The 144,179-nt window shown below is 42.9% G+C and overlaps 1 protein-coding gene across 3 annotated transcripts; it reads right to left on the reverse strand.

Moving 5' to 3' along the window:
- Positions 1–31,580: 31,580 nt before the first annotated feature.
- E2F7 (E2F transcription factor 7) lies at positions 31,581–70,896 on the reverse strand. 3 transcript variants are annotated; one of them, XM_079773462.1, is made up of 13 exons: positions 70,767–70,896; positions 69,544–69,636; positions 60,991–61,266; positions 56,441–56,609; positions 52,356–52,646; positions 50,595–50,750; positions 49,040–49,174; positions 43,233–43,418; positions 42,670–42,739; positions 39,207–39,705; positions 37,881–38,136; positions 35,580–36,001; positions 31,581–34,293 (listed from the first exon to the last, which is right to left on the reverse strand). In XM_079773462.1, exons 2-13 carry the CDS (start codon positions 69,634–69,636, stop codon positions 34,123–34,125), a joined length of 2,724 nt encoding a protein of 907 aa, XP_079629588.1. In that variant the 5' UTR covers positions 70,767–70,896; the 3' UTR covers positions 31,581–34,122. The 3 variants fall into 3 exon arrangements, with proteins under 3 accessions (XP_079629588.1, XP_079629587.1, XP_079629589.1); XM_079773461.1 differs by lacking the exon at positions 70,767–70,896 and adding an exon at positions 70,333–70,563; XM_079773463.1 differs by lacking the exons at positions 60,991–61,266; positions 70,767–70,896 and adding an exon at positions 70,333–70,563.
- Positions 70,897–144,179: the final 73,283 nt, after the last annotated feature.

Here is a 144,179-nt window from a genome sequence, read left to right on the forward strand (position 1 = left end):
TTCTCCCATGTGGAAGGCTAGAGGGAACTGCAATTGTGTATTTCTATTCCCCCAAGTGATTTAGGCTCTGATTAGGCTCTGATTAGACTCTGGTTATATAGTTTTAAATGGTTCCTTTTCCTCTCCGCCTACCAGAAGCTTGAGGGGATTTTTGTCTGATATTTACTTTGAGAACCCAGTACGTTCCAGGATGTAAAACTCACGTAAATGTAGGGGCCTCCTGATGACTGGGTCCTCTTGGAGTTTTTCTCTCTCAGATTTGTCCACTCTGAGCCTCCAGAAATTTATCATTTACATTTTAGGTTTTTCTGCCCCAGCACAGAGAGAATGAGGATTAGCCAGGCAAAACTGGAGCAATTCATGGGACTAAGGAACTTGTAATTAGGATGATTTCACCTTCAACTATTGATAACCTCTTCAAATTGGGTAAAACAATAGTAAGGGGCATTTTCTCATGTAATGGAAGCCCAGAAGCAGGAAGAGCTCCCAGAGCATTATATCACACCTTGGCTCTTCCTCTGCCTCTCCATGACCTTTGGATTCTGCCCGATTCTGGTTACTTCATCTTTAGGCTTTCACGGCTTGACAACATCTAAGTAGAAGAGATATCTTCTCATTCACTTATCTTTTTACGGTGTGGATAAATCTCTACCAGAAATCCCCACTGCAAATATTTACTCACTTTTCATCAGCTAGATAAGTTATACGGAGCGGTAGGTTATCTGACCAGCTGGTGCTGGTCATAGGAGGTAAATAGATGTTAGAGAGTCAACAACTGTGACCACAGGAAGCACAAAGCAGCATTCTTAGGATTTGGAGTGGGCAGGTGTTATTTGTTATCTTGCTTCATATAAAACAATTATTTGTGTCACCTTCATGGATGGTGAAGTGGTGTGAGGTGAGCGCTTACAGAGTAACAGAGATCGGCCAGGAAGTGCAAGGCAAGGCCTCGGAGGCACCTCTCCACGGTGGGACCTCTCCTCGGTCAACTCTTGGTTGCCGCAGAGTTATCCTGTGGCGCTTCTCACTCCAGCAGGAAGACTATGGCTCCTCAGTAAGATGATGTTTATTCATTGAGTTAGACTCAAGCAACTTGAAAGCTTGCCTAACTTCCTTAGTATATTTTAAATTAGTCACAGCAAAATTTTACAAAAAAGAGTTGGTTACTGAAGAATAGAAAAGGATATTTTGGTCACAAGATTGGAAAGTCTACTAACCATTGCTTAAGTTAGCATAATCTTGAAAGCATTTTACTCTAAATAATTATGGGCAAGTTGTAAAAGTAGCAGGAATGACTAGATTCTGAGGTAGAATTTGGCCTTGTCATACCCATGAGAAACTCTTAAAAATGTGGAAAAATCAGGTGGCTTTAGAAACTAGCAAAGATAATTTTTAGTTGAAATTTAACTTCAAAATTCTTTTTTTTTTAAACTTCAAGTGCTTCTAGATAAAAGTATTAATGTACTCTAGCATAAAGAGAATATTCTTATGCACAAACTTTAGCCAAATGGTTTAGTGATCTCTCTAATCTTATTTATATCAATTTATTCAGCCTAAGTGTCAGGTAGAAGAATAATTAAAGTTAATATACTAAGAAGAGTATCCACCATTCAAATGTTCTATCAGAAGAGTTAATGTTTTCCTTTTTGGATATGCTTTGAAAGAACTTGTAGGAAATGATAAGTGGCTATCCTGTGTATTTTATGATTTCAAGCTCTTCTAAAATTTCTAGCACATGTAGCATAAAGGTCAAGTTTTGGGGGGACATTAATTATTTTTTTTCATTAAGTATTTCTGAAAGGTGACAAGTATCCATCATTTTAATATATACCATGATTTGACATAACATTGAATGCCTGCTTTTCCAAGCTAATAAATATCAAATAATCCCCTTAGAAACACAAGGGTACAATTAATGTAAACAGCACCTTCCGGTTATCAGCCAGATCAGAGCTGTAGAATTAAAAGATTAAATATAAACGGAAGGCATCAAGTGAACAAAAAAAATGAAATATGCTTTGACTTAGAGGTGCTATCTGGCCAGGGTTTAATTAGGTTAAGGTTATAGTTAAGCTTATGCAGGAAATGCTCACACCTTATCCACTGAGTACTTACAATACATCCGGCATTGCTCTAAGCATTTTCTATGTAGCAATTCATTTAAACCTTACAACAATCCTTAGAAGTTAGTACTATTATCCCCATTTTATAGCTAGATGAACTAAGGTACAGCAAGTTTAAGTTAAGTATCACATAGCTGAAAAAAATGAGGCCAAGATTTGAACCCAGACAGATTGATAGTAGTGCTCATAGACTCGTGCACTTTATACCAGGTAATTTGATCCTAGACAAGGTGGGATTATTGTCTGAAGAGAATAGCTGCCATTACACTCAAAATTTTTAATTATGCAAGGTTAGCTGCAGGACTGCTTAGAGTTTAAGTGCAGGGGTTACAGAGCCAAACCCCTACCACTTAATGGCCAGGTGACTGTGGATGGGTTAATTAATTTCTCTCTATAGCTCTGAGCTGTAAAACTGGACTAATAAATGCACCTAGCTGTTCTCCAAATTTAGTGTGCGTAAGATCCCTAGAAGGTTGTGACTGTGGCCGGGCTCAGGAACCTGCATTGTAAGTAAGCACTGCAAGTAATTCTGATACAATCTGTCCGCAGAAACCCATGGGGAAATACTGAATTCTCTCTCATAAAAGGGGTGGGGAGATCAGGCCTGTGAAACAAGGCCTGGGCACAGTCCTAGCACATGATTGATGGGCAGAAAGGGCAGCTCTTATTTGTTTCACGTTACAGAGCCAGACTTAGGTCAGAACAGAGTGAGAGGAGTCTCAGATTTCAGATGATGTTGCAGATGAAGGGACAGATAATGCAGGATGATAATGACCAATATTCTCATACTCTTTGCTTTTGGTTAGGTATCATGAGCAGGAGGAGAGAGGAAAATTACCAGTTCCTTGCCTTCTCATCCCCAAATCTCATTGAAAGTACTTACTTAGGTTTGCCTTCAGCTTTAGCAAGAGAGCTACTCTGTTTCAAGGGTCCCTCTGCTCATTCTCTCCCCCTATTTCCTTACACACTTGCACATGCCAGTTTCCTTTCCTAGGAGCGACCTTTCACTCTACAGTTTGATGTGAAAAACAAAATGCAAATGTCTGGATGAGCTCATGTTTAGTTTGAATATGTTTCAGCAATGTGTCATTAGTTTAACGAATGTGCATAACCATTTAATAAATCCTTCCTTGTTTTGATAGGGTGAAGTGGTGAAGGAAACTGGAGATTTTACTGTACCTAAAACAAAGGAAGGAAATCCAGGAGGGTGGGAAGCAGGCTATGGTGCAGAAAGAGGACTGAAGATGACATACTGACCACGCACTGTGTCTAGCTTTATTGACTTTGTTCTTTAAAGTGAGCTGGAACCCTTGAGGCACTGTGTCACACAGCTGCAAACACAGCTAGCTCTTTTGCATAATTTATCAACTTTTCTTAAACTTACTTGTTTTTAGAGAGTTTCTTAACCTTTTGCACTCGGATGTCGAGTGTGACTCGACATGGTTAGCATCGGTAGCAGCTCGTATGTCGAGCCACACTCGACACGTAGTTTCACCGCGGGGGGGGGGGAGGGGGAAGGGGGGGTTTTGTCTATTTTTCCAGTATCTTTTCTTGTTTTCATTAGCATGAAAGGACAAGTAAAATGTAAATGCTGTCTCAACTGATGCCAAAAATGAAAAAATGAAAAACCGATAACGCATGTGAAATTTATTAGGAAACTAGTACATGATCTTGTTGGAGAATTCAGAGATGGTACACTAACTTCCAGGGGTAGATTATTATGCACTAACTTAGAGCAACGTTTAGATGGAAAGCTCCATATAATCACACCTCACCCTAACAAAAAATACAAAGATTGTGTTGTTTGTTCTAACAGAAAAATCAAAGGAGGAAGAAGAGAGATGATTTATATTTGCGAAACATGTGAATGTAAACCAGGTCTTCATGTGGGTGAATGTTTCAAAAATATCACACCATGAAAAATTATAGAGATTAAAATTACTCTTTGAATGTATCAATAATCCTACCTAATAAAATAGTAATATGCAAATTGACTGCACCTTCGCTACGCCCAAGCCATGCCCACCAGCCAAAGCCACTCCCACCAGCCAATCAGGGCGAGTATGCAAATACCCAACAAAAATGGCGGTTAATTTGCATACGCTGAGGGAGGGAGGAGTGAAGACTGAAGACAACTTAGAAGGAAGAGGGAGGAAAAGCAGAAAGCAAGGTGGCTGCCAGAGAGAAAGCCCCAGCGGGGCGGAGCGGGGCGGGCGGCAGCGGCACACGGGTGCAGGCGCGGCGGCCGCAATGACGGCGGCAACAGCAGTGCACGCGGCGGCAGCAGCTGCTTGCAGGATTCTTCCTGCAAATGGGCTACTAGTTTGAAATATAAAAAAATCCAAATAAATAAGTTTGTATGAAAAGAAACTCCAGTTTTTTATTCTACTGCTGCACTTTGTAAAATCTGGGGTATTTAAAAAATTAAATCCCGAGTAGAATAAAGGAATCAAGAAAAAAAAAAGCGAGTGCAAAGGGTTAATGGAGGTAGCATTATACAGTATTCTGGTATAATGTCTGGGCCCCAGAAATGTAGTCCAAGAATAGATCTACAACCTATCTTATCATGAATAAGTGTTGTAGATGTGTTTTAAGACTAACGTAACACTCACACTGCCTCTAAAGTGTCTTAAAGTAGAACATGCATGCAGTGTGTTCCTTTCTTTGGTGTGTGGTGAAACCACAGTGCACAGACATGCTCTGGGCATCCCCGGGGACTGTGGCTTGGGTGCCGCTCACGTTTGGCGGACAGCTGAAGGAAGACTCCAGGCTCCTGGGGTTGGGATTAGGCTCACCAGGGGTGGGATTCCTGACCTTTTACAAATCATGTAGCATCACTGAACCTCTGATTTTCTCTCTGTAAAATGATGAGTCATGAAAATTAAATAATGAATATAAAATGTCTATTACAGATTCTGGTATATAACACAGAAACATTCATGATGTAGCAGCTCATTACAAATCTTACGTTTTTTGTTATCTCTGCACTTAGACCATTGATTGACCTATGCTCAGGCAATTATATATTAAAAATCTAATTCTGGTTTAGTTTCTAAAATGTTGTGTATAATATGGCTTGTGGTATTTAAAATACTGATATATCATGAATACCCTAGCCAACACATCTGATTTTTAGCCGTAAAGTCACTTAAAAATTAGCCTTATGCTTGAAAGTGCAGCAGGAATCTTGTAACCATGAAGCCATACACATGAGAAAAAATAATAATGTTTAATAATAGTGGAACAGAAAGAGTGGCAAAATCTGGGACACTTATGTAATTACTGAGTAATTATATTAGCCCTAGACTGCTTACCTCCGTGCATGTTGTTATATGAAAATAAAATAAATCTATATTTGCTTGGGTCACTCTAGTTTGATTTCTGTTACTTGCAGACAAAGACACTCTTACCAATTAATAAAGACTAAACCATTCTGGGTGAGATAATGAGAGCTTTCTCCCCTGCTCTAGAGAACAGATGGCTCAGCTGACATGATGGAGTATGGTTGAAACTAAGTAGTCTGGGGCATTAAAACTCATGGTACTGGAGTGGCCCGAGGACCATTTAAGAACAGAACGCCTATTGTTCAAAGTTCTTTGCAGTGTTGTATTGTCAGTAAAACCTATTAACCTTATTAATATTTTGTGAATAGAGTCTTGTGGAAATGAGAGAATGATGACATTTCTCACCTGGATCAAAAGTGTTTCACAGAGAGACTATGTGGAAGCAGAAGTCCCAAGATCAAAGTGAGTTGGGGAACATAGTCCATGTGGCATACAGTGAAATTTGGGGGTAGGCTTTAGGCTTGCACAGGTTGCTTTATTTAGGTTGGGGTTTGAGCCAATCTTACTTGGTATTGGCATTGGGAGGCTTCTGGGTGACATTTGGATGGCATGCCAGTAATCCAATGACTAGCAATTTGGCTAAATTGAAGAATCCTAATAGTGTACTTTCACTACTAAGATATCAGAATGCTTTCAAGCATGTCCTTTCCCCCCTCTTCTAATAGGAAATCTACACATACTTCCTTAAGTTATCTGATCTCCCCCCCTCACCCTTATTTTTAGAATTCTTTGCCACTTACTTTCTTATCTCTATCCAACCCAATCCTAACTTACAGAGTTGAAAAAATACTTTGTCATCTTTGTGTGTGTTTAAAATGTTCTATGCATCACTGACCTGCAATTGCATTACCTGCTTGGTCTTCCTTTTATGGTAAAACAGAAAACCCGTCGATGTACTTCACAGCTAAAACTTGACTAGAGGGTATATTCATTTCCTGCTGTAACAAATTACTGCCTCCTAGGTGGTTTAACACCACAGACATCTATTCTCTCACATTTCTAGAGGCCAAAACCATGAAATCAAGATGTCAGCAGGGAGGCGCCCTCTGCAGTTCTAGGAGAACCTCTCCCGGCCTCCGCGTCGCCTCCAGTGGCTGCGGAACCCTCAGCTTCCCTGGCTGTGGTAGCGCCACTCCAACCTGTGCCTCTGTTGCCACGTGGCCTTCTTTTATGTCTCCGCCGGGTCTCCAAATCTCCCTCTTCTTACAAGGACACCAGTCATTAGATTGTTTATGAAAGACAGTTTAAGCTTATAGAAAAATTTTATAAGAGTTTATTTGAGCCAAATGAGGGCTGACCCAGAAGCAAAATCTCAAAGGATTGAGAAAATGCTCCAAGCACAGCAGTTTTGCAGTTCTTTTCAAGCATTTAGAATCAAAGGGGAAGACATAGGGAAGGTCACATGAAATCCATTGGTGGTAGATTAAGGAGGTGGAAGAAAGCAAAGTGGGGAAATCTTTAGGATTGTATGAAAAGTAAAATGAAGAGAGATGCATACTTCTTTTCCATTGGTGGGTGCAGGGTAGTTAACATTTACAGTACACAGCAATGGCATGTGGGCAACAAGATAGCACTGAGGAGTTTCGTGGTCTCCTGCTCTGGTGCTGGCCATTGTGCCTCTGAGGTCTGGGAAAGAGAATTACTCTGACATTGAAATGTGTGTTGTCTTAGATGCATAAGAACAATGGACAGGGCTCCCTTAAAGTAAAGATTGACCTGTGTTAAGGAAGCTATAGACATGGAATGGGACTACCGCCATGACCTGCCCAGTTAGGAATTAATGATTAGACCATCCAGTGTGGTTACTTTTGGTCACTGAGCCTGCCAGGCCTTCCAGGCCTGCCAGGTAGCCCCTTGATGTTTACAGAATTTAGGGCGTACCCTAATTCAGTATGACCTCATCTTAACTTAATTACATCTGCAAAGACTTTATTTCTAAATATGTAAAAGGCTAAGTGACTGACCATCCATCCGACCATGTGACCGACCAGCTGGTACATATGATGCATACTGGCAATCTACATATAAATAAGGCTAAGTGACTGACCGTATGTCCGTCTAACTATCCAACTAATTGGCCAGTACACAAAAATAAACGTTGACTTGTGCATGCGCGATACATATAAAGCTCTCTCTGGCACCAATTTTTGTTGTTGTTATATAATGTTGTTAATGTTTATTTATTAATCAATTTATATATTATTTTCATATACATTTTACTAATTTTCTTTCATCTCTGACACTTCTATTATAGAGAAAGGGCAAATGGCAATATTAAAATATTTCTTCTAATTAATTTACTTTCAATGTGCACCGGGCCACTAGTTTAAAAATAAACATGGACTTGTGCATGCACAATACATATAAAGCTCTTACTGGCGCCAATCGCATGCATGTGTTTCGATCTGTCATTGTCGATCATGAATCTGGTTGACACTTCTATTATAGAGAAAGGGTGAATAGTGATATTAAAATATTTCTTCAAATTAATTTCCTTTCAATGTGCATGAATCTGTGCACTGAGCCACTAGTTTCTAAATAAGGTCACAGTCACAGGTCCTGGATGGACATGAATTTTGGGGGGACACTATTTAACCCAGGACAGAGGGGAAGTCCTAAGTATAATTTGCCATTTAGTCAAGAGGAAATCATCTCTTTCATCCTGTCCTACAGCAGGAGTCAGGACTTTTTCTGTAAAGGACCATATAGCAAACATCTTGGGTTTTGCAGGCAATCAGTTCTGTGGCTGTAGTGTGAGAGCAGCCATGGACAATACATAAACAAATGAGCATGTAGGTGTTCCAATAAACCTTTATTTACAACAATAGGCTGCAGACTTGATTTGCTGGGATTACAGTTTGCCAATCCCTGATCTATAGCATTGAGAAATTGCTAACCAAGATAGAAATAGATAGAGCTGCCTAAATTTCTATGAACTCTGGTAGACATTCCAGTAACTATGGTTTAACATGTGGTTCAGAAAAGAATAAATTACAGTAATAACATTTTCCAAAGAAATATATCCTTTAAATGACTTCTACGTTTTCTTCTACCTTGGGTATTGAAGAACACGAGAATAGAAGAAAAAGCGGAAAAAGTGTAGGTGTGCCAGGCATCCTGGAGTTAAAGTGCTAGCTGAATATTACTGTGAACACAATGTGGTTTTTAATATTTTGCAATAAAGTAAATGTTGAAGTTATTCCAGGAAATACTGTAACCATCCTACTGCTGTAACCAAGTCGTGCCAGTTTAGTCAAGTAAAAAATGGTGCATTCGAGTGCAATTTAATGTGTTGTGGAAGATTTTCATGAACGTGGAAGTCTGGTTATGACCATGGTGACTAGACCCAAGAGAAGCCAAAGGAATTTTACAAGGTACTTGAAAATAGAGAATACAAGCAAGATTGCCTTAGGAACAATCGGGCACTCCTACTTATTGGCCTCTTTAGTTTATTTCAAGAACTATTAAGGCACAGCAAAATAGAAACACTTAGACATCATTAAACAGCCAGGAATTTTACCTGTGGCAAAGGGCACCCAACCAAGCACCTGAAGAGGGTGGCACGAGTGGCATATGTGTAGGGGGGCCAGGCAATGATTTAACCCTCCTGGGCTACTGTGCAGATGGCTATACAACTGCTGTGCCCCAAGATGCGGGGGCCTGAATGCGGTGGGGGCCAAACATGGCGGGGATCTCCCATTTCCGCATCCCACACGGAAAGAGAGATGAACGAACCGGTTCTAAATGGAGGCGGCCAGGGATTGAGAAATATTAGAAATAAAGAGAGATGACACAGAGATAGATTTGAAAGCTGGGAGCTGGGTGGGATGCTGCCATTCTCTCTGATGGAGAGGCTGCACACCTGGGCTGCTATGAAGTCAGAACTGATTAACATGTCCAGCCTCATTGGGGAAGCATGTTCCCAGGGCGTGACTCTGCCTACGCCCTGAATTCAGCTGACGATAATTAAGGAAAATGCCCATGTGTCTTCCCAGGCGGCCCTCTACACCAAGATTCTAGCAAATGGTGGAATTTAGGAACAAGGAAGTCTTCAAGATCCAAGGACATCCTCCCCATGGCAGCACCCACCTCAGTGAGGTGGGATATGCCCCTTTGAGGTTGCCTCTGGCTTGGGGGTGGAGCCCAGGACTTTCACCTTGTCAGCATAAACAAGGGCTAATCGCCGCTTTCCATTCTTCCTCAGGTGATGCAGGGCCACAGATGTGCCATTGTGTTGGCTGATTTAGAAAATTCGAATGGGGCTGTCCTCAGTGATGGACGCGCCATGTCAGTGTAGGTGGATAGAGAGTTCTTTTCACTCCCCACGCTGGCCTGTGGAGATGCTCTCCCTTCCTCCGGTTTTCCTGTGCCCACTGATAGGGGGCAACATGAGCCTAGAATTTAATACCTGTGATAAGCACTTGGGGCTGACAGTAAAGTGTGTGTGTGAACCTGGAAATAGGCAAATAATGTTCCTCTCTTAGAATTACATCAGCAAATAACACACACAGCACATGATGGATGAATGCCTTAAAAAAACAATGAAGTGTCATAGGTTAAAAGGAAGCATGGCAAGGAGTGGAAATCAAATCAAATCGAATGGAAGGTGAGAGAAAGCGGTACCCTAATTGATGTTAGTGTTACACCTGAAGGCAAGGGCGTGAGGGAGAGAAGCTGGAGACAAAAAGGACAGCCTGAGGAGTAAGAATTGCAACGTGTCCCCAGCTCTGCCCTTTCGCGTGGGTGCTCTGACCCGCTGGTAGGAACTTCTCCACCCAACTGGCTGTAATATCGTTGGTGATTGTCAGAGCATTTATTAGTTGTGCTGAATGCTCTGTGTATGACACCACTTAATCCTGACAAAACCTTGGGTGATTATTATGATTCCACTTGACACCTGGGCTCGCCAAGGCTGAGAGAGGTCAAATGATTCACCCACTGTCTCACAGCTAGGTAGCCACATAGTCGGGGCTGGCGACCTCTGTCTGAAATGGGAGACCGTGTTCTTAACTTGCTGTCTCTGTCTCTCATGGATATTTTCCTCGCGGAGGTGGGATTGTAGGCCTTGGCAGACTGATCCTACTAGCCTTTGGCATCATTCAACTAACATACTCACATTTTTATTCTGTATTTGTTAACTTTACTGGTTGGGGTAGACCAAACTGCTGTAACAAACAAGACCCTAAAATATAGTGGCTCAAACACAATAGGAGTTTATTTCTCTCTTGATCAACCAGAGATAAGTTATCAAGTGACCTTTTCCATGTGGGGAATCAACAAATCAATTCCTTCCCTCTTGTGTCTTGACCATTCCCTAGAGTCCTGTTTTAACCTGTAACAAGTTGGCAGACAGGGAGAGGAAGAGCATGCGGGAGGTTTCAAATCAGACACAGAAGCGCAAATATGCGCTCTGCTGTTTGCAAGCTATAGCCTAAGCATGAACCTTCTCAGCCTCATTTCCTCATCTGAGGTTTAAATGAGATGTCACAAGTTTAGTGCAGTGCTCAACTCAACAAATATCAGCTATTTATTATGTACCTGGCATACTTTCCTAGAAACTGCTCTGTGACATTAGTATTATTCCCATTTACAGAAGAGAAAGCTGAGGTCACATAGCAAGTAAACAGAAGAGCTGGGACTGGGATCTAAAACCCATTCTTCTAACCCCTGACCAATACTTTCTCATAAGTTAAGTGTGGAATCATTGGCCTCTGGCATAAGAGAACTGAGCTCCTTATGCGCTATTTAAATGTTTTCAATATTAACTAGATCTAAAATATAACGATCAAATCACGCTCCTTTTTCCACCCACTAGGTCTGGGGAAAGGCAGGCTGCCCTCAGTAAATTGTGTGGCACCAGCAGCCTGCTGGTGAGCAGCATGTGGAAATACTTGCTGACACAGACCAAACGTGAACTCGGATAACATTTTATTTCCAAAGGAGACCTTTTAAAATACTTCCTTTCAGAGAGTAACCACCAGACAAGGTTATACTTTAAGAAAGCAAGTTTGGATAGAGAAGATAGAGTTTTTAAAAAATATTATTATACTTTTACAAGTCAGAAACCATATGGAATTTCCACTCTCACATACTTCATAAATGACTTTTCCTGGTTTTCGTGAAACTTGATCCTCCAAACTCCAAACTCAGCAAAGTCTGAAGATGAGTCTGTGTCTGGAACTGATATTCTAAAGGCTGTGCAGGAAGGAAAGGAGACTTATGGATTAAGAGGAATGAGACATCTTTTGCAGCCATCAAATTCTGACCTGATCTTACTTCTCACTGTCCTAGTAATATTTCTACCTCTCAACTGAAAAAGTACTCCTCTTGTCTTTTATTTATTATTATTATTATTATTATTATTATTATTATTTTGACATTTACCAAAAAAAGTTAATACACTGACCTAAGATGAATTTTTTTAAAGAATTTTTATGAGTTTACTAGTGGCCCGGTGCACAAAATTCGTGCATGGAGGGGGCGGGATGTTCCTCAACTCAGCTTGCACCTCTCCAATCTGGAGCATCCCTCTCGCAATACAGGACTGCTAGCTCCTAACCACTCACCTGCCTGCCTGCCTGATTGCCCCTAACCACTCTGCCTGCTGGCCTGCTTGCCACCAACTGCCCCCCTGCTGGCCTGCTCACCCCCAACTGCCCCCCCACCAGCCTGATCACCCCCAACTGCCCCCCCTGCCGGCCTGCTCGCCCCCACCTGCCCTCCCCACTGGCCTGCTCACCCCATCTGCCCCCCTTACCGGCCTGCTCACCCCCACCTGCCTTCCCCACTGGCCCAATCACCCACAACTGCTGTCCCATCCTGGCCTGATCACCCACAACTGCCCTTCCCTCTTGGCCCCTAACTGCCTCTACCTCAGCCCCACCACCATGGCTTTGTCTACAAGAATGTCTGGAAGGTCTCTTGGAAGGTCTCCCAGTCTAATTAGCATATTACCCTTTTATTAGTAAAGATAAAGGCCTGGTGCATGGGTGGGGCCGGCTGGTTTGCCCTGAAGGGTGTCCTGGATCAGGGTGGGGGTTCCCTTGGGGGGCAGGGTGGCCTGGGCAAGGGGCCTGTGGTGGTTTTCAGGCTGGCCACACCACTATTGGGGTGGGGGTCCCCACTGGGGACGGTGCTGGCCTGGGCGAGGGGCTGGGGCAGTTTGCAGGCCAGCCATGCCCTCATGGGGTGAGGGTCCCTGCTGGAAGGGTATGGCCAGCCTGGGTGAGGGGCTGAAGGCTGTTTTCAGGCTGGCTACACCCCCCATCAGGGACCCTCACCCCATGGGGGTGTGGCCAGCCTGGGTAAGGGGCTGAAGGCCATTTGCAGGCCCCTCCCTCGGCGGCCGGCTCGGGTGACAGTGACCTAAGCCTCCCACGTGCCCAGGCCAGCTCCGTGGCCACTGCCCACAGGTCCCTCCTTCGGCAGTTGGCCCGGGCGGGTGGGAAGCTTGGCTTCCTCCGTTGCCAGGGACGACACAAGTCTCCTGCTCACTCTGGCTGGCTCCATGGCCGCCGCCATCTTTGTCCCACTAATTTGCATACTCATTCCTGATTGGCTGGCAGATGTCATGAAGTTATGGTCAATTTACATATTTCTCTTTTATTAGTGTAGATTTGAGCCAAATTGGTGACAATTGCCAAGAAGCAAAATCTCAACAGATTGAGAAAATGCTCCAGAGAATGGCAGTTATGCACCTTGTTTTATACATTAGAATCAGAGGGGAAGGCTTAAGGGGGGGTTGCATAAAACTCATTGGTGAAAGATGAGGGATGCAGGAAAAAGCAAAGCATGTATATCTCTGAGATTGCATAAAAAGTGAAAGGAATCATCTGGCTCCATCCTGGGGATCCCCCACTCCCCCAGTTTAGCCTCCAGTCTTTGCTGCCTTCTTGACTCCACCTCAGCAAGAACCCCTTTCCTTTCCACCTAAGATGAATTTTTATGCCATGATCTGCATACAAAGCAAGCAAAGTTGAACAAAAACATGGCTCCTTGGCAATGTAATTATTTGATTTCCTTTGGATTAATATTTTAAAAGTATTATTCAGCATTTATTTAAGGGGGTGGTTGTGGCTGAGAAAAATAATTTTTGTTCTTCACGTAAAGATATTTGGAAGAAGCAGGAGCAATACATGTTTTGCCGGCTACATAAGAAAGCTGGAGGTAGTTGGCACATGTTTCCAATGTATTTTGTAATGTTTGGGTGAATCTTTATGGGTTGTTGGGCTAGCCTGATTCTCAATATAGTTCTGATGCAAGACGCCCCCTGTCTCAGTTAGCAACTGCTTGCTGACAAATGATCCCCACATATAACGGATTAAATCAACCATTTTATTATCACTCACTAATCTATGGTACTGCTGGGCAGGCCTGCTGACCTGGGCCAGGCTTGGCTGACATTGGCTGGGCTTGTTCATATGTTTTCCGTGAGCTGGTGGATTTGTTGGGAGCTGCCTTGTTTAGAAAGGTCTATACTGGCATGAATCAACTCCACACCAAGTGGTCTCTCATGTTCCAGCTTGCTAGCCCAGATTTTTTTTTCTCCTGGTGGAGGCAGGAGTCCAAAATGGAAAAAGCTGCAACACATGAGGTCTCTCATGGTCTGGCTTCAATTTGCTGTGTCATCATTTCTGCTTCATTCCATTAACCAGAGCAAGTCACAAGGCCAACCAGATTTAAAGGATGGGGCAATGACTCTACCAGCTCATAGGGAGAACTGCAACGTCACATAATAAATGAGGGTGGGTGGAGAATTGGCACCGTGTTTACAATCTACTGTGGCCTGTAACAGCAAAATCGTGGAGTAAATGAAGCTTGTGTTTGATAATTAATTGCTCCCTTTCCTACAGCACATGTTAGTTGAAAGCTTAGTGGACTTGAAGTCAAAAAGAGCAGGTTCACGTCTCAGTTCTGCTATTTCTTTAGACAAGTCATTTTGCTCTCTTGAGAATGAATGTACTTGCCTTTAAAATGATGTGAGGACGTCTTTCACCTGCCTTCTGAGTTGTTGTTGTTTTTTGGTTTTGCTCTATAAGCTCTCAAATGTTTAATAAATAAGGTTAACAACACACACTCTTTTTCTCAGGTGTTCAAAGCCTTTGTGCTGGTTCCTGGCCTCCGAAGCCCTCCTCCTCCTCCACCAGCACCCCTGTCCCTGCCCCATGCACACCCCTGCTCCATTGAGGTTTGTCTCTCCAAACCCCTCCTCCCACCCTGGTCTGGACCTTCCCCAGTTCTCACTTTTTTTCCTTCATCAAAAATTAACTCTCCTAATTTCATTTTCTTACTTTAAAATTGTTTAGCTAATTGGATAAACAACTTCAACCAAAAATGACATTGATTCTAGATAAGATTTTAACATCACCCTTCTGAGGAAATAGGACTGTTTCCACACTTCTGTTAAGCTCTGCTGGGTTCTCAAAGCACTTTGTATGCACGTCTTCAGTAATCGCAACCATTGCTTGAGCTTTGGAAGCATTTTTTTTTTTTCATCACCTCGACTACATTTCAAGAGCCCCAGCCCTGCCATTGACCAGCTGTGTGATCTTGGGTGCAGCACTTCACTTTACACTTTCTTTTTCTCACCTCTGAACTGAGGAAATTTGACAAATTGACTTTGACAGTCTCTTTCAACTGTGATTACTTATGATACTCTAAAATATTTAAGAAGTGAAGTATGGAGAATGCAGTATGGTTTTGAATACTTGTTTTTAATTTTGTGGTTTACTAAATCAAGTATTTGGTAGCCAATGATGACTTAAAAAAGAAGAAATCATAATTAAAACAGCTAATGTTTTTATTGAGTAGGCTCAGATTCCTACTTGAAAAGAAGTCAATTGCTATAAAAACCATCTCATCTCTAAACTTTTAATATAAATTGAAGAATTGTTATAGTATAATCAATAGTCACATCTGACATGAGGCCTTTTCTGTATAGAGGAATGGATGATGGAAAGAGAAAGAAAAGCAAGGAGGACAGGAGGGAGAGAGGGAGGGAAGAAACCAATAGTTACTGAGCTCTTCCTGTGTGTGTGGTAAGAATGATCACAGAAACATGATCCCTGGCAGAGATGGTTATATGTTCAAATGCTGGGTCCTCTTCTTGGGAACTCAGCCCTGGTACACCTGCCAGCCAATGCAGACGGCTGTGTCTGTGTGCCTCAGTCCAGCCAACAGAATGTGAGAGGAGGGGATGCCCAGCCTCCAGGTCTCACTTCATAAAGCCTTCCAACATGCTTCTCCTACTTCTTCCCGCTTCTAGCTTACCTGGATGGAGATATGTGCCAGGGGATCTTGAAGGCCATTTGTTGAAGACAGTGGAACTGCTATCAACCTGCTAACCCTGAGGAGGAGAGGTGCTGCCGACATGCCACGCCTGCCTCAAACTACAACGTGAGTGAGAAGAAAACTTGTATAACGTTTGAGCCTTGTACATCTGGGCATCCACTTGTTACAGCAGTGTAACTTATCCTGCCTAATACACATGTTTGTTTTCAAATCATCTCATGAATTAGATACTATTTATTTTTATTTTATAAAGGACAAACTGAAGCCCAAAGTGAGGAGGTGACTTTCTCAGGTTATACAAATGGCAAAGCAAGGTTTGAACTTGGGTCAGTCACACAGAGACTGCAAACATTCTATCCATGCAGAGAGAAGAGCCTACCAGAGTTGTACTGTCAAAATTCTCACCGTACTTACACATGTTGGACAAAAGACCACCTTTTTATAAATTAACTAGAGGCCTGGTGCACGAAATTCATGCATGGGGGGTCCCCTCAGCCCAGCCTGCACCCTCTCCAATCCGGGACCCCTCAGGTGATGTCCGACTGCCAATTTAGGTCTGATAATGGGGATCAGACCTAAACCGGCAGTTGGACATCCCTCTCACAATCTGGGACCACTGGATCCTAACTGCTTACCTGCCTGCCTGCCTGATCACCCCTTACTGCCCCCCTGGCAGCCTGGTTGTCCCCAACTACCCTCCCACCAGCCTGGTCTCCCCTAAGTGTCCCCCCTGCCGGCCTTGTCACCCTTACTGCCCCCCCCCCCACCAGCCTGGTAACCCCTTACTGCCCCCCCTGCTGGCCTGGTCACCCTCAACTGCCCCCTTCTGCCAGCCTGGTTGCCCTTAACTGCCACCCCCTGCCAGCCTGGTCACCCCCAACTTACCCCCTGCCAGCCTGGTCACCCCCAACTTCCCTCCCTGCCGGCCTGGTCGCCCCACACAGCCTGCTGCTCAGTCATTTGGTCGTCCCTCACTAACCCCCCTATCAGCCTTGTCGCCCCACGCAGCCTGTGTTCAGTCGTCCATCCAGTTGTTTTGGTGGTGACAGCCCCTGGCTTTTTATCTATTAGGACTAGAGACCTGGTGCATGAAATTCGTGCACTGGGGGGGGGGGTGTCCCTCAGCCCAGCCTGTGCTCTCTTGCAGTCCGGGATCCCTTGAGGGATATCTGCCTGCTGTCTTAGGCCCAATCCCCCTGGGAATTGGGCCTAAACTGGCAGTCAGACATCCCTCTCTCAGTCTGGGGCTCTCGCAGTCCAGGATCCCTCACTCCTTACCGCCCGGAGGCGGAGGCGGAAGAGGCTCCTGCCACCGCCATTGCGCTCACCAGCTGTGAGCCCGGCTTCTGGCTGAGCGGTGCTCCCCCTGTGGGAATGCACTGACCACCAGGGGCAGCTCCTGCATTGAGTGTCTGCCCCCTGGTGGTCAGTGCACATCATAATGACTGGTTGTTCTGGCCGTTCCACCGTAAAGGTCGCTTAGGCTTTTATTATATAGACTAGTAGCCCATTTTCAGGAAGAATCCTGCAAGCGGCCGCTGCGGCTGCGTGTGCTTCCACTGCCACCGCCGTTGCGGCCACCACGCCTGCACCCGCGTGCCGCTGCCGCCCGCCCCGCTCTGCTCCACCCTGCTCCGCCCGGGCTTTCCCTCTGACAGCCACCTTGCTTTCCGCTTTTTCTCCCTCTTCCTTCTAAGTTGTCTTCAGTCTTCACTCCTCTCTCCCTCAGTGTATGCAAATTAACCACCATCTTAGTTGGGTAATTTGCATACTCGCCCTGATTGGCTGGTGGGCATGGCTTTGACTGGTGGGCATGGCTTGGGCATAGCTAAGGTGCAGTCAATTTGCATATTACTATTTTATTATGTAGGGCTAGAGGCCCAGTGCACGAAAATTTGTGCACTTGGGGGGGGGGAGGGTGGTGTCCCTCAGCCCGGCCTGTGCCCTCTCGTAGTCTGGGAGCCCTCGGGGGATGTCCACCTGCCAACTTAGGCCCACTCCCCAGGAGATTGGGCCTAAGCTGGCAGTCAGACATTCCTCTGGCAGCCTAGGAACCCTAGGACATCCCTAGCGCTGCCCCCTGCTGGTCAGTGCACATCATAGCAACTGGTCATTTTGCTGTTAGGGTCAATTTGCATATCACCCTTTTATTATATAGGACTAGAGGCCTGGTGCATGAATTTGTGCATGGGTAGGGTCCCTTGGCCTGGCTAGTGATCAGGCTACGGGGGGGGGTGGGGGGCTGGCTGGCCAGGGGGAGGGGCTGCGGGAGGTTGGCCAGCAGGGAGAGGGGATGCAGGAGGTTGGCTGGCTCGGGGGAGGGGCTGCAGGAGGTTGGCTGTGGGAGCGCACTGACCACCAGGGGGCAGCTCCTGAGTTGAGTGTCTGTCCCCTGGTGGTCAGTGTGCGTCGTAGTGACTGGTTGACCGGTCGTTCCGTTCGTTCAGTCGTAACACTTGCTTAGGCTTTTATATATATAGATGAGCTAAGGTAGTAAATTTTACATCAGTCTGAAACCGATATGAGCAAGAGGCAATGTGCCATGATGGTATTAGAGTCTGACAGAATCTAAATCAGTCATTTACTATAAGGCATATCATTTAACTTCTATTGGTCTTGGTCTCAGCTTTCCGATCTGGAAAATTAACGCAAAAATTTTTTTTAAAAGTCTAGGAATCACTGACAAATGGCTAGCTATTCAAGTTTTCTTTTCCCACTTCCCTTTTGTCAATAACACTTATATATATATATATATATATATATATATATATATATATATATATATATATATATATATCCCTTGCACCCAACCAAATCTCATAAAGTTACTCTGTCCTGGGGTATAAAAATCTTCAAAAAATAAGGTTGTGTATTAAGAGAAATAATATTTTGAAGACTGAAAGAAATAACACATGTGAAGCACCTAGCAAATATGCAAAGTACCTAGCATAAATAGGTGTTCAATAATATCATGATTTTTTGTTGGTGGTGGTAATCCTCACCCAAGGATATTTTTCCATTGATTTTCAGAAAGAGACATAGAGAGAAACATTGATGTGAGAGAGACACAGCGATTGGTTGCCTCCTGTACACATCCTGATCAGGCCAGGGATTGAGCCTGCAACTGAGGTACATGCCCTTAACTGGAATTGAACCCAGGAACCTTCAGTCTTGGACCAATGTTCCAATCACTGAACCAAACTGGCTAGGGCCGTGATCTTTTTAATAAGGCGAAGTGAATTCTGTGTTTGGGTATTGTGTTCAGAGTTGCTTGAGAATCCTGCGGGGTTTTTTTCTTGCATTTATCTATTGGGATGTGACTTGCTTTACTATTAGCATAAGTCATAAGCATCCTTTTCTGTTCTTCAGGAAAAGGAGGTAATTTGGGCTGCAGCCATGTTCTCATTAGAGAAATTGAGGGCAGTTAATGGTTAGTGTTGAAGAACAACAAAGCTCTTTTAGTTGCTTAGCAACTGATCCTGGGGGTGGGGGTAGGCAGAGACTATATAAGCAGCAGAGAGGAGTGTAAAAAATGAATTGAATGTCCAGGTCATTCCCAGGTGGGTGAAAAGAGATTTATGTAGTGTTAATATTTATAGCTATAGCCTATTTGTTACATGACTGGAAAATTTAATGAAATAGTTTGAAATTCAGCAGTGGTAAGTCACAGTGGACATTTATTGTTCTAATGCAATACCTAGACTATTTATTTAACATGTTGATTACAAATGAAATATGGGAATGATTTAGCAGTCCTCTAGATCTGGAAAGCCATCCTTTTGCATAGACACTACTGCCGCCGTGTGGACAATGCTGGGAGCCCACTGGGAGCTGAAGGATGAGGGATAGGCATGAGAAGGTCCATCTCCGGGGATAAGAGAGTGGTCTGCAGATGCTTTTTCTCATGTCCCTTAGAATAATTTGAAAATTTGTGGTGCATTTTTAAGTTGCTATGTAAAAATTTAAATTATACGTTAAATATAATCTCCTTAGTTTGTGAATATTGACATTCTAAAATAAAACTGCTCTCTCACTCCTTTAAATGTATGCAATGGAATCCAAATGGAATTTAAAGGATTTAATACATACCATCAGTCATTTTAAAATCACATGTCAATGCTTTTTTTAATAAGTATTTTTGCATAATTCCTTTTCCTCTTTAAACTTATATTTGAATTCTGCTCCCCCATTAGACTTAAATCCTGATGTTTTATACAGATATCTTAGTTATATAATTATACTAGACGCCCGGTGCATGAAATTAGTACACGGGGGTGTGTGTCCCTCAGCCCAGCCTGCACCCTCTCCAATCTGAGACCCCTTGAGGGCAGTCGGACATCCCTCTCACAATCCAGGACTGCTGGCTCCCAACCACTCATCTGCCTGCCTGCCTGCCTGCCTGATTGCCCCTAACTGCTTCTGCCTGCCAGCCTGATCACCCCCTAACCACTCCCCTGCCAGCCTGATTGATACCTAACTGCTCCCCTGCCAGCGTGTTTGCCCCTAACTGCCCTCCCCTGCCAGCCTGGTCACCCCTAACTGCCCTCCCCTGCAGGCCTGGTCCCCCCCAACTGCTCTCCCCTGCAGGCCTGGGCCTCCCCCCCCCAACTGCCCTTCCCTGCAGGCCCGGTCGCCCTCAACTTTCCTCCTCTGCAGACCTGGTCCCTCCCAACGGCCCCACCCCCCCCTGCTTGCTGGCCATCTTGTGGCAGCCATCTTGTGGCAGCCATCTTGTGTCCACATGGGGGCAGCCATCTTTGACCACATGGGGGCAGCCATCTTGTGTGTTGGAGTGACAGTCAACTTGCATATTACTCTTTTATTAGATAGGATAATGTTATACATATAATGCTAACATATTACATTTTATGTGTGTATATTTCTCTGTAACAAAAATAAATATATAAATTAGGATTTAAATTACAATTTTTTTCTGTGATTATAAGGCTGCATTTATCTATACTTTTAAAGTAGACAATTGATTAAAAAAACACAAATATTGCCTGGCCAGTGTGGTTCAGTGGTTGAGCATTGACTCATGTCATCACCAGTTCAATTCCTGGTCATGACACATGCACAGGTTTGGGGCTCAAGGCAGCCGTTTGATGTTTCTCTCTCATCCAAATTTCTATTTCTCTCCCTCTCTCTAAAAATCAATAAAAAACATTTGAAAAGATTATCAATTATTTATCAATAATCCTTAAACATTAGAAAGTAGAGCTTTATTTGAAAATCTACCCCCTAGAGCTTTTAAAAATATTAGTTCACTTACCAATGAGGAATATTTATTATTGCTAGAATGAGAGAAGAGTACACATTGATACTATCTATATCATTTTTTCTAGTTGCAAGCCTCAAGAAACTTCACTCACAGAAATAAGTAATGAGATTGGAAGAAAATGTTTATTTACTTATTATTTATTAATATATTTTTATTGATTTTAGAGAGAGGGAGGGGGAGGGATAGAGAGAAACATCGATGAGAGAGAAACATCGATTGGCTGCCTCCTACTGGGGATCGAGTCCACAACCCAGGCGTGTGCCCTGACTGGGAACTAAACTGTGACCTCCTGGTTCATGGGCCAATGCTCAACCACTGAGCAACACTGGCTGGGCTGGAAGAAATTTTATAGGCAACATAACTCAATTCTTTGAATTGTTTCTGAGTTACTTGCCAAATATGACCTAGTACTCTTTTAATACACTAGTATATATATTGAGAGCAAAAGAATTGGAAGCTACCTAACCTGCAAAAAAATTTGGTACCCAGTCATGAGAATCATTTATTTTCTCAGCACAGATACCAATGTTTAGAACTTTCCCTGTGATGGACATCCCATAGATTTCCATAACCCAAACAATGTGCCTGCGCAGCCTTCAATTGTGTAGGAGGTGAGCTCTTCTTTTTCACTGGTTGAAAGAACTTTAAAAAGAGGGACATGGGAGCAAAGTACTATAACAGCATAGCACAACGTGACAGGTATACCAGCATTAGCTGGCCAGAGATCACCAAGACTGTCACGTTTCTCCGGTTTAGTAATTACTACGATGACCAGCTTTAGAAATGAATACAAATGGAATCTGAGGATACAAGGGAAGAATTCCCTCCAACTTATTTTAGTATCTACCTGTCCCTTGAGAACTCTTTTTACAACTCAGGTTGAAATCACTTGTTTACCCCCAGAGCCAGTCTATGATGAAGCTTTTCATAGGTTTGATGCCAATTTGGGTTGTGACAGTGCTGGTTAAGGGGGCATAGTTAAGTTTTCAACCTGTTGAATTTACTGAGTTGAAATAGCTTCCTTATTTTGCTATAATGTTTTCTGCATTAAGAAAAAATGGCGCTAGGAGATGTTCATAGCGACTTTGAAGACCCATGCTGTGTTGGCCTCCCTTTGTCATGCTTTTTAAATGGTGTCAGTTAGGATAGCCTGCATTAGGCTGAGGTAGTCAACAACCCTGATCTCAGTGATTTGAGAACAAGTTTTATTTCCGCTCATGCCACATGTTCATTACGTCTCTGCTCCTCGCTTAACGCAGTGCCGGGGCAGCCCCTCTCTGGGACATCTGGTTTCTTGGCAGAGGACAAAGCAGACACAGAGCAGTCTCTTAAAGCTTCTGCTCCAAAGCAACGTGCATCAGTTCCGTACATCTCGTTGGGAAAAGTGAGCACATGACCTCTGCTGAGTTCCTCCCAGTGAGGATGCACGCACTCCCTCCAGGAAGAGGCAGCAGGGAGTCTGAACAGTACTACAGCTTCCCACACCGTGACAACCCCATGTCTAGGAACCACTGGTTTATCGTGAACAGAGGATAATCATTTTCTAAAGTTATTATATAAAAATATTTATTTTAATTTTAAAATGAAAAAAGTTTTCCAACATAGAGAATAGTACAGAGACGGACAACAAAGACACGAGCACTTATATCCTAGAATTAGCAACTGCTAATTTAACATCTGCCATACTGACTTCAGATCCTTTTGTTAAAAAAGAAATAAAACACTGTAGATGCAATTGAAACACCCTCACCAATCTCATCCCATCCTCTTTTTAAACCCCTACTGTTCTAGAAGTAACCCTGTTCTGATGCTAGTGTGTATTCTTTGTGTCATTCTTTTATGTATTTACTAGAGGCTTGGTGCACAAAATTCATGCACGGGGGGGGGGGGGGTCTCCTCAGCCCAGCCTGCACCCTCTCCAATCTGGGACCCCTCGGGTGATGTCCGGCTGCTGGTTTAAGCCCGACCCTTTCACAATCCGGGACCACTGGCTTCTAACTGCTCACCTGCCTGCCTGCCTGATCACCCCTAACTGCCCCCCCTGCTGGCCTGGTCACCCCCAACTGTCCCCCCTACTGGCCTGGTCACCCCACACAGCCTGCTGTTTGGTCATTTGGTCACCCCTAACTGCTCCCCCTGCCGGCCTGGTCATCCCACGCAGCCTGCTGCTCAGTCATTTGGTCGGCCCTCACTAAGCCCCCTGCCGGCCTGGTCGCCCCATGCAGCCTGTTTGGTCGTCCGTTCGGTTGTTTCGGTTGTGATGGTCGCTTAGGCTTTTATATATATATATAGATTTCAAAAGTGCTTTAAAATCTACATAATGTAAAATGTATAACTTTTGACAACTTAATTCAGCTTTATACATTTTAGACATCCCCCGAGATGATGTATTATATGTGATATGAATATTTATATCAATATTCATGTTGATATAAATATCATGACAATTTATCCATGTTGTGCTTCTGGCTTGTTTATAGCTTTTGTTATTACAAAAATGGAACAGTAAACACTTTTATATGTTTGTCTGTGTTTAAGACAGAGTTTCTCTAAGATTTATGCCTTCAGAATGATGGAACTTTACCAAGTGGCCGTGCAGGGTTGACAGCTAATTGCTTTTGTACATTAAATTGAAGCTTTACAAGTGGTGGCTCCAAAGAGGTGGACTTACCGGGAAATGGGGCTGTGGCCCAGTCCTGTTACTGACCAGAGGTGGTGGGTCTTTTACCTGTTGGGTAAAGAGAAGCTAGATTCTGAGGCAGGAGGGTTTTTGCCGAGCAAAGGTATTCATGAGGCAGCCCGATGAGGAGATGAGGAGAAAGCCCAAATTTGTCTCCCGGAATAAAGATTTGAAGCAAATTTTTAAAATAGAAATAAGGAGGACTATGCATATTCAGGAATTCTAGTTCAGGGAGATATTCTGATTGGATAGTCTTGGAACTATGCCGTCTAAGGTGAGGAATGTGAAAGAGGCTAGGGGGGTGGGGAACACAGTGATTTCAATGTGGCAGAGTTTGATGGGTCAGTCCTACATATGTCCATATCTGGTCTCGGCACCAGATCTTCCTTGCTGGTGGGCCTCTCGCTTTTTAAAGGGCATTGAATGGCTATAGTGGCACCTCTGTTACTTGAGTTCTGTGAATCATATTCTGATGTGCTCTGGAGGGCAGCTTAGGGTCATTTGGCTGCTAACTGCACCTGCTCAAGCTTCTGGGACAGGTTCTGGCTTCATCTGGTGGGCTCTGGAGCACTGTGAGGTGACCTGGTTTGTTTATCTGCCAAAAAACAAACAAACGAAAACACGAGAGAGAGAGAGAGAGAAGAAAAACCACATAAACGCTTAGGGTTTGGTGTCAGTGTGAGGGCCTGCCTTGGTCTTACCTGAAACCATCTTGGCAGAGAGAGTGAGAGACAGCCTCGCAAGACTTTCCTGGGCCCCTGCATTGAGTGCAAAGCATTGGCAAGGTCACCATCCTAGAAAACTAGCATTTCTGGGCTGTGTGGGGTGTGGTGAATGGGGCCTGAGAACCCACAGACTCAGAGGCTCCTTGAGGTTGGGCGAGGAAGGACCAGCAGGGGATGCCAGGGAGTGGACGAGGTATCCATGGAACTCACAGTGGTTGTCAAAGGGATAACAGGGACCAAAGAGCAGAAGGCAAAGTGTCCATCTCAGCTGATGTCCATTTGACCAGGTAAGGCCTGAGGACCAGCTAGTCCTTGCCCTGATGCCATGATGGCAGGGAGAAGTGCGGCTGTAGTGGAGCTGCTGTTGCTAGCTGGCGTCTGTTTCCTGCTTTTCCCAGCCTGACAGAACCACATGGTGGTCAGGTGCCCACCCCTCCCTTACACATCCCATGGGCGTCAGTTCCAGGATCGTCTACATCAGCAGTCGCTGACCTTACAGACCTCACGGACCACCAGTGGTCCACGGACCACCGGTTGGCGAGCTGGTCTACATGGAATCAAGGTCATCCTATGTCCCTTGCTAGTAGTTGGTCCAGAAATGGACATGTGACACAATTTGGGCCAATAAGAACAGAGGAAAGATTTTCTGGGGAACTCTGAGAAGGTCCTTTCTTCTCTGAAAGAACGTTCAAAGCGTTCTTTTCTCTCTTCCATTGATCTTGGCTTGTGTGGAGCTGTAATTGCTGCAACCTGTGGATAAAACTGGCCTATGGCCGAAACCGGTTTGGCTCAGTGGATAGAGCATCGGCCTGCGGACTCAAGGGTCCCAGGTTCGATTCCGGTCAAGGGCATGTACCTTGGTTGCGGGCACATCCCCAGTAGGGGGTGTGCAAGAGGCAGCTGATCGATGTTTCTCTCTCATCGATGTTTCTAACTCTCTATCCCTCTCTCTTCCTCTCTGTAAAAAATAAAACAACAACAACAACAACAAAAAAAAAACACACAAAAAAACTGGCCTATGAAGTAAGGCAGAACAAAAAGGTCGGAGTGAAAATGAGCTGGAGTCATTGTCCTATCTCTGTGCTTCAAGTGACGTTAGCCAACAAGGCCTCTTCTTGTTTAAGTTTGCTTGAATTATGTTTTTAAATGCTTGCTGCTAAAAGTGCTGCACCTAGAGAATGGCAGGAAAGGTAGGTGGGGAGAAGCGGGCTTACTTGACTGATTTTATTCTGAATGGACTGAAATTAATTTCTGTCATAAGGTAGAACAGAGGCTTAAAACAGGAATTAATTTCAATCACAGAACATATATAAGCCGTCCTTACTTTGCACGGTTCTGATAAGCATGCGTGTCAGTTACCATGGCTCAGTTAAATAAGACCAGTCCCCAAGTAACATGGTTCAAATTTCAGTTACTATGATATGATATATTAATTGTAAGTAATTGCTGCTCCAGTCCACAAATCCCTACATCAAAAACGGGTGCCAAACATGACCAATGGCCAATCACGTCACTCCTCTCAAATCTTGTTGGTTGTGTAGTCTTTTCGAGCAGACAGCAAAGCATGAAGTGATATTACCTCTGTGCTTCCCAATGATAAGCACACGACGCATTAATATGGTGAACACTGTATTTTCCATCCGGGGTTGGGAATCCGCATGTGCAAAGGGCTAACGTAAGTTAGATTTAAGTCATCTTTGGATTTTCCACTGCAGGGTGGTCGGCACCCCTAAACCCAGCATTCGAGAGCGAACTGTCCTGGAAAGACAGAATTGGCCAACAAAGAGAGAGTGAAGCAAAGAAACAAAAAGTGATCATACTGCGTAGACAAAAGTGTGGTGACTGCGGGCATGGGGGAGCGATGGAGGTGGAAAAGGGCATAGAGGGGATAAGTGGTGATGGGAAAAATAAAATAAAATTAAATTAAAATTAAAACATTTACTGATCCCACTGGAGGTGAACAGTACTTGAACATAAGTGGGGTTAGGAAGAAATGGTTGGTTGTGGGGGTGTTGAGACTGCTACCATTTGAGAGACTCTAGACATGCAGTTAGAGAAACTAAATGAAGGTGAATTTATCAACGTAAGTGAGGAAAGCGATTGGGATGGAAAGGATGGCAATGCCCCAGAGAAAGTGATGCCTCCAAAAACTTTACACCAAACGAACTCTTGGAGATACTTCATAGAATTAAAAGCATATAATTTGAAGCTGTCCCAAACTTAGAAAAGAGTTTAACGTAACATGGAAAAGATGATCAGTACCTATCTAATTAATACAGTGAAAAGATGAGTACTGTTTAAACTATTATTGATAAGTTTTTAAAAAAGAAATCAAGCACCTTAATTCTCAATGTTTCTGATGTTTTAAATTACATACTAAATAAATAGTAAGCGTTTTTAATGTTTTGACATAAAATTTTAAAGATCAGAGACCAGTTGCAATTATGCATCCATGCCTTTGTACCAGCCATTCCTTCTGATGATCTTATGTGCATCTTCCCAAACCCGTTCAAATGTTGAGATTATTTTGCAGTTTCAGCTGGCTGTGCAAAGAGCGGACTGCCTGTGTATTCAAGTCACACCTTTTTGCACACCTGTTTGTGGTCTTAAAATTAGTACATCCTAAAAATTGGGTAGGTTTGCATGGACGACTCCTTCAACATTTTGTTAAAAGATTTTTGCCTTAGCTTGATAAGTGGCATGACTTAGGGACAAGTGTGCATGACTAAGATATTGGGAGAATTGTGTTCTGGTCTCAGTTTTCTGGTTAAGTAGCTGTATGATCCAGGGTGAGTCACTTAACACCCTGGCTTCTATTTCCCCTCTATAAAATAAGTGAGTGAATACGATGACTTTAAGGTTCTGTTGGGAACCACATTTCTATAATTCTCTACCATTATTAATTTTTTAAATATATTTTTACTATTTTAGAGTGGAAGAGGGAGAGAGAGATAGAAAATCAATGGTGAGAGAGAATCATTGATAGGCTGTCTCCTGCACGCCCCACACTGGGATCAAGCCCGCAACCTGGGCATGTGCCCTGACGGGGAATGGAACCGTGACCTCCTGGTTCATAGGTGGGTACTCAAACACTGAGCCACGCCATCTGGGCATCCTCCATTATTAAAGAGATAAAAATAGTGGACTGCTGCCCACCCCCAAAATTACTTCTATTTGCATGATAACAGTAAATGTTTATTGAGTGAATAAATGATGTCGGTGGATGCACCTTTTGTGGTGGGAATTGTGAATACAGATATAAATCATTGTGGTCTCTGCCCTTAAGAAGCTAATATTGATTCCTTTTCTCTTCAGTGAAAAACTAAACAAGTTTTAGAGGTTTATATAATGGATTCATTCGTTGCTTTTCATGGTACCTTCTGCAGAACCTTGTAAGATACACTAAGAAAAGAAAAAGTCCCACTATCAAGCCAGTTACATTTATTTTGTATACAGACTATATTTCTTCTTGTGAATTTGTCTCTAATGAGTCTTCTATTTAAACAAAATTAACTGTTTGACTTTGTTAAAACAGTTAATTTCGCTTTACCAGAATTACCCACTTTTGAGTTTTTCAGGGCAGGTGAGGAGACTGGATGCTTGCATAGAAGGGCTAATCACATTGAAGACTGCCAGTGGGCCGTTTTAAAAAAAGGATTTTGATACGAGATAATAAAACAAAGAAAACTATTTTAGTTTTAGGTATAATTTCTAAATTTCAGAATCATTTTCAGATTGAATCAAAGCAATTTTAACACTAAAAATAAATTAATGGCTACCAAAATTTACTTTTATGAAGATGAGCTATTGTCATGACAATCACACACAGGAGAATACAAATCTTGGACAATGTTAGTTTGTACCTGTTTTCCCAGGCTGTTAAATGTGAGCTTGGCAGCGGCACCAAATTAGAGTAAATGTTGCATCCCAAAGGGTTGGTAGAGGAAGTTTTGCAAATTGTTACATCACTATTGAATCCCTTCACCCTCAAGGCCTTGAAGGTTTTGAGCAAATGGATTTTGTGGAGATTGCTTTGGAGGCTAATGCTGTGGTTTCTCACCTCTGCCTCCTCAGAGCCAGCCACAAAAGGGAGGTGCAGGTTGCTGCTTGCCTCTCACCGCTTTCCTGCAAATGGAGGTGTGTTCTGGTGGGACCTGGCCTGGGGGACCTGGGGGTGTGGGTGTGTCAGCAGCTTTAGCACTGAAGGAAGAGGCTGCTGAGTTTGGCTGGGCCTTTTCTCCAAGAATCAGGTTCAGGACACGGATGTGGGCTGATGGTAGAGCAGCCTGGGATGGTTCTCATCCTGCCCAAGAATCTGTGACCTTGCTGGGGCTGGAAATGTAGACAGGCACGCGAGGAAGGACAAGTGCTCAATGGAGAGACAGGACTGTGCCCTCCTCTTCTGTACGTGGGCCCCAGTGCAGTTTTCAATACTCCTCCCGCATGTGAATTGAGATGGTCTTTGTGGCTTGAAATGACTATAGAACCTCTATTACTTATAGTAATCAGATAAGTCATAGCACCTGACCTAATATTCATTCCAGGGTGAGTGGGTTACCCCCACTGACTTAAAGAAGCTTAAAGAGATGCCGGGAGACAGATCAGAGCTGCTTTCACAATTCCTCCATGAGCCTCAATGCACGGTTCACACCGTTAAAGTCGACCAAGATGGGGCACATATGATATTGGCAAATGCCTGCAATACAGCAAGTTGCTGCTATAATGTAACACGCCACTACATATGTGCCCGTGAAACTCTAAGCCTGGTGCTGTGTAGAACAAATTGACTGTGGTTTATTTTATACTAGAGGCCCAGTGCACGAAATTCGTGCACGGAGGGAGTGTCCCTCAGCCCAGCCTGCACCCTCTCCAATCTGGGACCCCTAGGCCACCGGGATCGGGCCTAAACGGGCAGTCAGACATCCCTCTCACAATCCAGGACTTCTGGCTCCCAACTGCTCGCCTGCTTGCCTTCTGATTGCCCCTAACCGCTTCTGCCTGCCAGCCTGATCAACCCCTAACCACTCCCCTGCCAGCCTGATTGATGTCTAACTGCTCCCCTGCCAGCCTATTTGCCCCCAACTTCCCTCCTTTGCCAGCCTGGTCATGCCTAACTGCCCTCCCCTGCAGGCTTGATTGTCCCCAACTGCCCTCCCATGCAGGATTGATCCCTCCCAACTGCCCTCCCCTGCTAGTCTGATCGCCCACAACTGCCCTCCCTTGCAGGCCTGGTCCCTCCCAACTGCCCTCCCCTGCTGGCCATCTTGTGGTGGCCATCTTGTGTCCACATGGGGGCAGGATCTTTGACCACATGGGGGCAGCTATATTGTGTGTTGCAGTGATGATCAATCTGTATATTACTCTTTTATTAGATAGGATAGAGGCCTGGTGCATGGGTGGGGGCCAGCTGGTTCGCCCTGAAGGGTATCCCGGATCAGGGTGGGGTTTCCTTGGGGCATGGGGTGGCCTGGGCAGGGGTCTGTGGTGGTTTGCAGGCAGGCCACGCCCCCTCACGACCCAAGCTGAGGCCCTGGTATCTGGGATTTATTTATCTTCTACAATTAAAACTTTATAGCTTGGAGCAGAGCCAAGCCTTCTGCTCGCTCTGTGGCGGCAGCCATTTCTGTTAGAATTTATTTATCTTCTATAATTGAAACTTTGTAGCCTTAAGTGGAGGCCTGGGCCGGCCAGGGTGTGTGGAAAGCTTGGCTTTCTCCATCGCCGGGGAAACCCAAGCCTCCCTCCTGCTCTCTCTGTGGCTGCAGCCATCTTGGTGGGGTTAATTTGCATACTCGCTCCTGATTGGTTGGTGGACATGGCTTGTGGGTGTAGCAGAGTGATGGTTAATTTGTATATTACTCTTTTATTATATAGGATGTCTTGTGAGACTAGGGACAGGGGCAAGTAGTGACATGTTAGAAGAGGTCACAGTACAACAAGGGAGGCACAAGCTGACTCTGGCAAAGGGGCAAGCCCTATTATGGGGTCCTGTAGTCCCACTGTCCACCACTTTGGGGGCTTCTACTGGGTACCATGCATTGGGCTGGATATTGCAATTCTAGAGCTGTTGTTTTCCCTAGCACCTCACAATCCAGAAGGGGAGACTAACAGCAATGTAATATAATTGACTTTGGAGGTATGACTTAGTGTAAATCCTATTAAGCCTGCTTGGAGGATCATTTAAAAGTGAGGGTTAACAGCCCTAACCAGTGTGGCTCAGTTGGCTGGGCATTGTCCTGTGCACCGAGAGGTCAGAGGCTCCATGCCCAGTCAGGGCAATGCCCGGGTTGCAGGGGCTCCATCCCATTGGGGGTGTGCAGAGGCAGCGGATCGATGTCTCTCCCTCATCGAAGTTTCTCTTTCTCTCTTTCTAAAACAAATAAAAACATGTATTTTTTAAAAAAGTGAGGGTCACCTGGCCAGCGTGGCTCAGTGGTTGAGCACTGACCTATGAATGGAGAGGTCACAGGTTCGATTCTTGGTCAGGGCTCATGCCCGGGTTGCAGGCTCAATCCCTAGTATTGGGCGTGCAGGAGGCAGCCGATCAATGATTCTCTCTCATCATTGATGTTTCTACCTCTCTCCCTCTCCCTTCCTCTCTGAAATCACTAAAAATATATTAAAAAATAATAAAATAAAAAGTGAGGGTTAACAGTGGAATTTGGCTTTAAACTAAAGGTGGGCATTTGCTAGACTGAGAAACATTTAGCCTTTGGTCTGCATTCACCTGTGATTCTTAATATTGCATAAGCATGAGTATCATCTGGAAGCTCCAAACCTCCAGAGATTCTAACTCAGATAGCATTCCGAAGCTTAGTAGCACCAGCCCTCACCCTCCCAAGCTCCCAGGTAATCCTGATGCAGTAGGTTTTGGCATCTGGGAACCACCAGAAGGTCTCAGAAAAAACATCTGACTTGGGTTTCTGAGGGCCTGTTGGCTATCCTGCACCTGGTCATGGTTTTCCTGAAGACGGCACTCAAAAAGTCCACCAACAAACGTAACTAACATCTCTTCCATTTTATTGCTATTTTATGAAGCCTAATATTTTTCTAAAAAAAGAAAATCAGTTTACATGTAGTAAGTTACAAGTAAACAGCTATAGATAACATAGCCATTAGGAAAAAAAAGAACTAAATATGAAAACAAAAGCAGTAAGCAGCAATAAAATTAACACCTACATAAAACTAGCAGTGCAATAAGATAAGCAGAAAGCAGCTTTACACGGAAAGGAAAAAGTGATTTAAATACAGAAATAGCACCTTACACAAAGGAATTGAGACATGTAAACTTGGTAGGCAGATTCAAGTATAAAAGTTATACCCCCAACTCCTGTACCAGAATGAAAGGGTTTCACAAACCCTGGACAGTGTAGGGCACACACCCTCCTCAGTGCCAACTCAGAGCTGCATTTCCTTAGTAGGATCACCAATGATTGCTTTTTTCTTTTACTAAATCATACAACGACAGACTCAAGATTGCCACTGCCGCGTCACGGCCCCAGACACCCAAGCCCAGCTCAGCAGCTTCACGGAGTTGGTGGCTCTGTAAGACACAGATGCATCATCCGGACAGAAACCACCACGCATTATTTTCACATGTCACACCGCCACATGATGACGTGGGTGCTGAATACAAAAGGCGCCTGTTTTTAGTTTTCCATCGCTAAGTATGGTCACAGAATCGTGATATTCCCCTTTATAGGGTTACTTCCTAACACCCCTCAAGAACTGTGAATTCTCCGAGGTTTATGTGGTTATATCATGAACAGAATTTTTTATAAAAAAGAGAGTAAAGTTAAAGTGAGGAACTTCTAAGGACCGAGGAGATAATCAGCCTGTGTTTTGATTTAAGTGCAGACCTCTCGAGTGAAAATATCTGGGGCCAGTGCCCAGCAGGGCAGCTCTGACCTGCATCCCCCCGTGCAGGTGTATATACCGGAGTCCTGAAAAGAGCCCGTTTTTATTTGTTCCGATAGGGAACTCATCATTTCCGTTCAAGGTAATCATTACCATGCAATGGTGGATGACTGAACATTTTTATCTGTTGAACTCCAGAGAAGGTTGTAAAAAAGGGGAAAAATAGCATCTTGTAAACTTTAGAAGTTTAGTGTTAGTAAAATTTTATATGGTAGCAAATTTACTTATTCTAACTACCTACTTTTAGTTTTAAAAAAATCTTATGGGGGTAATAAGGCTAATAATATCCGGTAGTTAATATAAAGCTACTTTACACAGACTCCCAGAGTCTCTTAAATTAATATTTTTATTCTTTCATATAACATTTTATTGGGTCCAAAAATAAAAATAAAACCCTAAACCAAGATTCCAAATCTAAGCTAGAAATTAAAAAGAAGAGAAAGGAATAAAGAAAGAAAGAGGAAGGGAAGGGAGGGACTCATTTATTCTGAAGAAACAGGAGCGAGGTTAAGATCAATAAGTTTAGCATACAAAGATCTCGTCTGGCTACGTACTGAAACCCTGAAGTAATCCGGTGTGACAAAGGGATACTGCATAACAGCTTCCTGAATCTCGCAGTCATGCTGAACTATAAGCCCTGCATTTTCTGTCCTCTGAAAATAACTGGTTTGAATGCTCTTGGGTACTAAACAACCTGTGTCCACTTTCCTCTTACCCTTCCAAACTGAAGACAAACAAGTAAAAGAAAAAATAATCACCTATTGTCCTGTTACCAATTTCTACATTAATTCTTCAGAATTCTACCAAAAGGTCCTATTCAGATTCCAATTTCCCATACAATTACGTTCCACCATCCTGATTTATTCAATGAACAGTAATTGCTGTAAGGCATCCATACCTGACGTTTAATATTTAAATAATAATAATAAAAAAAGCACCCCACAGGGGCATGTAGTGAAGGACAGTGAACACAGTAGGGTTTTTTTGTCCACAGTTACCGAGAAGCAGCGGTTCGGCCGCTGCAGTTCATCTAAGTTCCTGTGCCCAGACAGGGTTAGCACATCCATTGTAGCAAGGTGTGCCATTCACAGTTATTTTGGTCTGACATTCTGTCACGTGTACCAACATTATCCACATTATCTCTAAGTTGTAAAGTAAGTGCAGGGCAAATTACAGGGGATAAGTACAAACATTCAAGTCGTCATACCCTGAAAAGCACGTTTTGCTGTAGTTGTAAACTTTCTGCACGACGTCCCATTCCGGGAACACAATAAATAACACGGGAGGCTTCACAGCGGAGGCTGTCTTCCTGACGAAGCCTAGGAAGCCGTAGCTTTTCAAACTGCAGGAAGGAAGGCTCTCTCACCACAGATCTACTCAGGGCGAGTGGAAATACACGTCAGGGACACTCACCCTGGTTAAGTGCTAGACAGGCCCCACCTTTAGGAAAACCACAGGCTCCAGTAGCCCGTTCAGATCTATTTCGAGCAAACAGAGAATTCTTGGAGCAAAACCACAAGTCAGCGGGCGCTTTCCCTGTGACTCCAGGCCCAGAGTCTGGGCGCGAACTGGTACTAACTGCGCCATTAGTAACAATGACTTTCAGGAGAATAGACGGTGATGGGAAGTTAACGTGAGGACCGGCAGATGAAAGAGGCGCGATGGCGGGCATTCTGCTTCCGCTCCAGCGCCAGCACATGGCCTGTGACACGGACAGGGAAGCTCAGGCGGTCTGAGGCACGCCATCGGGCAGGGCACCAGGTCAGTGGGCGCCGCCGCTGGGTATTTCAAGTCTCCGCTGCGCCGAGCTGGCGGTTTGCGACTGCTTGCTCTCTCTTCTCCTAGGGACACGGTCTCCTAGGCTGCCGGGCGTCTTGAAGAATGTCTCACAATGTGTGTGTCGGGTGCTCTTGGGGGTCCCTGGAGTTGGGGACTACAAAAGAAAAGAAGAGTAAATAAAAGCAGAAGGGAAGTCAAACTGTTCTCAGTCTCTGAACTGGAAGCCCAGTCCTGTGTCATCATGATCCCTGGGCAGGCGTTCCCTCCTCTTTGCTTTTCAATCACATTCAAGCGATTTATCTCCTCAACCCTTACCACAACTGGAAATTAACTTATCTTGTGTGCAAGAAAGGTAGCCTAACAAAGAATTTATAAGCCTGGCACCTGGAGCCAGGGTCTGGGCTCTGCCATAATGAGCTATGAGACCTTGGGCAAACGATTTAACCAGTATGTCCCTCAGTTTCTTCATCCATACAATGGGGACGATAAAAGTACCGACTTTAGAGGGTTGTAAACACTGAACAAGATAATACTGATAAGGTACTTTAGAGCATGCTAGGCAAATAGTAAGTGTATGTTTCTTGGCTCTTTCTGTTTACTGGTATTTATCCTCTCCTGTTAAATGTTAAACATTTACCCCCTTAACAAGCTCTAAGAGGGCAGGGCTATTATCCTGTTTACTGTTACACCTCACTGCCAGGTCAGTGCCTGGCACATAACTGGGGATCAGAAAGTATATGTTATGTTGTAATAGCCTTGTTTAAAAACCAACATGTTTATTTCAACGTCTGCTAAACTTCTGAGCCTCTGAATAACATGTTTAAAATATTTTTTTTGCCGCAACATAACTTTCTTTCGGAGAGAAAGCAATCACTTTGAACAATGCTTAATGCATGATAGGAATTTAACAAATACTTATTGACTGAAGTATAAATGGAGTTTGGGGAAGATATATAGTTTATATTAATCATATACACTTATCTATGTACATTTGCATATATTCTGAGTGTGTAGGCATATAGATGCCTCCTAAACATTGCATTTTAAGAAATGACAGATGCTAAAAATCTTGTGTCAGTATCAACACTTCTGAAGTTTCTCTTGTTTCTGTACAATTAAAATTCAGGGTGGTCTCCTTTATGGACCTAACGAAATGAAAACTCGGAGAATCTGAACATTCAGCATTCATCAAAAATTTACCTGAACTAAGCCTAAAATAATTTCCTCAGATTTAAAAAAAATAAGAAACATTTTTGTCTTTAAAGCACGAATCTCCTGCCTTAGGCCTTTGTACTTTATAAGCAGGTAACCGGGTCTGTCAGGGGAGCTGGGAGGCCCTTCAGTCAGGTGACTAAAAACCAAAGCTGATGAGATGCAGGCACACCCGTCCCAGAGCGATGAGCCTTCTTGTGCAAACTGAAACGAAACTTCAGGACTCACCTGCTGTAATTTCACCACGGAGCCTGGATGGCCTTCGTACACTGGGGATGCGGGCTGGATGGCGTTGTGGGGTCTGGACATCACTGGACTCTGGTTAAGTGAGTGAGGACCCTGAAGCTGAGGGTCTGCCGAAGGGAGTGTCGAGGAGTTTGGGTTAACCAGGGCTGCAGGGCCGATGAGAAGATGAGGCGTTGATCTAAGGCCGGGCAAGCGGAAATTCCCAGGTCCCGTGTTTGGGACAGTGCCAGGGGCAGGGGAAACTGGCCCGGCCATAGTGGGAGAGTAGAGAACGGGAAATGGGCCCAGTGTCGAAGACGGTAAGACCATGCAGGGCACACCGAGGGATGGCAGCTGACCCGAAGGGGGTCCCATAGCATGAGGGGTCTGACTGCCAGGTAAGAGCACGTTGAGACCATTTAATCCTGAAATAAGCAGAACAAGGTAAAAGTCAGCATGAAGGTCTCATTCAAGCTCAAATTCCTCAGGGCGCTTGCAAATGGGAGCCCCCAGTAAATCAACCCCACCTGAGCGGCCAGCCTCTCCCCTGTGCCCTCCCAGCTCGCACTGCCTCTTTGCAGCAGCAGCTCTGGCTGAAACCCCACATATTTCTGTTTGAGAACTGGGTGGATCGTCTCCTGAGGGGGATTTCAATGTGAGTACCACTGCATCGAAATGGAGGAGGAATGTGAACTTGGATGGGAAAAACTGTGTCTTTACTTCTACGACCTTCTAGCTGAAATTTAAGTTAAGATCACAGGCAACACATCACAACAGTGTTATTAGTACCTTGACTTTGTCACTAGAACAAAGCACAGATATATTCATAGAACATTACAGCTATGGCAGATTTCTGAATAGACTGTTATGCTCATCACAACTTTGAAATTATGGGAGTACTGGATTTTCTGTCACATCTTTTTATTACTATAATTAAAAAAACCATTTTTCTAACTGTATCTATAATAATAAAAGTGTAATATGCTAATTAGACTGGACAGCCGAACGACCTTTCGGACATCCTTCTGGACGACCTTCCAGATGAAGCCAGGGCTGTGAGGACCGAGCCCCTTGCACGAATTTCGTGCATCGGGCCTCCAGTTTCCATATAATTGGCTTCCTTTGTAATCCCTGTGTTCTGTGCACTTGTCAGTGTGCTGAGGAGGAATTCCTGGGCTGCACCACAGAGGCAAAGGGCCCATGGCCCTGACTGGGTTTTGTTCAATGCATCTGTAACACTGAGAATCATGTTTAAACTATCACAAAACACTTGCTAAGAGAATAAAGCATGTCTTCTAGAGGAGTGAATAATAACCAGTTCCTACCTACCTGTGAAGTGAACAAGGACTTGAGGAAAATCAATTTAAGTCTCTTTCCATCCAGAGCAGCTTCATGTACCCTGTGCATATCTAGATTAGGTATCTATTATATTTCAGCTTTACTTCAAAATGGTAACAGCATTTATTGAGTCTTACTAAGTGTCAGGCACTACCATTCTAAATGCTTCAGATATAGTCTCATTGAACTGAATTTTCACAGCACCCCTCCCCCCATGAAGCAGGTGCTGTTAGGACTGCCGTTTTACCAATGAGGGTGGCTGCAGACGCGTCTTACGCTCCCACAGACAACGGGTGGCTTTCACACCCAGCCCTCTGCTGCAGCCCTGCCACCGGACCAGTCACAGGCCCAGTCCCTCTGGACAGTCAAGAGATCAGCACACTAGGGGCACACAGTGGCCGACTGGCTCATACTGTCACACTGCACCAATGCCAGGCTCAGCCGAATTATAAAAAAAGAATCATTTTTTGAATTGGTTGTGCCTTTTTAAATTTTAAACCCTCACCCAAGGATATGTTTTCTTATTGATTTTAGAAAGAAGGGAGAATGAGAGAGAAACATGGATGTGAAAGAGAAACATAGATCAGTTGCCTCCTGTAGGTGCCCCAACCGGGGATCGAACCCACAACCTAAGTATGTGCCCTGACCAGAAATCGAGCCCACAACCTTTTGGTATATGGGATGAGGCTCCAACCAACTGAGCCACCTGGTCAGGGCAAATAAAGTTTAATACATTTTTTAAAAAAATCACCTGCATAATACTTTCCCCATTAACCTTGAGGTTGGTGAAAGTCTAAGCAGCCTCTCCCTGGGTTTCATCAATGGAGGACACAAGAGGGCTAAGAGTCAAATGACTCGGAGGCTCCTAGATGAACTGCTTTGGTCAGGTGACACGGAACAAAATTTAAAAATCCAACTGATGGTCAATTACCCCAAGGGCCTCTGGGACATGACGACATCCCTTACCGGCTGGTGGCTGCACGTAAAGACACTGCAGCAAAGAGGGCTCGGTGGTGCCTTCGTTTTCTTGCAAAGGCTTTTCAATCTCTGTGTTTCTTGGAAGACTCCCCCACTCAGAAGAAACGAAGCCATGTGCTGGAGCCGTTCCCCAAACTCCCCTTGCAGCAGGGAGCTGGCTATCCAAGTGCGTGTCTTCCAGGGACACAGACGCCCTGTTACCCAGCATCTTGGGAGAGGCAATGTCTGAGGAATCTGAGGATTTCTAAGCACAACCAAACCAGGAACCAGAAAAGCAAGTCACAATCCCAGCAGCAAATCTTAATAACAGCTTTATCAAAACAACTAGCATAGAAGCAGGAAGGTCAAACACAGCCGTGCACAACAGTGATTTGTGTATGTCTGTTGGCTCGGTCACGTTTCAGGAATGGTCTGAAGATCAACGTCACGTCTCAAGCATAGAAATGGCGGAGATTTTCATAATGGAAAACTGGCCATGATGTTCAGACTGTGAAATAAGTTTCTCAGCTGCCAGCCCTGAAAGGGTGAGGATGCCAGTCTTTGAGGGGCCTGATAAGAATTGCGGTGAGGCTCACAGCTGTCTTGGTTATCCAAGGCACACACCAGTCAGTCTTTCATTTCTGTTCTGCAACCCATGCTACATACACACGTAGGAAAATTCGCCCGGGCAGGAGAAAGGGCCTTAGTTAATGAACTGATTCCCACGAAGGGCGCCCAGCGGACCCACTACAACCGGCTGCGATGCCAGTGCTCCTGCTGCCTGCGAGTCTCACTGGTCACGTCTCATTAACCTCTGAATGGCCACTCAGCGGGGGACGTGGACAGCTCCTGCTTTTGCTCTTTTCACTTCGTGGGGAGGGAGACGGGGTCTCTGAGCAGAGATGAAAACTGACCAAGCACAGACTCTGAAAGTGAAGTAGTGCCCACGTGCCTGACTCTGGGACTGAGTGGAGTCCTGGATTAAGACGGTGTCGGTGATCTCCATGCATTTAAAACAAAAGGACGGAAAAAGACCGGGAGGAAACATACAGGCCTGTGAACAGTGGTGGCCTGTGTGGTGGCATTATGGGTAGAATTTTTTCTTTAAACGTTTTGTCATTTTATACAAAGTGTGACTTTTATAAAAATCACTTTTCTTACAGTACTACTTTATGGCAAGGTTTTGGGGAAAGCTAGTTTAGGGCTTAAATATACAGTGGCCCATGAAATACCGCCTATTCCAGACTCAGTGGCTTATTAACCTCGGTGTGTCCTTATTAGGAAGGAGCTCCTGTAACAGGACATCCCTAAACACACCCACCGGGACGCCCTTACCTTGGGCATGACCAGGGACAGAGGGCCGTCTTCGTAGCCCCGGCCTTGTCTTTTGGCGGCCGGCTCCTCCTCTGGCGGCTGCCTCTCCTCACCCAGGCGCTTCTGGGCTGCGGGCGTGGACCACAGCGCTGCGGCCGCCGGGGCCTCTGAGCCTCTGCTGTCCCTCTCGGACCCGGACTCCGGGGGCGGGCCCTCCCGCAGGCTCCCACACAGCATGAACAGAGAGGTGGAGGGCACGTACAGCAGGGGCTGGCCGGCCAGCAGGGCTGGCTTCAGGCTCTCCATGTCTGAGGCTGCAGAAGCGAGGGAGACACCTACTTGTCCATTCAGACCATTCTGTGTGGGGAAGGCCTGGGAGTCCGTTTGGGGCGCGGAGAACACCTGGTGGGCTGAAGGACTGACACAGTATTCTGAGTCCACAGGGGGGACAGGGAAAGGAGCGGCGGGGTCCAGGCTGCTTGATGGAAGCGTCACCCCCGCACCGTCCAAGGCTTTCCCCCTGTAATAAAAAGGAACGTAACAGGAACCACTGAGTTACCGCATTCAGCCAACTCCTGACTCTACTTTTCTGAAGAGACGCACCAAAGCAAGAGTGGGGGAAAACTGCTCGGTTGTTAAAGTGGATTCCCTGAACACACGTGAGCTAAGCTAACCGCAGAGGCGATGACCAGGCATAACCAGGATGAACGGTTGGCAGGGGGTGGGGGGAGCTGATGGCTAATGGGGGAGTCGCTCTGGGAGGATCTCAGTTTAGAGCTAATACTGGCCCCTCAACTGCCTCTTCCACATCTAATAGTTATCAGTTACCCAGCAGGTACCCCTTACCAGGCACATGGGTACTACAATAATTAGCATAACATTATAATACTTTGCATAATTATTATAATGCTAGAGGCCCGATGCATGAAAATTCATGCACTGGAGTGTGGGGGGGTCCCTCAGCCCAGCCTGCCCCTCTCACAGTCTGGGAGCCCTCAGGGGCGGGAGGCGACCCGGCGATCAGGGGAACGTGACGCCCCCATCACACCTCTGCTGCTGCCACTGCCGGCAGCACAAGCCTCGGCCGACCTTGGTTACCTGAGCCTCGGGCGGCCCTGGGCGACTGCGGGGCTGAGGGGACTGGGGGACTCTGGAGGCAGGCGCGCAGAGTGGCTGGACCCTCCTGGGGGCGGGCCTGGCTGTGCCGTGTACCTGCCACCCTGGCAGGGCTGAGGGGACTGGGCGCCACCATCTTTGAGGGCATAACAGGCAATTAGCATATTCCCTCCTTACTGGCTGTGGGCACTGCCATCTTTGAGGGCATGACAGTCAATTAGCATATTCTCCCTTTATTAGATAGGATTAGTCACCACTCTCATTCCCCCCGTTTACTAGGGAACAAAACTGAGGTTCAGAGGGTAAGCAATCTGCCGAAAGTCACCCGAGGGGCCTCTTGCTCAGTCACTGTGAGAGATCCGGGCTGCTTAAGAGACTGGACCAACTTTGATATCAAGGATATATCCACTCGTCTCAAATCCTCTGTGAGACAAATGAAGTGGTCAGTGAGTAAGGAAATACACTTATCTACAAAATTATTCTTTTCTGTCATTCTTGTCCCATTCTGCTCAGTATTACTATAGACTTTATAGGCAACACATTCAAAATCAAGGTCCGTCAATATGTGAGATTATAAACATCTGGCCTTTTAATACAGAAAAATTTCCAAACACTAAAAAACAAAATGTTTACATGTTCAGCATATTTTTGGCAATAGATGAGGAAACTCCTTTAGAAACTGGTCAACAGAGAAGAGGGATTTCTGACTACCTTTCTGATGGAATCACGGAGACCCGGATTGCCCACAATCTCACTGTCCACTGGGCTGCTGGGAACGAAATGGAGCGCTCCAGGCTGCAGTGCTGAGTGCCTGAACCACAGCCCACTCTGAGGAAGTGATCACGATTACCCAGCTCTGTGAAACTCAGTGTGTCCACACTGAGCACATTACCCACCTTCCTACCCCCAGCCGCCCACCGTCAATCTCTCCATCTCCACCACTGTCAGCATCACCGGGACCCAGGTGTTTCTGCAGTGCCTCCTCCTGCTCTGGTAGGTCCTGCTGACTCACCGTTTACACTGCTTTCCATCTCTGGCTGCGCCAGCTCAGGCCTGCACCACAGACAGAATTGCTGCAAATGCTCTGCTCTGTGATCTGCTCACCTAGAGGACATTCTCTACTTCCAACCCCACCTGCTTCAAGCAGCCAGAATGGTCTTCCCTGGTGAACTGCAATGGTCTGCACCATCTGTCTCCTAAATCCAAACCCTTCTACCTGGCTTTCAAAGCCTTTTGCCAACTTGGCCTACTTACCTCCAACACCCTAAGCTCTTCTTCTGAGTGGTATTTCCTTTCACTATTCTATTTGGATAAATCATTATCGTTAATCAGCTTGCTGTCCCTCCACTCCCTGACCCTGCCTCAGAATCTGTTTGTTTTTTAAAAAAATATATTTTATTCATTTTTTACAGAGAGGAAGAGAGAGGGATAGAGAGTTAGAAACATCGATGATAGAGAAACATCGATCAGCTGCCTCTTACACAACCCCTACTGGGGATGTGCCCGCAACCAAGGTACATGCCCTTGACTGGAATCGAACCTGGGACCTTTTAGTCCGCAGGCCGACGCTCTATCCACTGAGCCAAACCGGTTTCGGCAGAATCTGTTTCTTCCCACATCAGCCATTATAAACGTCTCTTGTTCCTTCTTTAGCATTTCCTCTGATATTATGTGACTGCTGTAAAAGGAGAATAATAGTACCAACCTCAAAAGATTGTTATGATTAGCCCTGGCCAGTGGTTAGAGTGTCGGCCCATGCACCAAAGGGTCATAGGTTCAATTACTGGTCAAGGGCACATGCCTGGGTTGCGGGTTCAGTCCCCAGCCCTGGTGGGGGCACGTGCAGGAGGCAACCAATTGATGTGTCTCTCTCACATTGATGTTTCTCTCTCTCTCTTACCCTCCTTTCCTTCTATTCTCTCCCTAAAAATCAATGGAAAAAATATCCTCAGTTGAGGATTAAAAAAGATTGTTATGATTAGATGAGTTGATATACATAACTTCTGGATTAGCACCTGGCAGTCACATGTTACAATGATGACAAAGTGATTCATAGACTATGATGCATCATTTTTCAGTGTCACACTAGTAGTGATTTATCTTTTTTGTGGGCATTTGTTTTTTATTTTTTTTTCCCTATGAGCTTTCATAGCTCAGGGGATAATTTTTTTGTACTTTTGTGTCCCTGATGCTATATCATGCACATTGTTTTGCATAAAGGGAAAACTTACAAACTTTTAAATAAACAAATGGCTGACTTTGGAGCAAGATTGCTAAAAGTTACCTTTGGGTGGGTGGCATTTCAGTTTAGTCAAAGTTAACATTCGGAAATAGAGAAGAATACATCTGGAATTTTTAAGAGACTTACTGTGAACTGTCTTCTATTTGCTGTTGGTAAATAGCTGCCAGATTTCCAATTTCTAGGAAGCCACCTGGTCCTATAAAGTAAAAGGAAGGTCTAAGAAATACAGCAAGAGATGTATACATACCAGTTTTTTACAGCAGGACGCATTTTCACAGCTCAGGGATTATAAGACTATCTCAAGTCTATTCTGATTTTGATTCAGAGTGAGAAATTTTAAGAAGCTAGCTGTTACTGGTAAATTCAGGTCTCATCGAGAATTGGTAAGAAAAACAAAACAAGTGTTGCTTTGTATAGTAAGGCAGATGCATTTTTGAGATGCATCAAACAGGTCATCCGTGGCAAGCTGATTGATCTGCCAGGCTGACTAGTATAAATATGAAGGAAGGGGCCCATGGTCACACCCTGTGAAGTCACCAACTCTCTACCCCAATAGTTGTCCCACTTCAGGTAAGTGAAAACACAGGCAGGGCCTAGAGAGGTGACTGGATTTAAAGGGCCAGTGCGTGGGTAAGGCTACGATGACATGGGCTGACGGAGTCCAGGGTTCGATAAAGGCAGGTAGATACCTTGTTCTTCCCTGGAAGGGCTGCTGGGTTCAGAGTTCACTTTCCTGTGAATCCTCTCAGAAGCTGGAACTTGGTTGAAGGAGCCACATCGAGCCAGCTTCTGTGTAGCACAGGCTTGAACTTTGCTATATGTTTCTCTTTTCAGTTCTGGTAAGACAGATGCAGAGACATCCACTAGTTCTTCGTCTACATAAACGAAAGATTTGGCAGTGTTGTTACACAGCTGTAATTCCGGACAACTTTACCTTTTAAAGATATGGCTTGGAAAGCCTATCATTGTAATGGAGCTACCCTATAAATGAGAAACTAAGACACTCCAAAGAATTATATGAGCCTGTCTCAAACCCCAATTTCTTTCAATGTACAATTTTTTAAAGCTAGTGGAGGACTATAAAGTGAGACTAAAACCATATGTATTCTAAAATTACCTAACCTGCAATAAAAGTAGAGCAAGATGTTTTTCACCCCAAAATAGAAGGGACCTGACATTTTAGATACTTTCTTTGGGCAGAGTATCACAGGGAAACCCAGCTATGCTCAGCCCAACGTGCATATTTTGAGACTTTTTACGTTAATTGAAATCTGTCTCTTATGCCATAGCTCTAAGGCAATGAATATAAAAATTTCTATATTCTATTGCTTTATTATTTCTTATGCAGTAGGAGCCCCGTTACCCAGTGACCAAAGGAATAAGGTCAACAGAAACCTCGTAGTTGAAATGCTGCAGAATAGTAAGGATAATAAAAGGCTGGGCCCGAGGGGCCCGTTTTATGCTTCAAGGAGCCGATATGAAGTCAGGACAGAATTTCTACATAGAACCAGGCCTGTATTTCTAGGTAGAAATAGTCCCCATTGCTGTTGCTCAGACAGTTATTCCTACCCTGTTCTTCTGTGCTGTTTATGTAGCTCAAAGCATGCCCATTTTAATAAGACTGATTGAATAGACTGAAAGGTCCAGCCACACTTATATTCTCTAAAACACACAGACATTGAACAAGAAAATCACCTTTATGGGTTTCTATTTCTTATAACAAAAACACAGTAAATGTTCCTTTTAGAAATTCAGAAATTACAGCATCAAAAAGAAAAAAAATGGATCAAGACAGTGACAGGGATCAGAGTTCCCCTCCTTCCTCAGACAGAACACTGGACAATACAGATAAATCCATCAGCGGCTCTCAAGACACTGAACATCAGGACATGAAAGTCAATGATCCTTTAGAGCCAGGAATCCAGTGAGGTGAGCTCCGTGACCGCCCCGGTTCACTGCCTGGAGAAGGTTTCCAGGTTGGGGTGCAGAGAGGGGGACCTAGAGAGAGCCGGAAGTCTCTCCAGGCTGCGGATGGAGCTGGAGGCCAGGAAAGCCAAGGCAGCTGGAGTTCGTATGGCAGAATATTAGAGCGGAGGGAGAGCCATACAGCAAGAGAAGGCTGGGGATGGGCGGAGGGAGCCCCTGGAGGATGCAGTGGAGTACTCGCACAGGTGAGAAAACGACCCGGGGCCAGCGGGGAAAGAACCGCTCAAAAGGAGCAGAAGGAATAGTTGTTTCAATAAGTGGGGACAATGTACATGCACATACACTGAGTGGCCAGATTATTATGATCTCTGAATGCATAATAATCTGGCCACTTAGTGTATGTATGTATATATATAAATATATTAGAGGCCTGGTGCATGAATTCGTGCATGGGTGGGGTCCGGCCAGCCTGGCCAGGGGGAGGGGACATGGGCGGTTGGCCGGCCTGCCTGCTGGTCGAACTCCTGGTCGAGGGGACAATTTGCATATTAGCCTTTTATTATATAAGATATACACTGAGTGGCCAGATTATTATGCGTTCAGAGGTCATAATAATCTGACCACTCAGTGTATATGCATATGTATATATGTATATATACATATATGCATGTATACATATGTGTGTGTGTGTGTGTGTGTGTATACATATTTTAATCGTCACCCGAGGATATTTTGTCATTGCTTTTTAGAGAGAGTGGAAGAGAGAGGGAAAGACAGAGAAATATCGATGTGAGAGAAACACATCAATTGGTTGCCTCCTGCATGATCCCCCAACTAGGGCCTCAGCTGGGGAGGAGCCTACAACCGAGGTACGTACCCTTGACTGGAATAGAACCCGGGACCTTTTGGTCTGCAGGCTGATGCTCTATCTACTGAGCCAAACTGGCTAGGGCTACATGCATATTCATTGTAGCTTTATTTGTAATAGCCAAAACATGGAAATAATCTAAATGTCCATCAACATGTAAATGATTGAAGAATGATATATCCATACAATGGAATACTTCTTAGCAATAAAAAGAAAAAACTACTGATAAATGCTAATACATGATTAATCTATATAATAAAAGCCTAAGTGACTGAAACGACCAGAATGACTGGTCACTATGATGTGCACTGACCATCAGGGGGCAGACGCTCAATGCAGGAGCTGCCCCCTGGTGGTCAGTGCGCTTACACAGGGGGAGCACTGTTCAACCAGATGCCAGGCTCATAGCTGGCAAGCGCAGCGGCAGTGGTGGGAGCCTCTCCCGCCGCTGCAGCAGCAGCATTAAGGAGCAGTGAGCAGGCAGGCGGTAAGGAGCGAGGGGTCCCAGACTGCAAGAGGGCACAGGCCGGGCTGAGGGATTCCCCCCCCCCCCCCAGTGCACAAATTTTGTGCACCGGGCCTCTAGTCTCAAAATAATTATGCCGAGTGAAAGAAGCCTGATAAAGAGTATAGGGAGTACAGCCTATTCTTGTTGTTTGTGGTTCTCATGTTCTGTAAAGTGAGCATGAACAATTAATTAGCAAACACTGAAGCACTGCTCCTAGAGGAAATACAGCGTTAGGTTCCTGCATGCCTCTGGTCACAACATTTTTGTCAACTGATCAACACATAACCCTGTTTTATGTGTTTCTGTTTAAAGACACCTTATTTAATATATATTGTTGATCCATCAGTTCTGAACTCATAGCAAATAGCACTAGAACTCATGTCTCAATGAAGCTCCTCTAACATGTATTTTCTCTGTAAGGTGCATCACTTAGAAACACTAGACAATGCCTCAGTACTAGACAACACTTGGGCACCATTTCAAACAGCGAAATCACCAACTCCAAGCACAAAGGTGAAACATGGCATTAAAAGGACCACAAAAAGGACACTCGTTTATAGGATGAGAGCTGAAACAAGGCAGAGCACTGCCCAGCTCAACCTCAGTTGGCAACTCAAACTTTCTGCCTCTCTCTGCATATCTGTGAGCAACTTAGAAAGTGCTGCATTAATTCTGGAGTGACAAATTTTAGTAGATAAATTTGCAAATATGGAATCTGTGAATAATGACTGTATGTGACTCACTGATAAAATTTTTATAAAATACAAACAAATCTAGAGTGAAAGAAAGCAGATCAGTGGCTTCCCCTGGGGAGAGAGCCGGGGAGGAAGGAAGGACATTTGAAGCGACAGAAGAGACTCTGGAGGGTGATGGGCTCACTATCTTGACGGCGGTAATTATTTCACAGACACATAGGATGCAAAAGCTTATCAAACTGTAACTTTAACCACATTCCACTTATAATGTGCCATGATACCTCAATAAAGCTGTTAAAGGGAAGAAAAGGCCATGATGGTGGGAAGGGAGATGAGGAAAGAGGCATCTATGAAGTTTAATTGTGAGGAATTGCTAATCAAGGAGTGAATTAAGGGAATCAAAGGTAACTCGATGTTCCAAATTTGACAGCTGGGCTGATGATGAGGATATCAGTAGAAACTAGGGAATGCAGAACGAGGATCACATTTCTGAGGGTAGGTAAGCTACTTTTGAGGTTCCTGACCTGGTTCCAAGCCCTCTTTCCCTCCTCAGATCAGAGCTCCCCCAGTTGCTGTCCCACTGGTTATGCAAATACATGAACTCATTTTCTCAACTCTGGCTCATTTCCCCAACTACCTCATTTTCTGCAATGATACCACCACCCTCGAACCCCTCCTCTCTTTCTTTTTTTTAAATATATTTTATTGATTTTTTACAGAGAGGAAGGGAGAAGGATAGAGAGTTAGAAACATCGATGAGAGAGAAACATCGATCAGCTGCCTCCTGCACACTCCCCACTGGGGATGTGCCCACAACCAAGGTACATGCCCTTGACAGGAATCGAACCTGGGACCTTTCAGTCCGCAGGCCGACGCTCTATCCACTGAGCCAAACCAGTTTCGGTGCCCCTCCTCTCTTTCAACCTATCTAAAGACCAAAGACCCCTTGTCACGTCAGTCTATGTATCTAGCACAAATGTCTTGGCTTGAGCTTTGAAGCCCACCAAAAATTCTGTTCCAGCGGATCACACTCCATGCCTCATCACTCTCTGCCCTGTGCCCTACACTCAGATCAGGAGGGCTGATCTCTCCCTCCCGCACCAGACTTGTGCTTAGGTATCAGTTCCTCCAACTAAAAAGCTCTCCACCCCTCCAAAACCTAAAAGTCCATCAGAACTTAACCCATATCCTTTGATTTCCTACAGCACCACCACAATTAAACTTCATAGATGCCTCTTCATAAAACACCGTGTATAGTGCTGGATTGTTTTCTAAGTTTCAAATGAGTGCTAATTATACAACTCCAGTGGAGGCTCATTAACCAACGGAAGTGAGCAAGGCACGGGTCTGGGTACTCAGGTAATCAAAGAGGAACAAAGACCTCTTCTGGCCTCACACCCACGGAGCAGGGACCACAGCATCACACCAGCATCACCAAGTACAACAGCATAATACTAAAGTGCAGTAGGTCAGATGAGAGACTCTCTGCTCTGGGTGGAGGGAAGCTTTATGGAGGGGTTGACATTTGGGACAGATCTGGAAAGGGGAACAGAATATTTTCATGTCAAAGAGGAGAGGGCCTCACAGGTGAAAGGATGAAGAGAAGCCAAAGGCAGAGCAACAGAAAACGGCAAAGTTGTATATTCCATGTAGGCACGGATGGCGTGCTATATACAGCTTTAAGTCTCTCATGGCACATGCACAGTCCACACTCAGTAAGTACTTGCTGGGTGGAATTACTTATACTAGATTTCAAGTGGTTTCATCTAGATCCTAAGTGAATAATGTGCTACAATGAGGTAGAGAGCTGTGTCTTCTATAGGCCTGGGTTAAGTGGCAGGAATTTATACCACTAACACCAAAATTGCAAGGGTAATTTAAAAATGTTAATGGCTTTTACTCAGGCAGCCTAGTTATATATAAAGTAGCTATTACCTGTGAAATAGGTAGAAGATAATACCCTCTTCTGCTCTAGTTTTAGTAAAATTGATATTTGTAACCTTTGAAATAAATGATAAAAAAAGGTGTTCATTGCATCCATACTTATATTTAGGAGCCATTTTTACCATATATTAGTTTCGTGATAGCAATAGTATAATTTTTGCATCATGTGGAATTTCAAAAAAACACAATATTTTAGGTATTCCACTAACGTAGACATCACTCCAGTTTATAAATGTCATTTTAAACCCCCTGTCCCAAATTTCCAGGAAAAAAATAGAACATGCTAAAGGGCTATAATTTACCAGTTACAGAAACTCCCACATCATAAGCTCTCAGTATTTCCCCTCCAACGGTGTGAGCCGACCAGCATGTACCATTTGTAGACTAATACTCACTGTTCCCAGAGTGACATCACAGTCTAATTTGAATGTGACTTGGGTAACGGAAAATGAGAGAGAAAATCGGCCTCACACTGTAGTAGATGTAGGATTTAGAAAAGGATTTAGAAATGTAGGATTTTAAATAAAACAGGCCCCTAACAAAACCATGCCTCACCACTGGAAGGGAAGTCCACAGGCCCGATCCACTTGAAGGCTGGCTTACGGCCTCGCTCTTCCGTTACGTGCACTTTCTTGATCAGAGCCAGGCTGGTCAGGACATTGGCGATGTCATAGAGACGCCGTACCTTTGCTGGGAGACATAAAACACCATTACGGCCATGCTGCCGGTGACACCATTACACGGTAGTTTACGTGACAGGTCCCTTCTCTTGGCCATCACATAAACCTCAGGGGAGAGCAGTGGGTGGGATGAAATGACCCATGGCTCTGTCATGAAATCACCCAGGATTTATGTAGCTGCAGCCACAGACCAAGGTCAGGGTGTCCTTCTGTTCCCACAGCTTCACACCTTTATAGGACAAGCAGGGAGTGCCCTGACTGCAAACACACCCGCGGGAGGGAAGCGGGCTGTAATGAGAGGCTCAGTGAGTGTGATTCCGATGTGTGGCGTGTCGGACGCCTGCCCGAGTTTCTCCCAGCAGGAGGCTGTGGCACCAGCTCCACCAGGCAGCTGGGCTGTGAACGTGACAGGGAATCCCCAGAGCTTCCCGCAGAGCTGCGCTCCCGGGCGCAGGTGTTCTGGGCTCAGGATTCGGAGGTGCCGCTGCGACGAAGACAGGCAGTTCCTCACCTCAAGTCCCGGCCTCTGGCCACCCAGAGGGGAGGGGTGGGACGCACAATCCTTGAGTCTTAAGAGGTTTGGGGAGACACATTTGAAAATGCATGGACTGGAAGAGAAATTCAGAAGGGGGGTAACACAGTGAATAGGCAGGTGATGCCCAGAAAGTAATTTCTATTTAAGAAATCAATTTACAGGTAGGAAACCCACTTGACTTCAGGGCTAAGATCAAGCAAAGGAGTGTTGATTATTGTCTAGAAATAGCAAGCATTCATCCCAGATGCAATTTTCTTTCCAATCGTGGGAGAGCTAGATTTTATTTAGTAATTTCTCCCACAGGGTGGCTCTAATTTCAGCTGGAAACAAACAAACAAACAAACAAACAAACAGCTAGGTAATGTTGAGCTCACGGCTTCCCAAGGCTTGAATGGACTACCAGCAGCCAAGGGCCTCTGGCTTGGGACTCACGCTCGACAGAAAGTACGAAACTCGGAAACACTCTCCTTGTCCGCAGCCATGCCCCACCACCCTTTCCCTACTCTGGTCATTCCGCTGGTTCTTACCTGTACACACCTTTCATCTCCACCCATCAGAAGAGTAAGCGGAGGGGGGGGAAGGGGAAACAAAACTCAGACATTCTGCCTTGGATGCTGCGATACTAAAGAGAAATGCGAAGTATCTTACACCCACCCTGACCTGCATTTGCTGATGGCATTCTGCCTCCACCGTCCACTCTACCTGCCACGGGGACTTCAATGGGAATCCAGCATGTGACTAACTTACCTCTCACAGCACCAAGGATTTTGGGATGCAGAAAGGACTGCACTTCTCCAAAAAAACATTATTCTTTTACTTTCAGAGGCAGAAAACATCACCGTATGAATCCCACCCTCCCTGTGCTAGCGAGGTGGATTTAGGTGAGGATGCTTACTTTTAAATTTACTATGGTCCAGCGCATTCTGGCTTCCTTCTATCAGTATTTTGGCAGCCACATCAAGAGTAACAATCTTGGTTTTAGAGACGAGGAACAGCATGACAAACTTCTGGCTCATGATTCTCAGAGACTTGTCTTTTCTGTTTGCAGATGCTACAAAGGGAATGAAACAAAGGCATCAAAAAAGATAATTTACCACAAGAAAGACTGTATTTACAGTTTGCCAGAACGATCTAACTCTGCTAGTGCATGGAAAGATCACTTCTGTTACAGAGAGAGGCCTTCTGGACAGTCAGACGGTGGCTTATAAAGACAAGGCGGATTCTCTTGCTGCTCGTAAGATTTCTTTAGGAATAGACTCTGAAAGGCGAATGTTAATCCACTTAATGCTTTATACTCACACTGTGTGAACAGAAAGCAGGAGGTGGTTTTCCTAAAGCAGCTCTCCGCCAGGATTGATGTGGGAGGAGAAAAGGATAGGGTAGAGCCCTACCCGGTTTGGCTCAGTGGATAGAGCGTCAGCCTGTGGACCAAAGGGTCCCCGGTTTGATTCTGGTCAAGGGCACGTACCTCGGTGGGGGCACGTGCAGGAGGCAACCAATTGATGTGTTTCTCTCATGTCGATATTTCTCACTGTCTTTCCCTCTCTTCCATACTCTCTAAAAATCAATGGAAAAATATCCCTGTGTGAGGATTAAAAAAAAAATAAAGGGATAGGGTAGGGATGAGGAACTGTTTTCAAACATCCACTCTGCCCTCAAAGGCAAGGATTCCACTTTAATTTCTCTGTGCCCACAATACAGGCAAACCCTCATTTAGTGCACTTCATAGATATTGTAATTTTTACAGATTGAAGGCAAGAACCCTCCACCAGCAAAACGATTACAATGTGCTTTATTGTGGTGGTCTGGAACCAAACCCAGACTCCGAGGTATGTCTGTTTCCAGAATGTGCTGTAATCACAGCAGGAGCCCACCTCTTCCATTTCTTTTCAGAAATAAACTGTAACTAAATAGGAGAACTGATGAGATGTGTGTTGCTGAGGATGGCAGGCAAACCATCCCGACAGATGGCTGTCTCCCCTGGTTATTAAGATACAACTGGCTTATGGGCTGGAACTAAAAGGCATGAGGCAGTAAACTGAATGAAAACCAGGCCCACCTCTCCATTCCTATTTCTTAAATTTGCAAGTGAAACGTGAGTGATACTTGCACTTTATCGTCTTAGCAAGAGGGAGTAGGGAGAGAACGATGAGGATCAGTGGTTAAGACAAGAAGAGGTTAAATGAGTCGGGAGGGGAAGACCAATGTCGATGCAAGTGAAAAAAATTCTGCATCCAGTGTCTATCTTTCTAATCAACATTTGCTGCTAACGGGGTTCTGTTCTATAGAATCTACTCCAATATGCAACTTGAAAAATTAATACCATTGTAATGATAACTTCTTTCAAAGCAACTTTTCCTTAAAGGCTCACACATAGAAACCAGCATGGGGCTGTCAATCTGGAATGGGAGCTCTGTTAGCAATCTGCGGTCCAAACACCCAACACCAAGCGACCTGCCAGTAGACAGGTTTTCAGTGAGGGTGAGTGGGCAGCCCAATGGGGGAGCCATCTGTCTTCCTTTCTCCAGTGGAGAGAGTAGGAGGACACCTCCCTCCAGGGTTGCCAATCTGGCACTTCCCATCTCAGCAGTGAGTCTCTTCAGAAGAGACCATCACCGTCTCTCTGCTATGACTCATGTGGTTACAATGAACTCACAGGAGGGACAGTCGGGCTCAGAGAAATCCAGCAACTGTTGATCGTGGGGATCTGCACAGCCATCTTTTTTACGTTCTCCAAACTTATAATCCATCAGGTCCAGCTCCCTCTGTTGGAGGTATGCCATCTGCTCCTCATACTTCTGCTCCTCCCCTAGTCTCTGGAGGTTCCTCAGGGTTCTCGGCAGGCTGTGCCGTCCGTGCCAGCCATACTGATTCTTGGCCACCCGGCTGACCAGGTGCAGTGACTCCAGCACATTCACAATGTCATAGATGCGTCTCCTTTCAACGCCTGTTTGGAAGACAGAAGCCAACCATCATCATGCAGACATTTTTGAGGATAAATTCCTTGAGAGCCTGGACCATGTCTGTGAACTACTTTGCGTGATGCCCAGTGGAATGTCCATCAAGCGTGGCTGTGCCACAAATTCATCCCAAAAGGGTGCAAGTAACAGACATTTTTTTCTTTCCTTTTCTTGTGATCTAACCCCCAGTAGGATAAAACATCCACCCAGAGATGGCTGATGTCCTACCTGGATTGCACGCAGCAGATGTCTTTTCTTTAGCCCTGTTGGCACGCTACAATGGGTGGGACTGAGCAACACAGGTAGGTGCTAGCACGCCTGATGGACACTTGGTGAATGCTGGCTGGCTGGCTTTGACTTATAGCCCTAATTATGCAGACTATAAGATAAATTGTGTCCAAGAACAGATACCTTGTTTGGACAATACTTTCCTTTCCCGGAGTTTGAATGATGTAAAATAATTATCTTGCTAACTCTCTTAATGGTCCAATAAAGGGAAACAGATGGTAAGTATTTTGTGTCCTATTTCACACTAGAAACTGAGGAGTCAAGAGTTTGGGCCCCTTCTCAAGATGATGGATGAAGCCACAGTTAGGGCTGGAACAGCATCTGAGTACCCTCCGGTTCACCATGGTTACAGACAACTCTTCCCGGGCTCTCACTCACCGTATCCCGCCAAGCAGCCCAGTGAAACAGACTTCGTGTACAGTGCAGACGGACCATCAAGTTCATCCGTTCCCTACCCCTTGTCCAATACTCTGCCCAAATAGCTAGGATTATGAGCCGTCTACTGAATTTACCAAAAATATTTATGGTGGTTAGTGTAGGGACTTTGGGGTTAGACGGCCTAGATTGAATGCCTGTGTTGTCTGTCCCAATCGGGTGACCCTGAGAAGTGACCTAACCTGTCTGTGACTTAGTATTTATCTCATAAGATGAGGAGGGTTCAATGCGACCACAAACATGAAGAGTCTCCAACACATGTTCACTGTTTGGCGCTTCCTGCGTGGCACTGGGGCTACCTCAGGTCGCCGCTGGCCTAAGAGGATTAGTGGAAACAGATTTCAAAACCTCCCGTGCAACAGGCCCTCGGGCTTCTGGAACCACCTCCCGCTCTGCTCTCATACAAGTATCCATGACAGAGGCCTCCAGGCACCTTGGAGAAAACCAGCGCAGCTGCAACCAGGCCCTCTCTCTGCGCGCTTGCCAGGAGCTGTTATATAATCCGGGCAGGCGCAGCGAATGCGGCATGTGGCCCTTCAAACACTGAACAGGAGAGACAGACTGGATTACAACGAGAAGCCCGGAGCTGAGAGGAAGTTCATCACATGCACGAGGAGGCATTTCACAGCCCATCAGAGCATTTCAGCTCCTGACCCTGAAAGGCTCCTCACCCCGCGTCGGTGCCAGATGTCTGCTGGAGGTGGTGGCAGGGCAGTCGGCAGCCCCCCGTCCAGACCGGGTTCCTTGCTCCAGTCTGTTTTCTGATATTAACACATCGTGTTTAGAGTGTAACATTCTATAAACCTTCCCATTAGAAATGTCATGTGAATGCAACTGAAACACCCCAGGGCCAGCCATATGCCCGGCTGTTTTGTTGTTTCGTATTAGATACAATCTGTTGAGTCTCCATCGAGTGGCTAGACATCCCAAGAAGGGAAAAGAAAGGAAGATTCTGACCACCCGGAGAGTAAGACATTTAATGTGCACAATAGGCGTTTGGTGATGCACGTGCAGCTGCTGCCGGCACCATCACCCACCTTTTCTATCAGGACCGAGCGTGCCTGTCCTCCGGCTGGTGCACTGAAAAGTCCCATTTCACCGGACACAAGACGTGCCAGTTGCTCTGGGCCTTGTCCTGCCAGGAAGGTTTTCCCTGGCACCAGCCTTCTTTTCCTTTTGTATCCAGGCAATCCTATTCATCCTATTCACGGCACTAGTTATGCCATCAAGGGTTTACCAATTCTTACCAGGCTTCCCTTAGTCCCCAGGGGACCTTACCAAGAACATCTCAGCCCCATAAACTATTTTCCTAGGCCGTGCTATTTTCCACTTACTAAAGTCCTCCTAGTTTTTTCAACTTCTTACCTGTAACATCCATGTCCAATCTACATGGGACCAGAATCTGGGACACTGTGCAATTCGACTGCTCTGCACATCCTTGGTTAAAATATGGCCTTACAGCTTGGGACCCGGGAGGTAGCAAGGAGTTTAGACTCAACCCGAAGAGTTGGTCGGTCTCCCCTGAAATAATTTCCGGGAGGGACCTCATTTTTGACCTCACATGAAGAGAGATGGTAAGTTCATCTGGCAGGTCTGGGTGATGTGAGGCACTAGCCAGCTATTGCAAAAATCCCTGGTTCTGCCCCAGGCAGTCACAACTCGGGGGCCTGCAGAATGACCTGTAGCACAGCCTTCCTACCTCCAACCGTTCGTCTTCAGCACAGACATCAGTGCAAGGTCCTGGCTTCATGAATCCCAGTGAGAAGGACAGATTTGCTGCTTTACCCTCGTCCTCTGTAAGACTCGCTTCTAGGACGCTGTGCCTCCAGTGGGTCAAGCCTCTCCCCAGCTGGGTCCCTTTGCCCTTCTTGTCTCATGGCCACCAGTGCCAAATACTGTGTTCCCATTTCTGGGTTTCAAAACGGCTCCCCAAGCACTCTACTCCCCCTTCCTAATTGCAGGGGTTGAACGGACAGCTTAGGGCAGAGGGGATACATAGTAAGAGCCGAGGGAAAACTTCCATGTAACAGTAAGAGCCACCCACGCCAGGGCCCGAGTTAGGCCCGTTACTGACATTATCCCAGCCTGGCTAAGTTCCTGCCAGGTAGGTGCTATGGTCCCAATGGGAAAAGGTTGATTAACTTCCTAAAGCTCTCATGGCCTGTAAATTGGAGAGCTGGGCTTCAAATCCAGCCTTCCCTGACCCAAAGCCTAGCCCGTCCGTGGTCTTCCCATCACAACCCATTGCATCCTCATTATTTCAGTTTCCAGCAAGCACAATCTTTATAGCCATCAGTTTGAATAATCCAGACTGACAATCATCGGCTGGTGCATATTTCTCTGGGCTATGGGAAGAACTAGAACTAGTAAACAAATTAAAACTATAATCTATCAAAATTATGTGTGTAAAACCTCCTAAGGAGACACCCTCCACCTTCAAATCTTTGTGATTCCTGCTTATTTAATGACTGTCAATATGCGCATCCTGAAACCAACTGCCATCCATGTCCACTAGGGGTCTCTATTCGGAAGCTGCTGGACTTATTTATAGAACATACAGCTTTGCACATTGTACACACCCTCCCCTGTGAACACATGCATTCCTCTTTGTTATAAGGGTTAGCTGTTTGAGTTATGACCAGATGTGCTTTTCCTAGCTTGGCAGGCTTGTTGTGAATAGCACAGAACAGGGCTTCAAAAACATCATGCTCTTGCTCTCCAATCTTGCTTTGTAATAGAACTAACACCAATTCTGAACCCTTAGAAGCATTATTGTAAAAATAAACAGCAGGATATTTGAAGACATTTTTTAGTCTGTCTAAAATAAGATGAAATTAAAATAGGAGATAGGGCTCTGTAACGTGAGTCTCGTCAAGGTGTTTTCAAGCTTAAGAAAACCAAATTCTTGTTGACCCTCAGGCCTAGAAGGCCCCTGCAATCCTACGCTGGATGGTCATGGCAGAAGGAAGCTCCCCCTGCCCCTGTCCTCACTCTTTTGGGGGGGCCTGCCCCAGGAAACCAGTGTCCCACTATTACTGGGTAACGGGACGATACATACCAAGACTGACAGCCACTTCATCTAGGGAGATGGTGGTTTTCTCAGCTGACAAGGGATAACTTGGATAGCGAGCTAGAAACTTCTGGCACAGGAGTCCTAAACTTTTCTGTTTTCTGCTCGGCCTGCGCTTCTCAAATTTCTCCACAGCAATGTCCCCAACAACACGAAGCTACAGAGGGCAGACAGAAAGGAGGGGAGGACACATCATGGTTAACATCCTAATAGAGAAATTGCAATGGGCTGTACTGGCAAGTTGCAGGGACATCCCATTCCATACCATCCTAGAGTCTAGTTAAAATACATTCCCTAAACAAATTTTCTTAGCATTCTGCCTATTACCTTCTCTAGACTGAATTTCTTGCCCTTTTCAATTTGAGGCCGAGCCCACTGGTTAAAAGCGTGAACAATGAATAGTGCGGTCATTTATAGGTTGCTAGAGTCCTGCTGACAGGGTGTTTGTTGGACTGTAGACAAGCATCACTAAGAGCTTGTTAGAGATGCAGAGTCTCAGGCCGCATCTCAGAACTGGTCCATCAGAATCTGTCTTTCATAAGATCATGAGTGATTTCTATTGACATGAAATTGAAGATGCATTGGTCTCCACTGTGTCATTAAACTGTTTTGTAAGTTTACAAATGTCCAAGGGTTGATGGAAATGAACAAGAGCAGCTAAATCTTATTCTTTCTTATTTCAAGTACACAAAACTAGTGTCCTTATCTCTTCAACCCACATTTCAAAAGGGCTGAATTCAACCTAAGAAAATAAAAGGTTTTTCAGTGAACATATTCAATAGGATGATCTCAATAGCTTCAGAAAAACACACACACATTAAATACATTTAACAACCATTCATGATTTTCAGAAATGCCCTTAGACAACTAGGAATGGAGAACTTGAATAAAGTGTATCTATAAAAACCCAACTGAAAACAAGTCTTAAAGAGAAAACCTTGGAATTACCCCCTTAAAAACTGGGGACATGATAAGGATGCTCCTCTTCTGTACCATACTGGAGATAGCCAGTGAATGAAGACAAGAAAAAGAAACTGAGGCACAGGAATTGGGAAGGAATAAATAAGCAAAACTTTCATTCTGCAGTAATTGTTTACATGAAAAATATAAGACTGACAAACTATTAACAATAATAAGAGAATTTAGAAAGCTGGTGAAAAGACAAAACTCTTTTAGGAAAAAAATCTAGCAAATATCTATTTGTATAAAATATTAAATTTGCATCTTTAAAGAAACAGACTTAAAACTTAGAGAAACACATATGGGTAGGAGGACTCAGTACCATAAACAGGTTCATTCTCAAATTAATCTACATGCAATGCAATTACAATTAAAATCTAATCTAAAGTACTTATGGAAGAAAAAAGGGCAAAGCATAGTCCACATATTCTGAATGAAAAATTGAGGTTCCTGTTTTGCCTGATATGAAGGCTTATTACAATACTAGAGGCCCGGTGCATAAAATTCATGCACTCGGGGGAGGGGGCCCCTCAGCCCGGCCTCCACCCTCTTGCAATCTGGGAGCCCTCGGGGGATGTCTGACTGATGGCTTAGGCCCACTGCCCATGGGGAGCGGGCCTAAGGCAGCAGTCGGACATCAGCGTTGCCGTGGAGGCGGGAGAGGCTCCCACCACCACGGCTGCGCTTGCCAGCTGTAAGCCTGGCTTCTGGCTGAGCGGCGCTCCCCTGTGGGAGCGCACTGACCACCAGGGGGCAGCTCCTGTGTTGAGCGTCTGCCCCCTGGTGGTCAGTGAATGTCATAGCAACCAGTCATTCCGCCATCAGGTTGAAACCGGCTCTCCAACATCCCCCGAGGGGTCCCAGATTGTGAGAGGGCGTAGGCCAGGCTGAGGGACCCCACCGGTGCATGATGGTGGCCGGGGAGGGACACAGGAGGGCTCCAGGGTGTGTCCGGCCCGTCTTGCTCAGTCCCAATCGGCTGGACCCCAGCAGCAAGCTAACCTGCTGGTTGGAGCATCTGCCACCTGGTGGTCAGTGCACGTCATAGTGAGCGGTTGAGCGTCCTTAGCATCTCATTAGCATACTATACTTTGATTGGTTGGACAGCCGACTGGATGACCAGACACTTAGCATATTAGGCTTTTATTATATAGAACTAGAGGCCCGGTGCATGAAATTCGTGCATGGGGGGGGGGTGTCCTTCAGCCCAGCCTGCACCCTCTCCAATCTGTGATCCCTCTCACAATCCAGGACTGCTGGATCCAAACTGCTTGCCTGCCTGCCTTCCTAATTGCCCCTAACCGCTTCTGCCTGCCAGCCTGATCACCCCCTAACCACTCCCCTGCCAGCCTGATTGCCCCTAACTGCCCTCCCCTGCAGGCCTGGTCACCCCTAACTGCCCTCTCCTGCAGGCCTGGTCACCCCTAACTGCCTTCCCCTGCAGGCCTGGTCCCCCCCAACTGCCCTCCCCTGCTGGCCTGATCGCCCACAACTGCCCTCCCTTGCAGGCCTGGTCCCTCCCAACTGCCCTCCCCTGCTGGCCTGATCGCTCACAATTGCCCTCCCTTGCAGGCCTGGTCCCTCCCAACTGCCCTCCCCTGTTGGCCATCTTGTGGCGGCCATCTTGTGTCCACATGAGGGCAGCCATCTTTGACCACATGGGGGCAGCCACCTTGTGTGTTGGAGTGATGGTCAATTTGCATATTACTCCTTTATTAGATAGAATGGTATTGTTGGAGGGATGGACAAATTGGCCAATGGAACAGAAAAGAGCCCAGAAACAGATGCACACACAAGTGAAACTATGATATGTGACAGGCATAGCACTGCCAACTCCAGGGAAGAGGAAGAACTGAATACATGATACAAGGACAAGTGATTATAAGAAGCAACATAAAGGGAAAAAAGACAGGCACCAAATTGAAATGTAACACGAATAACTGGTACAGGTTTCGTTTCACGCATATATAATAAACCCTACAAATCAATAAAAATGAGCAAAGAACACAAACAGGTATTTCACAGAAGAGGAGAAAACATGGTAGCCAGTAAAGATATGGAAAGAAGCTTAACCTCATTGGTAACCAAGGAAAAAGCAAATGGATACCACAATAATATACAATTGTACACCCACTAGATTGGCAGAAATTAATAAATTTGAGAATTTCAAGTGTCAGACAGGATATGGGTCAATATATGTTTATACATTACTGGTGGAAACAAACAGCTCTTGGTAAAACAATCTGGCACTATCTTGTGAGTATTTGAACATCCAATAACCTAGTAATTGCACTTTTAGGTATATACCCTAGAATAGTTCTCAAACTTTGTAGTCACAGGATCCCTTTATATTCTTAAGAAATACTGAGAAATATCTCTAAAAAAATTGTTTGGTTTTTTTTTTTTACTTTTTGGTAGAATAGTTGGTCATATAAAATACACTTATCATGTATGTAATGTCTTTAATACCCATGACTCTACCGCCCAACCAATCCCCAAACCAGAACAATACTATTAATTTACATATTTATAGATTTTAAAAATCCACCAAAATGACTGGAAGAGAAATAACATTCCAATCTGTGAGCAACTTTTCTTAGCAAGTATGGGAAAAAGTTTGATGGAAGAGTGAAAATTATTGACCACTGATTTTTTTTTTTTTAAGTATAGATATGCAGCTTATTTAATAGCTCTGGTTAGACATGTAATTTAAAGATAACTTTAAAGCCCAAACCAACAAACTGAACATACATGAGAATAATAAAATTTCCCAAGTCAAAGACATTTAGATTAAAATTATCCTTGCCTGGCCTGCGTGGCTCAGTGGTTGAGCGTCGACCTATGAACCATGAGGTCACGTTTTGATTCCGGTCAAATCTCTCTCTCTCTCTCACACACCCCACCTTCTCTCTCCCTCCCTCTCTGAAATCAATAAAAATATATTAAAATAAAAAAATCCTTAAAATTGGAGCAAAATTAAATCCACAGCAGCATTTTTAATAAAAACACAAATTCCCCCATTAAATCAAAGTTATTAAATGTCATTGCTTAAAAATGGATTTTTAAATGTATTGGTTAAGGGAGTATTATAAAAAGAAAGTGTTCCCTATTAACTGTGTCCAAACAATAGGGTGCTGAAGGCCTGGGGCGGGGGTGGACTAGAGGGAGTCAATGGGGGAAAAAGGGGACATAAGTAATACTTTTTTTTTTAATTTCTTTATTGATTACTGTGTTACATATGTGTCCTTATCCCCCTATTACTCCCCCCTAAATCTCCCCTCATGCCCTCATCCCCCTGTTGTCTGTGTCCATTGGTTAGGCTTATATGCATGCATACAACATATGTAATACTTTTAACAATAAAAAATTGTTAAAAAAAAGAAAAAGAAAGCGTTCATTGTGAAAAATGAGATACAGAATGAGAATTCCCTTTCAGCTATATAAAGAAAAGATATTAAGCTTAATGCTGCCTTTGGCTCAATAGTAGCTGAAAAATTGAGAATTCTATGATTTTTAAAAAAAATAATCAAGTAAAAAATTTTAATTTATCATAGCTGCTAGGAACACAGCCTGTTTACCTGCAGAGAGTCTGTAAACACTTCATCCTTGTTCTCAATGGGTCTGAACAGTCCCTTCTTCTTCTCCCAATCTCTTATGTCAGGGCTGGCAGCACTAATGAGCATCTTCAGGTTGGCTGTGGGCGTCCATGGTTCTGTCTGCTGTCTGTCCACAAGCTTAACGGGAGTAATGGGATTTCTTTCTGGAGTGAAGATTTTTTGCTTCGATAAATCAATTGGTTCATTTTTTATTGGAGTTTTCGGGGTCATCCTTGATCGATCAACAAATATATTTTCCTATTTTGAAAAAGAGACCTTTTAGCAAGAATGAGACAGGTCAGCTATCAGCTAAGAGAACTGTTTTGTTCCCACCATGAAAATACAACCAGACCATATGTTCAGGGCTGAGAAATAGTAGGACAGGACTAATGAAAACAGACAGGATACAGGGGGCGCACGGAGAAGCTCCAGCGGGACACTGATTATAATCTGCTACTCCTTTTATGCATGTTTTTCCTGGCATCGCTGTGAAAGAAGTCATGAGTGTATCTATCACTGGTGGATGCTTGTAATAGTTGGGGATGAAAAGGGCAAATGTGAATTGAGTCCATATACTCCTAAGTGCCATATTTCTTAAACACTGTTAAGTTTGCACTAACCAGTGAAGAAAACAAATGCTTTGCAGTTCAGTGTTCAACAGTGCTAATATAACAATTCGCAGGACCAATCGATATAAGTGCATCCAACAAAATGCCACATGTAAAACGGACCTAGAGAGCAGTCTTACTTCAAAGGACTCGTATGCAACCCCGACCCTATATGACTCCCCACGTGAGATTACCAAACTGACCTCCAGCCTGTTCAAGAAGAAGAAACCACTGATCACAGGCTTAGGTGTCATGGGGGCGATATTAAATTGCCATAGAGACTTCTAAGTGCTTATCTCTCAAGTTCTGTTCTTACTTTTTTCCAGCTTGGTAACAGTTTGTGGCGTAGAACCCACCCTCAGATCACACTTTGAGATTAATGATGGGTCCATTATGTGCCTTGTAAAACAGGACTGAGTATAGAGAACCCACATTTGGAACTACTGAGTGATGAAAACAAATTTCTTTCCCCTAAAACCAGTTTTTGGCATTCAAAAACAGAAAGACCCGGCTCTTCTTATAGCAGAATTCACCTCCAGGCAGTAGCGTCTTATACAATTATGAAGGTGGGTGGTTAAATATTTATCCCTCCCTTTCCTGTACACGTAACACTCTATAGCTACTGCATGCTTGGATTTTTGGCTGAACAGTGGTTTACAAAAAGTGCTTTCTTATAAACGAGCAACATGTGCAGAGGGAAAAGATTGGGAGAAACTGGAATCTGTGTTAGCACGCCAACCCTTGCTCTTGAATTGGCAGAAGCTGCCCACTAGCCATGGTGGTCCTGTCCTCCTGGAACAGGAAGGAAGCGGGTGGGGATGGGAGCCTAGGTTTCTCCCGCCACAGCAGCAGTAAGCATCCAGCCTGTGATGCTGCATCTACCGACTTATCTCTCTCTCTCTCTGTTTATTATCATTTAACTTTTTCTTTTTTAAAAATTTTTATTGTTGACTCTATTACAGATGTCTCCCATTCCCCCCCTCTGCCTCTCTCCACCCCACCTCTGCCCCTCCCAGGCCTTCACCACATTACTGTCTATGTCCACGGGCTATGCATATATATTCTTTGGTTGATCTCTTCCTCCCCTCTCTACCGATATCTCATAACAAGTTCCTACAAGTGTGCAATTCTGATGAAGTCTTCTACAAGGGGACCCTCCAGGGAAAGTATTGAGGGTTTACGATGTGCCACACCGTGTTTCATGTACTTTATGGATATTAACCTCTTCTAATCCTGTGACCTGGGTACTGTTATTTTTCCAGTCTACAGCTGAAGAAACCGAGGCACAGAGAGGTTAAATAACTTGCTTGAGGTTACCTACAACCTCATTCCATAGAAAAGTAACTGGCATGCAAGACATACTGAAAGCAGGAGTCTCTGAAATTCTGCATCTGGAAATAAGCTTGTCCTGGGTGCCGGTTGGAGGAAGCTGTCTTGTTCACAGCTCCCACACCCAGTGCCCAGCAGGCCCCACAGTATCGATGGAGAGGGGGATGGGGAAGCGGTTCTGCATGCGGGTTCTGGTGCCAGCTACTCCCTGGTGCCAGGGAGGGCGCGTTCCTTCTCCTCACGAGGCTTTCAGTCTCGCAACTGAAAATGAAGTTCGTAAAACATACCAACCTCAGGGTTATGAGAATAGTTCCTGGCATATAATGAGCATGCAATAAAACTTAACTATTGTCTTTATTACCATTCATTCTGACACTCAGCGCTAATATATTTAACTTCCGGGGTGAATGTCTTGTCTCATTCACGAGACTGTGCACTTCTGGAGGTCAGGGAGTAAGTACACGTCTCATGCCTCACAATTGTTGGCACAATGCCTTGCCCCGTACAAGTGCGCAGAGAACACGGTGCCCTGATTATCTGGTTATTCCAAAAGGTATCCCCTACAGTAGAGGGTGTGGCCCAGGCTTACTGAGCCAGACAGAGATTCACCCGCCTTCTCTACCTTCCATGGCGCCTGTAGACACAGAAACCATGTGTTCCTCCTTCTTTCTTACCAAGGAGCAATTCCGATAGATCATTTCCTCCAACACTTTGATATATTTTCGCTACAGTTTAAGTATTACAGATGCACCTCGACTTATGAAGTTATGTCCTGATAAATCAATCGTAAGTTGAAAATATCATAAGCTGAAAATGTATTTACTCTACCTAACCTACTGACGATCATAGCTTAGCCTACCCTACCTTAAATGTGCTCTGAACACCTACATTATAGGGATGTGACCCCATTATAAGTCGAGGAGCACCTGCAATTGCCTTCCTCTTCTTCTCACCAGAAGCAGGAGACCTAGATGGGCATTTTGTAGACGTGATGGGATGCGAAAACACAAAGCACAATATCAAAAAACACTGGCAACGCAGTACACTGTAGCGTATGGGTTGTTTACCCGGTGATCGTGTGGCTGACTGGGAGCTGTTGCTCGACACCTCTGCCCAGCGTCATGAGTAATTACCCTACTGCATATCGCTATTTTGGGAAAAAGCAAAATTCGGAATTCAAAGTATGATTTCTACCAAATGCGTATCACTTTCACACCACCATGAAGTTGAATAATTGTAAGTTTAACCAACTTAAGACAGGACCATCTGTACTTAAAGTAGGAGGAGAGACAGGTTACCTGATATGTTGTGATTGTATCACACCTCTGTATCAAAAGAAAAAAACTGTCTAGCAAATTGTTTTTCAAGGTCTCAGCAGGTGGGTAGAAAGTCGACTGCTATCTAGTCGACCCTGCTCCATCCGCCTGTTTATCCTGCAATCCTGACACTGTATTAAGCAGTGGAAAGGGGATTGAAACGAGAATTTGGAAACCTAGTTTTTGTCTCAGCTCCGTATCTTTTTGATACTGAACAAATTGTTCCTTCTGTCTGGGACCAAGTTTCTGGTCCATAAAACAAGGAGTTCAGACTAAAGTCTCTATCTCCAAGGCTTTCCAGCAAGGCTGCCCAGCGGTGTGGTAGATGCTTGGATGCAACCAGACCTCTTTAGGAATGAATCATTCCCCCAGCTGCTGGAAGTGATGCCAACAGGAAGCCCTTAACTGGAATGCCTCGGTCGGCCAAAGAGGGCTGACTCATCTGGGATCGCCCCCTCCCGGGGAGGCCTGATATGTAAAAGTCCGGCCCCCTTGCCCGACTCAGGACTACTCTGAGGGGTCATTCCAACCTCCCCTAGGGTAAACTCAGACTTCCCCTGAAGCTGTGTTGCAGATCTGCCTCTTCCTCTGTCCATTCTGCTGCCTTCCCTTCTCTTCCCTTCCCTTCCCAGGCAACTCATCCTAGAACTCTCCCTAGAAACCTCCGGCACACTAAGCTCCCGGTCACACCTGCTGGTCAGGAAATCTAAGCTGCAACACCCTAGAAATCACTTCCTCCCTCAGACAGAGCCTGGACAAAGTAATCCAGGACACAGGTTTTCTTGTTTTCATATGTAAATGGAAGTAACACACACTGGAGAGCCTGCCACAGGGTTACTGTGAGGATCAGATCGGATAATGAAGGGGAAAGCAGTCAGTAATGGTGAAGGGCTATACAAATGTTCATCATTATTGATTACTAGAGGCCCAGTGCATGATTTAATCATGCACCTGGTGCACCGGCGGGCTGGCTGTCCGCCGGTGCACCAGGCCTTCCGAAAGCCTCCGGCGCGGCGGAGGCTTTCGAAAGGCCTTGTGCCGGAGCAGACAGCCGGCCAGCTCCCCCCGCTTTGGCTTTTGATCGCGGGGGAGCTGGCCGGCTGGCCGCCGGTGCACCAGGCCTTCCGAAAGCCTCCGGCGCAGCCATGACACAGACGCTGGCCCAATCAGCTACCCAGGCCACCCTGAGTCCCGCCCCCTGCGCCTCCTGCTGGCCCAATCGTGGGCGTAGCGGAGTGATGGTAATTTACATATTACCATTTTATTATGTAGGATACCAGCGGCAAGACTATGCTGTACGCTGCCACAGAGAGGGGTTTGTAGTCAAAAGATCTTGGGTTCAGTCTTGCTTTTGTTTCAGATACAGCTTTGATCATGTGACCTCAAATAGTATACAGGCTTTTGGCATTATGCCAACCTCTTTTCCAGTTCCATCTTATGCAAATTCCACATTTTGCCCCAACAGTCCACTTGCTTTTCTTAAACCTGCCCTGCACTTCATCACGTCTGAGCTGCTGCTCACACCATCACTTAGTCTTTAATGCCACAGGCTAAGCCTTGCCTGTTGTTTAAGGCTCATTGCAAAGACTACCCGTTAGGAAGTTCCCCTAACTACTGACTAACAGCTCTCTTGCCCTTCAGAGCACTTCCAGAATGAGTAATCCACACTGAGGACTTGCCCCTGATCATATCCCAGGGGCTCCTCAAATTATCAGTGTGTTCTGATCCACTGCTTCTGACTGAGGTCACCTTCCAGGAGCCAGATCAATGGCAGAATACCTCACTTGACCTCACTGCAATAGTTAAGACTGTTGACTGTTCTTTGCTCTCTAAAAACTGTTGGTCCTGAGATAACAGTCTTTCTCTGTTGGTTCTCTTCCTATTTCTGCTTCCTCTCAGTCTCCTTCATTGGTTCCTCTTTTTCCACTCTTACAAACCTCAGCCTGATACTTGTCTCTACTTGCTCTCTCTTGCATAGTTCATGCCTCTCATGTACATGATTTTAAAACCAACTTGTATGTTGACAATTCTCAAGTTTGTGTTTGGCTAGCACCTTCAACGAATTCCAAAGTCGGGCAACCAGCTGCCTTCTGCACATATTTATTTACCTGTAATCATACAGACACACATATATATATATATTTCAAACTGAATTCGCCTTCTTTCTTAACCACTCCCAAAAGAGATGAATGACCTTCCAAAAAATCCTGTGCTCAACTATATCTAGGCATTGTCTCCAAATATACCACTCACTTCTATTTTTTTAAATTGATTTGAGAGAGACATTGATTTGTTATTCCACTTACTTATGCATTCATTGATTGCTTGTATGTGTCCTAAATGTAGATCCAACCCACAATTTGGCATATTGGGATGACACTCTAACCCACTGAGCTAACCAGCCAGGATCTCATTTCTGCTTCTTTACTAGTTCCTCTCTACTTGCCTAAGTCTTAACCTTCATTCCTTCAAGCCCTAGCTCAAGTGTTACTTCTTGCACAAAGCAGCTCAATACTCACTGCTCATCTCTTTGGCCCAAATCATCCATTTTCTATTTCTGTCATGCTTAAATGCACTGTAAACAAATTAGGAGAGTTGTTTATAATCCCACAACTGGGCCCAGTAAATTTGGGTAACCAAGTTGAAAACTCCTTTATGTTTTAAGTTTCTCCATGAGAAATAAGAAGATGCATGTATGATACAGTACTTTAAGAATTCTTGACCAGTCAAGAAAGATAAATGCTCTATATCAGCAGTCGCCAACCTTTCAGCCCTCACGGACCACCAGTGGTCTGCGGACCACTGGTTAGCGACCGCTGCTCTCTATGCCAAATGATGCACAGGACACTGTAGCAAGCATCCCTCAGCGGGTTTTAAGAAGGAACAACTCAGCACCATGAGTTTGTGGCCTTGCTGAATCTCTTGAACATTTCTTAACCCTTTGCACTCGCTTGCTTTTTTCTCGATTCCTTTATTCTAATGCTAACCGTGTCGAGTCACACTCGACATCCGAGTGCAAAAGGTTAAACACCCGCACCTCATGTTGTTTCTCCTGACTAAAATGTCCCTCTCATTCACTCTTGTTTTCTTGTGGGTTGAACATCCTCAACCTTAATGTTAGCTCCTCAGAAGCCTTCCAACTCTCTAGACTCCCCATGAATTCATTTCTTCCTCCGCTGTTCCCTGGGGACCACTTTGTTCTCACTAATTACAGCACTTATCAAATCATAGTACAGTTGGTTAGTTTTACATCTGAGTTCCTGAAAGTCTCTCAAATAAATGAGGGCAGGGTCTGCATCATTTTCATCTTTGGGCTGTTAGTTTGAGTACAGTGTGAACAGTATGTGTTGCTGAGTGCTCAACAAAAACCCAAAGAGGGAGGTGCTATTTACTGGTTGCAATTTATGGGAGAAAGAAACAGACTTAATGAGGTTAGAAGACGTATTAACTCCTAATAAACGACTGTCCCCTTAGCACCTCTGACATAAATATTTGTTTAAAGATTAAATAAATATATCTGTTTGAGGTGACATAGTGAATGAATAGCAGAGCAGAAACTCAAACCCAGATCTGACGCCAAACCCCATGTTCTCACTATCCCTAGAAATCCTTCACAGCAACAGGAAAAGAGACAAAGCCCCTCCAAGCAACTAGCAGAAGCACTGTTCTTATCCCTTGCTTTCTCTTTAAGAGAGGAAATAATTCCTGCTCAGACATTCCATTTCAAACATTGTAACCACTTTCCAATCACTCTTGAGTCACTTGAGTTTTTCCTCCATATTCATTAGAATGTGAAAGCTCAACTGTATATAGCACTTACTGATGCTAACTAACTAGAGCAGAAGTTGAAGGCACTTGATAAGAAGTCATTGACCCAGCCCTAGCCGGTTTTGCTCAGTAGTAAGAGCGCCGGACAAAAGGGTCTCAGATTCGATTCGCATCCAAGAACACTGTACCTGGGTTGCAGGCTCCATCACTGGCCCAGTTGGGTACATGCAAGAGGCAACCAATGTTTCTCTTTCTCTCTCTCTTTCCCCCAACCTCCACACACTCTCTCTCTCTCTAAAAAAAAAAAAAAAATATCAATGGGACAAAATATCCTTGGGTGAAGATAAAAAAAAAAAAAGGGGGGGGGGGGCCCATAAGAAAAAAAAGTGGACACAGACTTAGGCTTTATATACTATATATATACATATTTTTTTCAAGGCTGTCCCATCCAAATTATAAAAGATAACAGCGTTTTGCTCTGAAACTCCCAAAGCCAAAATTCTAAAAATATAAAGTCTGGGCATTTTCACCCTCATATAGCTTGGATAATTTTTTTTAAAGTTCTCTTTAAAACAATAATGCTTTGGTGTACTTCTTTTCCTAACCAAAAAAAAAAAAAAAAAAAAAAAAAAAAAAGGTGAATGCTAGGAGGGGAAAAACCCTACATGGGAAAAGCATAAAAGCATACAATTTCACACCTATCTAAAATTAATGGTTGTCAAATATTCTTCAAAGGGCCATACAGGTTCTTTGCAACCAGGCAGTGTCATTGTTGACACTAAATCTAAAATTTAGACCAGGACCCTAGAAAAGTTCAATATCCAAGGAAGTTGCTATGCTCAGATTTATATTCAAAGTTTGTACATTCAGGTTTATTATATGTATTTGCCTTCGCCTAAACACACTTGGATGTTTGCTACTAACAAGCTCTTACAGCTTTTTGGTAGGGCACTGTTTGGTGGCCAGTTTACTTGGTAATGTTTCTTAAAGACTCCACCATGGTCTTACAAATCACAGGGCAGCAAAAAAGGGGGAGTGACTCAGTGCAAAACCAGACCAGAATACGCAGCCTGTGTTGGTGGGCTCAGTCACTCATCTCCCAATATGGGTGAATGGAACTGCCTCTAGAGCTGATTAATGAATGGGTATGAAGAACATTTCACAGCACTTTAATAATCCAGCATTTATAGCAGAGAGTCTTTCTTCCCGGGTACTCAGGCTTAACATTCCTGCACAGCATTAGCTAATTCCAATGTTGACAACTACAAGTATTAAAACTTTTGATTGAGGGGTTCAGCATATCTTTGATTAATATAGACGTTCCAACACTACATCTAACCTAGCCTTTTTCCGCTGCACAATGACTGAGAAACTCAATTATTAATGGTTTGGGTGTCTACATTAAAAAAAGTATATTTCTACAATGTTCATAAGACAAATACAAGTGGCATATTGAAACACTTAGTTGAATTAGACATCACTATCCTCAATATGTTAGACCTTAGTGCACTTACCTTTTGTGCATTTTCCCCATCTTCAATTGCAAAATCTAGTCTGGGCTGCCTGGGGTTGATCAGGTCTTTTAGTGTTAAACAATTTACTTCCATCTGCAATGCACAATTACATTAGAAACGATTTTACCATTAGATGCTTTCTCCTCCAACAAAAAATATCTATTTGTTATTTGCTCGACGCGGACATGAACTTCCCCTTCCTAAACTCATCCTGGGAATTTCCAGGAGCGTAGCCACCCCCAACTCTCTAAAACGCACAGGAACGAATACAAACACGCATTCATGACTGAAAACTTGGGAAGAAAAAGTCGACAAAAGTAGTACTTTTTTTTATGAAAAGCAACAGAACAAGGTAAAGTTACAAGTCAGGAAGGTGTAGGGCAAATCTGTCAGAAAGTACAGGGTCTCCTAAGGTCAGTTAATTTTGGCGCAAAGACCTGGGAGGAATTCGGCTTTAAAGAGGTTTGAACGGGGAATGGGGGGGGGGGGGGGGGGAGAGGAAATCTGATCGCTAGACCAAATCCATTCTGCGCTTAGCGCAGCCCCTTCCCAAGCTCCCAAACAGACCCCAAGGACAAACTCTTCCAACGCAGCCCCCCAAAAAGTGAGGAAAGGCAAGTGCCCAGTCCTGCCCGGCTGGCGGAGGAGCTAGACAGGACACCCCACGCGGGCCTGGTCCCGCGGCATGAATCCCTCTATTCCCCGCCAGCCGAGGAGGGGAGGGGTGGCAGGCTGGCAGCCGAGGCGGGAGGGCTCCCTCTCCCCCCAGTTCCCGCCAGCCCTACTTACTACTCCCGCTTTGCGAAGGAGGTTTCCAGCCTCTACCGGGACCTCTACGGCCCCACACCCGCGTGGGACCAGCGGGGCGATGCGATCAGCAGCCGGGTGGCAACATCGGGCGGGGAAAGCGAAACGCGCAGACCCCCTGCTCCGAATGCCCTTCGCTGGCGGGGACTCCGCGGCGTCCGGACAGCGCCAGCGTCCCGACTGGCGGCCCGCGACTGCAGCCCGGGGCCCGGGTCCCCGCTAAAACACCTCCGCTGGCGCCTTGAGACCGAATTTGAGAATCCACCAATCAGCGGCGGCCGGCGGAGCGGCCCCGGCCAATCGCGCCGCCGCACGGCCGGGCTCGCCGCCCCTTGGAGCCTTGGCGCTCCGGGCCGCGCGTTTCGCCCGCACCCGCCCGATGGTTGCGGCCTCGGCCCCCTCCCCCTTCCGGGCACCTGGAAACCTGGCTTTCGGGAGCCGATTCCTGCTGCGGCCGCGGGCCGGGCGGCCGCGGGAAGCCCAGGTCGGGGCGGGCGGGGCGGCGGGAGGCGGGGCTCCTTGGTTGGGTTCGCGAGACCCGCTCGAGTCCTCCAGGCTGGCGGCGCGGGGAGGGCGCGGGCACCGCCAGCGGCGGGGGCAGCAGATGGAGGTGGGAGGAACGATAGACGCGCCCTGGATGCTGCGGCCGCCACCCCCTCCCCCAGCAACCTGCGCCGGAGCCACGCCGCCCAGGCTTGTTGGGGCAAACTTGCTAACACCGAAAGCTGGTGTGACCTGTGAGCCATGGTTACTGCGCCTCTGCGAGCAGATGGCACGCCAGTTAGCCTTGGAAACCAGACTGCAAGCCCAGCCAGCTGTTTTCCCTGTGTTTTTTTTGTTTTCTTCTTCTTCTTCTTTTTTTCTTTTCTTGCAAGTCCCGAAAAGTTTCTTGGTGGTGTTCCCATTTCAGAACGTCGCCAATAATTAGAGGGGAAAAAGGCTTTGTTAAATAATTCCTTGCACGAAGGAATAGCGTTCTGGGAAACAGTCGAGAAAAACTTCCTCAACGTTGTATTAAATATCTCACTTCCTTCAACTTTAGTTCCTTATTTAAAATATGAGTATTGATAGAGACAGTCTTGTGCGTGTGCACTTGGGCATCTTAATAGACGTTATTGTTTAAATTTACAGAAAAATTGAGAAGATAGGATAGAGTTTCACCAATTTAATAACATTTTATATTTGTGTAGTACTTTAGTTAAAAACAACGAACCAAAATGGATATATTATTCTTAACTAAAGTCATTACCTTATTAAGATTTAATTGTAAACTAACGTCCTCCCCTGCTTTCCCTCCCCGCCAGATATACCGCATTACATTTAGCCTTCACATCTCAGGCTCCTCTTGGCTGTGACAATTGGTCATATGGTACTTTCCTCATTTTTGATGACCTTGAGAATCTTGAAGAGTGCCGGTAAGTCATTCAGTAGGGTATCCTGCTACTGGAATTTGAGACAGCCTTCAGTAAAGCATGTCTACAGACATCTCCTTACAAACCATATACTTTATAGCAGGGGCATCTTTCTCCTTTTTATCTTTTCTGTACCAAGTGCTCCATTTTCCATCCTTCACCTCCCTAATGTATATATTTCTAAATGAACTGTCTGTAGAATTCAGAATGCTCAGCCTAGTTCACTTTGTACTCTGTTTAGATTGCTAAAAATCACAGCTAAGTCATGTGTTAAAAAGACAAATAAGTATGGAAACCTTAGACATAAAGAAAACATTGGTACCAAAAATTTGACATTTTTATATTAGAGGTGATATTTTGAACTGACATCTGTCTTGTAGGTAGAAGCATAAGGAGAGAAGTGTAAAGAATAAAAATGCAATTTATTAAATTTTGCACTTATCCTATCTAATAATAGAGTAACATGTAAATTACCATCACTCCGCTACGCCCACGATGGGGCGGCGGGAGGCTGGGGGGCGGGACTCAGGGTGGCCTATCCGGCCATTGAGGGGGGCTACCCTGCTGTTGAGAGGCGCAGTCCCGCCCCCTGCGCCTCTCAACAGCAGAGTAGCCCCCCTCAGCAGCCACAGACCATCAAAAGTGGGGGAGCTGGGTGCCTGTCAGCTCCGGCACCAGGCCTTTCAGAAGCCTCCGCCGAGCCGGAGGCTTCTGAAAGGCCTGGTGCACCAGCGGACAGACACCCAGCTCCACCGCGAAAAGCGAAAGCGTGTAGGGGACCCTACACGTGCATGATTCAATCATGCACTGGGCCTCTAGTATGGAAATAAAATTTAGACGAGGAAATGTGTTGTTGTTTTCCAAACTGTATTAATTTACTGTGGCTGCTATAACAAATCACCAAAAACTGGTTGGTTTAGATTCAGAACAACAGAGATTTATTCTCTCACAGTTCCTGGAGTCCAGAAGTCCAAAATCAAGCCCCACACTTCTGGGGTGTTAGAGGAAAATCTGTTCTTTACCTCTTTCAGCTTCTGGTACCTGCAAACAATTCTTTATTTTTTTATTTTTATTTTTAATTTTATTGATTGACTTGAAAGAGAGAGAGAGAGAGAGAGAGAGAGGGAAAGAAACATCAATTTTGTTGTTCTACTTATTGATGTATTCATTGGTTGATTCTTGTATGTGCCCTGACCAGGGACCAAACCCTCAACCTTGGTATATGGGGACAACGATTCTCTAACCAACTGAGCTACCTGGCCAAGATCTGTAAATAAGCAATTCTTTCTTTCTTTCTTTTTTTTTTGTAATCCTCACCCAAGGATTATTTTTCCCATTGATTTTCAGAGAGAGTGAAAAGGAGGAGGGGAGGGAGTGAGAGAGAGGGAAACACTGAAGTGAGAGATACACGCATCACATTGATTGATTGCCTCCTGCATGTGCCCTGACTAGGCTAGGGAATGGAACCTGCAACCCAGGTATGTGCATGAATCAAACTCATTGAACCAGGAACCCTTTGCTCCACAGCTGATGCTCTAACCACTGAGCACACCAGCCAGGGCTGTAAGGAATTCTTGACTTATGGCTGCCTCACTCAGATACCTGAGCTCTCTACATCAGTCGTCACATTGCCTCATCTCCTTCTGTCTGTTAAATCTCTCCTGTGTCTCTTATACAGACACTTATTATTGAATTTAGGTTCTACCTATATAATCCAGCATAATTTTATCTCATATTCCTTAATTACATTTGCAAAGATATGCAAATAAGGTGACATTCACAGGTTCCAGGGATTAGGATGTGGATATACCTTTTTTTGGGATCACCATGTAGCCTTCTAGACACATATTAAAATTATTAAAAATGTATTCATTTTTCTGATATTTCAAAATAATAGTGGTTGTTTCTTTGAGGTCAGTTTTGTTACAGACCTTTTCCTATCATTTTCAGAGTATTTTTTTTTTCTATTTCAATTCAAACGTAGCCACTTTCAAAACAAGAAAAATTCAATATGTAGCCTCAGGCACTTGTAATGCCATTGATTGTTTAAAGTAAGATTGATCTTAGATTGGGAGGAAAATTGGAAAATGAATGTTTTATGGGCAAATTCAGAGACATTACTCCAGCACTCTTATTTATATTGATGCTTTCAAGTCCCGGAATTTGTAAATTATCCGTCAATGTCTCAGTTATTCAATTGACACGGGTGGTGGCTGGGAACGCGGGTGCGGCATCAGTTCCTGCATGTGTTTCTCGGTGTGGCCTGATCTTCCTTACAGCATCGTGGCTCAGGGCTCCAAGAGTGTCCAGCCCATGAGGGGAAATTACATTGCCTTTTGCCATGTGGCCTCAGAACTAAGGCTACAAATCAGTTCTGCTGTATTTTTATGGATGAAGCAGTCAAAGATCCACCCGTATTTAGAAAGAACAAGGAGAGGACATACATCCTACCTCTCAGTGGGAGAAGTGTTGAAGAATTTGGGGCTAATTTTAAAACAGCCATACCAGGTTTCATGCTAATTTAAGTATATTTCAGTTCTACCTCGACAGTCTGCTTGAAAGGTCATGAACTTGGGCACAGTGTGGTATTATCTATATGGCTGCAGTCCTCATGGCCCTGTATTGTGCCAGCGCCCTGGTTCTGAGTCCTGTCTAGACTTTAGAATCACCTGGGAAGATTTTTTTTTAAATACCAATATCTGCACCCTACATCCATAGATTTTGAGTTTCCTTGATCTGGACTTGGATTTGGGTTTGAAGCATTCCTTCAACGCTTAGTGTCTTGTTCATTAGCATCATGCCAGTTGTATGCCTATTCATCAGTTCCTTTGGATGCTTCTGGCTCAGTGGTCTTAGAATGGGATTCTCAGGTCCCATCAATGAGAACGGGAAGAATTGGGCAGGTGTAGAGGTTCCAGAGGGCTGAGTCTTGCGGACGTGTGGCCATGTCACTGGTTTTTGGAAGGACGTGAGGTTGTCAATGAGAAACATGAGCGGAGCATGTGATGGAGGTATATCAGAAGAATGAGCAACAAAGGCTGTGCTCAGGAGAGTATGTGTCAATGATGTCTGCATTCCTCTGTGCAAAAGCTTCCTCCACAGCTTCTCAAACTTGCAAATAGCCTTTTACCCTTTCGGGATTCCACATCCCAAGATTTACCTCACTTTATAGAAAGAATTACACTGTAGTGAAATATAATTCACGTCAGACAGTCTGAGTTGTCCAGTTAATGGATAAGCTTTCCCTGATATTTTCTCCCACTACTGCAAGCACAGTCATCTTGATGTATCATCTGTTCACAAAAGTGCAACCACAGAAGGGAATTAGAAACTGAGTTTTCACCACGTGGGTGACAGAGGGACTTTGGCTTCACATCCTGGCAATTCTCAAGTCTCCTTGAGTGGATCAGTTTAGCAGTTCTTAACCTGAGGGCTGCCATTTAAAATGGACTTTGTTTTCAGCCAGTCATGAGTCTGGGAATATGACACATTTGCCTCTCTAACTGCTAATAAGTTCAGAGAAGGCAGAAATTAATTTTTTTTCTTTTTAAGAACTTTAAAAAAATTTTGCTCCTATATTATTTTTTATTGAATTTATTGGGGTGACATTGGCTAATAAATTATATAGGTTTCAGGTGTACAATTCTATGATATATCATCTGTAAGTTATATTATGTATTCACCATCCAAAGTCTAGTCTCCTTCCATTACCATCTATCCCCCCTTTACCCTCTTCTGCCTGTCCCCACCCTCCATTCCTCTGGTAATCACCATACTGTTGTCTGTGTCTATGAGGGTTTTGTTGTTGTTGTTGTTGTATTTTTTAGAAAGCAGAAAATTTATTCTTGACTGATACCAAGTAATGTCAGATGGAGCATAAGCCCATGAATATTTCCTGCTCATGGCCTTAGCAACAACAACAACAGGTTAATTCCAAAGGGCAGCCATGGCTCCCATTGCAAATCACATCCAGATGTCCAGCAGTTCAAAGGAGGTGCTTAAGCTGTGATTCCATGTCCCACAGAGAACAGAGGGAATTCATTCTTTATCTTTACAGACACATTTTCATTTTTAGCACTATGGCGCAAGGTCATTTTCCTTAGGGAGCATGCCATTAGCGTGCTCACTAAAAGAAAGCATAGCGCATTTGGTGTGCAGTGTGTTCTTGTGTGTGCATACTGAAGGTAAGAATGCAGAAGGGGATTGTGTTGTAATAAACATTCCAGACCACAACAGATAGGACAGATTTTGAGCTGGGTTGGCCGTTTCTTGGAACAATAGGATAATGTGTAATGGGGTACCCCTTTACATGGTGCCATTTTTATGCTGCAGGTTTGGGCCTGGTTTTTTGGAGGGACCACAGTGGATGGGACAATAAAAATGAGGATTGACCACTGTCCTGAAACAGATTCTGGAGAAAATGGGGTCAAGGAATTAATAAGGGAAGGAATTAACTTGAGGAGTAGGGAGACATAGTTCTAGACTAAGCTTGGCTATGAACCTGCTGGAACAAAAGGTTTGGCTCACCTAGCTTCAGCTTTCTCTTTCAACTGGTAGTAGGCTGATTGGAAGACCTCTGAAGAACCTATCAATTCTGTCATTCTAAATGCTCATTGGATACTGAAGATACCCTCTTAAGACTGTTTGCTTCTGACTCCTAATCACTCAGTGTGGATATGTAAGAATATTGCTGACTTTTTCACTTGAAAATGAAATCACTTTTTAAATTCCATATTTGGTGAAACTAAACACATCTGCATTCATTATATTACATATGTACATGCATGTATGCACACATACATACATAAATAATGAGAATGATTAAAAAATATCAGGCCAAAGACTAACCTCTGTCACGTTTATTTCTCCAAGCTTTCTAAATGCCTAAATGTAACTTTTTATATCTACCTAATAGTATTATTTTAATAGCATTTATTCATGATAACTAGAGGCCTGGTGCACAAAATTTGCATACTCGGAGGGGGCGTCCCTCAGCCCGACCTGTGCCCTCTCACAGTCTGGGAGCCCTCAGGGAATATCCGACTGACGGCTTAGGCCTGCTCCCCATGGGAAGCAGGCCTAAGCTGTTGGTGGGACATCCTTAGTGCTGCCACAGAGGTGGGAAAGGCTCCCGCCACCGTCGCTGCACTCGCCAGCCGTGAGCCCAGCTTCTGGCTGAACGGCGCTCCCCCTGTGGGAGCACACTGACAACTAGGGGGCAGCTCCTGTGTTGAGTGTCTGCCCCCCTGGTGGTCAGTGTGCATCATAGCGACCGGTCGTTCTGCCATTGGGTTGATTTGCATATTAGCCTTTTATTATATAGGATACTTTGTATTATCATGAAATGAAAATATTTTCATTGTGCAGTGGAAAGAGGAGTTTGGGGTTAGGGCCTCAGGGACTAACAACTTAAGTTACCTTGCCTGTGCAGAGCCTCCCACCTTGGGAAAGCTGGAGAAATGGATTATTGAGCCCAGACAGAGATATATTAGCCCAGATATTGACTAAACAATCGGGAAAATGTTCATGTACAAAGATTAAGGTATTGTCTACAAGAAGCCCCTGTTAAAATGTTCATGGTTCCTGGAAAGAGTAATCATTTAACCAATATCACCCATGTAACATTAAGACATCTTTCCTTAGACCATACCTGGGGGTGAAAATGGGCTTAACTTTTAAGTATAAAGCATTGCTTCTCTGTAATACCTCGTGTAGCATACTGGACTTTCCAGTCTTGTTCAAAGACATCTCCGCCTCTCCAGTATATTCCAGGCCACCCCAGCCACACATACTGTCAAGTCCTTCCAATTTTCCTGGACAATCAAGGCCTGCATTGCCATATGCTGGTTTCTTTTTGTTCTTACCAGTGATGCATGACATCAGGTATCTCCATGTAGTATGGCTACGTCCTGTCAACAAAGCTGTTGGCACTCAGAAGGTCAGGGGTGCTCTGAGATGCCACTGTGCCCTCCCTCAAAAGTGCCAGCTACTGCTGCTGCCATCAAGTAAAGCCAGACTGGATCTTGGGTGCCTCTAGGACTGGTGTTTCTGCTGCTAATGGTTCTGCGAGGTGCTGCTGCCACAGAGTATGGGAGATGGCCTGGGCCCCCTCTTGTGCTCCTCCCACTCCCCAACAAAGTCGTATCAGGCCAGTGCCTCTCTGTGCTGAAATAGGGAGCCAGAGAACATTCTCATTCTGTTGGTGGTTATTTTTCACTTCTTATCCCTTTTCCTGAGCATTCGGTCTTGGAGCCTGAACTGGGGGCCAAGTCTGGGGAACAGACACTGTATTATACTCATAATTCCTCCCCTCCCCCTTGGGCTGAGACATTGTAATTGGACCAGATTTTAGTCTCTTAGGATGAATTTCCCATGATGCTACTCTCTACTCCTTAAGATGGTCACTTCTTGGGCATTCACTAATGGCCTCACTACACTCAGATGAGTTTATCAGTGTGGCTGTAGAGAATGGGACAGCAAAGCCACAAGGCCTGGGAAGAGAGAACTCCGGGCAGGCTTAGTTGAGTGGGGCAGATGTGAGCACAATCAGGTAAGATTGGAGATAGTTGTTCCCCCAGGAGGAAGGCTTGAATGGGGGTCATGCTACATTTCTAATGGGGTAGGAAGGGGTAGTGTCTCCTGATAAAAGGAGAAAGATTCAGAAAGGAGTGTGGAAAAATGGAGGCTTGTGTGACCAACTTGGAGTATTGCTTGGGATTCCTGGATTATTATTCTTGTCAAAGATTGAATAGATGTGAATAAAATCTACAATGAATAAAATATCTGGCTAGAACATACCTATCACTTCCAAGATGGTAGAACATAGACTTGTTTTGTTCTTATATTCAGCCATACACATATATAAAGAATGATACCATCTAGCACAGAGACCCACAAGGCCCTACAAATTAGAATGTATTCTTTTAAAAAATATATATTTTATTGATTTCAGAGAGGAAGGGAGAAGGGGAGAGAGATAGAAACATCAATGATGAGAGAGAATCATTGATTGGCTGCCTCCTGCACGCCCCTTACTGAAGATCGAGCCTGCAACCCGGGCATGTGCCCTGACCGGGAATCAAACCGTCACCTCCTGGTTCATAGGTTGATGCTCAACCACTGAGCCACCCTGGCTGGGCAGAATGTATTCTTTTGGTCTACATTTTGTTGGCATACTTTAAGTTTTCGTTTTCTCGTCTTCAGATGTCTGTTGTAAAAGTTCCATCAAAAATGTTTTGGCCAAAGGAGTGCCAAAAATTATGTTTAAGGTTATTTTTAAAAATTGTAGGTTCTTATCCTTGAGAGCATAGCTTCCTTTATTTTATCTTATACTTTATGTAGTTTAAGGAAGTAAAGTATGAATATCTTCCTACTTCTTATGTGGTTTTCTTTTCTTCTTTCTTTTCTTTTTCTTTTTTTTTTTTGCAAAATAATATTTTGTTGCATTTATTTCTCTTCTCTCAGGCCTACAACTATTTGGTAAACTGGTCTAATATCGTGTGTGTGTTGAATTCCTTTCTTTTTTTAGCTGATGAAGTTAAATTCTACCTTATCCTTTTGACTCCTTCTTCCTGTGTTTGATACCCAGTTTTACTGGATTTCTTATTACTTGATTATGTTCCCATGCAGCCACTTCTGCTATTTTCTTAAGCTTGCTAAAATTTACTCTGGAAAGTTGTGTTTTAGTTTTGCTGATTTCTTTACTTGTCTCATGGTTGTTAAGTATTTTATTGATGTTTGCAATTACAGTGGCATAATGCTAGAGCATCTGCTTAGGGTAATTTGTATTTGCTCTTTTCTTAAACTTTTTGTAATCTTGTGATTTTTATTTAATAATTAACATTTTCAAAAAGAATCCACTTTAGTCAGTATCAACATAAACCAAGCAAAGTTGTTAGTTGAAGAACAGTACAGTTATGTAAATGATTTACCTTTTTTACAGTGACTCTGCTAAAGGAGTAAAAAAATTACAAACTCAACTGAAACATAACTGGAAACATATGATAAAGAGAGGAAAGCAGACAGTATTGCCAGGGGGGATACCCCATGTTTCAACTATAGGGCTAATTTTCCCAATAGTAAGAAAATAATTTCACTTTCATTATTTTCTAATGATTCTCTTGTTAAACATGCAACTAGAAATTAAGAGAAAGAAACCTCTGTATAGTCTGTGAGGCCAGCTTCACCGAATTTCACAGCTGTAAAACTGACATCTTGATAGTTTTCCTGTTAAAAATGGTAGGCTAATTATTGTTTGTTTTGAGCAATCAAAGTTTGAAAGAACGCAATGCAATCTTGTCTCTTAGGCCAACAGCAATCTCATGGTTGATAATAAAGATGGCATTGAGTATGAATATATTTTAATAGCATTAAACCTCAATGTAAAGTTTTTATGGGCTGAGTAATTCAGAAAGTGTTCATAAGACTTTAGGTTAGTTTCATTCACTTTTTACACATTAATTATTAATACCTGTAATGAAAGAATAATACTATTAGGCTTTGGCAGAGTCCTTTTCACCACAGAGGACACCAAGCACTTTAGGAGCCAATTTCTGCTCTCGATGCACATATAGATCCCTGACATGAGCCAGCCAGAGCATGAATATTATATATGCCTGCATTTCAGACAAGGAGCTTTGGCACTACGTTAAAGGTATGTCCAGACTCCAAACACTGCTCACCACCTCTACCACAACCTCCCAATTTGAAGTCACTTTCACCTCTTCTGTGGATTGTTTTAATAATGTCTAAATTGGTCTATCTTTTTGTTGATCCTTTGTAATTTGTTCCTAAGTACCAGCTACAGTGAGCCAAATTATGTCAGATCATGTGTTCCTTCTTCTCCCAGTACTCCAGTGTCTTCCCAATTCATTCAAAGTAAAAGCCAAAGTCCTTACAGTGTTCTACAAGATGTTCGCCTCTTTTTATCACCTTCAACTTTCCCACTCATTTGCTTCAGCCATGCTAGGCTCCCTTCTTATCTTTGGACACACTTATTCTCCTGCCAGAGAGTCGTTCATTTACTCTTTCATCTGCTTAGAATGCCTTTTGTCCAGAGAGCTGCATAGTTCTCTCCTTCATTTCTTCCAGGAGCATATTAATTAGGGTAATGTTAGCTTCCACAGCAAAGAAGCCTTACATTTGCAGCACCTTAACCAAACAGAAATTTATCTCTTCTCATGTAACAGTATGATAATGGTGCTCCTGGATGGCAAGTGGCTTTCCTGTGTGTGGCAGCTGTTGGGCCCAGGCTCCTTCCATTTATGGCTCTGCAGTCTCTTTAGACAGGCCTCTGAGTCCTCTGCTTCTAGCTAATGGAAGGAGAAACACACTGTGGACACATGGTGTACATCACTTCTATTCACATTCTCTTGAGAAAACACTAGTCACATGGCCACACTGGATTCAAGGGGGCTATGGTCATAATCCCTGGCTCTGGAGCACATACATCCCAGCAAGAATCTAACTTAGGACAGGGAGTAAGATTTCATGGGACAGCTAGCCATTTCTGACACAGACTACCCTCTGGCCACCAAAGTTCCACCCAGGTGCCACATCCAGGATGAAGTCTATGTACTCTGAGTAATGGGTTCCTTTGTTTCAGAGACGTAGGAATTCAAACACAACCTATCTGCCCACTTCCCTCCAAAAATACTCATAAAAGTATGGACCAAAAACAGGATAACCACAGTAGAAACTCATATTTGGAAAAGTGTAGACTGGGAGGTCCATGCAGTGACTGGTCCACAGCAATGAGGGATCCAACAGGGCAGGCATTAGGAAAGCTGGTCTCTGGAGGTGGGGCAGATTCCTTCATTAGACCGTGGTCCTGCTCAGTGGTCAGGAGGTGCTTATTCACTGTTTCTGTGGTCCTTGGCTCTGCCCTCTGGGATGTACTTTGTCCATTAATCCTTCCTGGCAATATCTGATATCAGCAGTAAAGAATATGACTTCCTTGGAGGTTGCACAGCTTTCACAGCCTGCTTCCTGCTGGTGGGTATTTGAGGTCCCTGGGAAGATATTTTACAGTCACAGGCTTTTTAAGGCCTAGATCACTATTCTTTGGGAACATTATTCCTTTGATTTCTAGTTAGTTCCACATGCCAGTAACCATATCAAAAGTTCTTTCCTAGAAATGTTTTTTTAAGTTGACTCTATTTCTTTCCCTTCTTGCCCTTATACATCCCTCTCTTACTTTGATGGGGCTAACTTGAGGGTCCTTCAAGCAGTAGGGTTGGTGGGGAGAGACTAAGTTACCATGATCTGTGTTTCAGCCTTGCACATCTCTGCTCTTAACCAAAACAACTTAATGGGCGCATTTGCTCAGAGCATTTCAGGTCTGGTCTCCTACTGCTAGCTGCCTAGAAGCAGTCAGCTTCCAAACGTGCAAACCTTGATTTCTAGATTCTCTTTATCGTCTTTTATTTCTGCTTGCAAACCAGCTGGTTCTTTCCTGAACACATTTCTTTATCATCTTTGTTCAGTGCAGAGAGGAGCTTTCTGTATATTTTATGAACTGGATTGTGTCATCCAAAATTCATATGTGGAAACCCTAACCCTCAATGTGGCTATATTTGGAAATAGGCCCTCTAAGGAGGTAATTAAGGTTAAATAAGGTAATAATGGTGGGACCCGAATCCAGTAGGACTGGTGTCCTTCTAAAGAGAGGAAGAGATACCCACAGTACATAAGCACAGAGAACAGGCCATGTGAGGACAGAGCACGAAGCTCTCTGAAAGCCAAGGAGAGAGGTCTCACCAGAAACCAACCCTGTTGGCTCCTTGATCTTGGACTTCCAGCCTCTAGAACTGTGAGAAAATAAATCGCTGTTGTATAAGCCACCCAGTCTGTGGCATTTTGTTACGACAGCCCTAGTAAACTAACATAGCATCTATAGACGCTCTGGATCTTTTGAACTACTTGTTCTGATGCTACAGGATCACTAGGTTCTCATTCTGTCTTACAGGCATGCACAGCTTTACCATTACATATCACAGGTCTCTGATTTGCAGCTTCTAATGTCTCTTTTGTGCTACCTGTTACCTGATTGCTAAGACAATGCTGTACATTGCAGTTCTTTGTTTTCAATACAGCATTTCAAGGAATCAGTTTCCGTAACAAATGGACCTCCATTTTGGAAGATTGACACAAAATTTTTTATTTTTCTCTCTTATAATGATAACATATGGGTGTGCCTGTTTAATGGGTGGCTGCCTTCAGTATGGAGATTCAGGGACCCACCCTTTTTTATCTTGTGGCTCTACCATATTCTAGACCTGTGCTGTCCAGTGGTGCCTCATGTGGCTTCTGAATACTGGAAAGGTGGGTAATAGAACTTGAAACTGTGCTGTAAGTGTAAAATGTTTGCTGGATTTTGAAAAAAAAAAAAAGTATGAAGTATCTAATATTTTTTCTATTGAATACATGTTAAAATAATTTTTGGAAATATTGGGTTCAAAATTGCATTTATTAAAATGAAGGTCACTCATTATCTTTTACTTATGTTAATAATTCACATTTATATTAATAACTAGAGGCCCAGTGCATGAATTTGTGCACCAGTGGGGTCCCTTGGTCTGGCCTGCAGGATCAGGCTGAAACCGGCTCTCCGACATTCCCTGAGGGGTCTTGGATTGTGAGAGGGTGCAGGCCAGGTTGAGGGACCCCACTGGTGCACGATTGGGACCAGGGAGGGACATGGGAGGTTGCCCAGCCAGAGAGGGACCCTGGGAGGGCTCCAGAGCATGTCCGGCCTGTCTCACTCAGTCCCAATCGGCCTGACCCCAGCAGCAAGCTAACCTACCGGTCGGAGCATCTACACCCTGGTGGTCAGTGCACGTCATAGCAAGCTTTTGAGCAGCCTTAGCATATCATTAGCATATTACCCTTTGATTGGTTGAATGGATGACCGGACACTTAGCATATTAGGATTTTATTATATAGGATAATACTATACTTATATTAATAATATTATACTTAATTTTATTATAATCTTATGGCTACTAGAAACTTTATTTATTTATTTTTACATTTATTTATCTTTATTTGTTGAGGGTATTACAGATGACCCTCATTTCCCCCTATTGGTTTGCTTCGCCTGGTTCCCGCCCCACCCCAGGCCTTCACTGCACTATTGTCTGTCCATGGATTATTATGCATATATTGCATATAAGTTCTTTGGTTATTCTCTGCCTTGCCCCCAACCCCCCTTCCCTCTGAGATCCGTCAGTCTGTGTCATGCTTCCATGCCTCTGGGCCTGTTTATCGGTTTATTTTGTTCATTAAAATAACACACATGGCTTCCATTACACTTCTCTTGGACAGCACTGCTTCACTTGGCAGAAATGGAAAGACAGTGGAGAAGCCATATCAGAGTCATGAAACCGTGGCTCAGAGGTAAGATAATGCACATCTCCACTTCCACTGGTGACAAGTAGTTATGTGGCTATGTCTACACACAAGAGGAGCTGGGAGATGTAGTCCTGGCTCAGAGGTCACTTCTTAGCAACAATTCTGCTCTAAGAAGGGGACCCATGAATGTTTGTGGACAGCTAGCTCTCTGTGAGACCAGGTCTTTGCTCAAACATCACCTCCTTGGTGGAGTCTTCCCTGACCACTGCAACCACCCTGGCATTCCCTTTCCTCTCTGTTTTGTTTTTCTCCGGAACACTCCGGCCATTTGGCAGATAGTGTGTTTTGTTTATTTGTTCATTTGCTTTCTTTCTCACTGTATGTAAACTCCTTGAAGGATTTTTTTTTCACTGTAGTCCAATATGTATAACATAACAGTTATCATTTTAACCATCTTTACATGTACAGTTCATTGGCATTAAGTATACTCACACTTTTGTGCCACCAACACCACCATCCACCTCCTGAACTCTTTCATCTCCCCAAACGGAAAGTCTACACCCTTAAACAATAGCTCCTTGTTGTCCTCTCCCCGTCTCAGTGCCTGGCAACCATCATTCTGCTTTCTGCCTGTATGATTTTGACTTCACTAATTACCTCATATAAGTGGAATCATATTATCTTGTCTTTTTGTGACTGGCTTATTTTACTTGGCATAAAGTCCTCAAGGTTCATCCATGGTATAGCATGGGTCAGAATTTCTTTCCTTTTGAAGGCTGAATAACATTTTGCTTATATGTTCCTCTGTCTATGGACATTTCCTTTGCTTCTATAGTTTAGTTATTGTGAACAGTGCTGCTATGAACACAGGTATACAAATCTCTCTTTGAGACCCCGATTTCAATTCTTGTGAGTATGTACCCAAAAGTGGCATTGCTAGAGCATATGGTGATTATATTTTTAACTTTTTAAGCAATTAGTTCTCCATAGCAGCTACACCATTTTACATTTCTAGCAACGACGCGCAGGGTCCCAATTTCTCCACATTCTTGCCAATGTTTGTTACCTGTTTGTGTGTGTGTGTGTGTGTGTGTGTGTGTGTGTGTGTGTGTGTTTAAATAGTAGCCATTCTAGTGAGTGTGAGGTGGTGTCTCATTGTGGTTTTGATTTCCATTTCCCTGACGATTAGTGATGCTGAGGAACTTTTCATGTGTTTATTGGCTATCTGTATGTCTTCTTTGGAGAAATGTCTATTCAAGGCTGAAGGCACTCAGTTTTGTCTGTATATTCAGTGTGGTGTCCCCAGTGCCTGGAATTGTGCTGCCGTGTTCCCGCACGCTCAGGATTGTATGCTGAACAAATCAATGATTGAGTCTTATTGGCCTGATAACCCACAAATAAAGCATTGAGGAAGGAATTTAGGGTTCTTGAGATGACATAGATCAGAAACTCATTACTATAGTCGAGGTAAATAATTTATCATATTCTATCAGTATGTAGGTAAGAGCAAACCAGAGTTAGACATAATAGACAACACAGATTTTTAAGCTTGAGCTGAAATTTGCAACCCTGGTATTTTGTGTTTTTTTGTTGTTGTTCTGAACAGTATGAAATATTTTTTTGGAGAACTTTTATTTCTCATTTATGTATTTTTATTAGTATCTAACTTTTAAAAATTTGCATACTTTTACATTTAAAAAAATCAAAAATTTACTTTTTTATTCTCCTGTTTTTTAAGTTATACATTCTTTAGTCTCTTAGTGGTTGTATTTAATTTGTATCATATCAGCATCCAGCAATAATAATTATCATAGTGATAATGAATACTTTTGGGGGTTAAGAAGACAGAACCTAATTCTTTTTTGTTGTTGTTAATTCTCAACTGAAGTTATTTTTCCATTGATTTTTCAGAGAGAGTGGAAGGGAGGGAAGGAGAGAGAGACAGAGAGAGAGATTGGCTGCCTCCCACATGTGCCCCTGCAACCCTTTGATGCACAGGCCGATGCTCTAACCATTAAGTAACACTGACCGGGCCAGAACTTAATTCTTGACAATAAATGTAGTAGGTAAGCGAGGAGGGAGGATATCAGAGTTAAATTTCTAAGCTTTTTTTATTGTCTGGAACATTAAAGTATTGACTGTAGACTTAGTTGTTATGAATGCAAGGTATTATTTAAAAGATAATAAAGAGAAGACATAGAGTTTGTAATCTTCAGTCAGTAGAAGGAAAAAATCAGAGAACAAACCATAATTCTACTCTTAGTTATACACCCACAATAATTAAAAGCGGGGACTTGGACAGGTATTTGTACACCCTTGTCCACTGCAGCATTATTTAAAATAGCTGGGTAGTGGAAACAACCCTAATATCCATTAACAGATGAATGGATAAACAAAATACGGTGTATATGTACAATGGAATGTTATTCAGCTATAAGAAAAAATGAAGTTCTGATACATGCTACAACACAGGTGAACCTTGAGGATATTATGCTAGGTGAAAAGTCAGACACAAAAGGACAAAGATTGTCTGATTTCACTTATGTGAAATATCAAGATTAGACAAATTTGTAGAGACAGATAGTAGACTAAGGTTTTTACCAGGGGCTGGAGGGAGGGAGGACTGAGGGAGTTATTGCTTAATGGTTATAGAGTTTCTGTTTGAGGTGATGCAAAGTTTTGGAAATAGTGGTGATGGTTGCACAATATTGTGCCACTCGTTCATACACTTAAAAATGGTCAAAATGGCAGATAGTATGTTATACATATTTTACCTTAAAAATATAAAAAAGCAAACCGACAATTTGCCTGAAGAAAGAATAAAGAACAAAGGAAAAAAAAAGGAACAACAAAGAGAAAAAGTACAAGCAAGAAGATAGAAACAAGTCTAGGTAACAATATTTATAAATCAACTGAACTCAACAGCTAAAAGAGATTATTAGATATAAAAATGCAAAATCCACTTTGGCAGGGTGGCTCAGTTGGTTGGAGCGTCCTCCGGTACACCAAAAAGTTGTGGGTTCATTCCCAGTCAGAGCACATTCCTAGGTTGTGGGTTTGATCCTCAGTCGGGCGTGTATGGGAGGCAATACTGGGTCTCTCTCTCTCTCTCTCTCTCTCTCTCTCTCTCTCTCTCTCCCCCCCCCTCAAAAAATTAATAAACATATAAATGTATCCTCGGGTGAGGATTTTAAAAAATGAAAAATTCATTTGCATGTTTATAAGAGAAACATCTGAAACATAAGGACTAAGAAAGCTTAAAAATAAAGGAATGAAAAAAGATATCCCAGGAAAATGCTAGCCAAAAGAAAGTTGAGGTTTCAATATTAATATTAAAGTAGATTTTAAAAGACAAAAATATAATTAAAGATAAAGAGAGACACAATGTACTGATAAAAGGTTTATTTCAGCAGGAAGTTTTAATAATTCAAAAATTTCAGAACTCAATAAAAAAGATAAAATATACTATGAAATTTATAAACCCTCAAAATATATAGAGCAACATTAATATAATCATGAGAAGGGAACAAGTGCAATATTCAAATGGAAGACTTCAACAGGTCTCAATTATTGATAGTTGTGTAGATTAAAAGTTTAATGAATATAGCTCGGCCTATGTGGCTCAGTGATTGAGTGTTGACCTATGAACCAGGAGATCACCATTCGATTTCAGGTCAGGGCAAATGCCTGGGTTGCAGGTTTGACCCCCAGTGTGGGGTGTGCAGGAGGCAGCTGATCAATGATTCTCTCTCATCGTTGATGATTCTATCTCCCTTCATCTCTGAAATCAATTAAAAATATATTTTAAAAAATGTTTAATGAATATATGGAAGACTTGAATCACACATTCAGCAACTGAAAGTTAATAATATATATAGAATCACGTTTACAGAACCAATGATTAAAAATACATATTCTTCTCACAAACATAAAGAACATTAAGACACACAAACAAATCTGATTATGTACTAGACCATAAAACAAGCCTCAACAAATTTCAAAGAGTGGGTGTCATACAACTCATATTTTCTGTCAATAATGCAATCTAGTGTAAAATCAATAACAAAAATATTTTTTAAATGCAGAACTCCACACATTTGAACATTTAAAAAGACCTATTTCTAAGTAACTCTAAGTAAAAAAGGAATAATAATGAAAATAGACTTAGAACTCAATGATAATGAATACACTAAATATAAAAATTTTAGGGATGGGCAAGAAAGGTATTTAGAGGGAAACATAATAATAAATGCTTTTCAAAGAAAAAGAATGTAGGTTGAAAATCAAGAAGTTAGATATACATTTAGAAAAAAAGGAATAAACTCAAAGAAAGTAAAATAAGAACAAAAATGAATGTAAAAGAAAACAGATTCAAAGGAGAGGATAAAGTGTATATCCTAGAGAGATTCTTACACGTGCATCAGATAAAATAGACATAAATTATGATAATACATTAAAAAAATTTGAGATAAACAAAGTGGACATAAGTGAGTCACAAATAATTAAAATTTACACAAAAGAAATAAGATCTGAATAACATTATATCTTTTAAATAACTTGAATTTATAAGAAAAAAGCCTTCCCACAAAGAAAATTCTACTCTCAGAATTACTAGTGAATTTAAGCAAAAATTTAAGAAATAGTACTTGTCATACATAAGAGCTTCTAGAAAATACTAATATAAGAGAAAAGAATACTTTCTAAGCCATCTTATGAGGCCAGAATTTCCCTGGTAACAAATATATTAAAATATAATAAAATTAAAACCCAATATCTTTCAGGAACACAGACAGAAAAATTATTAACCAAATATTATCAAATCAAATCCAGCAATATTATGACCATATTAGACTAATTCCAGACATGCAAGAATGGCTTAGCATTCAACAATCAATGCAATTCATCATATTAAAGGAATAACAAAGGGGAAAAACATATTATAGGTATAGTAAAAGTACTTTAAAAAATTCAAGACTCAATAATGATTAAAAATAAAAAAACCTTGAGAAACTAGATATAGAAGAAAACTTCTTCAACCTGATAAAGGGAGTCTCAAGAACCTTCAAATAACATCATATTTAATAATGAAGAACTGGCTGTCTTCCCTCTAAGACTGGGAACAGGTAAGGATATATGCTTTCCCTACTCTTCTCAACATTTTCTGGCGATCTTAGCTGTTGCGGCAGGCAAGATAAAAAAATAACTGGAATATAGATTGTAGAGAAAAAAGTAAAACTTTCTAGTATTTGCAAAAGATGTAATAGTATATGTAAAAATTCCTAATAAATCTGCAAAAAAGCTACTAGGACTAATAAGTGAATTTATCCAGATAGCATGATACCAGTTCAATATGCAAAACTCTATTGTATTTTTAATACTAGCAATGAACATTTGGAAAATCAAATGAAAAGAAACAAATATTATTTAAAATACCTAACACTAAATTTAACAAAATATATTTAATATCTTCACTTAGAACATTACCATATATTGCTTAAGAAAATTAAAGAAGATCTAAACAAATGAGATTATATATTATGTTCATGAACTGCAGGAATCAGAACTATTAAAGTTTCAAAATTCTCCACATTATTCTATTGATTTAACATCTCAATAAAAAATCCTTTAGCCTTCTTTTTGGCAGATATTGGCACAATTATTATAAAGTTTATATGGAAATGCAGAAGATCTATCCAACACAATTTTTAAAAATAAGAATCAAGTTAGAACAATTACACTATATACTTTCAGGATGCCATGAGTTACAGGCCTTAAGATAATGAATATTAGCATAAAAGAAATCCTATATAATAAAAGGCTAATATGCAAACGACCTAACGGCGGAACAACCAGTCTCTATGACGCGCACTGACCACCAGGGGGCAGATGTTCAATGCAGGAGCTGCCCCCTGGTGGTCAGTGCACTCCCACAGGGGGAGCACCACTCAGCCAGAAGCCCTGAGCTGGGCTCACAGGTGGTGAGCATAGTGGTGGTGGTGGGAGCCTCTCCCGCCTCCTGCAGCGCTAAGGATGTCCGACTGACGGCTTAGGTGGGCCCTGCATTGAACATCTGCCCCCTGGTGGTCAGTGCGCGTCATAGAGACTGGTTGTTCCGCCGTTATTCAGTTATTGCAATAGCCTTTGTTGAAAATATTACCATTTGACCCACTAAATTTCAACACAGTCTTGTTCATGAAATTCATAGCAACTTTATTCATAAAAGCACCAAATTGGAAACAACTCAAAGGTCCATCAACAAGTGAGTGAAGGCCATACATTGGAATTTTGCCCAGTCATAGAGGAAGGAACACACAACATGGAAGAACCTCCAAAAAATTATTTATGTCAAAGGAGCCAATCAAGAAAGAGTACATACTCTGTGAATCCATTTATTTGGAATTCTAAAAAGTGAAAACTAGCCTACTGGGACAGAAAACAGAAAAATGTTTTCCTAGGGCCAGGAACGAAAGAGCCACAGTGAACGTTTGGGGTAAGGAAATGTTCTATATCTGGGTTGTGGTGGTGGTGGTTGTAAATTGTGGTAGCTATACTTTGTCAAAACTTTGTATGGTTATCTTAAAACAAGTGTAGTTTCTTGTATATAAATTATACTTCAATAAAGTTGCTTAAAAAGATGGATGGCAAAAAGATCAACGTCAGATCTCCTCAGCTTAGTTGAGCACTGCTGTTCTGCTCTATTCAATGGAGCCTGTATTCCTGGGACTATGACTGCTAATTTGGGTGCTGCAACCAGGGAGGCTTTGAATTGATTGGTAAAGCCATTCCCTTCCAGAAATTTATCTGATTGCTCTTTTTTATGGCTATCTGTTATTGTTTCAGTGAATGTAATAGTTCCTAAATTATCTGAAGATTTCCTCTGTGGTTGTAAGGATAAGTAAAAGGAGTAAAGCCCTAACTGGTCAGGGTTTTTTTGCTCTTTTCTCCATTCTCCTGCTATTCAAGATGTTGCCTTGAGATTAATGATAAAGAAGGATTCCATATAATCTTAGATAATATACTGATTTGGAATATAGTCATTGTTTCTAGGGTCAAATTATAAACCAGATTTCACGTTCTGGGAAGAATAGTGGATATTAGAAAACTAAAAAAAAAAAAAAAAAAAAGCAATATATTTATCACTGCATTATTAATGATTTTCTAGAATTAATCAAGTATTACATTTTTATTTGAGCTTTCCTTTATTCTTCACCATTGCTTTTATAATGCATTTACAATTAGTTATAATGCTCACAAATGATTTCTTTGTAAAAAAGGTTTTGCCGAAATTAATTATGAGAATATTTTCTTTCATTTGAGAGTGTTTCCATTATTGTTAAACAGGTGACATTTTTAGTTTTCACCTTTAATTTTAATTCTGCTGAGAATTACCAAGTGCCTGCTATTTGCTCTGCATTGATACTGGAGTTGGAAGTGCCAGGGTGATAACTGGACATGTTCTCACAGCAAGAGAGATATGCAGAGAAGTAATTTAAGGAAATGCAGTCCCACATCATGGAAGTACATTTAAAAGACGGTGAGAACCAGATGAAAGCACACTTGGTTCTGCCTTTGGAGAGAGCATTGGAAAGACAAAGTGGCTATCAAAGGTTGAGGTGTCTCGAGGTGAAAGAGAAGGGAAGGCAGTTTACATAGAGGGAATGTCCTAAGCAAAGAATCGGGCGACTTTTGCTCCCATGGGCTGGGAGTGTTGAATCAAGGAACAGGTTATTCCAGCAAACTTTCCATGATAATTTCAAGTTGTATTCTAGATTTTCACAAACAGTCATGAATCAATACCTCCAAAGTGGGCTGCACTAAAGAATGAGAGTGAGAGGATTATATATAGCTAGTGGAGAGGGCTGTCAGAGCCCCAGAGATGAGCCCATGTGCGTGTGTCGCTCCTGTAAATGTCAGTCATCATGTGTATCGTAGTGGGAAAACTGTCGATTGTTAGGTTTAGAACATTTAGACAGTAATTGAAAGCATTACTGAAATCACAGTAAAGGGAAGCATTTTAAAATGTGGGAAAACCAAAGAAATTGCACACAAAGTGACTGTAAATAGGATAGTCTAATCAAGAGTGACATTGGATTTACTTTTTTCCCATACCTGTAACTCTGTACTCCTTTTCTTTTTTCTCTTTTGATTGACTTTATTGGGGTGACAATGGATAACAAAATTATACAGGTTTCAGGTGCATAATTCTACAACACATCATCTGTACACTGTATTGTGCGTTCATCACCCCAAGCCAAATCTCCTTCATCACCATTTATCCTCCCTATATCCTCCTCCACCTTCCCCCATCCACCCCTAGTAATCACCACACCATGAGTTCTTTATCTCTCTTTTTTCTTTTTTTGCTCAATCCCTCTGTCCTCCCCACCCCCGCCCCCAATAGCTGCCAGCCTGCTCTCTATCTATGAGTCTGTCTCTATTTTGCTTGTTAGTTTGTTTTGTTCATTAGATTCTACATATGCATGAAATCATAAGGTACTTGTCTTTCTCTGACTGGTTTATTTCACTTAATAATCCTCTCCAGATCCATCCATGCTGTCGCAAAAGGTAAAACTTTCTTGCTTTTAACAGCTAAGTAGTATTCTATTGTGTATACCACAGCTTTTTTATTCACTTATCTGTGGATGGGCACTTGGGCTGCTTTCAAACCTTGGCTATTATAAATAACACAGTGATGAACATAGGGGTGCATATATTCCTTCAAATTAGTGTTTCAGGTTTCTTTGGATAAATTCCCAGAAGTGGAATTGCTGGGTCATAAGGCAGTTTCATTGTGAATTTTTTGAGGTAACTGCATACTGCCTTTCACAGTGGCTGCACCAATTTGCAATGCCTTTTCCCCACATCATCACCAAACAACAGAGCCATACTGGCCACAGTAATGCATGATTTTTTTAATGCATTGCTGGATCTGGCTTGCTAATATTTTGTTGAGAATTTTATCATCTATGTTCATCAGTGATATTGGCCTATAATTTTCTTTCTTTGTAGTGTCTTTATCTGGTTTTGGAATTAGGTAATGCTGATCTGGTAAAATGAACTTGGGAATTTTTCCTCTTCTTGAATTTTTTGGGATTGTTTGAGAAACATAGATGTTAATTCTTTGAATGTTGGTAAAATTCACCTGCGAAATCATCTGGTCCAGGACTTTTGTTTTTTGGGAGGTGTTTTTTCTTTTTCTTTTTTTAAAAATTATTACTGCTTCAGTTTCACTAGTTGTAAGCTGTCTATTCAGATTCTCTGATTCTTCTTGCTTTAGTTTTGGAAGTTTGTATGTTTTTAGGAATGAATCCATTTCTTTCAGATTGTCCAATTTGTTGGCATAAAGTTGTTAATAATATTTCCTTACAATTTGTTACTTCTCTGTTGTTAGTTGTTACTTCTCCCCTTTCATTTCTGATTTTATTTATTTGGGTCCTATCTCTTTTTTTCTTGATGAGTCTGGTTAAAGATTTGTCAATTCTAGTTTATCTTTTCAAAGAACCAACTCAAGGTTTCAATGATCTTTTGTATTTTTTTTAGACTGTATTTTGTTTATTTCTGCTCTAATTTTTACTATTTCCTTCCGTATACTCACTTTGGTCTTTGTTTGTTTTGTTTCAAGTTTCTTTAAGTATGAAGTTTATAGTTTATTTGAGCTTTTCCTTGTTTCTTGAGATATGCCTGTATTGCAATGAATTTTCCTCTTAGGACTGCTTTTGCTGTGTCCCATAGATTTTGGGTTGTTGTGTTCTCATTTTTATTTGTTGCAGGGTATCATTTGATATAGTCCTTGATATCATTGTTAATCCATTCATGTTTTTAGTAACATTTTATTTAGTCTCAATGTCTTTGTGTGCTTTTCTGTTTTTTTCTTGTGATTGATTTCTAGTTTCATATCATTATGGTCAGAGAATTGCTTGATATGATTTCAATCTTCTTACATTTATTCAAACTTGTTTTGTGTCCTAACAGGTTGTCTAGCCTAGAAAATGTTCCTTTGTACTTGAAAAGAATGTATGTTCTGCTGTTTTGGGGTAAAATACTCTGAAGATATCCATTAAATTCACTTGATCTAGTGTGTCATTTAAGGTCACCATTTCCTTGTGGAAGATCTATCCATTGATGCCAATGGGGTGTTAAAATACCCTACTATGACTGTATTACTGTCAGTCTGTCTCTTTATGTCCATCAAGATTTGCTTTACATATTTAGGTGCTCCTATGTTGGGTGAATAAATGTTTACAAGAGTTGTATCCTTTTGTTGGGTTGCTCCCTTTATCATTATGTAATGTGCTTTTTTTGGTTTCTTACTATATAGCCTTTGTTTTAAAGTCTATTTTGTCAGATATAAGTTTTTCTACCCCAGATTTTTTTTTCTGTTTAAATTTTTATTAATAATTTAGTTACCTTTATATCATAATGTATATGTTTTTAATTTTGTTTTGGACAGATATAGTCTTTTTTGTATTTTTAATTTTTTTCTTTATTGATTAAGGTATTACATCTGTGTCCTTAATCCCCCATTGCCCCCCATCCCCCCTGCTTGTGCCCTCAACCCCCCTAGTGTCTGTGTCCTTTGGTTATACTTTTTGCATGCATACAAGTCCTTTGGTTGATCTCTCCCCTTTCCCCCCACCCTTCCCAGCCCTCCCTCTGGCTACCCCAGCTTTTGAAAAATTTCCATTTACATGGAATATCTTTTCCCATACCTTTACTTTTAGTCTGTGTATATTTTTAATTCTTTGGGTCTCTTATAGACAGCATATATACGGATCTTGTTTTCTTATCCATTCAGCTAACTTATGTATTTTGATTGGAGCATTTAAGACATTTACATCTAAAGTGATTATTGATAGGTACATATTTATTGCCATTTTATTATTTTAACTATGTTCTGTGTTTCTTCTTTTTCTTATTCTTAAAGCAGGCCCTTTAACATATCTTGTAATACTGGTTTGGTGATAACAAACTGTTTTAACTTTTTCTTGTCTGGAAAGTTCTTTATTTCTCTCTCAATTTTTAATGATAGCCTTGCTGGGAAAATATAAAAATAATGATAGCCTTGCTGAATAAAGTAGTCTTGGTTGTAGGTACTTGCTTTTCATCACTTTGAATATTTCATACCAATCCTTTCTAGCTTGATATATTTCAGTTGAGAAATCAGCTGGTAATTTTATGGGAGCTGCCTTGTAGGTAACTGTCTTCCTCTTTATGCTCTAAAGATTCTCTCTTTGTGTTTACCCTTTGCCATTTTGATTATTATGTGTCTTGGTGTGGACTTGTGTGTCTTTTTTCTTCACCAAGTTAGGAAAGTTTTTGGTCATTATTTCTTCAAATAGGTTGTTGATTCCTGATTCTCTTTCTTCTCCTTCTGGTACTCCTATGATGTGGATGTTGATGTTCTTCATGTTATCCCAAAGGTCCCTTAAATGATCCTCATTTAAAAAATATATTTTTTCTGTTTGCTGCTCTGGTTGGGTGTTTTTTTCTAATTTGTCTTCCAAGTCATTAATTCAATCCTCTACTTCATCCAATTTCCTGTTTATTCCTTCCAGTGTGGTCTTCATTCCAGATGTTGTATCCTTCCATTCTGACTGGTCATTTTTTATAGTTTCTATGTCTTTTTTTCATGCTGTTAAGCATCCTTATAATTATTACTTTGAACTCTGTATTTGATAAGTTTCTTGCTCCATTTCATTTAGCTCTTTTAATAGATATTTCCTCTGTTTTAGCTGCATCTTTATATTTATTTCTACATGTTAGATAGATCTGCTATGATTCCAAATCTTTGTGGAGTAGCCTTATGTAATAGGTGTCCTTTGGGGTCCAGTGGAGCAGTCTCCTTGATCACCTAAGCTGGGTGCTCTGGGAAAATCCCTTGTGTGGGTTATGTGGGCTCTCCTGTTGTAATTGGATTTTGATTGCTATTGGTCCATTCATGCATGGAATCTACCCTCAGGCTGGCTGACTGAGAGATTCAACCCATACCACAGTGTGCAAGCTGCTGTGCAGGTGCCTGCTGAGATTCTGCTTTGGACATGCTGCTGGTGAAGCTTATTTTAACTTGCTCTATTTATGTCTAAAGTTTGGCACTGGGTGTGTTGTTTCTGGATCTCTAAGGAGAGACTCTGGATCTCTAAGGAGAGACGCGGCCTGTGACTGGCTCTTCACAACCTGTTTGGTGCTACCAGTGATCCAAAGTGTGTGGCTGCTTCTGTTGGGCCTGTGTGTGCTCAAGAAGAACCAAGCTGAGCACCAAGGTCAGCTTTGACCAGCACTGGACCCAGGAGCAGATAACCCCAAATCCCAAAGCACCCCATGATCCTCTACCTGCCTCTGCCTGCCGGCTGCCAATTAGATTCAGTCACTGAAAGAGCCTCTGGTTGTACTCCTCAACAGGGTGTAAGCTCCATAGGGTGGGGCAAGATGTATTCCAAAGAGTGGACCTATTGCTTTCCCCCAGGCTGCAGCTGCATGGAGGGGAGTACTCCACCCAAAAAAGATGGTGTCTGCAGTATGAGGGAATGACTCAGCACAGGGATCCTGGCGACTGACCCTTTAGCTTTCCTCCCAGAGCCACAAAACACAAATTCTCCTTACATGACTCTAGTCCATTCTTCACTCCTCTGCCAGAGCCCAAGGTGAGTGGCTGCAAATGAAATTTGTGTGTTGGCCCTTTAAGAGGGTACCTGTGTCTCTAGTGGGCGCTTGTCTCTCCCTGAAGGACAGAAACCTTGCTGCTTTTCACAGACAGATGCTATGTGAACTGGGGTTTAGATCCCACACTTATTAGGGGGAACCTTCCCCCCCCCCCCCCCCCCCCCCCCCCCCGCAGCTGAGATATCACTCTGGAACCTCGGCCATCACTTGTGGGAGCAGGACAGGCCTTTTCGTGTCTCACCCTTTCTACCAGTCTCAATGTTGGCTTCTATGAATCCTTGGTTATATGTCTTCTCTTCAGCTAGTCTTCAGTTGCTTATGCAGGATGGTTGTTCTATAATTTAGTTGTAATTCCAGTTTGGTTCTGGGAGGAGGTGAGTGTAGCTTCCACTAATCTACCACTATCTTGGATCTACTCCAAAGGTACATAGTTCAGTCCTTGTCCCCAAATACATAGCAATTTAGTGTCTGTGCTTTTTCTCAAAGAAGAAAAAAATTCATGGGTCCTTTTTGAAAGATGGTCTAGATTCAGAATTCTGACAATTACATTCCTCACATCTATAATAATAAAAGAGTAATATGCTAATTAGACCGGACGTCCTTCCAGACAAAGCTGGGGCTGTGAGGGAAGCCTGGGTCCCGGGTGCCTGCTGGTGGCTGGAGGAAAACCCGGTCCCTGGTGCCAGAGGAAAGTGGGTGCCGGCAGCCAGGGGAAGGAAGGCCTACTCTTGCATGAATTTTGTGCATCGGGTCTCTAGTTAGTTATAAGGGTGGCACAAGCCTGGGCAAGCAGTTGCAGACCTGGACATATACCTAAAACAGGAATGGAGAACCTTTTTTCTGCAAGGGCTATTTGGATATTTATAACATCATCTGAGGGCCATATAAATTATCAATTCAAAAATGAGTCTGCTATATTTGGTCAAACATTTAATTAACTCACCCCTAATGCCTTGGCAGGGCCAGACCAAATGATTTCGCAGGCCTTATATGGCCTGCAGGCCAGACATTCCCTACCCCTGACCTAAGAGAACTAGCCATATACAAATCTAGTAGCTTAAAATCACAACAGTTTATTATTTCTCTATGTTAACTTCAATTCAGGCAGGGGTCAGCTGCACTTTCCCTCTGTGACAATATCTGGGATCATTTTTTGTGGCTGAATTCAATTGGGAGCTCAGCTGGAGTTGGGACATGTGGGGACTTTTGTCTCTCAGGGCACTTATTCAGTGTTCAGTTTGGACTTTCTTACATCACAGTAGCTGGACAATAGTTTTGGTTCATCTTTTCATCCAACCTTGGTTTTCCCTCTCTGCATTCCCTAAACTCTAAAGAAATATGTTATACAAGACATACTCATGGCATTTTTTTGCCCCTGCTTATCTTCTGCCTATTGAAATCCCTTTCCTCTTACAAAGCCCATATCTACTACCACTTTCTCAACAAAACGTTTATGACATTTTTCTTGACCCTCTGATTGTGGTATGTCAGCTCCTTCCAGCTGCCACAAAATTCTGTTTATCATTCTGTCTTGTGTTTTGTTCAGCTGTTCAGTTGTCCTGAGGACAGCTTGGCCATGTCCATGAGTACTTATTCTGTGAACCTACTTTTGTGTGGCCCTGAGGTCTCTTCTCTTCAGACATATGTCCCATTTAGATGTCTCAACTTCCATATGAAAATGTCAACTTTCTATATTTTGATTGATTAAGGAGTCCTATGAAATTGAGCATTGTAAAATAATTTGTACTCCAAGTTCTTGTCAGAGGTTATAACCTAGAAGTCGCTGCTGCCCAGTACCTATCAAAAACTAAATTGTAAAAAGTAATATATGTGGAGAATTGCCTGAAAGATATGCAGCCCATCCATTCTCTAGACACACTCAATTTTATTTCTGGATTAAGCTAAACCAAGAGAGAGCTGCAGCCTGAAATACTTTTGTTTTAGTTCCCCAGAGAATTGCTTTTACAGAGTTGCCCTCGGCATTATGCCATTGGCTTTCATTTTGATGGACATTATGAGGAATAGCCTGTTCAACATTTTGCCCATAAATTTGAAAATCTAGATGAAATAGGTGATTTTCTAAAAACATAAATTATCAAAATTGACTCAAGTGGGAAATCTGACTAGACCAATGACTGTGGAGGCAATTGAAAAGGTTGCCAAAGAGCTAAGGCCTCCACAGCTAAAGCCTTTTTTTTTTTTTTTGAGTAGATATCTACTGTTTATTGGCCTAGCAATTATGTTTCTCGCTATATCTTTCTCCATTTTTTCTTATACTAGTCAGTATCACTCTTTCCTTTGGGGATGGATGTTCCCTCTACCCCAATTATATGATACTACTAGAGGCCTGGTGCATGAAATTCATGCACTTGCGGGGAGAAGGGTCTCGCAGTTTGGGAGCCCTTGGGGGATGACCGACTGCTGTGAAGGTGGAAAAGGCTCCTGCCACCGCCACTGCGCTCTCCAGCTGTGAGCCCAGCTTCTGGCTGAGCGGCGCTCCCCCTGTGGGAGCGCACTGACCACCAGGGGGCAGCTCCTGCATTAAGTGTCTGCCCCCTGGTGGTCAGTGTGCATCATAGCGACTGGTCATTCCACCATTCAGTTGATTTGCATATTAGCCTTTTGTTATATAGGATGGTAGCAGGAAATCATAATACACTGATTCCTGATCACAGGAGTAAACCATTAATTTTGAAACTTTGCTAAAGTTAGTTTCATTTAATTATCTTTCACTTACAAGTGAAATACTTCTGACCAAAATGGTTTTATAGGTGAACTTAAAAAATAATTAAGAGACAGATAATTCTTTTGTTCCTTTTACTATTCCAAAGCACAGAAAAAAATAACCCCACAAAATTTGCCTATCCATTTTATAAGGCTAGCATAACTCTGACCTAAAAACTGAAAAAGCATAGCACAAAAAGAAAACAATATACTTGAGTATGGATGCATATATCTTGAATGTAGCCCAGAAGATATCTTTGTCCTTGTCCTCACAGGATGATTCCCTTTGTCCCTGCACCATTCATTGCATAACTCACCCCTTTCTCTGACTTACTCAGAAAACTCAATCACCTTATATATGTCAGGATAGACAAGTTTTTGTATGGTAACAAATAACCCAGATTTTTAGTGGTTTAAAACAATGAAAGCTTATTTCTTTCTTACTACTAAGGGTCAGCTGGGGATTTGCTCAATCAGGCTTTCTGAGTGTCAAGCATTTGGAAGATTATGTAGTGACAGCTACCATAGGAAGAAACATGGGGGATCATATTCTGGCTCTTAATGCATTGTCACAGAGATGATACACATCATTTCTTTAGATATCTTTGGCTGAGGCAAGTCACATGTCTGTATCAAACTTTTAAAGATTGAGTAAAAGTCATTCTATCTTAATCCTGGAAATAGGAAGGACTGGAATATATGCAAACAAACCTAATGATTACCAGAAAACTCCTTTCTAGACACCAATTATTTGGTTCACTGTTTTCTACATTAAAAATATAATGGTGCCCATCTCCAAGGGAAGCTACTCAAAATTCCCATAGTGTAATAACACCAGGTCCAGGATCTCTGGGTGGTGTATATGGGTGCTTCATTAAGAAGAAGGTAATGCCTAATAGTCTCTGTCAGGCCTGAATGTGGCTTCCTTTGATCTGGAAACTTTTGAACTAAAATGTCATCTGTCCCTCACATAATCAATACACACAGGGATTGAGTAATAGGAAAATATCCCCGTTTCTGGGATTATTCCTGATCTAGTCCTGATTTGGCTTCCTTGATCATTCATTAGTCTTCATTGTTCCTAGTTTCTACCCCTAAGAGATTCTTTCTTTTCCATTATTCTCTTTGGTCATATCTGAGCATCTAGAACCATGCCCTTTATTGGAGCAAGCAGCTTTATTGGTTCATATCCTGTTCAATATAAGATTGGGGCCTATCTCTGTCTTAAGTATAGAACAGTCATAATCACTTTGGCCCAGGTAGGTGGTACTTTTGCCATACAAATCTCTCAAAAACATCAATGGTATCTTCCTTATTTGATTTCAGTCAGCTCCAATGTGCCAATACGTAGATGTAACCACAATTCTTTTCTGGACATAATTCTCATATTTGCTCTTTGTTTGCTTTGCCTTGTACCACATGATTTCTCACTCTATAGCAGGTTTTAATCTTTTCAAGCTTCAACAATGTTTTCTTTACCACCTACTTCCCATTCCTTAATCCAATGCCAAAAAGTTTAATACAGCAGCATCGTTCTACAAACTATCAATTTCCATATCAGTTAGGACAGACCAGGTTATGCTTCAGTAACAATCTAAACATATCAGTGGCCTAAGACAACAAAGATTTATTTTCTGCTCACACTGTGTTCATCCCAGGTTGACTGTGGGTCTGCTGTATGTAGTCCTCATTCAGGGACATAGGCTTTCAGAGATTTCACTGGAACGTGGCCAGTAGTTGTGACAGGGAAACGGAAATGCAGAAAACTATGCATGGCCACTGAAAGCTTCTGTCTAGAAATAATCCATGTTACTTTCACTTATATTTAGTCGTCAATGCAAGTCACAATTTTAAGAGATTGAGGATATTAAATCCTGCCATCTGTATGGAAAGACAGAGAAATAGACTATCTGAGAACATATCAATAAATGCCCTCCCCCCTCCACACACACACTGTAATATTAATGATTTTTGTGAACTTTACTGGAAATTTGTGGGGAGTAAAGGAGGAATTATAGTACATGGTTTATAGAATCTTACAGAAAAATCCTCATTTGAAATTTCTTCCTAGTTCCTTTTCAGTGGTGTCACTAATGTTTTATATTTTTCTCTCCTTCTTTCCTCCTGCAGTCCTCAGCCTCACTGGCTCCCCTCTGTCACTCTCAGTTTTTCTGTTTGGAACTTAAAATTCCATGCTTCTTTATTATGGAGAGCAAATTTCATTATCTTGTTGTTTGCACATTCCCTCAAGGTCTTATGTACCATCCTAAGAGACTTATGAAGCATTTCTTCTGAACAAATATAATGCTTTCTCTAAGAATTCCAGTGAATGCAATTTTCTTCATCTTATTACATTAATAATATTAGCAATTTAAATACAGCATTATCAAGTAGATTTTGTTCCAGAAATGAAAGATGGTTTAGTGTTACTATATCTATTATTTCAATATCTTATATTACTAGATTAAAAGAGAATTCCCATATGATCATCCGGATCTGCTCTGTCCAACATGGTAAACACTAGCCACATTAGCTCTTCCAATTGAAATTAAATTATTAAAATATTTCTCCTTTATTCCCACTAGCCATATTTCAAGTACTCAATAGCCATGTATGGCTGGTGGCTATGGTATTATCACCAATATAAATCAACATTCCCATCATTGTAGAAAGTTCTATTGGACAGTGCCAATCTAAATAAATGCTTAATAGTCATTTTTTTTTAAAGTGGTATTTTTTTTTTTTTTTTGTAAATTAGAGTTAGAAGGAAACCTTGTAAGTTGAGAAGTAGTATAATAAGAAGCTCATGGTAAATATCACATTAAGCAGTGAGACACAAGTAGTATTTCCATTATGTTCAGGAAAAAGGTTGACCCTCACTATCACAATTGTATCTATTAGGATTTGGTTTGGTTTTAGTTCTCTCTCTTCTCTTGTTCAGGAAAACTGTAGAAAGGCAGTTAAGAATGGTAAAGTGGGTTGAATCTACCTTCTTTAGGTACCCAGATTCATTCTATCACTTAGGATGTGGTCTTCATTCTCAGATTTTAAGATGACAACTCAAGTTTGAGATACCATATCTGCATTTAAGGCAGATAGGTAGAGCAAAGGACAATGAGTAAAGAAAAAAAGGCCAATGTGGTATCTGCTGTTTTTAAAGGCATTGGCCAATAATTGGTCATGTGGCCACACTTTGTTGCAATGAATGCTAGAAACTAGCCTTTATTCTGAGTAGCTGTGTTGCTCATCTAAAACCTAGGGTTTCCTATGGATGAAGAAAATACACTGAAGGACAACCAATACTTCCTGCCTTACCACCTTATTTAATATTGTTTTCAGGTTTTAATAAAAGCAAAACAAGGAAGTACAAATGTTGGAAAGAAATAAACACCATTATTTTCCTTTCCAGAAGATATAATTAGATGCCTCAAAATACAATGAATCAACTGAAAATGTATTAGAAACAAATTAGAGAATTCAGTAAGATCTGAGAGAAATATACAAAAATCATGAACTTTCTGATTGATGTTTTAATCTGTGAGAGATGGGAAATATAATGAAAAAAATTGAAAACTAGATAATGCCTACAGGTAAATTTTGCAAGAAATGTGTGAAGTTTATGTGAAGAAAACCATAATATTTCATTGAAGGACACAAAAATAAGATCCAGGTAAATGAAAAATCTTGGCATGTTGCTGGATGAGAAACTCAGTGTTGTAAATTCCCCCAAATTTGTAAATTTTATACAATTCCATTAAAATATATTTTAAAATGTATTTTAACATGTAAGTTAATGGTGAAATTTATGTTATGATTTATAGAACAGCAAGAAACAGAAAAAGAACAATGAGGGCTGTTACCTAGATGACAAATGTACTGTACGCTACAGTGATTGAAAGTGTGATACCAGCTGAGGGACTGCTAATGGGACAGGACAGAGTTCAGGACAAGGTATATGTGGCAGATGGGCGCAGTATAGCATGTCACCTTGGGAAAATTCTCATCCATTTTAGATTTCTCATCTACTAGTATAAAATGGTGATAAAGTGGTCTACACTGCATAGAGTTGTTACAAGGTCAGCATGTGTAAAGTATTCAGAACAATGTCTCGCCTATTGTAGGTGCTATGAAAGTGTAAACTATTATTAATGACAGAATTGAATATATAATAAAGGTGCCATTAAAATAAGTGAGGAGCCTGGCCAGCGTGGCTCAGTGGTTGAGCTGATCTATGAACCAGGAAGTCAAGGTTCGATTATGCATCAGAGCACATCCCGGTTGTGGACTAGATCCCCAGTGGGGGGCATGCAGGAGGCAGCCGATTGATGTTTTTCTCTCATTGATGTTTCTATCTCTTTATTCTTCTCCCTTCCTCTCTTTCTAAAATCAATGAAAACATATTTTAAAAAATATAGATACTAGGCCACAACCCCACTCCCTCTCCCTCTCCCTTTCTCTCTTAAATCAATAAAAATATATTTTAAAAATAAATGGGGAAAGAATGTGTTATTTAATACATGATGTTGTAGTAACTGACATTTGGGGAAAAAAAGAAGGAAGGAAGGAAACTAGAACTCTAGCTCATATTTATTATAAATTAAATGGTATAGATTCAAAATTTAATGTAAAATTCCCATAAAAGTATTAGAAAAATGAGAAAGAATTTTAAAAGTATTTTTGGAGTGTGTATGGTCTTCTAATGTTTACTCTTATCTATAGCATGATACCAGTGCAGTAAGACATAAAATAAAACATTGTCAGATTTTACTGCTAATCAAAAAAGAAGTTGAGATAAGATGATGGGTGGGGTGGTTGTGGTATCAGGGAGTGGTTGGGAAGGCAAGAGATGGTGAGTCAGAAAATGTTTATTTAAATGCAATAAAAACTTTTATGTCTAATTTCTTTATAAACCACTAGAGGCCCAATGCACGAAAATTCATGCAAGAGTAGGCCTTCCTTCCCCTGGCTGCCGGCACCGGCTTCCCTCTGGCACCCAGGACCCGGGCTGCTTCCCTCCTCTGGCTGCCGGCAGGCACCCAGGACCCGGGACCTGGGCTGGCTTCCTTCCGGTCCCGGCTTTGTCAGGAAGGACATCTGGAATGATGTCCAGTCTAATTAGAATACTATCCTTTTATTATTATTATAGAATAGAGGCCCGGTGCATGAAATTCATGCACGGAGGGGTGGCCCTCAGCCCGGCCTGCACCCTCTCCAATCTGGGACCCCTTGGGGGATGTCCGACTGCCGGTTTAGGCCCGACCAGCCTAAACCGGCAGTCAGACATCCCTCTCACAATCCAGGACTGCTGGCTCCTAACCACTCGCCTCTCTGCCTGCCAGATCGCCCCTAACCACTTCTGTCTGCCAGCCTGATCGCCCCCTAACCACTCCCCTGCTGGCCTGATCGGTGCCTAACTGCTCCCCTGCTGGCTTGATCGCCCCCAACTGCCCTCCCCTGAAGGACTGGTCACCCCCAACTGCCCTCCCTTACTGGCCTGGTGGCCCCCAACTGCCCTACCCTGCTGGCCTGATCTTGCCCCCAACTGCCCTACCCTGCTGGCCTTATGGCCCCTAACTGCCCTCCCCTGCCGGCCTGGTTGCACCCAACTGCCCTCCCCTGCAGGCCTGGTCACCCCCAATTCCCCTCCCCTGCAGGCCCAGTCGCTTCCAACTGCCCTCCTCTGCAGGCCTGGTCCTTCCCACTGCCCTCCCTTACAGGCCTGGTCGCCCACAACTGCCCTCCCCTGCCGGCCATCTTGTGGTGGCCATCTTGTGGTGACCATCTGTGGCGGCCATCTTGTGACGACAAGGGGCGGCCATCTTGTGATGACCTCGCGCGACGCCACCTAGTATTTTATTATATGGGATGATACATACATGGTTCAGATTTTAGTTTTGAAGTGCTGCACTTTGGTAGAAAATGTCAATGAACATAATAGGTTTTACTTTTTAATTTTCAGGAGTATTTACTTTAAGCAAATCCATTTTAAATGATTGTTTCTACTTTGAGCCATGTATTCAAAAGATACTTATATTTTTAAAAATTAGATGATAATTATGGGGAAACATCACAATTATAAATCAAATGTATAAGATAGCAATCTTAGAGCAGTTTGCTTGGTCCAGAATCTAAATTGGAGGTGGGTTGTCTTGGTGAAGGGAAGACAGCAGTGTTTTAAGTATCATAATTGTTTTTATAATGCACATTGAATCTGATGGAAGTAACCATTGCAACAGTCCATTTGTGAGCTTTATAGAAAATTACACACTTAGAAAATTATATAAAAATGTAAAAAATTAAAGCAAAATGGGCAGAGCTTGATATTGCATTGAACACACACTATTCATTATGAGGAAAAGAGGTGTAAAAATGTAGAATTCTACCTTTTTTTTTTGCAAAAATTGAGGTAACCAATAGAAAATTTAGTTGTCAAATAACTACTGACTTGTTAATTTAGTGGCATTAAGATCTATTGTGTCAATCTGGCTGCTACCCAGATTGTGCAATATTCAAAGTGCTGAATTAAAACTCCATAAGGTGTAAGTGTGATAACATGCAATACAAAATGATTTTTACAGAAATATTTTATCACTTGGATTTCTCCTCTTGCCCCAGTTGCCCAAGAGTTTGAATCCCATGTGAAACATTAATGGATTTCTGTCTCACTTAAAAATGTTGTCTGAGAATTATTATAGCATCAAAGTGACTGTAGCTACTAATAGGTATTTTCTTTAGCTGCACAACATGAAAGAAACTAATAAAAAAATAAGTTAAAAGCAAGACAGTCAAGTATACTTGATATTCTTTGATTTATGAAAGGATGCGGAGAAGTTCAGGTTTTCTTCCCCCAGGGGTGATAATAGGGCTCTTCACGCAGTTCAAAAAAAAAAAAAAAAAGAATTGGGTGTCCTGTGTCTCTAATTATTAATTTATTATTTACTAGTGCCTTAAAAGCATTGTTTCCCCCACCCCCTCACTGACACATTGGACACTCAGTGGCGATGTAGTCATCTTATTCAATGGGCTCCATGGCAGCACTGGACTGCCCTCATCTCTCCTTCCTCTGCCGAATAAAGAGAAGTTTCTTGGAAGGGGTCATGTCATGGTGAACACTGAGGCAGCTGTTGTTTTTTGTGTCGGGAGATGTTTCCATTTCTTCACCATTTCAGACCCACTTTCCAGGCTCAACATCCTTAACCTCGTATCTCTGTATGTATTTTGGGGATTGTGTGTGTTGTGGGCATCTTCATTTTTTCAAGGAAAAGAGGGATGGATAAATATGAACTTTGCTTCTCTACCCTCCATCTGTAACCTTTCTCCAAGCAGTGGCAGTGGAGCTAGGAGTGTCAGTTAACCTTCCACCTTTTTGCCCTGAAGTTCAGTTTTCCTCGGGCTGGGTTCCTCCTCCACGCCTCCCCCGCAGAGGTGTCACATGGAGACTGCTTCAACACTGCCTCCCGTGGTCCAGAGCCCGTGGGCTCCCTGGCAGCACTGGACTGCCCCTACTATTGCCATCATCCCTGGGAAACCATCTCTCTTTCACCTTCACACAAAACCCCCTTTCATTTTGGACTCTGCCTTCTGTTCATACTATCATCGAACCTTGTTCTGGCTGTCATACAATTGGGGTCATTTGTTGAGGCATCTAGATCAGTCTTCCGAGTCATGCCATGATCTTCAGTGACTTTACTTTCTATGTGGTTGATAAATTCAATATTTTAGTGTCAAAGCTTCCTGACCTTCCCACGTCCCAATTACCCGCATGGCTACCTACTGGGCCCAATCAGCACCACCTCTGACATCTTTAATTCAGTCTTTCTCCTAGCCTTCAACCACCTAAAACCTGACCCACTGCTTCTTACTGCCCGTCCTGTGTGTTTGTTAATTCCTATTCTCTCAATTCAGTCCTTCCCTGCAGTCTTAACATGCCCAATTCTCTTTTATATAAAAAAGCCAATTTCATCCCTGATCACAAGCCATGATCTCTAGCTGCCTCCTCATATTTCCTCTTCCCTTCTGAGTCAAATGCCTCATATAAATTGACTTTATTTTCTGTCTTAGCACATTCTGTAGGAGTCAGGCAACTGATTTGACCAGGCCACTGAAATTGCTATTTCTGGCCATTATCTCCTAATTATCCAATCCAATGGACTGTTTCTCTCTCTCTCTCTCTCTCTCTCTCTCTCTCTCTCTCTCTCTCTCCAGTGGTTGACCCACAGTCTGCTTTCCTTCCTTGATTTCTGTGGTACAGTTCTCTCAGGGTAATCTCACAATTTCTTTCCAGTCTCCTTTGTCAGTTCCTTCTCTTGTTCCTACCTGAAAATGAGAACCATCCATTTTTTTCCTCGTTTTTTATGTGCTCACTGGATATCTTATTCTCCTCTTTGACCTCATTTATAGACTGTGGATTCATGGACTCTAAGGAGAAGTGAGTGAATGATAATGTCTATCTAAACAATACATTTTGTCTCAGGAATGATTTAAAACTGCTAAGAAGGACACAAGAGAATCCAACTGAGTAACACAAAATAAATATTAGGCAAAAGAAATGAAGAAAAATAAGAGAAAAATTTCCCCTAGGAATAGTGGTACTAAATAAATACCCACATCCTTCTGTTAAACTCTCTGTACAACTAATGTCTCTATCCCCACTTCCTAGCTCCACTGCCACTGTTTGGGGTTCAATAAGCACCTTAACATCTCTTGCCTGAACTACCACCATATTGTCCTAACTGGCTCTTGGTCCTAGTCTGGACCTTCCTCTTCCCGTCCAGTCTCCATGTGATTCACCTTTGTATCTTTGGCATTCACCACAGCGATTAGCACATAGCAGGCAAGTAAGGTATTTTTAATGGATGGATTCATGTACTGATGAATGAATGTATGCACATGTGGATCTTCTGAGGGGCATATTGTAATGCTGCTTTGTAATATCAGAAGAATTGTATCTATGTTCATTCATGTGCCCTCAGGATCAAGGTCAATAGTTGTGCAGAGTGGTAACAAAGTGTTGTTTCCCAGATTTTGAGCCTTCTTTTTATCTCTCCTGTGGGCAGACACTTGAGGAGGAGACAGAATTCCCTTCTCACATTATTGTTAGAAGAAACTACAAGAGAGGCCTAAAGAGGAGAAGAAGGAGGAGATGAGCAGCTGTGCATCCACAAACAGCCTCGGGGAAGGACGTAAGGAACTGACTCAGAAAAGCAATCAAAATTTAACTAGATCCAGGTGTGGAGGTGCTCGTGGGAGGAGAAGAGGGGAAGAAAACACCTGTAACTGGGAGGTATTTGGTAGGAGAGGATGAAGAGAAGGAATTTAAATGTGTTAAGAATATGCGTAAAAGTGTGAGGGAGCCAGAGGGAAAATTGTAAGACAAGTACATGAAACATTAATCAGTTGAGAATATAGAGGCTCTTGATGAGAATTATTGTGTTAAAGGAGTTAATAACTACAGTCCATCACCTGCTAGAAGTAAGTTGACTGCGATTGTGCTTATATCTAAGTAAAACAGTGCCATGAATTAGCTACATAATTGAAGAGGGCTAGGAATCGACTCAGTCTCTGTGTAGAGCAAAGGGAATGAGCAAGATAAGTGGTTTTAATGAGCATCACTTTATTTTTGGTGTTGGTCCTGGCAACTCCCAGGAAACAGTTTGAGTTCTTCAGTACTCGTCTTACTGAAAGACGAAGCCAGGCAGAAAAATAGGTGCTGGATACCAACTCTTGTTAAGTAGCATGTTGTGACTTCCAAACAGGCTCTGTCCTACAGGAACTATGCACTGATCATTGGAGATGTCCTGGTGGAGGAGCGTTTACTGGAATTCCTTCAGGGAGCCACGCTTTTCTACTTAAAGGCACGTTGCGTATCTTCTTTCTGGCCAAGGAACAAGAGAAAATAGAAAGAAGGTAAGTTTACTAGCTTATTAAATATCTAATGATAGTAATAATCACATTAAGAGCTAACATGTATTAAATACTATGTTTAGAGTACTGGTCTTAGGGCTTTAGTTGTATTATTTTATCTATTTAATTATTGCACCAACTTTGGAATAGGTGTAATTTTCTGTTACCAGGCAGTGGAAGATGATACTTATTGGAAGATGGGATTCCAAGTGGTTACACTGCATCTGTGGGTCGTTGGCTGTTCTAGGGAAAATTACATTGCTTAAAACTCAGTGTGTGCACATGTAAGTTGAAGATATAATAGCCATCTTGAAGACTTGTATTAAATTAGAGATAATCTATAATAATAAAAGGGTATTATGCTAATTAGACCGGATGTCCTTCCTAATGAAGCCGGGGCCGGAGGGAAGCCAGCCTGGGTGTCGGGTGCCTGCAGGCGGCCGGAGGAGGGAAGCCCGGGTCCCGGGTGCTGGAGGAAAGCCGGTGCCGGCAGCCGGGGGAAGGAAGGCCTACTCTTGCACGAATTTTTGTGCATCAGGCCTCTAGTATTATATAAAGTGTCTAACATGGTGGCTAGCATGGAGAAAGTGCATGATAAAAGGGAATTAATGCCAGGTCCTCTCTGATTAAGCTCGTTTTTTGGTCTCATATTTTAAAGTCAGAATAAAATTAATAAATACTATTTTCTTCTCTAAGCCCAGATTTTTTTAAGTCTCAGAAAAGAGAGTCCTGAAACAGGAGATCAATAAACCAGCTCATAATGAGAGTGAGGAGATATTCTTGGCTCTGGCTAATGATTTTTATGATACTGAATTTCTGTTCAATAATAGATACATTTTGAGCCCAAAGAGTTAATATCGTAGTCAGATATTACTAATGTTTCACAAGTCCATTCCTGAAGGTCCAATAGAGCTTGAATCAGAAAGAATACCTGCGGGAATCAGAACTGAGTGATTATTTTACGTTGATTTTTGGCCTTCCAACAGACAGTGCAAAGCATAAATCAAAGGGAGATCAAGCCATGGACAGTCCTGAAAATATACTTTCCCAAACTAGACCCAGATGACTTTAGTAGAATGAAGTAGCATAAGTTGGGTTTTGATAACTTCAGATACTGAAGGGGTATTTCAATTTTTCAGGAAATAAAAGGCAGAAGTGATAGTGACTTATTGTGGGAATTATTCAGGGGCTTGGTCTTAATTACCATTTGATGTCATTTGCTCTTTGTATTTTCTTATTTTTATTTCTATATACTTGGATTACTTTTTAATACTTTTTAATATTCCATCCTTAATATGCTCAGTACAGCTGGGCTCTTCAGAGGAAAGATTTAGTCAATCCCACAAGCAATATAACTAGTTTTTAGGAGATCTGACTTTCCTGCTGCTAGTCATATTTTTATGGGTTTCCTCTACTCAACAAAAGGAATGAGTGAGGGGTTCAGAGAGAGGCAATGGGATACACACTCCTATAAATCTGTTCAGTTACTACTCTCCCTGTTTGTTTTAGCGTTGTTAAAAATTATTTTTCAGGATTTTTAATGTTTTTTAAATTAAAAGTTTTTGTAGCAAATACTACATTTACATTGTTTAGAGAGTCAAATAGTCCTGTAAGGTTCATTGTGAAGAATACCAGCCCCTGCCAATGATACTTGCATCTCCCACATTTCCCATTACCAAGAGGCACACACCTTCACTTATTTTCAGAAAAGTTGTTGTTCTATATCTGTACATCTCGAAATAGGCTGGGTGTATTGCTGTTTCTTGATGTTTCCAGTTTTAGATATTATTTACTGCTATGGAAGGTGAAGCTTTAGCTCACTTTCACATCCTTCCCTGCCCACCCCAATATATACATATACTTTCCATCCATCCATTCTCTCATCCTGTCAATAATGCTTTATAATAATGTATTTAAAACTTTTGTTGGATTAATAGTCAACATTTAAGGGTACAGTTTGATACATTTTGACAATCTATGCTCAATTTCAATTATATCAAAACATTTCAATTATAGCAAAAATATTTTCTTGTGCTCTTTTGCAGGGTTTCATGGTACATTTTTAAAAAGCCTTTTACTTTTAACCTCTTTTTACATTTAAAGTGACTTCTTGTACATAGAATATAGTTATGTCTTTTTTTATACATATTGATAATCTTTGCCTTTTAATAGGGGTGTTTAGCTGACTTTCATCTAATGTAATTATCTGGTTGGGTTTAAGTCAACCATTATGCTATTGGTTTTCTATTTGTCCCATTTAATCATTATTAATTTTTCAGATTTTCTGCCCATTTTGGTTTTAATTTAATATTTTCTAGTATTTCATTTTATTTCCACTGCTGGCCTATTTACTATAACTCTACTTCCATCTTTTAATAATTTTCGAATTCTTTATTATTTCTAAATATCCTTTTTTACACCATCCTATTGTTCTGTGGATGTATTTTTTTAATTGCTGTGAACATGTGAACACATTTTTGAGGCGTCCTTTCCCCTGCTCAGTCTCTCTGATGTGCTTTCCTTTGTCTGTTGTGTCTGTCTTCCACATCAGAGGCTTTCCTCAAATGTGTTCTAACATACCATAGGGAGATTCCATTTTGGACAAACCAACCAAATTGGATCTTCTCTTTTGGGGACTTTTTTTTTAAAAGAACTTGAAGTTTTATTTTTCAATTACAGTTTTTTTTTTAAATTAAAAAATGTATTTTTATTAATTTCAGAGAGTAAGGGAAAGGGAGAGAGAGATAAACATCAATGGTGAGAAAGAATCACCGATCAGCTGCCTCCTTCACGCCCCACACTGTGGATAGAGCCCGCAACCCGGGCAAGTGCCCTGACTGGGAATTGAACTGTGACCTTCTGGTTCATAGGTTGACATTCAACAAGTGAGCTGTACCGGCTGGGACCATCTTATTTCTTGATCTTGTGTTTGTCACACTGTGTATTTGTGAGCTCTGATAAAAAGAATTCCTAAATGTAAGTCATAACTGTTGCCTGTCTTCAAATATTATCTGATTTTGTACCCTGGCTTATCTTTCACATCTGATTCTGAGTATTACATTTATTAACTTGACTAGGTCCAAGATTTATTGGTCTGAAAATATAGTCATATCCAAGAACCAATAATGTAAACCCACCTATACATTATTCTTCAGTTCTGTCCTATTTAGGAAGACATGTATAACCAATATAGAAATTCATATATATATATATACAGCTGAAACTAATACAGAATAATATTGAATGTAAACTGCAATTGGATGCAAATTAACCATCACTCCACGACAAAAATGGTGGCCCCCATAGCCACAAGATGGCAGCGCCCAGTCCCCTCAGCCCCGCTGCTGGAGTGTCCGGCCTGTCAGCCCTGCCTGGTTTGGGGGGGACCAAGCAGTGAGGCTTGATCCGCCCCCAGACACGGCAGACAGAGCCTTGAACAGCAGGGCATGGAGGCTTCCTTAGCGCGGCGGTAGCGGGGAAGACCCAGGCCCAGCAAACAGAGCCCAGACAGCAGGGCTTGGAAGCTTCGTTCGCAGGGTGATGGCAGGGGAAGCCCCAGGCCCGGCAAACAGAGCCCGGACAGCAGGGCATGGAGGCTTCCTTCCTATTGATAGACAATCATATACTTTACAAAGTGTTCCCCCCATATTTCAGGTACCCACCTGACCCATACATAGTTATTACAATATTATTGACTATATACCCTATGCTGTACTTTACCTCCCCATGACTATTTTGTAATTACCAATCTGTACTTCTTAATCCCTTCACCCAGTCCCCCAACACACCCTTCCCTCTGACAACCATCAATCTGTTCTCTGCGTCTCTGAGTCTGTTTCAATTTTGTTATTTTGTTTAAGGTGAGACATAGCAAAAGTAGTTGCAGTGGTGGAGGGAGAACAAAATTGAACAGGTGCTGAGAAAAGGGAAGCTGAGTCACAGAAGGAATCAACTGCTGATGACTACATTTCAGGGGATGACAAACAGGGCTGGATCTGCTGATGTCTGCTGTGTTTTTTTTTTTTTCTGAATGGGGATGAATGACATCAGGCTTATGAGGTCAAACTCAGTGGCTGCTGAAATTTTTTTCTGGATCTTCCATTTTTTGGGGGGTATTCTTACAACCAACCCCATTACCTTGTTAAACTGAGAATGCTGTATCTTGTAGTCTAAAGGACATTAGCAATTCACATAATAGAAGGTTAAATTATCTATACTACTAAAAGGGTAATATGCTAATTAGACTGGGTCAACTTCCTTCCGGACAAAGCCATGGTGGTGGGGGCCAAGGCAGAGGCCGTTAGGGGCAATCAGGCTGGCAGGGGAGAGCAGTTGGGGGTGAAATCAGGCTGGCAGGGGAAGGCAGTTAGGGGTGATCAGGCAGGTAGGCAGGCAGAGAGGTTAGGGGCAATCAGGCAGGCAGGCAGAGGGGTTAGGGGCAATGAGGCAGGCAGAGGGGTTAGGGGCAATGAGGCAGGCAGGCAGAGTAGTTAGGATGATCAGGCAGGCGGGCAGGTGAGCGGTTAGGAGCCAGCAGTCCCCAATTGGAGAGGGTGCAGGCTGGGCTGAGGGGAAACCCTCCCCCCACCGCCCCCCCATGCAGGAATTTCGTGCACTGGGCCACTAGTATAAATAATTAATATCTATACTAATAAAAGTGTAATATGCTAATTAGACCGGACAGCCAAATGACCTCTGGACATCATTCTGGACAAAGCCGCAGTGGCAGAAGCAGAGGCAGAGGCAGTTAGGGATGATCAGGCTGGCAGGGGAGCAGTTAGGGGCGATCAGGCCGGCAGAGGAGCAGTAAGGAGCGATCAGGCCAACAGGCAGAGTGGTTAGGGGCAATCAGGCAGGTAGGTAGAGGCGGTAAGGGGCAATCAATTGTCAGGGGAGCAGTTAGGGGTGATCAGGCAGGCAGACAGAGGTAGGATGGTAGAGCAGGTGAATGGGTGGTACCAGGCCAAGGCTGGTGCAAGCAGGGCCTGATCACCTGCCAATCGCTCCACAGACGGCGACCAGCAGTGGTGGTGGGGTGAGGGGGGTCAGGGCCACTGCCCAGCTCCCAGGTGCTAAGGGAGAAAGGGCAAATAGCAATATTAAAATATTTCTTCTAATTATTTTCAATGTGCACAAATCCGTGCATTGGGCCACTAGTGAAGGTTAAATAAAATGATATATTTTAAAGTTTAACATAATGTCTAACAATAAATATTCCGTACAATTTTAATGATAGCATTACATTATTATAATATTTTTTTATTATCAGGCATATAAATGGAAGGGGTATGACAGGGAAGAACTAGTTTCTTGAAATGACAGACAGGTCCTGGTGTCTCTATAATGATTCTTACCAGTCTATAATAATAAAAGCATAATATGCCAATTAGACCGGACAGCTGAACGACCTTCCAGATGAAGCCGGGGCTGCGAGGGCTGAGGCAAGCTACTGTGGCTGCGCGGGCCCAGTCCCTTGCATGAATTTCGTGCATTGGGCCTCTAGTAGCCTTAATAAACCTCTACTCCAAACCTGGGATTGAATGAGTGTTGGTCTATTTGATGTGCTGAATCCTCTCTCTTGAGCACTCTAGATAACTCCTCATCTATGGTTACTGTCTATGGTTGAAACTGCTTGCTCAGTCTTTGCTTTATTGCTGGCATGCCCTCTTATAGCTGCATTTCCAAGGAACTCACCTTACATTGTACTCAGTGACTTGCTTCCCAAGGATGCTGCTGCTGATTTTTTTAAAAAATATATTTTTATTGATTTCAGAGAGAAAGGGAGAGAAGGAGAGATAGAAACATTAATGATGAGAGGGAATCACTAATCAGCGGCTTCCTGCATGCCTCACACTGGGGATCGAGCCCACAACCCGGGCATGTGCCCTTGACTGGAATCAAACCCGAGACCTTTCAGTCTGTAGGCCAACACTCTATCCATTGAGCCAAACCGGCTGGGGCCTGCTGCTGATTAAGTGTGTGTCCTGCCAGCAATTCCAACTCCTGGTGTCCAGGAGTACCCCCTTCCCCCTAGACTATTCATTGCATCAAGTCTTTACTTACTTTGCAAATCTCATCATGCCTACTAGTATATAATGGGGCTGAGACAATACATGTGGGAACAAAACCCTGAATGTAGATAACAACAGTAGGTATTTTTTTGTTTTATACAGAAGGCAGTGGCTCTGAATACCATGAAATCATACTGTTAATCAAACCGTTTTTTCTTGAACTATTATCCTATCTAATAAAAGAGTAATATGCAAATTAACCGTCACCCTGCAACAAAATGGTGGCACCCATAGCCACAAGATGGCGGCGCCCAGTCCTCTCAGCCCCGCCAGAGTCCCCCAGTCTCAGGGAGGGCTGCTGCTGAGAGCCTACAGAGTAAGCGGCCTGGTGGAATGCTATCCAGAGGCCCTCCTGACCCTTTATAAAAAACAAAAACAAATTCACTCCCCACGGAGTGATCCCACAAACCTGCAGCCAGGGGTCTCAGCCTGGGAGATGCCCACACCCCCACCGAGCGATCCCCTCCCAGCGACAGCCTGGGGTCTCAGCCTGAGAGGGGCACACACCCCCATGGAGAGATCTCCTCCCAGTGGTGGCAGCCTGGGGTCTCAGCCTGGGAGGGGTGCGCACTCCCATGGCGCGATCCCCTCCCAGCGGCGGCAGCCTGGGCTGGGGTCTCAGACTGGGAGGAGCGTGCACCCCCATGGTGCGATCCCCCTCGCAACGGCGGCAGCCTGGGGTTTCAACCACTGAGTCACACCAGCCAGGCAGATATGGAGGAATCTTAAATGTTTCTTTTTAAAAAATATATATTTTATTGATTTTTTACAGAGGAAGGGAAAGGGATAGAGAGCTAGAAACATCTATGAGAGAGAAACATCAATCATCTGCCTCCTGCACACTCCCCACTGGGTATGTGCCCCCAACCAAGGTACATGCCCTTGACCGGAATCGAACCTGGGACCCTTGAGTCTGCAGGCTGACGCTCCATCCACTGAGCCAAACCAGTTAGGGCTGTCCAATATGTTAAAGAAAAAACCCTATCTAATAAAGAGGGAATATGCAGGGGAGGGCATTTGGGGGTGACCGGGTTGTCAGGGGAGGGCAGTTGGGGATGATCGGGCCAGCAGGGGAGCAGTTAGGTGTCGATCAGGCTGGCAGGGGAGTGGTTAGGGGGTGACCGTGCTGGCAGGCAGAAGTGGTTAGGGGCAATCAGGCAGGCAGGTGAGCAGTTGGGAGACAGTAGTCCCAGATTGTGAAAGGGATGTCCGACTGCCAGGCAGTCGGACATCCCCCGAGGGGTCCCAGATTGGAGAGGGTGCAGGTTGGGCTGAGGGACACTCCCCCCCCCAGTGCACGAATTTCATGCACCAGGCCTCTAGTTGACATATAATATCCTATTAGTCTCAGGTGTATATCATAGTGATTCAGTATTTATATACATTCCAAACTGATCACCACAATAAGTCTAGTTACTATCTGTCACCATATAAAGTTATTACAATATTATTGATTAAATTTCCTATACATTACATTTCCATGACTTATTTATTTTAAACTGGAAGTTTGTACCTCTAATCCCCTTCACCTTATTTAGTCCACCCCCAAGCATTCCCTCTCTATGTATTTCTTATTCATGCTTATTCAGCACTTCCCATGAGTTCTTATGTAACTTGAGACATAGTATTGAAAAATCATTCTTGCTGAGGCTTAAAGAGATAAATGCTCTTTGATGTAGAATTAGAGCATCTGTTTGCCTGCTCCAAGTGCTAAAGATAGTTCAGTATCCCATGCTTCACACATCTGAAGGCCTAAATTTGCTTAGAGTCAGCCTTCTTCCTTACCACCCTCACCCTCACTTCCACTTAGTTACTTCATGCTTTCTCCTTGCTTGTTTGATGTTCTTGCTCTGGTTTGGGTGTTAGCCTGGTTTGTCCCTTCATCTCCATGAAACTCTTAAATGGCTCCTTTGTAAAAGGGTGTCCTAGCTGTGACCTTTGGCCCTCAGGAAGGACCTCACTCTCTGACCCTTTCATGAGCCATTTATTCTTCCTTGGTTCTGAGTCGGAAGTCGGGGAATTGGACATTCTATAAGTATTAAGGACTTTGACTGTCATCAGGATCACCAGGTCTCAACCTTTGTTCCTAACAACATGTATGAAGAATACCTTTCACATTAGCAACACATTGCCATGAGTCTATCTGGATTTTGTGAAATTCCCAGCACACTTGTAGTATCATTCTTTTTTCACTCACTCAAGAATGCAACCAGAAATGTTAGTGAGAGAGACATTATTAATGGGATGCCTATAAATCTACTGTAATTTATGGAAATTTTATAAACTTCATTACTTTATGATGTGTAACAAATTACCTAAGTCACACCTGATCAAGGAATTTCAGTGAATTTTTAAAGCTTTATCTCTTTATAAAAAATGTCTTAAGAGTAGAATTCTTTTTAGCAGCAACTTCTATTTGAAAAGCCCAACATATAAAAAAAAAATTAAGAGGGAATTTCACTAATTGGATTAGCGTCAGGGCCCAGAACTCATTCCCTAAAATGGACCCTAAAACCCCTCCATCAGAATCCTTCGGACTTTGCATAGCACCATTTGAAAACCCAGCGCCTTTGATTGTATCTTAAACTTCAAGCAATGATTCCAGGAAGATGAACTGAATGAGAGTTCATCCAGTATGAGGAATCTAGGGAAGTATTATTTTAGGAGGACACTATTGAACTGTGATAGCCACGTACCATTTGGAATGTTGGAACTGAACTCTTATGCATGTTCTTCCTACTCCATTATTATTACCATGCCCCTCCAGGCAATTTGGTAATGTTCTCACTCTTCTCCTTGTGACTCATGATTAACACCCAGAAGATAAGGATGCGTGGTGTGGTTCCTTTCCAGAATCTCACCCCTATCCATCTAAACCTCACCCTGCCTAGAGGGTGAGGTTTATTGACTAGAGGCCCGGTGCACGTATTCATGCACTGGTGGTGGGCATGGCCTGTGGGGATTGGCCAGCTAATGGAGCGCTGCTCATCCTGATCAGCTGGGGGGTGGGCCTACGCCAGCAGGCAGACATCCCTCTTGCAGCCCTGGACCCCTTGCTCCTTACCGCCTGCCTGCTCACTGCTCCTTACTGCTCGGCTTGCTGCTTCTTAGCACTGCCGCGGAGGTGGGAGAGGCTCCTGCTACTGCTGCTGCGCTCGCCAGCCTTGAGCCTGGCTTCTGGCTGAGCAGCGCTCCCCCTGTGGGAGTGCACTGACCACCAGGGGGCAGCTCCTGCATTGAGCATCTGCCCCCTGGTGGTCAGTACGCATCATAGCAACCAGTCGTTCTGGTCGTTCCCCCATAATGGTTGCTTAGGCTTTTTTTTTTAAATACATAACCTCACTACTCCTTTTCTTTTCTTTTCTTTTCTTTTCTTTTCTTTTCTTTTCTTTTCTTTTCTTTTCTTTTCTCTTCTCTTCTCTTCTCTTCTCTTCTCTTCTCTTCTCTTCTCTTCTCTCTTCTCTCTTCTCTCTTCTCTCTTCTCTCTTCTCTCTTCTCTCTTCTCTCTTCTCTCTTCTCTCTTCTCTCTTCTCTCCTCTCCTCTCCTCTCCTCTCCTCTCCTCTCCTCTCCTCTCCTCTCCTCTCCTCTCCTCTCCTCTCCTTTTCTTTTTAAATATATTTTATTGATTTTTTTACAGAGAGGAAGGGAGAGGGATAGAGAGAAACATCGATCACCTGCCTCCTGCACACCTCCTACTGGGGATGTGCCCGCAACCAAGGTACATGCCCTTGACCAGAATCGAACCTGGAACTTTTCAGTCCGCAGGCTGACGCTCTATCCACTGAGCCAAACTGGTTAGGGCACTTAGGCTTTTATTATACAGACTAGTGACCCAGTGCACGAAATTGCACGAGACCCAGATTTGCAGGAAATCACGTGAGACCTGGGACTCCAGACCCCGCCAGCGCCACAGGACTCCCCCAAGTCCTGCCACGGCACAGGACCTAGAGTTAAGTCCCCGCCCACCCGCATGTGCCTCGCAGCGCTGGCAGCCCCGCCCACCCACGTGTGCCTCGTCGCCTCCTGGTGACCGGTCTTTGGTTGTTACGACATTATGGCCACTGGGTTTTTATAATATAGAGAGATTGCTCATCTGTCCACTTCACTGTGTCCTTTGGACTCCCTCTTCTAATGTCAATGCACTCCATTCTATACTCCACATCACGTTTTGTTCTTTCTCCTACGTTCCTTTATCTTGGTTAACGACTCCACTATCATTCTCTTTCACATACCATCCACTTCATATTAGTCATCAATTCCTGTTGATTCTAGGTCTGAAATGTCTCTCAAATCTGACATCACATAGCCTCTAGGCTATGGAAATAACTGCTTGCACAGAGCTTTGGCTATAGTTTATACTGAAAAATGTTTATTGATTGTAGTATGTCTTAGTTTTTATCTTTTTATCTTACAGACTTTTCTCACCCACCCTACCCCCTGCTAGTTTTACTCTTCCTGGCTTCAATCTTATATTTGGATAAAGCTATTTAAGATTTTTTTCTGTTCAATATTTATAGTGGGCTCTCTTTGTAAGATTAAGTTTTAACCTTACGGTAGGATTTTCATAGAGTCTATACAAACTTTAGCAGTTCTATTCAATTTCATTATATAACGCTGTAGTTCCCAACCTTGATTGTGTTTTGATCTGGGTCCAGAAGGAGAAGAAAAAGTGAAATAATAGCATGTTTGGAATTGTGCATGACTTAAAGCCATTTTTATGTTGCAGTCATTAAAAATTTGAGTTTGTGAATGTGATATGTTTGACAATGTCATCTAACATGTACAACTTAATCTTCCAGTGTCTCAGTTTACTTACCTGTAAAATGGGTGCTTTATGTTACCCCAATCAATGGTACCCATATCATAGGAATGTAAATTTAATAATAAATGCAACATTCTTGGTACAGGGCATTTCTTAAAGTAAGCCCTTAGGAACTAGGACATATTACAATCAATCCAGAGGAGAGATTTTAAGAAACCAACAGTTTATGCTTCATTTGACCCATAGGTGTATTTAGTTGGGCTTGCACAGTGTTTTTATTTCTTTTAAATGAATTAGTTCCCCAAATTTAAAAATTTGGGAGATATATAAAATACATGTTTGCACAGACTTTTCAGAAAATTGGAGAGTTTGGCAGCAATGCTTGATAATGGTAAAAAACTCTATCAAGTTTATCCTAATTACTACCATTCTCTATTATTTTACACCAAAGGTGCATCATTCTTTCACTACCAGCTGGTTTCCAACTCCTGGACTAGAGGATTTCGGTAGAAATCTTGCTATTTTGGAGATTTAAAAATTAGATTTGAGCTGTGCTAACTTTTGTGAAGAATTATGGTTTCTCTTCAAAGAGGGAGTATGAGTCACAGTCTTCTCAAGGCCTTTCTGATGTAGTTTAAGACTTCCAAAACAGCTGATACTGAACACCTGCGTGAGAAATCGTGGTAGGCATGAGCTCCTCTTTGGGAAAACTCTGTTTTACCTACTGTTTTGCATGTTTGTATTATCTTGGAAAATGTTTTTTTTTTCTCTTTTGAAGTATGATTATTAATATACTAGAGGCCCAGTGCATGAAATTTGTACACAGGAAGGGTCCCCAGGCCTGGCCGGTGATCAGGGCCAATTGGGGCCTTCTGGCTGCCCGCTGGGGTCTCCCTTCCCCGGCTGCCAGCTCCCGGCTGGAACCTTCCTTCATTCAACGCTGCCCCCTGGTGGTCAACGCACGTCACAGCGAGTGATCGAATGCCCGGTCTCCTGGTTGAACTCCTGAGGGGACACTTTGCGTATTAGCCTTTTATATATATATAGACTATATATAGACGTCTCCCAAGTTGGTATTGCATATTCCAAATCGGAGCAGTCAGGAAAGGGGCAAATGAAAGAAATGCACATCAACAGACACATCTTTTTCTGTGTTTTTTTAATGCAGATGTAACTTTTGCACACTGAAAAGCTTGCGATCACTGATTAGTCAGCCCTGAATATAAGTGACATGTTGTTCTTTTTCTTGTCTGATTGCCAGGGTCAATTTAGAAAATATTTTGGTACATAGCCTCTCACAGGAACATAAAAATACTAAATTGATAAGTTTATGAACCACTGAATTCTTTATGACTGAGTTGTCAATTGTTTCCTTTAAGCAATGAGCAATGTTTATAAACATGGAAAATTGCAAAAGAAATGTACTATAGACATGATTTCCATCACAAGAGGGTTATGATCTAATGAGGAAGATGGATATAATATATAAGAATATAGGAGAACAGAGCACAAATATCAATCTATAATGAGTGATCATGATTGCATCATTGTGGAACAATGAGTACAGCAATGATAGATGCATGTCTAGAGATGATAAGAATAGCCAGTATTAAGTGGGAGTGTTCTTTATAGCCTGATTATGGTAAAGCAATCAATTCTGGGAAGCTTTTTGAATAAATTTTATAAAATTAGAAATCAAAGAACTCTGTTGAATTCAAATGCTTATTAGACATTTTCATCACTTCTTGTAAACGTTATAACTTTGTTTTTCAGGTTGTGCTGTCTTTGACTAATATGTGATATAAAATAGAAAAACTTCAGTTGAAATCAATTTAGAATGCCATCTTTTATATTCTTGGTAGAGCTTGTAAAATTCATTCTTTTTCAGAGTTGCTCAGATTTAAATGCAAACAGTTAACTTGAAGGCTAGTGGGTACAAATGAAACAGTACAAAATAATCAGAACAAATATTTGTGATATTATGATAAAATTTGCTCATATTAACTCCTCATTGGAACATTCATCATTTTGAATTTTACAGTAAAATAAGGAATCATATTGTTGCTATGCATCAGTGAAAAATACACTGAAACAGCAACTATTCTCTGGGTCTTTCAGTTTGAATACAGCTGTGAATAACTACTAAGAATTAATAGACACATTCAAAACAGTGGCATTCATGTAGCAGCTTTGGAATTAAGGTTTTGAATTCTGAAGTCCTTGGTTTTTATAATTCCATTCCATGTATTATTAGAAAAGCAATACTTTGTACTCTTATGAAAAGTATGATACAATGGCTCAAATGCTAGATGAAAAGAAAGGGAATTTTGGTTCTGTTCGTGGCTTAGAAGATTGAACAAATATTATATATCTTTGAGCTTTGATTTCTTCATTTGTTCCTTTATTCAATATTTTTTTAGGCAGGCCTTCAATGTGATAGACATGGTTATAAAATGATCAAATAAGAAACAGTCTTTGCTTATATAATGGGGATAAACAAGTGAACACACATAAAAATATAATTTCAGATTGTGTAAGGCCTTTAAAGGAAAATAATAGGATGCTCTGAGGAAGAACCAGGGGGCTGACAGCGAACCAATTTTAGGTTTGCTGGTTAGTACTGTCTCTGAGGAAGTGACATATGAGCGGAGACTTGTGAATTGAATAGGAGATGGTCCATTTCAAGAGAAGAAAGGCGGAAGACTGTGTCAGAGCAAGAAAACAGTACCTGTAGAGACTGGCGAGAAAGACTGTAGCGTGTTTGAGGGACCCAGAGGAAGCTGACGTGGTTGTAGCTTACGATACAAGAGGAGAGGGGTCATGGGTCAGGTGAGGTGTGAGAAGCTTAGATCAGTGCACAGGCTTTCGGAACTCAGCCATGTTCAGGGAATTGGATTTTATTTTAAGAGACACCAGAAGCCACTGAGGGGTTTCAGATGAGGCGTGACGTAAGCCTGAAGGCTGCTCTGGGGAGAAATGATGGAAGGGAAACAAGAGGACCAGGGAGATAAATTAAGAGACTTAATACATTATCCAGCTCACAGGGGTGGTGGTGGGCTTTCCTTTAGTGTCGACAGTGTAAGTAGACAGAGGGAACAGACCCAGGATGCATTATGGAGGCAGGATGGACAAAACTCACTAATCAATTGAGTGTGGGGATGAAGGAAAAGCAGGTGTTCAGAAGGACTCCCAGGTTTCTGGTCTGAGTGAGGGGTGCCATCACTGGAGAGGGGGAAGGCCAGGGTAGTGATAATACTTCCGCCCCTGTGCTGCCTGGAGACTGCACCTGGAAAGGTCGATATATTTCCTAGAGTTGGCCGTCGGTATATAAATAAGAACTATTTATTCTGACTTAGCATAATATAATATGTATCAAGGGCATTGCTACCAGGACTTACAAAGATGATGGCACCATTTAAAAAAAATCAGATAATTTAGTCCTTTTTTCACTAGTAAATGACATATTGGAAACATTCGAATATTAAACAATACATGCTACTGAATCAGGAGGGAAACTGAATTTAAATAAAAACCTTTAATCAGTATGCTGCAAACATTGAAGGAATGTGATACAAAAATTTCAATTTTAGGCCAAGAAAATAGGTCAGGGGACTTAAAATAAAAATAAATTGGCCTAAAAAGTCCTCCGAGCGACCATCTTTCTCTTTCCTAGAGGAAACTATTACTGTTAAAAGTATTTTGGTACGAAATATTGAATATTTGAGGTCAATCTCCTTCCCATAAACAAGTTACTTTGGAGACAGGGCAATCAGTATAGGTTGTTTGAGAGAATTTGGGGAAGACTAAAGAGCTGGTTTCCTGAGTCAGCAAGGACTAAGTCATACATGGAATTCTAGGACCATCAGCCATCCTTCCTCTGTAAATCACTGAGAATTAGAAGTACCTCTCATGTCAGAATGTTAGAGAAAGGATATTATTAAAAAGATCTACATGGGTTATTACCTTCGTTGTAGGGATGAATGGAATCCTAATAAACTGTCTTTGCAGTAAGACAAGGTAATTTTTTTACAAGGTCATTTTCATTTCTGTACACTAACAACAAATTGTCCAAAAAAATTAAGGAATGAATCCTATTTACCATATTATAAAAAAAAAATATTTAGGAATAAACCTAACCAAGAAGGTGAAATACTTGCACATTGAACACTACAAAATGTTGTGAAAGAAATGAAAGAAACCAAAAAATGAAAAGACATTTCATGGTCATGGATTGGAAAACGTAATACTGTTAAATGTCCATATTACCCAATGTGATCTACAGATTCAATGCAACTTTCTATCAACATTCTAATAGCATTAAAAAAATTTCTCTTTATTGTTGAAAGTATTACAGATGTCCCTCTTTCCCCTCATTGACCCTCTCAACCAGGCCTTAACCACACTATTGCCTGTGTCCATGTGTTATATACATATTAACATAAGTTCTTTGGTTAACCTATTCCTTCCTTCCGAAATACATCAGTTGTTAATCTCTTCCTTCCTAATCTCCCTCTTCCCTCTGAAATACATCAGTTGTTGCATGCTTCCATGTCTCTGGGTCTATTTTGTTCATCAGTTTATTTTGTTCATTAGATCCCACGTATAAGTAAGATCATATGATACTTGTCTTTCTCTGACTGGCTTATTTCACTTAGTATAATACTTTCCAGGTCTCTACATGCTGCCTTAAAGGGTAAGAGATTATTCTTTATTTTACAGCTGCATAGTATTCCATTGTATAAATGTACCACAGCTCTTTTTACACACTTATCTACTAATTGGCACTTGGGCTATTTCCAAATGTTAGCTATTGTAAATTGCACTGATATGAACATAGAGGTGCATATATTCTTTCTGATTGGTGTTTCAGGCTTCTTAGGCTATATTCCTAGAAGTGAGATCACTGGGTCAAATGACAGGAGAAAAAGGAACCCTTGTACACTGTTGGTGGGAATTCATACTGGTACAACCACTATGGAAAAAAGTGTGGAGTTTCCTAATAGCATTTTTTACAGAAATAGAAAAATACATACTAAATTCACATGGAATCTCAAGGGACTGAATAGCCAAACTAATCTTGAAAAAGAAGAACATAGTTGGAGGTCTCATACTTCCTGGTCTTAAAATTTACTACATAGCTAAGGTAATCAAAACAGTGTGGTATTGGCATAAAGACAGACATATAGACCAATAGAATAGAATAGAATAGATAGCCAGAAATAAACCTGTGCATATACATATGATTAAAAATTTTTGATAAGGGTGCCAAGACTATTCAATAGAGAAAGCGAGGTCTTTTTAACAAATGCTGTTGGAAAAACTGATAACTGGATACATGCAAAAAAAAAATGACCTTATTCCACATAAAAACAGTAACTCAAAATTTATCAAAGACTTAATTAAACATAAGACCTAAAACTAAAAACTCTTAAGAAGAAAGCACTGCAGAAAAGCTTCATGTCATCGGATTTGGCAATAATTTTTTGGATATGACACCAAAAGCACAGGTGACAACAGAAAAAAGAGAAGTTGAATTTCATCAAAATGAAAAGCTTTTTAACATCAAAGGATTGTGTCAGCAGAGTGAAAAAGCAAATCACAGAATGGGAGAAAATATTTGCAAACTATATGTCTGATAAGGGATTAATAACCAGAATATAAATAACTACTACAACTCAACAACAAAAAATAAACAACCAAGTTGAAAAATGGGATAGATGACTTGAATAGGTGTTTCTCCAAGTAAGATATACAAATGACTTATAAGCACATGGGAGATGTGCAATGCCACTAATAATTAGAGAAATGCAAATCAAAACCACAATAAGATACCACTCTATACCCATTAGGATGGTCATTATAAAAAACAAAACGAAACAGAAAATAACAAGTGTTTCTGACAGTTTTTGGTGTGACTGATCAAAATAACCCAGTGTTCTCTAAGGCAGACCTTTGGTACGGTCCTTCATAATAGCCTTTTGGAAAAGAGGAGTAGTTTAAGTTGTGCAGTAGGACAAGCAGCCTTTTTATAAGAGTCTTGGACGGGAAGAAAGAAGGCGTGCTTATCAAATTTGTGGAGAAAGCTTGGCAAGATAACTAACATATTAGGCAATGGGATTGAGGTCTGAGATTTCTATGGATTGAGTCCTGGGCCTAACAGGGTGAACTTTATTAGGGACTACTCCGGTCACACTGAGAACACGAGCTTCACCAGTGGCACATGCTGCTGCTCTACCAGGAATACCCTCTTGATTGCTTCCCACTGCTGTTTCCTTTGCTACCTTCTTGTTCTCTGAGACCAGCTTGAGAGTTGCTGTCACTTGTAAACCTTCTCAATCTCCCCCCCCCCCCCAGGCTGACTGAGGACTCTGATGAAATCCAGTAACACTCCTATGCTTACTTCTTTTATAACTCTCATCACACGGTGCAAAAATCAAATTGCTTGACTGGTCCTCTCCATCCTCCTCAACAATGAGTTTTTTGAAGTCAGAGACTGTTCATTTCCATAGCCTAAGCACTAATAGAAATGCCAGATAAAAACAGGCATTTAACGTCCTTGTTGAATGTATGAAATGACCTACACCTTGGGAAAAAAAATCCAAAGTGAAACGAAGAAACAAATAATAGTCAATTATACAATTACAGGAAAAGGGAAATATGCCTGAGAAGTAGCATGCAAATTTTCGTTTTATAAGTAGTGGCTGCATCTCAAGGAGACAAATGTAAACTTGTCTGCACGAGTAAGAATTACTGTGTTTAGAATGATAAGGGGAATTGGATTGTTCTATTCTGGGCAGACCCCACCTACAGTCAGATTACAGTCCTCCCTGGTCACCGTGCCCTAAAGGAGACATGGCCGGATTGTGTGTTCAGCAGCTTGAAGGAAAGATAAATTGGACAACTTGATAACTAATTTCAAGTATTTGAGTAATATCCTGAGAAAAGGGAATACACTTGCACTTTATATATCAAGAGGCAGGGCTGGGACCAACTGGTAAATTGGCAGGGAAGTAGTCTATGGCTCCCAACGAGGCCCCGAAGGCTGGAAGTCCTGACTTCACGGTGGTTCCACTCCCCAACTCTCCCATCTACAACAGCTCAGCATGGCTGTGGTTGGGGTGGGCAAAGAGGATTTAATGATCAAATCTGGGTTGATATTTTTAAGGGATGGAAATAGGAAAAAAACTAGGGTGTTCTTTAGAGATATTGGCAAGAGAGTGATCAGGTGTTTTTTGTGTGTGTGTGGCCAGGGGATAAAAAAAAAGGAAAACAAAAATCAGGGATTGTAGCAACAATAAATTAGTTAACCCCTTGTGGTGATATAAAACACATAATTTACCACTTAAGTTCCCAAATTCATTCTAAAGAGTTGCTGTTCTGTTTGACAGCGGCTGCTCTGATTTAGTGCTGGTAGAAGCTCTGGGCTGGAGGCAAATGCCAGACCTTCTATGTATTGAATGTGGGGCTTTGGGCAAGTTCCATCATTGAATCTGTTTCCTTATTTGAAAAACTAGAGGCCCAGCGCATGAAATTCGTGCGTGGGTACGGCCCCTAGGACTGGCCTGCGATCAGGGCCATCTTCCCCTTTTGCCCGCAGCTGGCACTACCCCCCCACCACCACCCACCCCGGTTCCCTGTTTGCCATTGGGCGATTGGAGCCTGACAGCTGGGGGTAGGGACTAAGAGGTCAGCCGTTCCCACCTGCTTGCCGGCCCCACCCCTGCTGTGGGTTGCCCTCTGTATGTGGGATGACTGGTGGGGTGGGGGGCCTTGGCCTGGCGCCACCCGCATCCCCCACCACCCACCTCCTGTTCCCCATTCGCCATCGGGCGATTGGAGCCTGCCAGCCTGGGAAAGGGACCGAGAGGTGGTCAGTGCACCTCATAGTGACTGGTTGAGTGGTCATTCTGGTCGTTCTGCCATTAGGATCAATTTGCATATTACCCTTTTATTATATAGGATAGGGATTGCAGTATCTACAAGAGGATTCTTGAAGGTCATATAATTTTTTCTATGCTGAAATGCCTATTATTGTGTCTAGAACTCAGTAGGCTTGAGTAAATTTTTATTGAATCAGAATCATGGAATTTCTGCTTCAAAAGTAACAGATGTGTAAGAAATCATACTACTTTGAGATTTAGATTTCTGCATTTTAAGTTGATATTTTATAGACTATCACGAAAGTTCTTAGATACACCTTTTTAATAAACTTTTTATTCTGAAATAATTGTAGATTCACATGTAGTTGTAAGAAGGAATTCAAAAAGATCCTGTATACCTTTGACAGGATTTCTCCTAAAGGTAACATCTTATATAATGACGAATTTGTGCACCTGTGGGGTCCCTCGGCCTGGCCTGCAGGGATCAGGCCAAAACTGGCTCTTCAACATCCCCTGAAGGATCCCGAATTGCGAGAGGGCACAGGCCAGGCCAAGGGACTTCACCAGTGCACGATCAAGGCTGGGGAGGGACCACGGGAGAACTCCAGGGCATGTCCGGCCCATCTCGCCCAGTCCTGATCAGCCGGACCCCAGCAGCAAGCTAACCCACTGGTCTGAGTGTCTGCCCCCTGGTGGTCAGTATGTGTCATAGCGACTCGTTGAACGGTTGAATGAATGGTTGGACACAGCATATTAGGCTTTTATTATATAGGATTATATAGGATAGTTCAGTGTCACAACTGCGAATTGCCGTTGACAAAATCTGTCAATCTTATTCATGTTTTGTCAGCTTTCCATGCATCCATTTGTATGTGTGTGCATTTAGTTCATTTTATCATATGTGTAGATGTGTGTGAAACCACTATGGCCAAGAGCAATTCCATCGCAAGGATTCCTCATGCTACCCTTTTATAGCCCCATCCACCTACCGTCTTTCTTCAACCTCTGGTAACCATTAATTCACGTTCCATTTCTATACTTTTGTCATTTCAAGGATGTTATATAAAAGGAATCATATAGTATGTTATCTTTTGAGATTAACTGTCTTTCACCCAGCATATGTCCCTTGAGAGTCATCCTATTTGTTGCCTGTATCAGTAGTACTTTTCTTTTTATTGCTGAGTAGGACTTAATGATTTGGATGTATTAGAGTTCGTTTACAATTTCACTTTTAAAAATGTATTTTTATTGATTTCAGAGAGGTAGGGAGAGGGAGAGAGAAATAGAAACATCAATGATGAGAGAGAATCATTGATCGGCTGCCTCCTGCACACCCCTCATTGGGGATTGAGCCCACAACCAGAGCATGTGCCCTGACCAGGAATTGAACTGTGACCTTCTGGTTCATAGGTCGATGCCCAACCACTGAGCCACGCTAGCTGGACACAATTTCACTTATTGAAAGAAATTTTGGTCGTTTCCAGGTTTTGGCTTTTAGAAATTAAGCTTTTGTGAATATTTGTGTACATATTTGTGTGCATGTAATTCTTAAGTTTTCATTTACACTTTATTTTTTTAATATTATTAGTTCTTTGGTTAAAGGTCCTCAGTATTTTGAGCTAATGAATAAGGAAAATATACAAATTAAGAGTAAATGGAAATTCTGTCTTTGTGGGAGGCATTCCTCTTGGTCAAAATAGGAGAGATTTTGACATTTATGTCAGTGGAATATAATTAAATAATGTAGCCTGACACACAGGGTACATATAGATCTAATGTATTAACACCATATCTCTGTGCCAGCTTCTGGTTAAACTGCATGGCTGTATTTACACAGAAATTGTATCTACATGCCAATAAAACACATTTGTTTGGAAACTATCTCCCAAGCAACATACTCTTTCTATTGTGACATGTGCTAGAATTTAATGTTTTATTGCAAATAAATACAAAAATTTTGTACAATTTCCTCTATTCACCCCCTATCCCCAATTCAGAATGCACAGAAGTGTTAAGTAAATAAAATTCTTGGCATATACCTAGACCACATCAATTCTTACACACCTGGTGTCACTAAATGAGAAGCTCTTTGCATGGGTAATGATTGGCAACGTTATAGCAGTTAAGAATTGTTAAATAATGTTAGCAAATCTGTATATAGTGCTTACTATATACCAGTCACTGTTCTGGGCCAATGTTGCTTATTAATGTGAACTAATCTCCACTGAAACCCTATGGTGTATGCACTATTAACAAGCTCATAGCTAGGAACACTAAAGCACAGAAAGTGATCAACTAACTTCTTCCAGGCCTCATAGTCAGTAGTTGGCAGAACTAAGATGGACTCAAACAGTCTTGTTCCAAAGTCCACTTCTTAACTACTATACTATTTGCAAGATTAGAATCTGTAAATCGAAATAAACCAAGGCACCAAAATAAAATATTTTAATTAAAATTGGAGTTCTGGATTTTTCACTTGTCACAATAAAGCAAGACCTTGTAATTTGCCTTAAATAAACTAAATTATTAAAGACATGTGATGCAGTGGGCATTTCCAGGTGAGGCCCAAGGGCGGCTCACTTTAGAATCAACACATCAGCGCAGGTTCACTCAGGGACTGTTTGGGAAAAGGTCTGAGAAAACTTTTGAGAATGAGTTTATTCCAAGAGAGGAGGGAATAAAAAGCAAGCTTGTTAATTAGAATTGAGGACAAATTTTGAATATAACATGCTGTCTGCTATTGAAATTTGCTTTTTAGCATGATGATCATGAATTCATCTGAAAGAGGCTAAGGGCTGAAGATAAAAATGGAAAAAACCATTTTCACTAAAGACTTAGTACTATATTAAGGCAGTGAGCAGCACTGATTGGTGCCCATTAAAAGGGAGCATTGGCCCAGCCCATGTGGCTCAATGGTTGAGCATCAACCTATGAACCAGTAAGTCACAGTTCAATTCCTAGTCAGGAATTGTGGGCTCAATCCCCAGTAAGGGGAGTGCAGGAGGCAGCCCATCAATGATTCTCTGTCATCGTTGTTGTTTCTCTCTCTCTCTCTCTCTCTCTCTCTCTCTCTCTCTCTCTCTCTCTCTCCCCCTGTCTCTCTCCTTTCCTCTCTGAAATCATCCTATATAATAAAAAGGTAATATGCAAATTGACCCTAACAGCAGAACTACAGGGAACGACTGGTCACTATGACACACACTAACCACCAGGGGGCAGATACTCAACGCAGGAGCTGCCCCCTGGTGGTCAGTGCATTCCCACAGGGGGAGTTCCACTCAGGCACAAGCCGGGCTGAGGGCTGCGAGCGCAGCGGCTGTGGCGGAAACCTCTCCCACCTCCTCGGCAGCACTAAGGCTGTCCTACTGCGGCTTAAGCTGTTAGTCGGACACCCCCTGAGGGCTCCCGGGCTGCCAGAGGGATGTCTGACTGCCAGCTTAGGCCCAATACCCCAGGGGGTGGGTCTAAGCTGGCAGGGTACATCCCCTGAGGGGTCCTGGACTGTGAGAAGGCACAGGCCGGGAGGAGGGACCCCCCCCCCCCTGAGTGCATGAATTTTCATGCACCGGGCCTCTAGTTATATATAAAGGAGCATGGTAAAAAAAAGTGGAGGGATGAATAAGGTGGGTACAGGGAATATACACTGAGTGGCCAAATTATTATGATCTCTGAATGCATAATAATCTGGCCACTCAGTGTATATCCTATATAATAAAAGGCTAATATGCAAATTGTCCCCTCGACCAGGAGTTTGACCAGCAGGCAGGCCGGCCAACCACCCATGTCCCCTCCCCCTGGCCAGGCTGGCCGGACCCCACCCATGCATGAATTCATGCACTGGGCCTCTAATATATATATATACTGAGTGGCCAGATTATTATGTGTTCAGAGATCATAATAATCTGGCCACTCAGTGTATATATACATTTAGGGCACTGATGTATTAATAACACTTGTAGGTTTAACCAAACCCTAACATCATGGGAACACTCAAGGCCTTTCATGGCTGTACCTGGCAAAATCTAACATCTGAGTCTCTGGCTCTGTGGCCAGTCAATGGTCTCACCAACAAAGTGAGACAGTTCTTTGTGCCATTTGAGTACAGTGCCATTGGCACAGAAATCAGCACCATGGACAGCGAATCCTGGCACTGTGCTGGGGCACCACCCTCACCGGGTTTCGCAGTCAATGGGAGGTACAGCACTAGACACCTCAAAAGGGTGCTGAAGATGTGTGTGGGGAAGTGGTGGGTACCAAGAGGAAAAAGAAAGAACATATTTATGCTCAAATGGACATTCTCAGAAAGGAACTGGGGATAGGGAAGGGGAAGTTTTACAGAACAGAGGTTCTGTAAAAGAAGGTAGGACTACAGCTAGAGAGAGAATGTTCATGACTATTAATGTGATATCATTATTAGTATTTATGTGGTTCTGACACATTGATATTATTAAGGGAAATCCAGGTTACAAATGTAGTTACCTTCTCTAAGACTAAGTTACCTTCTCTATCTCTAAGGCTTTTTGTCTTGTATGTTTTTAATACAATTTTGACTAAAGATAGAAAGATGTATTTTAGATTTAGAGATTAATGATATAGTGAATGAAATACATGTTTAGATTCAGGAATTGTGCTCCATTTCCCCTTTATTTTGCCTAAAGTATGAAAGAAATGCAAAATATATACAATCAGTGTTTTCCCATGATTTAGATATGTTTTTATTTAATTTATTTATTTTTAATATATTTTATTGATTTTTTACAGAGAGGAAGGTAGAGGGATAGAGAGTTAGAAACATCGATGAGGGAGAAACATTGATCAGCTGCCTCCTGCACATCCCCTATTGGGTATGTGCCCACAACCAAGGTACATGCCCTTGACCGGAATCGAACCTGAGTCTGCAGGCCTAACTACTGAGCCAAACCGGTTAGGGCTAGATATGTTTTTAAAAGATGGTTAAGTAACAGGAAGAATTCTGGTTGTTGATTGCTGCATAACAAACAATTCAATCTCATTGGTATAAAAACAATAACCATTATATAATTAAATTGATTCTGTGAGTAAAGAATCCAGACAGGGGATGGCCACATGGCTTATGTATAGGGGTCCATCCAAGAAACAGTTATGTATATTATTAATGTATAGTAAGAAACTTTTTGCAAGGAACTGGCTTACATGATTGTGGGGGCTGGCCGAGCATGTCTGACAGTGGGGCAGGCTGTCAGGAAAGGAGGCTGGGAACCTCTGGGCAGAGGTGATGCTTCAGTCCACAGGAATTTCCTCCTCCTCAGGGAAGCCTCAGTCTGTTCTAGTCTTAAAGCCTTTCAACTAATTGGATCAGGCTAACCCAGATTAGCTAGGATAATCTCCTTTACATAAAGTCAACGATGGTGGATGTTAATTATATCTACAAAAGTACTTCCATAGCAATGTCTAGATTAGTGTGTGACTGAATAACTGGGTACCATAGCCCGCCCACGTTTGACTTGTAGAACTGACCGTCACAGTTTGTCTCTGCTCCACAATGTCTGGGAAATAGTCTTGGAAAACCCAAGTGGCTGGAGTGATCCAAATTGCTGGGGAACCATCAGGAAGCTGCTTCACTCATGGGCCTGGGACCCGACTTCAAGGCTGGGCTCAGCTGAACATACCCATTGGAGCTGGCCTCTCCATCTGGCTTTGGCTTCTCACAGCTTGGTGGCTGGCTTCGGAGAGGGAGCCAGCTGAAAGGAAGTGCCCTGAGAGGAAGAGTGACAGCAGAACCAGGCAGCCACTGTGTGGCGTTTTGTGACCTAGCCTCAAAAATCATGTGGCATTGCTTCTGCACATGTTATTGATTAGGAACATATCACGAAGTTTGGCCCAGATCCAAGAGGAGGGGAATTAGACCCCATCTCTGACGAATCCATGGCGAGGTCACATGAACAGGAGCACATAGGATAGGGTAATATGACAGCCATCTTTGGAAATATAGTTTACCACAGCATCTGACAACGAACAATGTCTCTGCCAATTGTAATGAAAGAAACATGTAGAAGGTCAGTAACTGCTCACTGACTTACCTCAGACACTCAAAAATGGCAGAATTTAAAAACATTGGAAATTGATCTCTGTAGATATATTACTTTTCCCTTACATTCAAAAGCCTATCAAGTTAGAGGCTTATTATTACAAATTTGACAACTTGGGACTGGCGTAGGACTAACCCACTTACATTCAGTGACCTTTGGGAGTGGAGTAGATATTGGAATTATATTAATGATCTATTGCTATGTAACAAGTTACCACAAATTTTAAGTTACCACACAGTTTCCGTGACTCAGGAGTGTAGGCATAGCTCGCTGGATCTTCTGTATCAGGGTTGCAGTCAAGGTTGTAGTCAGGACTGAGGTCTTATCTGAGGCTTGACCGAGGAAGGATTCTCTTTCAAGTTCATATGCTTATTGTCAGAGTTTAGTTCCTTGTTGGCTATTGGACTGAGAGTTCCAGATTCTAGCTGACTATTTTCCAGAGGCCATCCTTAGTTCATTGCCACATGCACATCCATATGTACACTTGCTTCATCTAACCTAGTGAGGGAGACAGTCAATGGAGGGAGTTTCCTAGCAAGATGGAACTTACAACCTTATGCAACAAAATCATGGACATGACAGTACATCACCTTTGTTAATTACTGATGGTTCCAAACAAGTCATAATTTCCACTCACACTCAGTAGAGGGAATTACACGCAAGTGTGAATACCAGGAGGCGGGATAATTCAGGGCCATATTAGTGTGTGCCATCACAGAAACATTAGACACAATGGCTGGAGCTATGGAGAAGTCCTCTCTTCCTGATCACAGTCTTTGTGGCAGGAACTATCTATTCTTATAATAGGGTAATATGCAAATTGGTCAGGATGCCATCATGTAACAACAGATCAGCAGGCTGCACGTGCTTCAGGCGTGGGTGGGTGGGGACTTGCAGTGTCGGGGTTGGGGGTGGGGACTTGTGCCTCCGGGGACATGAGGTTGCCTCCCAGCCCGGCACCCGGCACCCAGCGGGGGATGTGAGGCTGCCTCATTGGCTCCTCATGTGAAAGGTGAGCTCGGATCCTCATTCTTATTCAGTGTAGTGGAGCGTGAGAATTGGTTTATAGGATCCAGTCCCACTTAGTAGATGTCAAATGGGGATCATATGTATTCACTCACAGGCTTGCTGTAGAACAGACAGAGTCACCATCCTCAGAATGCCCCACGTGCAAACCTAGAATGAAAAGCCAGCAACACCCCACATGGCCAAGAACTAGAAACTGCCCTTTGAAAGGAGTGTATGCAAGAGAACTGTGAGTCCCGGGAGGGTGAAGAGGAAAGCTGTTCTTGTGGGTAATTTAAGAGTTTAAGGTGCAAAACTGGCATCAGAAAGTAGTGGCATAACACCGAGGCCATGCAGTCATGTGGCAACACTGAGACCGTGGGACCCTTGGAACGAGCAGTTTCCGACACGTGGGAACCCCCTGCCCCCACCCTGGCCTCTGGGTGCCGGTTACAGATGACCACGTGTGCAGGGATGAGGGCTCCGGGTCTGCGGTATGGGGTTAGGGGACAGAGGACCTCCTCCCATAAAGTCTCCCACAGCCTGCACAGCATCAGGCTGTGTGGTGCACGCCCACTGATGGCGTCACCAGGTGACGTCACCTAGAGGGGCTGCTCAGGTGGTTTTCCTGAAGAGGGGCACGCGCCCAGCTCAGAGGCAAGGAGGTACAGGCTTGGGGGCCACGTGACTCCCTGCAGCCACTGCGGCATGGCCAGAGCTGAAGCTGCAGGTCCGTCTGGCTATCGCAGAGCCTGGACAGTGTGGTGGCCCTGGCGCTGGTGGTGAGTGCTGGTCGCCTGAATCTGGAGAGCCGCCCAGACCCATGGGCCTTCCCAGCTAGACTGTTCCCCTCCTGTATCCCTCACCAAACCCAGGTCTGACCCTAATCCTCCCCACCAGACCCCAGGGGCCCAACCTCCCAAATGGTGACCTTTGACTGTGCGCCCTCACCCTAACATTTCAGTCTCAGAACCTAACACCTCCCTTAACCCCCTCACCTCTGATCTAACCTTTAGCAGGAGCCATTGCCAACCACATCTCGTCCAGCACCACTCTCCTCCCTCTAGCCCCCCACCTTCCTCCATGGAAGCTGCTATTGCTTCCCGTGAACTCAAATGAAATAGGATTAATTAAAGAAGAATATGTCCGAGCAAAGACCTTGAACTAAAGAAGAAATAAAGTAACTAATATACATGAGAAAAGTTAACTTCAAAGGTAATCAAGTAATTGCAAAGGAAAGATACCTGGAACATTTAAAAAATCACAATAGCCCTGACCGGTTTGGCTCAGTGGATAGAGCGTCAGCCTGTGGACTGAAGGGTCCCAGGTTCGATTCCAGTCAAGGGCATGTACCTTGGTTGCGGTCACATCCCCAGTAGGGGGTGTGCAAGAGGCAGCTGATCGATGTTTCTCTCTCATCGATGTTTCTAATTCTCTATCCCTCTCCCTTCCTCTCTGTAAAACAATCAATAAAGTATATTTTTTAAAAATCATAGTATTCAGTGCTGGAGAGAGTGTGATGAAACAGACACCTGATAGCACTGCTCCGGAGTATAGGGGACAGCATTTCTGGAGACAGCTTGACAGGATGTAGCAAATATTCAGGCTCCTGGGCTGGATGATTACATTTCCAGGAATTTATCACACATAATAATAAAAAGTTGGGCCAGATATCATCATCATAATAAAAGGCTAATATGCAAATGGTCATCATGCCATGACACCGTAACGACTGAACAGCAGGAGGCTGCATGCAAGGCAGGCGAGGGTGGGCGGGGACTTGCAGCGTCGGTGGGTGGGGACTTGCACCAGCCCAGGATGGGAGGCTGCCTCCCAGCCCGGCGCTTGGCTGGGGACATAAGCCTGCCTCCCTGCCCAGCGCCGGGCTGGGGGATGTGAATAGCAATATTAAAACATTTCCTCAAATTAATTCCCTTTTAATGTGCACGAATCTCATGCACTGGGCCACTAGTTTGATATAAAGGTGGGAGTGGTTACTTTGTAAGATCTATAAATGTCTCATAACTATGTTTTACACTTGAAACTAATACAATATTGAATGCCAACTATAATTCAAATATAAATAAATAAAAATAAATGTGGGAGTGGGAGTCATCCAGTCCAAGATGATAATCATTTTCTAACTGATAGGTGAAACAAGATAGTGAGAAATGTACAACTTGTTTGTAATTCCAGGTGGCCAGGCAGATAGGCAGCCAGAAAGTCAGGTTAATAGGTAAACAACCAACTTCAGGGAAATGTTTCAGTAACATTTGATAGGGGTTAAAGGGGCAGATTCTGGTTCCTGGAGGACACTGAAAGACTAAGCCAGAGAAACAACGTTTTTATAGAAACTGTGGATATGAGTAATTTCCAGAAGTAGAAACTTGTATCTAGGGGAACAAAGCTAAGGCTCATTTATCAGAATTGCAGAGTAAGGGACTTTAAAAATACCTGAGTTCCCACCTAGGCTTAGAATTCTGTGAGGCCAGGGAGAATGTATGTATGGGTGTTAATAAAAATGTTAAAGGTTGACTGCAGGAGGTGATAGAGTGGGGAGCTGGCACCTCTCTGGGAAGAAAAGCACCTATGGGCTATCTGCTTTTGCCACCAGCTGAGGCCACCCTATTATGGCTGCCTAAGGAAGCTGTGCAGTACCTGTGTGTGAGGAAGCATGGTGGTCAGATATGGGAGCAACTGGCTGCTACACTGGATAAATACAAGTGGAGGCATGAGGAACCCAGAGGTGGATGCCTAACTCTACATCTTCTTCACTTGTATCTCTTCTGCCATTCCTGCTGGACCACTAGCTTAAGGTGGCTTATTTGGAAACCAATTTTACCATCTAAATGCAGTGATCTAATGTTGATGGTTCTTATTTTTAAAGGTAAAGCTCTTTCAAAATAAACTCCTGAGTCCCAAGACAAAAATACACCCAGAAGCTGCCAAGCTATTTTCTGGGCTTTGAAAGGCATATAAATTTTCATTCAATCCTATTGTGCATCAGAATCCTATATAATAAAGAGGTAATATGCAAATTGACCCTCACACCCTTGCATCACAAGATGGCCGCCCCCCATGTTGTCACAAGATGGCTGCCACAAGACGGGCACCCGCATGTCATCACAAGATATCCGCCCCCTGTTTGTCACAAGATGGCCACCACAAGATGGCCGCCCCACGTTGTCACAAGATGGCCAGCAGGGGAGGGCAGTTGGGGGCGACCAGGCCTGCAGGGGAGGCAGTTGGGGGTGATTGGGCTGGCAGGGGACCAGTTAGCTGTCAATCATGCTGGCAGGGGAGCGGTTAGGTGTCAATCAGGCTGGCAGGGGAGTGGTTAGGGGGCGATCAGGCTGGCAGGCAGGCAAGTGGTTAGGAGCCAGCAGTCCCAGATTGTAAGAGGGATGTCCGACTATCAGTTGGACATCCCTCAAGGGGTCCCAGATTTGAGAGGGTGCAGGCTGGGCTGAGGGACACCCCCCAGTGCATGAATTTTGTGCACTGGGCCTCTAGTATGAAGATAAAACCCTAGAATGTCTTCTAGGTACTCATACACAGTGAGAAATTTTGTACAAGGACAGAGTTACCTATAACAAAGTCCAGGAAAAGCCTTCCAGAAGCCTCAGTCCAGAGCATTCACCAGACTGAAATAAATGAAATTGATTAGAAACTTCCAAATGAGGTCAGCTAGAGAAAATGACCTAGAACCATTTCTGATTTGGGATTTATTTGAAAAGTAAGGCATATTCTACAGAAAGAGAAGCTTTTCAATTGTGTCTAAATAAAATTTCTGCACGAGTTCTTTGTGGTAGTAAATAATGTGTATGCCTTGACACCAGTGGTTGGTAGTTCTCCAATAATATAGTGGCAATCGCTTTTAAGGATCACCCCTAACCACTCTGCCTGCCGGCCTGCTCGCCTCCACCTGCCCCCCCGCCAGCCTGCTCGCCCCCCCACCGACCGGCTCGCCCCCAACTGCCCCCCTGCCAGCCTGCTCACCCCCATCTGCCCCACCCCGCTGGCCTGCTCATCCCCAACTGCCCACCCCTGCAGACCGGCTCGCCCCCAACTGCCCTCCTGCCAGCCTGTTCATCCCCAACTGCCACCCCCTGCCAGCCAGCTCACCCCCAACTTCCCCCCATGCCAGCCTGGGCCTGTAGGCTGGGGGCAGCTCCTGCATTGAGCGTCTGCCCCCTGGTTGTCAGTGTGTGTCATAGTGACCAGTCGTTCTGCCGTTCGGTTGATTTGCATATTAGGCTTTTATTATATAGGATATTCTTTTGTATCTGGCATTTTTCATGCAAAGTTTGTTTAGAACATCTATCACGTTGCTGTGTATAGCAGTAGCTCACTTATTTTTATTGCTGCATAGTATTCCTGGTATAAATTTACTACTAATGCCATGGTATAAATAATATAATTATTCATCCATCCTATTATTTGATGGAAATATCAGTTATTTTTAGTTTGGGACTATTATGAACAATGCTTCTATGTACATTCTTCTGTATAGCTTTGATATACATTTCTGTGATGAAGTATATATCTAACGGTGGAATTACATGATTACAGGGTATGGGTTGTAGCTTTAGTAGATAATGCCAGTTTTCTGAAAAACTGTGGAGCCTGAAAATGGGACTACTAACTTATACTCCTATCAGGAACTGCTTTGAGGGGAAACTTGGGCTCACCTCTCCATTCTTTTTTTCTCTCTTGGGTATTTGTCTTGGGAACTCTCCTATGCCTTCAATCAAATCTTTAAAAAATATTTTGTCTGGCTCTTTCAGTTCTTTTCCACCCCAGCTCCAGGTTACTCTGCAGCAGTCTACTCCGCTATTACAAACAGAAATTCATCTTGGATGTTCTTTGAACCTCAGGAACAGTAAAAGCTAACTTTTAGTCCACTGTAAAAGGAAATGAATAAGTAAGAATTCGACAGGCAAATGAGTATAAACAGAGAGAAAAATAAAGGGGAATAGCATATATAAAGAAAAGGGCATAATGTACTACTATGCAAAGAATCGTAAGTAGTTTCATGTTGAATCATAAATTGTGAGATGGCAGTAGAAAAATTATAGAATAGAAGCCTTAACCTATACTAAAGAGCTTGGATTTTTATTTGAAAGCTGTGAGGAGCCATTAATAATTTTAGTGCAGCAAATAATAGGATCAGGTTTTAATTTTCTGAAGTTTATGTTGAAAGCAGTATAGGAATGTATTTGGGGGGCCAAAACAGGACTTTAGAAAATTAGTCTTATTTTTTTATGAGACTAAAAGAAAGAATAATAATAATAAAAAGAATGGGACCTTAATTAGGAAAAAGAGAACAGATTCAAGATATGTTTGGATGGTTAAGTCTTAGGGAGAATGAAGAAGAGGAAAAGTAAAAATTGACTGCCTAGTTTCTTGCTTGGGTGACCAGGTAGGTGATGATGTCAATAGCTGACACATGGAATACAGAAGGAGGAAATCTCTTAGGAAAGGGGGAGACAATGACGAATTCACTCTGGACAAAGCTGATTTCGGGTGCCTTTGGGAAATACAGGCACCTGCAGGCGTGTGGAGCCTGAAGATCTTGTTAAGGGCTGGAGATGAATGTGATTTGTGAGTTATCAGTCTGTAATGAGATCAATGAGATGAGATGAGACGACTCATGTAAAGTGAGAAGGAAAGTAGGCCAAAGACAAAGCATCAACGTAAGAAGGACAAGCAAAAGAAGAGAAATTAATAAAAAAAGATCAAGAAAGCATTATCAGATGGAGGAAGAGAATGAGGACAGAGGAAAATAATAAGATTAAGGTGGGAGACATCAGCAGTGTTAACGTTAGAGAATTTCTGAGATAATAAATGTGTTCATTATATTTGGACATCAGAACCTCATGGCTTCAGTTGAATAAAAGGGAAAGAAACCAGGTCATAGTGATCTGATAAATCAATATACTTTACTCTTGAGATGTTCATATGAGAAGAAAAAGAGAGAAAACTTATAGGCCTAAAAGGGACTGAAGGGCCAAAGGACATTTCTTAAATTATGGGGATGTTTGACTGCACATGAACTGGAGAGGTAGGGTTGTAGCGTGGAGGAAGGAGATGGGCTGATCTCAAAGGAGGAGAGGTCGGATGAGGGTTAATAGGTTGAGAAAATTTGAAAGCAGTAGTTAGAGATTTGATAAGAGTAGCAATTCTAAGTAATTGCAGGATTCTTTGCTTTCTGTGTAATACTTTTCTGAGATATTTGAAATTTTATGGTAGCTTGCATTATTCTTATAATCAGAAAAAGCAATAAAAATTGAAATAAAGATGCGATGAAGCATTGGATTTTCTTTGAAGATTTAAGAGGATTAAAATGAGAAAAGTCCTCAAAATATGAAATTAAATATTGAATGTTATGCTCCCTGTACTATTGTTATTTAAATGAAAAGCACTTATTTGAAAACCAAGAATGTGTACTCTTTGTGTGGGGCAGCATTTGGATTTTTTTCTAAGTTAATAAAGGAGCATTTCTCTCGACGGAAAATAGTTTCCTAAACATCTACACCACATAATTCATTAGAAAACACTATCCTAGGAAAATTGCATTGAGGAATTTACTCATCTATTATTTTCTTTCTCTGAATAGTATTGCAGTATTATTTGTGCCATAATTTTCTTGCTTTAGTACTATGTATAATAATTCCCAAATAACTGATTGATTCCAGCAAAAGCTTGACAAGGGAAAGGATTTGGCAGAGAGAAATGCTACTTCACAAATCAGTGCCTTACACTACTCAATCACTTTCTCTCTCTTTGCTAGATTGTTCTTTCTGATCTAGCTCAGAAGCTGGAAAATGAAAAATGGCACACTATCCATTATAACTGAATGATAGAAAAAACAAGATGCTTAAGTAAAGTCACAGAATATTATAAATTCATGCAAAATTCTGAGGATTCCTTCCCCTTCCCCTTCCCCTTTCCTGCACTGGGTGGAATTGGGGCAGAATATCCAATGTCTTGCTGAGCAGTGTACTAAGAAAACAGTAGTGAGTCAAAAGAAGTCAGGTACGATACAGTCGGATCCAATCTTTGCTCTTCTGAGATGGACAATGTGATAGCAACAGCTTCATTTTTGCAGCAACTCTGATCAGTTGGTCCTGGCTGTTTGGGGCACTGTAATGAATGGGCTGAAGGCAGAAAGAGTGTTGTGCTTGCGGTAATGTCTGCCATGTGAGGTCATGGTGACCTGGAAACAGAAAAGTTAAGTGTCAGAGCCCCTGCCATTGAGGATGGCACACATTGGAGATGCTCATTGGAGTGGCACAAGCACCTGATGGGCACTACCTGACAGGTTTGGGGGTCAGGGGTCAGGTAGGGAGGATAAGGGGAGCTTAGTGGGTGGGAGAGAATGTGGTAGAAAACTCCCTGGTTCTGGGCTCAGCTTTGGTGCTGCTACTTTACAGCTGTGTGACCTTGGGTAATTCATTTATTCTTTCATCAGAGGTAAAGAATGAAGTTAATAATAATTTTTCTGTCTTTTATATCAAGAAGTGGTTAAAAGGATTATTCTAGATATAGACATGACTTTGTAAACTCTCAAGCACTATTCCAATTTTTAAAAGTTGATTAGTAATGACATAGTCATGACATATTCATAAATGGCATTTATTGCCTTTGCATTAAGTTATAGTGATATGAAGGCACTGTATCAAGTGCTGTGAGTGTATAAACATCAGAGAGAGATCATTTCCTGCTGGAGATACCGAGGAAGGCTTCCTGGGGGAAGCAGTGTTTCATCTGGGCCTCGAAGGTTAGATGGAAGTTTGGTATTTGGAGATAAGACTCTTCTGGGGGAGAAAACTGAGTGAACCATACCTTAAAGTAAAATAAAATATCCTCTGTAATAAAATGGTAATATGCAAATTAACCATCACTCCGCTACATAAGCCACGCCCACAAGCCAAGCCACGCCCACCAGCCAATCAGGGCAAGTATGCAAATTAACCCAAACCAAGATGGCTACAGCCACAGAGAGCAAGGTTTCCCAGGTAACAGAGCAAGCCAAGCTTTCCATAGCCGTTGCAGGCCTAAGCCTCCACTCAAGCTACAAAGTTTCAATTATAGAAGGTAAACAAATTCAAACAAATGGCGGCAGAATGGAGCTTTAGAGATCAGGCCAGGGTTGCCGGCGGCAACAGGGGAAGCAAAGCTTTCTGCACACCCTGGCCGGGCTCACCCGCTTAAGGCTACAAAGTTTCAATTGTAGAAGGTGAATTAACTGCCACAGAGATGGCTGCCGCCCCAGAGGGAGCAGCAGGCTTGGCTCCGCTCCAGGCTACAAAGTTTCAATTGTAGAAGGAAAATAAATTCCAGATACCAGGGCCTCTGCTTGGGTTGCCAGGGTGCGTGGCCAGCCTGCAAACCACCACAGGCCCCTCGCTCAGGCCGCTCCACGCCCCAAGGGAACCCCACCCTGATCCAGGACACCCTTCAGGGCAAACCAGCTGGCCCCCACCTGTGCACCAGGCCTCTATCCTATCTAATAAAAGAGTAATATACAGATTGGTCATCACTGCAACACACAATATAGCTGCCCCCATGTGGTCAAAGATCCTGCCCCCATGTGGACACAAGATGGCCACTACAAGATGGCCAGCAGGAGAGGGCAGTTGGGAGGCACCCGGCCTGCAAGGGAGGGCATTTGAGAGGGACCAGGCTTGCAAGGGAGGGCAGTTGGAGGTGATCAACCCTGCAGGAGAGGGCAGTTAGGGGTGACCAGGCTGGCAGAGGAGGGAAGTTGGGGGCAAACAGGCTGGCAGGGGAGCAGTTAAGCATCACCCAGGCTGGCAGCGGAGTGGTTAGGGGGTGATCAGGCTGGCAGGCAGAAGCAGTTAGGGGCAATCAGGAAGGCAGGCAGGCAAGCAGTTGGGAGCCAGCAGTCCTGGATTGTGAGAGGGATGTCCGACTGCCCTAAATGGGCAGTCGGACATCCCTCCAGGAGTCCCAGATTGGAGAGGGT

This window comes from Cnephaeus nilssonii (genome assembly GCF_951640355.1).
Source record: "Cnephaeus nilssonii genome assembly, chromosome: 6".
In the NCBI taxonomy this organism is placed as follows: Eukaryota; Metazoa; Chordata; class Mammalia; order Chiroptera; family Vespertilionidae; genus Cnephaeus; species Cnephaeus nilssonii.

Bases quoted from the DNA above. Each gene is read 5' to 3' on its own strand.
- E2F7 (XM_079773462.1), bottom strand. From the start codon at position 69,636: ATGGAAGTAAATTGTTTAACACTAAAAGACCTGATCAACCCCAGGCAG. The intron at 52,647-56,440 runs GTATGTATCGTC...TCTTCCAAACAG, and splicing joins TGAAGTGGCTGTCAGTCTTG to GCGTTGAAAGGAGACGCATC. The intron at 36,002-37,880 runs GTAAGGGATGTC...TGCTTATTTCAG, and splicing joins TTACGTGCAGCCACCAGCCG to GATTAAATGGTCTCAACGTG.